This window comes from Chelon labrosus (assembly GCF_963514085.1).
Source record: "Chelon labrosus genome assembly, chromosome: 16".
Classification (NCBI taxonomy): Eukaryota; Metazoa; Chordata; class Actinopteri; order Mugiliformes; family Mugilidae; genus Chelon; species Chelon labrosus.
In genome coordinates, this window is record NC_140349.1 from 13,286,987 (window position 1) to 13,414,507 (window position 127,521).

Consider the following 127,521-nt stretch of genomic DNA (forward strand, 5'->3'; position numbering starts at 1 on the left):
CTCTGTAGTGACAAATTAGATTTATTTTCTAAGGCTCTGATAATGGCTGTACAAAGCTTTTCTTGTTTTGAATATTAAGACATTTGTTACAATGTTCCCTATTCACTGATTATGTCATTTTGAAACTGAATTGAGCCCCATTGAGGCCTTTGTAATGACATATTATATTTAATAAATATACTAAAACTTACAGAGATGGATTTAAAATTTTATAATTATGGTTGTCGGTTAGAAGGCTGTGAATGCAAGAATTTGGTGGTGACAAAGAAAAGAAACCTTCACTTAAAATACCTTTGAAACCTCACTCCTTAATTCTTTTCCTGCCCATCCTTTGGTTTTCGAGGTACAAGCCTGTTTATATATATGTTTATATATGGTTTATATTTCATCCATCTCCCATATCCAAGCCCATTTATCTCAATTGTACTGTGCATTAAAAACTTAGGAAGTGTGTTAACTGTGTGAACTGTTACAGCATGAATCCAATAATATAAACCGTAGATTTGCATTAATGACTTTTCAGGAGCAGACTTGTTTCTATAGGCGCACAAACTTGAGAAGAATTTGGTGTTTTCAGCACGCTGGATCAAGTTTCATGCCATGAGCAATAAATTATGTATATTGTTTTCATGTTTGATAAACTTTTAAACCTTGTGCTGCTGCTGCTGCTGTGGAAAAAGTTTTGAATTTTACATGTTTACATCCTGCACTGAGTGATGGACTGCGTGTGTTTTACAGACAGTTAAATCAGAACAAGAAAAGTGAGGAGCTGCTGGAGCAGTATAGATGTGAAATCCAGGAGCTGAAGCTTAAACACCGGAAGCAGCGGTACCTATAGTACAGTGCACTGATTTATTATATTTAAGAAATCTTACACTTTACAAAAGTCCTCCTTGTTTCTACAGGATGCGATTTGAAAACCAACTTCTTCAGCTGATAGATGAGCACAAGAATCTGCACTCTGTCTTTGTAAGTATTTATAGAAAAAGAAATGTAGTTTATTTCCCATCTATAGTTTCCACAGATCTCAATGATGACGATGACGTGTTGGTGTTTTTAAGTGACTGTTCTTCTTAAAATCATTGCACAGACTCCAGAGAGACTCCCAGATGAACTGGAGAGTGCTGAGATGACAAAAGCACAGCTGTTATCCGCTGGTAAGTATCCTCTCATAATTTTCTGCCATTTTTCTGTAGCACACATTTAGTCTAATATTTTTTTATATGCATGAATACATCGTTAGTTTTCCCTTTGTGACACATTTGATTTGGTCTTATTCTGATAGAACAGCTTAAGTTGGTTCAGCTGCGTGATCTCAACGAGGCGCTAGAAGAGTTGAAGAAAAAGAAGCAGTTGGACTCGGTAGCTGGAGAGACTCAGGAGGAGTAAAACTACATGCTCGGGGGTACTTTTAAAAAACACAAAGGTAATAGTCTATTGTTTTATTCTCAGCTAAATGTTTTATATTTTTTATCAGGCAAAACGTAATAATCTCAAATATCCAGCTTCGGGGTTGTGTGACTGCAAATGTAAACAAAACCTGCACCAAAGAAGGTTTAGCCCTCTACTGTATCCTTGTTCTTTCTGATGTCTTTGTATTACTTGTTGTATGAGCCGTCAACTAGTTGTTAAGATCTAGCTTGTTGCTGGAAAGTTTTCTGAAACTGGTGAATGGTGTTTTTCAGATAGAGAGTTGTGAGTGTTAGTGTCACGTACGGTTCCATGTTCATCTTATTAATGTATTATATGTGTGTTAACATATTTCAAAGTATTTGAAACTTTTTAATTGTTAAGACATTATTGTCATCTTACTGAAGTCTTAAAAAGCCTATAAATGAAAACAGTACAATTACTCACTGTAATATACATGCCTACTCTACAGTACATATATGCACACAGTCACATTCAGTTTTAAAGAGATTTAATAAAAGACTTTTTTTGCAGTATTTCAAATACAATGTAATACTATCTGAGGGTCTAACAAGAAAAACACATCAACCCTGTGCAACTGATTTGTCCTAATTAATGCCAATTAGTTTTTATAGTTAAAACCACATACTCACATATTAATTACAAATAAAAACATTTTTATAGTGCAGCAAGGGTGGCCATAATCTGATTGATACTTAAAATATCAACAATCCCTTCGCATAGAAATATGTACAATCTAATCCTGCATAGAAAACAGTGTCACCCCTGAAGTGTCCATAAAGATAATCTAATCCTCTGATGTACTGTACAAAAACACACTGAATGGTTTGATGCCCAATTGAGTTCTCAGGCATCATGGGATCTGTCTCATATAGCTAAGTCTTTGGTTTAATACAGAGCTAGGAGACCTGCACAGGGCGTTGGTCTCAGGCATTAAGTGAGTTATGTAAGGAGGCATGGCACTTCTCCTGTACTGCATAGTGTACCTATCCTCTTTTAGAGGTAATGTCTTATGTATACGTTCTGAAAGAGGAACACGCCAGTAAAACACTTTACTGTGATTCAACTGGAAATACTTTACACTTTTATTTACATTTCATAAAACAACGACTAGTATGCTTGTTTTATCTAAACTCAAATCCTCTGACCATAAAAGCTCATTGGTCCCCTCTATGAATGGTTATTTGCCATCTTCAGCCCTGAGAAGTGGGTCCACGCCTTGATGGAAAAGTACATAACACTCTCTCGAAAGGCTAAAGTTCACTACAGGCTATACTTTCTATCAAAACTCTACTGCTGCACATACATATGTTCCCACTCTCTGATTCTGTCTTTTCATTCATGATCAGCTCACATTCTTCTACATATCCTCACCTCTGCTTATTGGTCTTTAGTAATACCCCTGATGGGCCATTGGCACGCGGTGAATCCACATGGACACTTTCTCCCTTTTAGTTTCAACCTATTCCCACTTACACAGATGTGTAAAACACACACACACACTCATATCATACACATGCTATTTTGTACCACCATGTTTTTGACAGGCATATACTTGGTGCAATGTGCACTTTTTTTCTCTTATCTTTTTCCCTCAGTCACGTTCATAAAAGTTCAGTTATAGATAAATGACCCTACCTGTTTCTGTTTGGTGAAACATTAGCCCATGCAGCCAGTATGCATGTACTGTAGAGTCACTCTTGTTTCTCTCAATCACCATATAAAGGCAAAATAATACCAGGTCTTGGCAAACAGGCACATTCCAAACTCAGTGACTTAAGTTTGTTTTCAGCATTTTTATGTTTTGTCTTTTCAAGTTTTATTACATCCCGTGAAAATCCAGATGAGGCCTCAGCTTTGGGCCCCAGAGGTACTTTGATAGTGTCGTTGGCACATGGGGCGATTGGTGTCTCCATAAAAAAGGTGACTCCTCCATCTTTCGTTATCCCAGGTTGTTCCCCATCTGTTAACAGAATACAACAGGGATAACAGTGAAATCCTTGATTATGTCTGTTCTTGACCTCCACCATCTCAGTAGCTTTGAATAATGACACTTTAATTTATTCAGCTTAATCATTTAATTCGGTTTTAAGTTGTGTAATAGTCTAAAACAGCGATTTACTATAATTGTACTAAACTATAAAAGCAATGAAGATACACAGTTCCACTAGCATTTAGTTTCACTGATTAAAAGCAGACACTTTGTTATTTACTTGGTACTGTTTGGGAATAAAAGATGCTTTCAAATATAAAAACATTGCTTGTGTAATAATGCTGCCCCTATGTAGAAAAAAATAGAATAAAAACTGTCTCAAAAACATATATGTTGATCTAAATTTTAAACAAAACACTGTTGTAAATGACAGAATCATTTCTTGAAAATTGCAAGATTGTTGGTATATATTGCCTACTACTCAAATAAGTTAAGTGCTACAACCAATCAACTATCTTTATACTTTTCAATATGTAATCTCTGATTACAGTCATACATGTCTTTACTATTTTGGTTGTTGTTGTTTTGCTCATATGTCTTTCCCATCTACGCTGCAAACATCATCCTTGCAGTGATAGACTACCTCAAAACGGCTGTAGACCTTCTTCTCCTTCCTCAGACTCTCTATCCTCTTCAGTAGTCCCTCCCGCTCCTGGTTGTTGTCCTGCGGTCGCAGAAATCGATTCCTCTTTAGGGAGTTCAGTTTACTCGCTGCTTTCTCTCCGGCGTCACCATCGTTGTCCCCTCCGGTTTCTTCTCGCTCCTGACGATTCTTTTGGCTGTTGGCGGAGATCTGCTCCAGAATGACTTTAGTGTCATCTCTTAGGTTGCTGCTGAACAAAACAGAGCTTCCCTGGGGTTGGTATCGGGACGTGACTGATGCCCCGGCTGACGTCTTGTGGTTGGCTGTGGTTTGTTCGGCAGTGGTAGATCCTGTATCTTTAGCTGATGAACTTTGTTTTTTGCTTGAATTGTCAGCGACCTCTTTGACCGTGCTCATCCCCCTGTCCTCGCCTGAAGTTTTCTTTTCTTTATCCTTGGGCCCCAGGAATCCTTTTAGCCTCTGAGTCTGCTTCTTCAAGAAGTCGAGTGGCTTGCCTTCACCTTTTCCCTCGCCAAGTGTGTTGATAGATGTGTTAGATCCCATAACCTTGAGATGGCCTTCCTTAGCGTCTTCATGTGACAGAGTTGAAGAGCTAGAGCTTTGAGAACGGCTCTTTTTCAGTTCACTCTTCTCTGCATCTGTAGCGTCTGTGGTCAGAATCTCGTCACCACATGAGATGCGTCGAGGATTCAGTCCTTTGAGCTTCAGTGGATCCTTCTTAAAGATCTTAGGTGAAGAAAGAGGCTTCAGAGACTTGAGTATATCTTTCTTCAGACTGTCTGATGCATTTTCCTCTTTATGAGCTTGTAATGTCTCTGAAGGCTTCACAGAACTTGCAGAGGGCCTGGCAGAGATTATTGGTGGTTTTGATGAACTAACTGAAGACCTGCGATTGAGCTCTGCCAATTTTGCTGCAATGTCTGGCTTTTTTGGTTCCGGTTCTGTAGGACTGACAGAGACAGCTGGGACCACTGGAGTCGTAGTGTAGGTACGATGTTTTTCAGAAAGGTCTGGCTTTTTTTCAGCAGGCTCTGGTGCTTTTAGCAGTGACTCTGTGTCCACTTTTGAGACTTTCCTCTTGGCGGCCAGATCTTGAAAATACTGCAGTCGACTGGCTGGATCATTCATGTTGAGAGATGATGATGTTGTGGCAGATTTTTCAACAGCTGATGTTGTCTTTACTTCTTCATTAGTTCTCTGAGGTTCATCTTGTGGTTTAATCTCCTCTTTCAGTCGTTTCTCCTTTTCATCTTGTTGCTCCTTCTCCTTTTCTTTCTTCTCTTTCGCCTCCTTTTCTTTCTCCTTCTCTTTCTCCTCAGCTTTCTTTCGCCACTCATATGGCTCGCGAGACAGCGACCTCCTCTTTTCAAGGATCTGGGCAACAATCGAGGAAGTGCGTAGTGTGTCTAACTCCTCGTCCACCTCTGTGGCTGGTTTTAGACCTAAGCTACCACTGTGTATTTCTGCCTTGGAAGATGAGAATATTAGAGAGGAGCGCAGACGGGAGCTACGCTGGAGCATTGGGTTAATACGTGATCGGAACGATTCGTGTTTGGACAGAAAGAGATCTGGAGCCTCTTTCACCTCCGAATTCACACCCCTCTCTGTCTCTCTCTCCTTTTCCTTCTCTACCTCCCAATCTCTATCCAGTAGAGATGTCTTCGAACCACTGAGTGAGGAAAGCAGATCCTTGGAGTCTTTATCAGGTAATTTGGGCTTTCCAAAGCGTGGTCTCAGGATATCTGGTCTGGGCTTGGAGGGAACATTCGGTTGCTCCTTTATTCCAAAGCGCTGAGCTGAACTTTCAATAGCATTTAGTTGCTGGGATGGTGGAGGCTCCTCAAATGCATCGGGCCCCATTGGTTGAGCAAGGCCTTCTTCTCCATTGTCCTCATAAGTACTAAGATAAGAGTTAATTCTCCAGCTTCTCATGCCTTGCTTTACACTGTCATCTTGATTAAGTTCTTGATCAGGCTGTGTGTGATACATTCTTTTCTCTGGTGGATGAGGCTGTGTCGGTGAGCTCTGACAGGCATACGCATGTCCTATGGTTGGCCTTTTATGGGAGGATCCTCCTCCATACCTCCCGGCTGCTGGAGGTGCTTGGATCCCATCCGGCATTGTCAGGTCCTCAGATGAAAAATAGTCTCTGCCATGGCTTCCAGGTGGAGCCTCCGGATCTGAGCGAAAGCTTGAATCCGAATACTGGTCAATGGCGAGATGTGGAGGACGGCCTCGAAGTCTGTCGTAGTGTCCTTGGCCAGAACCCGGCCCAGGCCCTTCACTGTAGTACTGGCTACTTTGAATCTGCTCCCTGTTAAGAAAATACAGCAGATCTTGTTAATTATGAATCATTTATGTAAGGTAGCTGTATAAAAAGACATGTATAGACACATTTAATGACATGAGATGGTGCATCTGAAAAAGCAGGTATTAAAGGATTAACTACCTGTGGAAGTCTGTCTCATCCAGATTGTTCATGACTCTCTGCTTCATGTATTGCCTTGAAGATGAGTAGTGTTCCTGTGTTCCTTCTGCATAGCTGTGCCTTTTGAAGGCACTGGCACTCATTTCCATCTGCCTGGACACAATGGACCGTCCCTGCTCTAGGTACGACTGCTGCAGACGAAACTGTTGTTGTGAATACTTTCCAATTGTTATTCCTACCCCTGGTTCAACAGAGTGACGAAACGGGTCGTTCCTCCGGAAAGGAAGTGCAGGGTTGCGATCAGAGTCTCCATAGGGGAAGGGAGAGGGAATCTCAGGCTGCCATCGGTAACCCATGGGGTTACGCAAAGACTGGGTCTTCTTCAAACCTAACTGGCCGCTTAAGTAGCTGCTGGTGCTGCTGGTCTCAGAGATAGCAAGCGCTCCATTAGATGGGTCAATGATCAGAGGCTCTGACTGAGCAAAGAGTATACGAAACTCCTCATCAAAGGTGGCAACCAGCTCCCCAAGGAAGAGGTGGGCAATGCAGCGGTGGATCTTCTCATAGGACCACATGAAACTGGAAGTAAATAAAATAAAACAATTAAGGAATTTGTATTTGCAGAAAAAAAACAGCATTTTGGTGCAGTTGTAATGAACACAACTAAAGAACTCACCTGTAGTTCCCACTGAGTACAGCCCTGCAGTCAGCCAACAGGAAGCGATCTTTCACCTGCCCCTTAAATGATTTCCCTGTCCTGGAGTAATAGGTTATTCCTGCCACAGTCCTGACACGCATCATCTATAAAAGCAAAATTTTGACTGTGTTATAGACATGCACAAGTCTTTTGATGAAATATAATGGCAATCCAAACTTACAGGAATGAAGTCCAAGTTGACTTTGCAGTTGTTGACCATGGAAACAAAGTGATGAACCTCCTGCTCATCCAGTAAAATGTAAACAGGGACATGACGTGATGCTGCATCCAAGAGGTCAGAAAAAATGTCAACATCTGTGAATATGTCCATCACCACAGCAATAACCTGGAACAGAAGAACAAACACGAGCAGTTTAGTGAGGGGTTGTTCATTATTATATGGTCTGGTCTATGTTTGTCTAGTTTTATAAATATTTCGTCACCTTGTTGTTCCTTAATTGAAAAGGTAATTTAAAATTTCAACAAGTGAACATTTACATGATTTAAAAGTAGTTTGGCAGTAGTTGATTGTGTTTATCAGGAATAGAAGATAAAATTAAAGAGTATGCAGGAGTACAACGCTTCTTCAGATAGGATTGTGTAAAAGTGCTCCATAGGTACTATGAAAAACCAAATACTGGATTAAAATATTGTAATGAAGTGTAAGTGTCAAACATCTGAAGAGACATTATGTCTGTGTCCCTCACTCAACGGCATTTAGTCTGCAAACTGTTAAGTATTCCAGGTCTTAAATACATATGCAACTGCATGGATGTAATCTATCCACCAATAAAGCAGCAGTATTTGTTATACAGTATATCAGTATTACAATGTAGGTAAATCTATTAAGTTTCAATAACAAATAAAATATTGAACAATCAATGACTCGTCTCTTACAACCCGTTTGCGTTCCATGTTGAAACATTAGCTTTATGCGCCTAGCACAGTGGAGGAGCAAAAGAGACATTCATTTACTCTAAAGCCAGACAGAAGAACAGGATAAAGACACGCCCCGCCAACAGGTTTGACTGCTCGTCACATTTGGCATCTACACTCCAGTTAATCATATTTTTAATTTAGCTGAAGGCCAACCGCTTGCCTGAAAAGGGAGTGGTTGGTAGAAGCAGATAAAAAGTTAGATTAAACTAACAATGAGATAGCATAGCCAACACACACATTATAGTCTCAAACAGCCCTTTATCTTGCTTTTCCCCCCTCTAAAAAAGATAACACTTGAACACTGAACACTGATAACACAGCAAGAGGATACTTGTATTTTCATACATAACATTTCGTAGTGCTCTCACCCATCTGCTTTTAAAAAAGAGAATGTATGAATGAGAGCGTATGGTAGAATGAAAGTGGAATACCTTCAACCTGTTTTCAATCCCTTGCTTTTACTTACTTGGCGTGCATTCTTTATAAGTCTCCTGGCCTGCTCCTTGATGCTTGGCATCTCGGGGTCTGAGGGGTTCACCAGAGTGGTGACCTCTGTCGGCCCACCGAAGCTGTGCTGTGGCAGCGGCCAACCCAGGTCCAGCCCCGGGGCAGCCAGGTCGGACTGCACAGGCCAGTAGGTGTCAGAGGAGCCGTCAGCATCATTACCCTCATGATATGTCAGCTCCGGGATGCCGGATGTCTGGTTGGGCACCTGGATTGTGGACCTGATGAGTTCAATTTCCGGCTGTGCCAGGAAACTGACCACATCTGCTATCTGGAGGAACTCATAGTAGCCCTGGTGGTAGAGGAGAGATTTCAGTAGATCAAAAAAAAAGAAACTGTGTAAATGCATTTTTAAACATTACAGAAGCACATAAAAATGTAGAAAACAGAAGTGTTACCTGTATGTCATTTTCTATAAGAGCATCAATAGCCAGACGATACTCTTCACGGTAGTGTGGGGGCAGGTAGTTTGGGTCAAGGGGGTTGTCACCAACCGATGAGCTCTGAGATCGGTGTGCCATTGTTGTGGTGAGGTCAAGGTTCAGGGGGTGAGAAAATTAGAAGAGGCAGCAATGTGAACCTGGACAGGAAGGTCAAAGAAAGAAAGGTCACACAGAGTAACTTACATCTACTTTCATGGGTTCTCATCGTTGTACACACCATTCCCTCAGCCATGATACACAATACATATAATTCCAATCTAGTGGGTGAGAGGAAGAACACCTCCTGTCTGGATCTACAAGCAGACAGATTACATTTAACCTCTCACACAAAGCATCTATTGTCACAGAGCCAGAGCCAGCACGGTAAGTTTAACAAGAACCTTTTTCATGTTATTGCAGTCAAGCAGAAAAAGCTGCAGAATACAGCATACTTGAACAACTCTCAAAATATTAGATGTGTTTTTTAGTGTTACTCTTTACACAGTGTATGAGAAAAAAAACCCGTTGGATTAAGAGTTAACTTTGAGTTCAGCAATGAAACATCTTGCTTATAGTAACACCAACGATTAAGCGAAATTCAATCTGGCTTGTGAGAAAACTGTACGGAAAGGTGAGAACGAAGGCAAACAGCAGGATACAGACCCAACAATGGGAGGAAGACAGAGAGAGAAAAAAGTCACAGCAGAGAAAATGGAGGCATAGGGTAGAGGAGGGGAAAGGCATGAAGAGGTGCATAGACAGGTTCTTTCAAATCTCCGTTCAGTAAATTCGTCACGCTGATGTGTCATGCTGATGCTTAGACCTGAAGAAAAATCTGCCAGTCACGGCAAGCAATTTGATTTAGAAGGGCATGATGAGAATGCTGTTAACTACGCCACGACTACAGACTTAATTTAGGTTAGTGGCAGGAACATTTTTACATGTCTTTTCTGTGAATGTATGATTGTTTGAATGAGAAAGGGATAACGAAGTTAAGGTTAATCTGCTGCATATTGCTAGACCTTACATACTTTATTATGAGGGTGAATTACGTCTATAGATACAACAGCCTCACTCCAAACCCAAGAGACAGTAAGGCGAAGATAACTAGCCCTGACAAGCAACAAAAATCTAAAATGTTTACTATTAATCTATTAACTCATTGGTGTGCAAAATAAAACCCTAAAGTCAACGCACACCAACCCAACAGTCGGCTAAACAAACAAAATAATGAAGTTCCAAGGACACCCACAGAAGAGGCCTCCACGCCTTTCTCCTAATATTCGAGTTTCCCTAACTGAACGTCGAATACAGACTACTGCCACTTGCTGGTATGAAGACTTATTTCCTTTCATACAGGTACAGAAGATATGTGGCGGCTGGTCATTGGTTGGAGTTTGTTCATGTGAAACTTTTTGGTCCCAAAACAGGCGACATGAGGCGAGTTCACAGTCAGCCATTGTTGTCGGACATGTGGCTTTGGTGTGTCTGTCCTTAAAGCTTAACGCCATAAAAAGCAAATTTTGTCTGAAAAACAGTCCCCAAATAGAAATTCAGCTCATTTATTCATTTAAAATAAAAGTTTCAAATAAATATTATTTCAATTAAGGTACGATACAATACGATACGATACGATACGATCCCAATGTGAAAATTACCCCGGTCTCAAGTATTGCACACATTTAACTGCCACCATAGTATAAATAACAGGTATAACTTGTCAATTGAAAACTAATTAACTGTATTTGATTAACTCTATATGTTTGTCTATTACTATTTGGAATGATTGTTGTTTATTTTCTTCCAAAAGATAAGGGCTACTATCACTTACAAGATTTTGGTTGGCATTCGACGAAGGAAGAAGGAAAGTGGATAAATACCCGTGATAAATATCCCAGGCTTCAGTCCAACCCGCAAGACAGGTAAATGTTATGAATCATCAATTAAGACTAACGTCACTGATATTTAATGCCATCCCGACATCTGTGTCATAGATGGGACAGGTCAACACTTGGTAAAGCTCAGACAATACACCTCAGTTCCTTCAGCACATTGCAGCATGTTGGTAAAAGAGGAAGTGTGGTGTATACTTCTATATGAACCATGGATGACTGACCGCCTGAGTAAAATATAAGGGTGTGTGTGTGTAACCTGGGTGGTTGGAGGGGTGGGTGGATGTTTTGTGATGTTGTACCTGCTTTGCAAGCATGTGTGACGTGTTTTCTGTAAACTCACAGGCACACTTAAGAGCCTGCCGATGATAGCAAAGGTCCCAAGTCCTAACCTATAATCACTGGGAGAACCCAGTTTACTCAGCGACCTGGTGAGTCATCGAGCAGCCTGGTTGGGCTTTGCCTGCGGACAACTTGCAACATGCTGCTTCTGTGTGGTGATTCATCCACGGGGAGAAAAAATGGCCGACATCCTGTTTCCTTACTCATTTCGAGCCTTGGAAGTGGGGCCTTTGTGGTTCAGTGTTCCCCTTTCGCGTTCCACGGTGGTCAGGGAGGCATGCCATTCGCACACACTGGTTTCACGGAATCATTTTCCTCCAGCCCAGTTTCGAAAATAGAAGAATCACAAGTTCTTCAATCTGTTTTTTGTTGTTGTTGCTGTTCGTTTTAACGACGTCCTCTGTAGCACCGCAGGGTTTGATCTGCGTACAGGTGAATTGTGCTGAGGCTGCAGCAAAGTGCATACCTGAGGACACGTGAGAACAACCACTAACTAGACGGGTAACTGCCTGGGCTCATCGTGATGTGTAAACCTCACGATGTGAAGGTGTGAAGGTATGAATAACTTTCTACCATTATGTGGCAACACAACAACAACAACCAAAAAGCTATCGTGTGTTGCCCTTCAAGTAACGCTGCAACAACTGGAATCTTGAGGAATGTTTGACAGAGCTCATGGTGACAAAAGTCTTTAAAAATCAATCGACTGTCACAGTTGTTGACAGTCAAATCAACTTAGAGGAAGACAGCGTACCAGAGCAAATCAACCCTGAGGTGAATATGATCTAAGAGGCTGACTCAGGAACACAGAGTCATAAAACAGAGCCTAGAGGTTTCTCATTCACCCTTCTCACCCCTGGGTCACTGCAGAATGAAGAAACAGAGGAGTAACACAATGTATGAAGCAGACTGGTCGGATATTCAAACAAATACTGCTGCTTTGTTTGTTGTTATAGCAACGGCAGTAAGCATCAAACCATAGAGAGTGACACACGATGATCTCCCCACGTTCCTCATTTCGTCGCAAAGCTTTCTGTTTCCCACAGAAGCACGAGGCTGCCCTAAACGCACCATAAACAAAGCCAGTCTGAAACTCTAAACCACCACTGGACAGACCAGCAGCAGCTTCTCGAGGCTGATAAACCCAATATTCAGATGTGCCCAATGTTTGCTCACCAACCGTGTAAAGGTCCCATTCTCAACATTCCTGCCTGAACACAGACACGAGAAGAGGCAGATAGAGAGTACGAGAGGGGAAGCGAGGCAGGGAGGGAACGTTTTTATCTGTCTCGACATGTGAATCAGAGAAGTAGGCCTGAGGAGACACAAGAACAAACTCCCGAAAAATATTTGCGCTCTATTTTTCTTTCTCCCTTTCTCTCTCTGTCTCTCACACACACACACACACACATTTGAACACACCTCACTAAACAAACACTATGATTGATCCGGCATACCTCTTTGGTCAGTTCACTTTGCGAGATCATTCGTGTGTGAATGCAGCGAGAAAAGAATACCTGAAAACTGGTTTGGAGGAATCAGCCAATCATCTCTAGATGCTCCTGTCAGGACATTTCAGTGCCGCTTTGGTCACGTTAACGCACACACACTTAGATGAGTGCAAACACAGAGCGTGTCTTGTCTCTGTGTATGTCATCGCACCTCAGCTCGACTGCTGAATGCCGCACAAAAGACGCCTAAAGGTCGGATGAATGTACCTCCAGCTCTGGGCTTAGGTCGCCGTCATTTGTTCCGACCGCTTTAAATCCGTCAGTCGCCTTCAGTGGAAAACCCGGCAATGGATGCGTAAAAGAATATTCTCACACGTGAGCTACAACACCTTTACAAGCAGACTCTGACCTTACATACAGTGCAAACAAGCCAATAAATGGGATGCAGCCGTGGCCATATGGCTGGCACATACATGCACATACAAAAAGACACACACCACGAAAAAGAAGCTGGCACCATAAAAGTTTTCCCCTTCAAATTATAACCACATGCTGGACTATTCCTGCGCAGTGACTCACTCTGAATTAAAGCGGAGCCTTGTAATGGTGAAGTTTGATTCAACACACTGCTGCAAATGCTGCTATTGAAGGAGAAGACATGTGTCGGGTGTCCTCCTTGCTCAACAGGCAAGACTTGATGAGAAGGCTGCGCAACCGAGGAATTAGCAGGCTTGTAAAGGTGTCCTTGCCGGTTCAAACGCTATTTATTACCCGTGTCGTGCAGTCTAAGACTATGCTATTTTTCCCAAAGTACACATTTTTGTCTTTTTCTCTCTCTCTCTCTCCTGGGTGTCTTCAGAGGACTGGAAAGAGAGCAGCACAGTTGGACAGTTGCTGCCAACACAGAGCCGTTTGTGTGCCGAGGCTGTAACAACAATACTGTTCAGGTTTTGCAATGCACAGCAGCTACCTGGGTGACTTAATCCTCTACGACCTAGAGGCGGCTGGTGAGAAAAGCAGGCAGCATTTCACTTTTTAAGATTACACTCGCATTAAAGAATAGAACAGTACAGAACAGAATAGTACAGAACAGAATAGAAAAGTGCTTGAAGATGGGACATAATTAGGTTTGAGTTGGAGGACAGACAGAAACACAATAGATCACAACATAGAATAGAAGCTTTGTACTCTTTTGTCTCCCAAATGCCACTTGCACAGTTGCCGTTTATTTCCCACTTCGTACCTCCAGCTGCAAAACTCGTCTCCTCTCTTCTCTTTGTATCTCCGATGCGCGTCCCTTTTTACCGTCCGTGCGTCACATTCCTCACATCGGACACCCGAGAAACCTACACACCCTCCCGGTGTTCACCCTCCTCCTGACAGGGGGGGAATCAGGAACGGACACGGAAGGGGAAGCGGTGCGACGCGGACTCCGGGCCCGGGCTGAGCGCGTTTTCTCGGGCGGTGCGTGAGCTACTCCAAGCCGCCGCCGCCACTACACTGCACGAGAAGGAGCGCGGCGAACGAGGAAGGAGCGGGGCGACTCCTGTAAAGGCAGGGCTTTCCCACCGGTGAGACTCCTCCCAGACCAGTTGATCACTGGGAACAGAAGGCCATTGGAAGTGCTCTCACTGGGGCATATTTCAAATGGGCCTTTTATGTCGTGGCTGCTAATTAGACTTAAAGAAACAGGATCTGCAAAAACGTTTTCCCCCTGTTACTTTGACACGACGGTTTAATATGAGTGCCTCCTTCTTGCACTCCTGACTCCTAAAGCTGATTTTTGTTTTTTGTTCCTCCACTGGCCCCTAAGGAGCACTAACCCAGTGTCATCTTGCAGGGTGTCAACATGTCACGTGTTTGAAACAAGACATAACACCCTCTTTCGCTCACAAATGAAAAAGTTTAATTCACTTAAATGCACTGAAGATTTTCCCGCTACAGCGTTATTTGATACCAGTCTGTTTTGCAGTTTAGCATTTGGTTTAATACAGATGGATACATGGTTTCTTCTGAGTCCCCTGTTGTTTTTATCTGTTATGCTGAATCAGCAGACTCCAGCAGTTCCCGTTTAGGTACGAATTCACGACAAAACCTTCAACTCTGCTGCAGGCTGCACCGCTTAGTTCCTCCTCCATCAGCATGGGCTGTTCTCTGTGGGGCCTGTTTCGCCGAAGGCCTCATAGAACTCGCAACCAAGGTCTGTTTCTGCTAGTCACGCATATAAACCATCATTGATATGATGTGCGATGCGGGATTCATCATGTTTTGCTCCCACTTGACTCACACAAAGGATTGATTGTTTGCCCAATGTGAAGAAAACACCTTCACTCCTTCACTTCTTGTTTCTCGCTTTGAGTGGGACGCTCACCTGTGTTCATATTCTGTGAAACCAGGTGTAGTCCAGGGAAACGCATAGGCCAACGTTTGTGCAGACATTATATGGGCTGTCCTTTGTCCCGAAACGTCTCTATCAGAGAGAACACACCTTGTTCGACGGGCCTCCTCTGATAGTGTGTTCAGTCCTGTTCCTGTGGGTGTGCCTCCTGCCTGAATGTCTGCCCGAGCATCCATGTCCTAATCTGTCCTGCACACACACTGAGCTCTCGTCGGGCTTGTGTACTCTTTTCCAACTCATGCAAATGTGCAACTCTCAGCAGGACAAGAGGTATGGAATAAGAGCGTTTGCATACAGCTGTTTGAGCGCCACAATGTGCAAAAACAAACTTAACACTGCGTGTGCGTGTTTCAAGTGAAAACCGATAGTATGTTTCAGGTACCAATGCCAAGAGAGAAAGTACCACAAGTGTCTGGTTACATGGACGAGCTCTGATAAAGAAAAACAAGCAGGTATATGGACGCTGAAACGCAGGGTGCGGCCGCTCCAAGGAATGCGCTCGAGGCATCTTACCACACCCAAAGTCTTTCTCCCTCATACCCTCCCCCCCCCCCCCTCTCTCTCTCTCTCTCTCTCTCTGTCTGTGTCTCAGAAATCCCTGTCTTCCTGACTCGGCCTCTGTCTCCCCATTCTCCTCCCTTTCTCATTTACCTGGCAGCCTTTGAACAGGCACACAGGTCCAGGCAGGAGCTAAATCCCGGCATGCACCGTAACACACCTGGTCGAGGAGCCTGCGCCGCGTAGAAGGGACTGTTTGAATTCAATCGAGCTTTATTGACAAGGCTGCTGGAGTTCAGTGTTGAAAGTGTTGAAGTTAGTGGGTTGAAACCTGTTGACCTTATTTATCAGGTGTTTCGCCAACTACCTGTGTGTCCTGTATGAGTGCACAGTCATGTAATGGATCAGGTGGCTTTGCAGCTTTATTAGTGTCTGACCTTTAAAACAGTGACTAAGAGCTTCACACCCATAGAGGTGAAATTTTTTTTTAAAACAAAACAAAACAATGAAAACAAGAATTTCAAGAGAACAAACTAATTTTCGGTAAATAATTTAAAAAAGATAAAAAAAAAAACATAGTAGTAGTATTACAACTACCTCTAAGTATAATGCAAGACAATTCAGACGGACAGCATAGGGGAAATAAGGTCACAAAAACTGATCATTATAACCGTGGAAGGAAGGATTTATGGCAAGACTGTTGTATTACTTCAGTGAGCATTTATCTCCTTGTTGGATCCTGGTTTCATACCATTAACGTAGCAGCCACACATAATGCATGTAAACAAGAAAACACATCAAACCACATTCCAGTGACACTATTCGGATCGGTTAATTAACATTGGTGTCATTATTGTGTTTCTGTCGGTAATCTTAAACTTGCCTAACAGGGAGTTTCGGCGATCAGAGCTCCACATTGTCATGGCCCCATTCACCACACATCTACTCACTGCTAAGGCTTTTTTGTTCGACATAATAATCCATAGAAGCTTAAACTAAACTAAACTTCTCACAGGGGGTGTGTTGTGGTAGGTGCGAAACACTCTGCCTTCTGTTTGTGTACGGTAACAAATGACAATAGTGAAATGGTATGAGGCGGAAGGAATAGAAAAGAATGTCTTTATTGTCACTGTGCACGTACAGCAAAATTAAGGAGGGTGAGTCTGTGGGGAATGAACAGTGATCACTGCACCAGGACTGCAAAAACACCAACAGGTGACTTTGTCATTCATTCTCCCTGAAACCTTTAACTCCACTTGATGTTCAAATCACGTGTGTGGCTTTTGTTCCAGGGAAGATTGACAAATGATGGAAAATTCACATCAGCACACTCATTTCAAAACACACAACACCAGACTAAACACCATCACCTCATTCCTTCAGATCAGTTGGTTCGATTGACCTGAACCAGCCGTTCACATTTGCAGCCACTCAAGACGTCACGAGGGGGATAAGCAACGGGGGCCGTAGAGCAGAGAAAGGTAAAGTTAGCATGAGCTGCTGAACTAAACGCTCATGAAGCAACCGTAAAAATGTTAAAACAAGTCGGCAGCTAACCATTCAGACACGTCTTGTTGCATTCTCGGTGTTGTGATTTCTGCAGGAGCTGGGGCGTACCGACAGGATCGACGAGCCGAGCGACAGTTTGGAGAAAAAAAAAGAATGTCCACCAGATGTCTACCTTTTGGCACATTTTTCAGTGACAACCATAAAAGCTCTTAGACCTATGAAGGCCCCACAGTGCATTTACAGTACTCCACAACACCCTCTAGGGGTCTTTTTTTATCTACCCTATGACTGATCACACTAGTTGGGACTAGGGAGGTAGCACACGTCCAAACATCCAGGACCAAGGATCACCACTGTGCAGGAGCAACACCTTCTGGGTTTGGGTCTGGTTGCACCTGATCTCCTTGCCAGCCATGTTGGTTCCCCCGCCCCAGTTTCACTGTCATCACATGACAGGAAAAGGCACAGCCATCTTCAGGAGAGGGAGGTTGACAGCAGCAGCTTGTTTTGATTGAAAGACACTGAAACCAGATGTTTAAAACCACGTGTATACAGTTATGTCAGGATGAACAATGTGCGCAGTATTTTTAGCTCAAACTTGAAAGACGCATTCTGGAGACATGTGAGGCTCACATGAACTTGTTAAAAAGGAGAACAATATGGGACAAATAATCACCATTATCTAGCATCAGTAGAAATTGGATTTAGTAATTAGAGCAGGGATAAAAACAGTGTTCTCCGTGCCTGTGCTCGTGTCTTGTCCTCTCTTTCTGCTCTGCGCCTCCGCGGCCCTATGAGCTCTCCCAGCATGCTTTTCTCACGCTGTAATGTCACACCTGAGTATAAGGTGACTCTCTGGAGCCTGAGGCTTTGAGGTCATCTTTACACCAGTGTGCCGGGAGGAAAGGCGCACACAGACACACAACCACTTAAAGAGCAGGGGTATCAAACACCCGGCCCGGTCCAGTCTAGCAGAATGAATTATCAAAGTGCATAAATATACAGTTTTTCAGTAACACTGGCACCTATTCCTAATTTGGAACATAATAACACTGAGACCCAGAACTAAACAGGAGATGGCAGCAATGTGCAGAAATTTTCTTTAAAAAAAATGTAAGATTGGTCATAAAAAACATTTTCATGATGTTCTAAAACAGAGGAAAACATCTGGAGTTGTTGTTATGTTACTGGTTCGGCCCGCTCAAGATCATACTGGACTGTATGCTGATCAGCCACATCATTAAAACCACCAACAGGGGAAGTGAATGACATTGATCATCTTGTGGCAATACAACGTTCTGCTGGGAAACTTTTGGACCTGGCATTCATGTAGATGTTACTTAGACATGTACCACCCACCTAGACCAGACCAGGCACCCCTACCCCATAGCAGTGACACTCCTTGATGGCAGCAGCCATCCCCAGCAGGATGCAGCCTAACACAGGCACACACACAAAAACGGTTTAGGAAAAACTTATAAAACACGTGAAGAACAGCACAAGGTGTTGACCTGGCCTCCAAATTCACTAGATCCCAAACTGATCAAGTCCACAGAGGCAACTATCCTCAACCCATAGGACCCCAAGGCCCCCCACTGACAACATCCTGTTTCCAGACGCCACAGGACACCCTCAGAAGGTCCATGTCCATTCTCTGACGAGTCACAACTGTTTTGGAGGCACAAGGGAGACCTACACAATATTAGGACGGTGGTCATAATGTAATGCCTGATTGCTGGACGTGACCCCAGAACTAAAATGAGCTGACACCCCTACTATAGAGCATTGGAGCCTCATGTCAATGACACGACACTTCGTTCATATTTTCACCCACTATTTAAGGACAAATAGTTCTACTGTAGGTGTTTATTCTTTTCATTAGCTCACTAGCTGCTAGGCAAGAGTAGCCTCAGAACATATGTGTGTTATCGAGAGACCTAATGACATAAGTGCTGTCGTGTCGTTACAACAGATAAACGCTGTCATGTACTATTTAATGAGATATGTCTTATGGGCCTGACAAACAAGCGTATGTGTGTTATTAGGTGTGTGTGTGTTTCTGCTTTTACTTGCAGCCTGGTCAGGAGACTCTAACAAGATTAAAATTGGTCCTTAGTACTGGGTGGGGCAAATCATAAACAGCTCAGGTAGAAGGAAAGTCCCTGCAGTGTTTGTACAGTTTCCATTTACCGTCAGCAAGTGAGCATTGTTTGTGGATGTGAGAGAGAGGGAGAAAGAAATTGCAGACCAGTGTCACTGCATACCTGGGCCAGGTGTTGTCGTTTTGACGCTATTATTACCGCTGTCATGAAACGATTGTAATGATTATTCAGGAAACACCATGCATAGCTTTACAGACTGGATGCCAAGTCTGGGTAAATACGGGTCTGATTTATCAGAGCTTTACATCACAGATCAGCATCTGACATTTCTGTGATGTTTGCCGTTTGCTTTTCGTGACGACACTTGAACCAGAAAATAAACCTAATTTGCAGAGCGACAGTGTTTCTTTCATAGTAATATGTTTTTATTGTTTTAGGTCAGACGACGTGTCGAACATTACAGAGGCCCTAGTGAAGGCTTGGTCTTTACCTTTGGACTTCAAGCAAATGTGACGGCCGTGCTCGAGGAGGAGCTCACTCTTACACTCCTGCCTTAAGTTAAAATGTCAGTAATGTGTTGAAGTAATGCCGCTGGAGTCCTAAAACAGGTTTAGGTGTGAAGAGCAGTTTAGATTTGACCTCAAAAGACAAGACCTGGTGTTATTCTGCAGTTTCATGCTGACAGTTGAACCAGATTACAGTGTTTACACTGATAACTCTCGGGGTTTAAATGTTCCAAGAGCGTCATATGCGTACCACAAAGGGGAAAAAAACTAGACCAACAGGTGGACAGGACTCATAAAGGTGTGAGCATGCAGCAGTGATGGGTATCTGTCAATAGAAAGAACAGACTGACAAAGCATGCTGTGAAACTGATAACAGCACCAGCTTCAGTCTTGAGCTAGCAGGTTACTGGTGTGTCAGAGACAACTTTTTTAGCTGTGTGCAGTCGAGGTCTGGTCTTACGTCACCTAGGAAAATAGTTTAATAGGTGTAAACTCCTGAAAATAGTTGTTGAACTCTATTTAGTTGCTTCTTGTTATTCACGGCTGATCCCATTTATGACAAATCATCTTGTGACCTAGAGGAAATTTCAATATTTCCTAATACAAACGCTTGCTGCTCACTCCAGCTGTGTTTTGCTGCCCTCTGCTGTACAGACCAGGGATGTGTTCTGGGCTGGAACCTGTAAAACCCCAGCAATCATTTTTGACTAAATGAAACAAAAACTTAAGGGGGTAAACCCATGTCGGGTTATATAAAGGGAAACAGAAAATAATAATAATTGAGGAATATGTTAAAATAGACGAATGCTTCAGTGTGAGCTACTAATGGAATGGAAACAGGAAATAAAAGACAAGTGACTGGACTTTACTTGCAAATAAAATAAAGCTCCAAATTATTTTTCACCCTTAAACTATTATATATATATATATATATGATGATGATATATGAAATTATTTTATTCATACATTCAGTTATATTTGTAACTTTCGTGACATTACTACATTTTTATCAGTTTGGGGGGTTGAACACATGATGCAATGCCTGTTTTTAGTTTATTATAATCAATTATTCATATGAATTAATAACCACGATGCTTATATGTTAACAGTCTGATACGACGCAACTGCACATTGTTTGTTTTTGTTTGTCAAACGTTGCATCAGTGGATGGAAAATGAAACCGATGTTAAGTTTCGTTTTCCAGATTAACAGCTGACAGGACCAAATAAAAACAGAGGACCTGCCCCCGTAGCCACATTCAGACGTTTAACTTTCACCTTGCAAGAAAGAAACTCTTCAGACGCCAGAACACCGACCAACATGAGCAGATCGGCAGGTAATTAACACTCTACCTTGAATATATGCGGGTTTTTTTACATATACATATATATTTTTATATATATGATTTTGTTGGTATTTGTTTTTGATCAGGTTGACGCCGTTACTGCAGCGTCAACCTGATTAAATATTCGTACTTCCTTGTGCATTGGCAGCATTGCTCAAATTTTAATTTTGAGCAATTTCTTGCTTCTTTTTTTGTTCCTGTACTGATTTTATCATTCCAATTCATTATATTTAGTTGTATTTTTGTACTTTATTCCATTGATACAGAGTGGACTCCTTCCTTGTGGCTGGAAACCTTCGATGAACTGCTGAATGAAGACAATCAGCTGGACTATGGAGACCCGTGGACTCTCAACTTCAACTACAGCCAGACGGACCAATTGACGCATAATGAGAGGAAGAGAGGCTGGAAGATCTACAGCCCCTGTGTCTATGGAAGGTATGTCTCTCTGTGTGGTCTCAAAAATATCCAGTATTAACAACTTTATAAACTATAAGAAGATTTTTTTCCTTTTTTAAAAGGAGCCAAAACCTTTTCAAGTAGTGGTTAGATACAGAGATATGTCTTGTTATGCTGTCTCAGACTCCACCTTAATTCTGCTCACATGACCATGAAATGATCCTGTGGAAAACAAATGGTTGTGCCGTTTTCAACTGAAATGCCAAATTCATAAGCAACCATTCGCACAAAATGGTGCGTTGGAGGGACACTAATTGTGGAAAAAAGAGGACACCACCAGGTTAATATGAGCAAATCCCTCATTTCCGGCGATTGCGTGGTTGTTAGTAGGCCCTAGCCATGTGAGTTTCACCTAAAATCCCCACTAGTCATGTAGACATGAAGAAGCCTCTTGATGATCAAGTTCAGTTGTCTTTGTTTAGCTTTGTTTTAGATAAACCGTGACCAGGATGACTGATAATCTCCACAGATATATTCATTGCATCATTGCAAAACATAGTTCACAAACCTGACCTGAAATATGTGCCTCTGACTCACAGTATCCTTCTTTTTATTTCCCCACAGGTTCAAGTGTGCATCCTGCCACAAGACGTGGCCTTCTGCACGGGTGGTGGTGTTGTTCCGTTACCGGCTGTTGAATGACCAGGGGACGGTGATCATGCGGCCCTTCGGTCAGGCTTGTCGTGGCTGCCAAGACGATGTGTTCTACCGACCCGGTTTTTCCGATAAAGATGTGGAGAACACTTTGCTGAAGCTGTTTGCAAAAATTGCCAAAAACTGCTACGGGGAGGAGGAGGACGATGAGGACGGCTCGTCAGCATGCTCCACTAAAGTGTTTACCAAACCTCATGAGAAGGACCTGTGTGAGGGCTGCCGCATGGGCATTTGTTGTCAGGATGAGGACTAGAAATGTGTGTGTGTGCGTGTGTGTGTGTGTGTGTGTGCGCGTGTGTGTGTGTGTGCGTGTGTGTGGGTGGGTGTGCACGCGTGTGTGTGCTTCAGAGATCTTTCTTTTCCGGTGTGCATGGCATTTTAAAGTTAGTGACTGTGTCAACTATGTTAACAGATTGTATTGGTTTTTAGTACACATTCGGGGCCAATAATAAAATCGTATAAGTTTTGTATCTTTTCTTTAACATTCTGTGGCTAATAATAAAATTTTATAAAAATTCTGAACAAGTTTTGTCTTGGGGCACTAATTATTTGGATGGGTGGATGTGAATTTATGTTTCAGTATAGGAAATAAGTGGTGGAATTGTACTCCTATTTTATTCTGCTTTATAATTCCTGACAGGTTTACCAGAATATGCATTTTTTAAAAACTGCTGATTACCATATTACAAAGATTGCCTTGAGTGGCTTTCCCACTGGGTAACTAGAAGAAGAACAACTCTAAAAGGTTAGAAATCAATAAATATACAGCATTGTCCAAAAGTTTCAGAAATTTGATGATGATGCTGAGGCGTCTTGGTGCTCCTAAATAGTCAAAAACACAAAACGTGCAGGCAGAGTATTGACTAACTAGGATCTGAAGATGTACAGTTCAATTACCACCTTTCTTATGTCAAGAAGGGAGATTTAGTGTGGTTTTATTTATATTTTTTTCACAAGTGTACCTAATGTTTTGGTTATTTCCTGTTTGGTCCCAATGGCAAGGAAGAATGGCTACAAGCGGTCATTCATTCCATCAGCCGTGACCATCCTTAACAAAGAACTGCCCATGTTCAGACAGATGTATGCAGTTAGGCACTTTATGTATTTTATTCATTATTTAGTTACATATTTTACTTCTTTATGGCGCAAACTGGACTGATTTCAGAGGTTGTTTTTTTTTACCTATATACTATATTCAACTATTTATTGTGCATAGTGCTGTCTGTGATGTGTGTGTGTTGCTTGTATGTCTTTATGCCACTGTCAAAGACAATTTTCCATTTTATGTAAGTTTTATGGACGTTAAAGAAGTCTAAGTCTAAGTTATTGAGTTTCTACGTACATATTTAATATTTTGTTTTATAATAAAACATGTTTAGGTTTGGGAGAGACAAACCTAACAATCTTACTTTGTGGATATGAAATTTACCAAGCGTAAGATGTGTTATTTAATTAAAATATAACTTATTTGTTGTTGAAACCCCGGACGTGTTGAGCACTCACGCAGACCAATCAGCGTCGTCAGACAGCCGACCAATCGGGTGAGAGCCCTCCGTGTGACAGATGGCGCGGAGCATGCGCAGTGCGCTTCCCTCTTTGGCAGCAACAACAACACACAGAGGCGAACCCAGTCAGTCTCGCCCCTCCGCTGTCAGCAGCAGCAGCAGCATCATCATCGTCGTCCCCGCCGGGTCCGGTGGCAGAGAGAGGATGGTCCAGCGGAACGGCAGCCGGGGATGCGAATGACAGTGACAAGATAATGGCCCGAATGAACGACTAGTGACGAAGTGAGACAGCCGTGTGAGTAAAGCGGCGGAGATTTGGTGGTGTCCTGCTGTAGGTAGTTGAAGCTAACAGAACGCGCTAACCTGAGAGGCGGTATGCTAGCTTCGGTAACGGCTGAAAGGTAGCCCGCTTTGGGTGTTAACGTTTAACCTACGGCGCCGCTACACCCCCGTGAAAAAAAAAAAAAAAAAGGCTCACACCGACTGTAAAGCTTTTCTTCTTCTACCGGCAGCGTTTGCACACATAACAGCGGCTACCTAGTCGGGTTAGTAATTCACACAGGCTGTCAGTGTGTGTTGAACAAAGGAGCTTTAACCGAGGGGCCGCATGGACACAAACATGCACAGAGAAGTCGGGTTTGTTTTGTGCTCCATTTCATGCTGACACACTTCAGGGATAACCACACGAGGTCTGACCTGGATATGTAGCTCATGCACGGTGGCCTAGCTAATTCTGGTTGCTGTTGAGGTGTATCATTACGCGGCTCCTGCCTCTAACTCATGTAAGTTTTATGTCTCTTTTGACGACCAGACTTTGTCCGGCTGCAGTTTACACAGCACCATCACGACCCATACTGTCACTGAGGTGTTAGAGTTGATGTGTAACAGCTGACACAGAGTTTTTATAAGTGCAACGAACCTCCTGTGGTTGTTTTTATTATAAGGACACTGTGACAGAAATACTGAAGCCATGGCTTGGCTGCACTTAATGGTTATTGTCTTTAGATCTTAAATGATTAGTCCATCTGTAGGTTAGTACATCTATATCAAATATTTTTCATCAATAGTGTGATAACAGGTACTGTTTTTCTGTTTTATATTACTGTAAACTGTAAAATCTTATGAAACTGTGCTGCGATTGTTTATTTTTCTGGCATTTTATTGACCAAACATTAGGTTAGATTTATTTCTAATTATCAGTCAATTAGGCTATAAAAAGTCAGAGACTGTAAAGTGAATGAAAGCAGTTTATTCCTTGAAAAGTCATATTTTAGCCACAGGTGATTCCAACACCCAAATTGTCACCGTACACTGATCGACCGTTACATCGTGACTGGTCAAGTGTTTAACACCGATTATCTGTCAGTGAGCGGGATATATAGGGCAGCAAGTCAACGTTTTATCCTCACAGGTGACATTAGAAGTAGGAAAAACAAGGGAAAAGGTTTGAGCGACTTTAACAAGGGCCAGTTGTTGATGGCTAGACGACTGACATCCCCAAAACTGAAGCGCCTTGGTTGCTCAGAGCTGGTTCCGGTCTGCGGTGGTCAGTACCTGTCAAAAATGGGCCAAGGAAGGAAAAAGCCATGAACTGGCGACACCGCTCACTGAAGCAAGTGGCGGAGCGAAGGCTTGTCCGATCCAACATAAATTGCAGGAAAAAGTTAATGCTTGTTCTGATGGAAAGGTGTGGGAACACGCAGTGCATCATCACAGTTTGTTGCATATGGGTCGATGTAGCCGCAGACCAGTGAAGCTGACCTCTGTCCACTGTCGATAGCGCCTAAAATGGACATTTCAGTTTCAGAACTGGACCATGAGTAATGGAAGAAATTGGTCTGGTCTGATAACAGTGTTTTATTTTGTGTCATATGGACAGCTGGGTGTCAATGTGTCACTTGCCTGGGGGCGCATACGTGCGCCAGGATGCACACTTGAACACATAAATACCAGGACCCAGGCTTCCCAGAAGTCTCATACACGTCACCGGTTGGTTGGTTTTAATGTTGTGGCTGATCGGTGTACATTCCAGCGTTTGATTTTAAAAACAGTCTTTTGTCTAAACATGTATTTTGCTGACTGCGTTTTTGAGAAGTACAAGTTAGATGACCCGGGTTCCTGTTAACGGGAATCATCAGACATCATTCATGTGTTTGGGATTCTTTAGCTCATGAGTCATTAAGTTGCCTAAAATAGGGATTGCCATATGCACTGGAGGCCTGTTCTGAGTTCCCCTCTGGTATGAGTGTAACTTCATTAACATCCCTGCGTCCTGGCTGGAGTTTAAGACTAACAGGATGAGTGGCCAATTAACAAGCGGCGAAACACTTCCTAGGTCTCGACTCCACCCGACCACCGAATGACGTGTGCGCTTTTCCTTATAGCAAGTAGTTACGCTTTTGCTGCCAAACAGCAGGACCGGCGCTCTCTGGAATTCCAAAGTTCCTTCGTGTCCAGACTTCCTGTCCTTATTTAGTATGAGAGACAGAGAGAGACTGGCGGAGATTCGCAGAGAAGTGAAGTGAACTGGAAGTAAACCAGTGTGCACAAAACAGAGAGCCAAGCAGACAGACTGACCTATTAACGATAGTAAACCCCCCCCCTTCACCACCGTCACCCTGCCTCCAGATATCTACAAACACACTGGGCTACTCAATGCATCACAAGAGCACAGCTTCCAAAATGTTGGCTATTATTTGCCAGCGGTAGCAGCTTCTGTGCAGCCCTTATGTCTCCGTCTGTTGGGGTGTATTTTCCCTGTCTGTCACTGAATAGAAGAGGGAGGCAGAAGAAGAGGGGAGGCAGCCAGCCACTTTATTCAAATGTTCCAGAGCCCGGCCAGCCAGCGGCCAACTGTAGCCGGCCTAAAAGAGGCTCTTTGTGAGGGCTCAGACAGATGGCCATAGAATGAAGACTGTAATGATACCCTCAACAGCCCAATACACACATACAGGTCCGTGTACTCGTTACAGGATGTAACGTCGTGCGTTTTGTTAGAGACGGACCAAACTCTGTGTGTGTGTTTGTGAGAGAAAGAAGGAGAGATGGGGAAAGGAAATGGAGCACAACAGAGTGATAAAGATAGTGATTATGTACAGTATGTGACAAGAAAGAGTGTTTGTTTGTCTCCCATATCTGTCCCATTTCTCCACACTGTTATTACTCTTGTGTTGCTCGTGATATTAAAAAACTGCTCCTCCTGCCAATAAAATGCATTTAAAATTGGACGGGATGGGAGGAAAATGAAAAGATCTTGATAACTCGTGGGTCTGCAGCGGCAGCGTGAGCTCTGCTGGAGCAGACATAGCTGTAATTCCTGTGATTCTTTCTGTTAGTGTCTCAGCATGTTGGTTAGTGTCGCGTGGTTCGACGCGATCTCAGGCTCCCGGTGGCTGAAAAGCACATAAACATTGTAATGTATGCAAATTTCTCACGAGCGTGACCCAAGCCGGACTCACAGTGGCCAGCTGTGGTAATATTGACCATGCCTTTCGTCTACTGACTAACAAATCGATGGTTTGGATATCATTAACCTTCCTCTCTGGCCTGCCCTCTTTATGATTATCTCGGTCTTTCTAGCTTCTTTTTTCTGTCCCTCTGTTTCCGGTAAGATAACGTCATCACTGATCGATGTAAGGACTGATTGATTGAGTCTCTTTCTCCCTCCATCTTTCTCTTACTTTCCTTTTTTTTCTTGCCATCACCAGCCTTTATTTCCACTTAATTGTTGCCTCCACTTGTAGCCCTCTTTCCACCAACATTTTCCTCCAATTAATCTTCCCTCTCCTATTTTCAGGGAAGGAAAACGCCGAACCATGTTGCTCTAAGTCGTGACCTGTGGTGAGCGGGGGAGGAGGAAGAGAGAGGCGCAGGCAGGCCGGTGGGCAGAGAGGCATCTGCCGCAGTTTCCCTTTAGGTGGCCCTTTGGCAAGGCACGAAAGCAATGGGCAACACGGCCACCAAGTTCCGCAAGGCCCTCGTGAGCGGCGACGAGGCCCTGGCCTGGCAGCTGTACGAGGGCAACCCCCAGTTCAGGGACGGCCTGGACCCTAACGCATCATATGGAGAGCAGTACCAGCACAACACAGCCCTGCATTATGTATGCCGCCATGCCATGACACGTCTGCTCAGGTAACGCTCATGTTTTAGGCTTTGTTTGACAGTTTAATTGAATCTGACAGTCGCTCTTAAGGCTGCGGTTTGTAATGTAGTCAAACAGTTACAAAAGGCAATGAGTCATACTAGGACTGAATAACAATTAGCAGCATGTCAGATTAAAAACATTTCCGAGAATCACCGTTTTCATAATTGCGTTTTAAGGCAAGCAAGGTAACTTAATGTACAAGGGTCCAAAGAGGCCTGCTACATATACTGTCGCATTATGTAAATGATGTTACAGGGCGCAGGGAAAGTGCATTAGCAGTAGCAGTCAGATACAGTCAGACCCCTTAACAGCACTTCCTTTGTAGGATATATAACGGCAATATGCAGCTCTTGACTAGCGGTGGAAACCAACTAAGTATATTTAGTCCTATACAATATTTGAGTATGATTTAACTATGTTCCTTGACATGAAGATGTTCGACTACATTCTAGAGGGAACTACACCGATCAGCCAAAACATTAAAACCACTGGCCTCATATGGAGAGCCGAAGTCCCGCCCCTTTCCGATTGCCTCCATGGGACCTATCTTTCGAAAAAATATGAACGGCAGTCTACGGCGAAAGATAAATTATTTTCTGGTCCCGATCGACTTTGTGCCTTGGATTATACATATATTGTTTTTCCAGAATAAAAAATGATTTTACATGTCAAGAATGTCACAGTTTGTCGCAAGATAGTTAAGTAAAACGCTATGGAAAATACGTAATTAAACGAACTACAAGTCCCGCATGCTGGCGCGTACAGAACCGACCAAAAAACTCCCTTCGTGTAACGACAGCTCTCGACATGACCCGATTTATAATGATTTTCACCTCGTTTGATGCTTCTGCCTTCGTCCTGGAAGAAGACGGTAAAGCTCAACAAGGAGACAGCCACAGTTCTCTAGTGACGTACATTGTTCGAGACGAGAGATGTAGTTCACTAAGCGATCTCATACAAAACCTAATGTTGTTCAGCTTATTTACGTCAAATAATTTTTATCTCTTGACGTGAAAAATTATCTTTTAAATTCACACACATCATATGTGAAATTCATGCCACAATTCGATCGGGACCAAAAAATAATTATGATCTCTCCATTAACTCCCGTTCATATTTTTTCGAAAGATAGGTCCCATGGACCGGAAGTAGAAGGGCGGGACTTCGGCTCTCCATTGTGTATGCCTGTTCTGACTTATCGGGGAACGATAGAAGTGGGGCCATTTGGGTCCTGTGAGCTGAAGTAAAGGGAGGGGACTCTGTGGACTTGGGCTTATTCCATCTTGGGATAGTCTTTGTATTTTGAGCTGTTCTTAAGTAAGTTTCTCCAGCGCATTGTCCAGCTAAGGTTAGCAGCTGCAGTCAGGGCGTGTAATTGGTATGAGTTGGGGTGTCTGGTCAAGCAGCTACATTTAGGTGGGGTCATACTTGTCCAGGACCGAATGTTTTCCATCTGAACATTGCATTGTAACGAGATGATAAATGCTGTTCACTTTATCTGTGGTTTTAATCTTGTAGCTACCTCACTACAAACTTCAACACGTCAGTCGCTAGTTTCTTTGAAGATGATGATTTTGCATCAAGGATAATATAACGAGCTTTATACAACACATTTCTGAAGACGATTCACAGCCTTTTTAGCTTTTGACGTTTATCAAACAGCAGTGTGTAGTCGGATATACATTAAAAATGTCTATGAGTTGTTAACAGCTCTCTGAAATACTGATTTATTCCTCTCCAAACTTCTCACATCACTTCATTTTAAGGCAAAAAACTTAAAACTTAAAACAGGTGTGTGTAGCAGAGCTGGGTTTTTTTGTATTTACTGTCACTGAATACAAAACTAGATCAAACTAGCTCTACCTGCAGCAGTACGCAGAAGCAGCAGACTTGGTAATAATAGTCTCATGGTGTCACATATAATAATAAATCGGTCAGAGGGACCAGACCAGTCATTTTACTATATTAATACTTTAGCTACATTTTTGTGCACATACTTAAGTTGGATTTTTCATGCAGGCTTTTTTTTTTTTACTTGTTGTTGCATTGCAGTATTTGTACTTTTATATAAGTGGCTAAACCAAATACGTCTTCCACCTCTCCCACTTACTTGAATAAGCACCTGTGAGTATCTTGTCGAAGCCTTGAAAACAGTTATATAATATTTTTCTGTGGTTTTTGAAGGGAGCTTTCCAATCAGCTCATCTTTGTGGTCTCAAATTGGACGTTAGATTTCAAACACGCAGGAAGAAACGATTTTGGCCTAATGAAAGGTCATATTTGCATTCTGGGAATCGTAGGATACAGCGTTCTTTTTTTTTTTGTTTTTTCGGGGTCTGTCTCTTACAGTGGATATCTATCAAATATATTCCTGCTTCTTCTTCTTTATTGATTCTTTTAAGTAGCTTTCCTTTGAGTCCCCCTGTTTAATGAAAGTGCTGTGCTAAATCACTACGGCGCCTCTTTAAGAGTATTAACAGATTTGAATTCACTGCATGGTTATTGTTCGGAGTGTTGTGAGCAGGTTTACTGCATGCACACTCGCTGGAGACAGGTGCACACAGCTGCACGCACACACACATTGACAGACAGAAACCATAAATTAAAGTGACTTAGTCTAACACAACATAAAAGAAAAGGGTTAAACTAGAAAACATATGGAGTTTTTTTTACCTCCTGCAGAGATAATCAGGCTGCTGCCCATGACCGAGACAGCTGATTCAGTGACTCAATAGCTGTCCTCGTCTCCTCCTCCTCCTCGCACTCTTCCTCTCTCTTACCCTTTCTTTCCATGATTACAGGGGGTAGGGGGGTCAGAGGAAGCCGTTTGAAAAGGCCAGTCAATTATCCGTGCATGTGCATGTGTGCACACGGGCGTGTGTGTGTTTTGAGGAGGGAAAACTGTGACTCCACAACTGCTTAATGTGTCTGGGAATATAACGCAGTGAATCAAATGGTGTGCTATTTGTGTTCCTTCCTACTAACCTATAATGGGCCAGGGAGGCGTGCTGAAGGCAGCGCTCTGCTCCCGATAAGTATCACAGGAAATGCTTCTTTGTTCCAGCACTTCAGCTGGACAGGGGCGAGCGGATAGACGGCCGAGAAATCTCAGACAAAATAACGATTCACAGAGGACAGAGGAGTGTGGGCTTGTAGAAGCTGGCTGGGTCTGAGTTTATTTAATTTTTTTTATTATTGACACATACGGGTGTATCTCACCTCTTGTCGTCTCTGTGGTTTTAATTGGCTCGTAATCCCATGAGATGTGCAAACTGTAAAATCACAAGTAGACCTATTCCTGGAAAAATGGGTGCAGTTCAGGAAGTGTAGCCCTTCCTCCACAACAGCCGAGCGGACAGTCTTAGAGATATGTAAATAACAACGTGGTTACTCATTGTAAACTTTTTTTTTTTTTGGCCGTTCAGTGTCTTCAGCCTGTTTTCTTTTGGTCTCACATGACAAACTAATGCAGAATCTGAGTTGTATTTACAGCTTTCACAACCTCCCCCCAAGCCTGTTGTTTCTAGTAAACTGATATTAGGGCCATTCATCCTGAACATGGGGCTTTGTCCACGTATATGTGTGTAGAGGTGGTGGTGGGGGGGTTTGGGTTCGAGTCAAGGGGGAATAATTAATGATTATTGCTGTGCGGGTGAGTTGGCAGTGCACCGTCATTAGAGCGAAGCTGCAGGGGTTTGTGGCTGACGGGATAAGAGGTTCAAAAGTGGAAGAAACTGACTGAAGTGCTGCACGCAGAAAAAAAAAAAAAATAAAACTCTAATTCAATAGTGGCTACTGCTGCGTCCAAGAAAAAGCAGCGTGTCTGAACCATTGTGAATCATGTGGATCTTGTTTTTTTTCTTTATATTGCCGAGAGTATAATTCAATATGTGAAGCTATTCTGATCAAAAAAAAGACTTCTAATTTAAGCTTTTCCGTGCAGACACCATAGCAGGGTGTAAAACGATATGTTGGTTTTTAAAATGATGGAAAAAGCTGAACTTGTAGAGGCAAATGAAAGAGCGGAAAGTTAATCAGGAAATGGAGGTTCTGACAGACAAACAACAGAGAAAAACTATTTACTAAACAGAACCGCAACCATGGTCTGGCTCTCAGTGCAACTCCCACATCCATCACCCGCTGTCTGAGAGTGTGTGTGTGTGTGTGTGTGTGTGTGTGTACACACCCGTCAGCCAGCATGTCCATTATCTCAGAGATGTTAAACAGGAATAGTCAATATTTTGCCATCTTGCTTTGCTTCCCTCTACTGTTGTTCCTACCCACCAACGATCATTTTACCGTCCATTTCACCTCCATGCTTTATCCTCTTGTCATCACCACTCATCTACTTCTTCCTCTTATCTGTCTCTCTTAAGATTGCTTCTCGTTTCTTCTCCACCTTCCCTTTGACTGCCTGTCTTAAACCTTCTTTTCCAATATAATGACTGAACTCCTCTGTGCTCATTTCGTCCTTGCTCCTTCTGTTTCGTTGTATAGGTCCTTCCTGTTCAGCAAAGAGGGGAACCCCAACAAGCGAAATGTGCACAATGAGACATGCCTCCACGTGCTGTGCCAAGGCCCACAGATCCTGCTGCTGCCAGAGGGAGCACTGTCGCCACGGCTGGCCCGACCCCAGAGGGACGAGCAGCGGCGTGCGGACTGCCTGCAGGTACAAGCGCATGAGCAGGGGCGAAGGTGGTTTAATACTGGTGTGAACAAAGTGTATTGTTGGAAGTCAGTGCTTTCAGTAAAGTTTAAATACAAATAAAGCATGTGTCTTTGTTTGCGTGTCCCTCTGCTGCCAGATGATCCTGAGCTGGACCGGGGCCAGGCTGGAAGGAGGCCAGTACGAGAAGGCCAACGTTAACGCCACCGACAACCACCACAGCACCTGCCTGCACTACGCTGCCGCTGCAGGCATGAAGAGCTGCGTGGAGGTGAGACGACGTCTGTGAAACCCATGCTCGCATTAGAATGATTTATATTTTATGCATAGCTGATGCATATTTATATAATTGGATTAGATTTTACAGCCAGTAAAATATGTAAACAGCCCTGTGGCGGTTTTTACTGTATTTGCCATAGTAGTGTTAAAGATTTTAAAGCTTTGGAATTAAAAATAAATAAACTAAACCTGACTCTTATAAGAGAAAAATAACCCACAGATTATCCTTTAAGATAAACGTCAGAACACATTTCTCTTCTCTTTGTTCCCTGTTCTCTAACTGTCTCTATTCACATGTATATTAATCTTTCTCCATTTCACAAAACTGTCTTGACTCCCACTGAATTTGATCCCTTTTACCATATTTCTTTGTCTGCTCCCCTTCCTCTCACCTCTTGCTTCTCTTGTTGTCTTTTGTTTCAAGTCCCTCAGTTTTCTTCCTCCTCTCTTAACAATACATCTCCTCTTGCTCCCATTTTCCTCTCCTAGCTGCTGATCCAGAGTGAGGCGGACCTTTTTGTGGAGGACGAGGACAAGTTGACGCCATGTGACCACGCCGAGCGGCACCACCACACCGAGCTGGCCCTCAGCCTGGAGTCGCAGATGGTTTTCTCCTCCTCCTCGGCTCAGCAGTCAAACACAGACGCACATGGTGAAACCAACCTGCTGCAATACAAGGAGGTGAGACCACGGTTACGGGATCTGTGGGTTCCCTGCAGGCCCGAGTTATTTTTAAGCTTTATAAATCACTGTTGCGTCTTTGAAACCTTCACTACACAGCAAATGTCCTTTGCAGTGGTGGCATCTTGCCTGGAAGAGATGCCACCAAGACGGAGCCTTGTATTTTCCTGTAAATGTAGGCTTTATGATTTAGTTTTTGTAGCTTGACTTGGAATAAATGTATATAGTAATTTAGGTATTTCTTGGTCTGCACACATATTTTATCACCAAAATTGCATCTGTTAATATTCTCGTTTCACAGGTCACATCATACAATATTTCTTACAAGTATAACTATGCGAGTAAACACAAGCACTCACCTCACATCGTGTTTCTCAGGGTCCTGGTTAAACTGAGGGCACCAGCACAGGCATAAAGCAGCTGCTGCTGCCAGCTGATAGCAGTTTGATCTTCCTTCCTGCAGCCAAATCCATGCTAATACTTAATCTCTTTCCCACCACCAAAACCACCCCCCACCCTCACTGCCCCCACATCCCAGTCCTCACATTATCTTTTTCACTTCCTTAAACATAACTCAGTCTGATACTTTTCCTGATTCTGTTTAGTACAGCTTTCTTCCTGTCTCGATTTGCCCTTGCCTTCCATATGACCCTCTGTTTTTCTTCTGTTCTTCCTCTTTCATTTTATTTCTCTCAATATGTACTTAACATTTCTCTGTCTCTATCCTTTTAGCCTTACGAGGGACTGAAGCTTCAGGATCTGCGCAGGCTGAAGGACATGTTGATTGTGGAGACGGCAGACATGCTGCAAGCCCCCCTCTTCACTGCTGAGGCCCTTCTGCGAGCACACGGTGTGTGTTTCCACCACTACTACTAGAGGAGATTCATGTCTGACCCTCACAGTTCTGTCGTTATGACGACGGCATTTAGGGACAATTACATAAGTAATTTGTCTTTGACCTCTTAATTATATTTGATTGCTTCTCTCAGACTGGGACAGAGAAAAGCTACTGGAAGCCTGGATGTCTGACGCTGAGGGCTGCTGCCAGCGCTCCGGCGTCACCATGCCCACCCCGCCACCCAGCGGCTACAATGCTTGGGACACCCTGCCCTCCCCTCGCACTCCCAGGACGCCACGCTCACCCCTTACACTCACCCTCACTTCCCCCACCGATAGCTGCCTCACACCTGGAGAGGAAAGCCTGGCCATGGTGAGCAGTGGGAGAAGAAGTACTCGGATCTTTGAGCTTAAAAAAATAAATTATCAGCATAATGTATGTTGGAAGCCGTATATAGTAAACGGTACATGTCCTGTTCTCTCTAGCAGACGGATTGAATTGATTTGTCTGATGATATTAGGTTAATGTCTAATCTCATTAAAGCAAAGGGCCAACTTTGTAGCAATACTTCTTCTTTCTGCTCTTTGTATTTGTGAATTAAGATTAGTTTCTGGTCCACTGTGGTTGATGAAGGTGCAATAGCAGCTCAGGCTTTCTAGGTTTTCTGTCGGCTCCTTCTACCTGAAGAGCTGCATAAAATTAACACGGTAAAACAATGTGTGTTCACAAAAACACTAATTAGCACAGTCTCAGAAAACCCTGATCAGGTTTTGCAGCTGAATATTTTATACATGTCGCTGTTATACTGTCCCTCCCATGTGTGAATTGTGTGATTTTTTTTTTTTGTACCTCTTTTGTCTCCCTGCAGTGTGGAATATGTCTCTGCTCTATCTCAGTCTTTGAGGATCCAGTGGACGTGTCCTGTGGCCACGAGTTCTGCAGAGCCTGTTGGGAAGGGTAAGGCCCAGAACTTTGTGTGCAGATGTTACTGTGTGTGTGTTAAAGCAAATCTGTTTCACTTATTCCTCTGTGCATGTGCGTGTTTGTCAGGTTCCTCAATGTAAAGATCCAGGAGGGCGACGCTCACAATATCTTCTGTCCGGCGTATGAGTGCTACCAGCTGGTGCCGGTGCATGTCATTGAGAGTGTCGTTTCCAGAGAGATGGACCAGCGATATCTACAGTTTGACATCAAGGTAGAAACACAACATTCACTTTCAATATCTCTTTGTTACACATTTCCTTTATTTTTGTTTGCTTCTTCCTGGTTTTCTCTTTACATTCCCCGTCTAACATTTCTCCCTCTCGCCTCTGCCTCTCGTCCTTCCCTGTAACAGGCATTTGTGGAGAACAACCCAGCCATACGTTGGTGTCCTGCGGCTCGTTGTGAGCGAGCAGTGAGGCTCACCCGACCGGGCCCTGGGGACAGTGATCCACACAGCTTCCCCCTGTTGCCCTCCCCGGCGGTTGATTGTGGCAAGGGTCACCTCTTCTGCTGGTAATGTCATGATTTGGTATTCTGTATTACTGCTATTCACCTCACACAGTCGCCTCTTCATGTTTTATTGACATTGTTACTGACGTGTAACAGAGAAGGTTGCCAGTATAATATTTAAGCTGCACACTTTACTTCACCTCTTTTATTTCAGAGGCACACAATGCTGGAAGACAGTTACTGTGTGAACAATGTCTCTATTATGCATTCAGGTTTTGTCAGTATTTTTTTTTTTTTTTAATTTTGGAAACTGGAAATACCCGTTTTCTTTATTCATGCCCACAAAGGCCCCTCTAATCTATTTAGGTTTTTTTTTTTTTCCATATTTATCTTTTTATTTATTTAATCTCTACTTCCTTCCTAATGTATGTTTGCATTCTGTGCCCGTTTCTACTCTTTCTAGTTCTCGAAAAGAGTTCCCAATGTCCTTTTGGTTTAGTTTCAGCGCATTGTATTTTATCATACTCCGTTTTCTGCTTATCACCCTCCCTGTGTGCAGGGAGTGCCTTGGAGAAGCCCATGAGCCATGTGACTGTCAGATGTGGAGGAACTGGCTCCAGAAAGTCACAGAGATGAAGCCTGAGGAGTGTAAGCCTGTCCTGTTTTGTTTGTGTTTTTAGTGTTACCGGGGATCATTTTAGCTGCAGCTCAGTAAGCTGGCACCTCGATAAGGCAGTTAAAGGGAAAATTAGCCACTTTTTTGTGTGGACGTCCAATCAGTGTTGATGGTAATTATAGGGCAATTGAAGCAATAAATTCCTCCGCCCTTGTTTTCTTGACAGAGAATCTGAGTTTTCTGGTCTTTCTTTCCAAGAAAACTGTTACTGCTTTGTGATGTTTAAGAGCAACCTGCCCAGTTCATGAAGGTGGGCGTTTCAAACCTGGCGTGCCGACTGGCTCTAAGACATCTCAAAAACAAACTAATCAAAACTGAATAACACTACATCAAAGTAATATGAAGCCATGTGAATAGTTTATCTTCCAGTTTATCATTGGGTTTGATGAACATCCCAGTAAACTCTGTCAAACTGATGAGCCAGATTTTCTTGCACGCATGAGTCCCCACAGGGACTGATGTCAGTGTTGAACAACAGTCCACACAATTTATGGCAGATTCATTTTCTGTTGGTGTTGAAGAGCAATTTGAGCAGACACCACCGGTCCCTTTTTGCTCTAGGCAGTTAAAATGCTGGATGCTGGTCCCCACCAACTTTATACTCTGGCAAGGCTAATGCAGCTGCAGCCTCTGCCTGTCCCCACAGGATTGCTTCCTTCGCTCTCCTCAGAAAAAAAATAATAAAAACTACAAAATATATCCTTGTTCATTGCACCCTCTTCACTTCAAATGCATTTTTCTGTAGAAAACATAGTTGATTTGCAGCGTAAGCATGCAGCAGATTTTGTTGTTGCTGTTTCAACTTGTAGCTCTTCCGAGAACCAGGCGTTACTGTTTCCTGGAACATCAACAGATCTTGAAACTTTGCCCCAGATGCACAGAGAACGAAAAGTTCACATTGCATCATTAATTTGGTTAAATAAAGATAAGGTTTCAAATCATCAAAGACGTCTTTTAACAGCAGCCGTCAGGACTTCCTACCAGGATGTCTTAATATATATTTTACAACGTACTGGCAGCTGTTGAGGTCAATGATATTTGCCAAATGTGTGTGGTGGTGTACATCTGCAGGGCAGGTGTTAAACAGTGGAGACATAACTAACGTGTGCATGTGTGTGTGTGTGTGTGTGTGTGTGTGTGTGTGTGCGTGTGTGCTTTCCACAGTGGCAGGTGTGAGCGAGGCCTATGAGGATGCTGCTAACTGCCTATGGCTGTTGACCAACTCCAAACCCTGTGCCAACTGCAAGTCGCCCATTCAGAAGAATGAGGGCTGCAACCACATGCAGTGTGCCAAGGTATACACACCGATAATGACTCATGATTTTGTAAAGATAAAGATAAAGGCAAGAATGGTCATCACTATATAATTAACTGTTTCCCTCTTTGTTTAGTGTAAGTATGACTTCTGTTGGATCTGTCTGGAGGAGTGGAAGAAGCACAGCTCATCAACAGGAGGCTACTATCGCTGTACTCGCTATGAGGTGATCCAACAGCTAGAGGAGCAGTCCAAAGAGATGACTGTGGAGGTATAAACATTTACCACATTTATACACCGCTTGTCGTAAAATTCAAGCACATGTTCAAATTCCCTGCAGCATTCGTAACGTCCTCGCCCACAAAGACATTGGCCTGAAATAGTTTACATTTGTTACAGGCGGAGAAGAAGCACAAGAGTTTTCAGGAGCTGGATCGTTTCATGCACTATTACACTCGCTTCAAGAACCATGAACACAGCTACAAGGTAACACGTCTGACATAAACACACATTTAGAACAACGCAAAGGCGGCCTCTAAAGCTGCTTCTTGATGTTGGATACATATCTCCTTTGTGTCTGCCGTGTGTTAGTTGGAGCAGAAGCTGCTAAAAACGGCTAAAGAGAAGATGGAGCAGCTGAGCAGAGCCTTCATTAGTCGTAAGTGCCTTGCCCTGATCTTGCCCCGTTGAAAGGAGCTGAATCCAAATGGAGTCTGAGTGAACTGCTCGTCAGCTGCAAGTCATTTTCAAGAACAGTGTATTTGTTGGAATTGCCCAGATGTGAATAGATCCTGAAAGCCTTGACTTTGCCTTGTTTTGGTCATAATACATTAATCCTGAGCGCGCTGTGATATAAATTTTATCGATCCGGCTGCAGGTGAAGGCACTCCTCCAGACACACGCTTCATTGAGGACGGCGTGTGTGAGCTGCTGAAGACGCGGCGCGTGCTGAAGTGCTCTTATCCATACGGCTTCTTCCTGCAGCAAGGCAGCACCCAGAAAGAGATATTTGAGCTCATGCAGGTAATCTAATACATATGTGTCCTCTGCGAGAACAAGACTAACGACTTTAAAGCCCCTATAGTTATTCCTTCAGCGTACTGCGTTCACTAAACCCTTCAGGGATGAACTGAAGGGTTTAATGAGCAGAAAATAAACCGAAAGTCTTATTAGTAAATTATTTCCATCGGTTTATTTATCTTTGCGGTGATGCTAGACGGCAGAACAAGGTGTTAAGAAAGTCATCCTCATCCTCTAAGAATCATAAATATCAACAAAAATGATCATGGAAACTTAGGAAATGTAATTTAAGAGACGCAGCCGCAGGAGATTTAACTGGAGATTTAAACTCTTGCTGCAGCTTGATACTTTAATGCATCTAATAGAGAGTTAAGTTAATTGCTTTTGTTTAGGTAATACAAATGTTGTAAAAACAAGCCTTTGTATTTTACTTTTTCAACACAGTTACTGCACATGTTTTTGGCTCATTTAGTGTCCAAGTGATTGTGATGTAATGTTTTCAGACATATGAAATAGTCTTCTCTTACTTATTGTTCACCTACAGTCTGAGTGAGCAGGTGGAAGTTACCATCTTGTCTGTCTTTTTCCAGACTGACCTGGAGATGGTGGTGGAAGATCTGGCCCAAAAGGTCAACCGGCCGTACCTGCGCACACCGTGCCACAAGATAATCAGTGCAGCTCGTCTGGTGCAGCAGAAGAGGCAGGAGTTCCTGGCGTCGGTGGCCCGTGGTGTCGCTCCCAATGACTCACCTGAGCCTCCACGCAGGAAGTAAGCTGAAACCTAAACACTCATGCTGTATAAAACTGCACAGGGCATAAATACGTTTTTTACAAATTGCACAGAAACCAAGTTATCTGCTTCAAACGTGCCACTCTTTATGTTTCAGTTACCCAGGAGGATCATGGGACTGGGAGTACCTTGGCTTTGCCTCCCCTGAGGTAAACGGAGGAACTCCTTTTGTCACACCATACACTGAAACACTAACTCATTTTGTTCTGCTCAGCTTTTGCTCTAGCTATTCTATGCGTCTTCGTAAACCTACGCTTGGTGGCCTACATCTGTATGAGGTCACCTTAATGCATGACTATGGTGGTGGCTGACACAGTTTGCTTATGTGTGTTAAGATGGGAAGTCGTCACTCTGTTCTGGGAGCAGGAGATCAAAGAGAGAGACAGTCACAGGTAATGCACCATAGTTTCTTGGCATAATGTGCAAGTGCATGAGCTGACTTCTGCCTTAGATTGTGAACCTGCTCGATACAAAATAGCCTTACAAGACAGCTGCTTAGCGTCGGATTTGTAATGACCTAACTTGAATGCCCCTTTTTTGCAGGATTATGCTGACATCCAGTACCGCCGCAGACACAGGCCCCGACGCAGAGCAGACATGCTGAGTCTGCACAGCCTTAGAAGCAGCAGCAACACTCCAGAGACCAGCAGGAGGAGTGACAACACAGGTCTGGCAAGCTTTTATCGTAGCCTCATATGATGCCTTATAGTAGAAACTGGATTATCCAAAAGACATAAAGTTTTACAGTTTGTAATATTTTCACTCATGTATGCAACGTATACAACATACAGATGTTTACAGCTGTGTGTTTGCACAAACTTCATAATCCTAAATTGTGACTTGTCACTGCACCTGACAGCCAGCAAATGTGATTTTACTTTATTGCTCCATCAATCTGGTTGAGGCACACAGGCATTGATCACTGAGATCAGTTTGTAATGAAGCTCCTCAAAGCAGTCCTAGCTTTAACGTGACATTTTGTGTTTCAGAAGGCACAGAGAGGACTGAGGGTCGCAGAAGAGCGCTGGGCTCGCTTGATGAAGACGATCCCAACATCCTCCTGGCCATCCAGCTGTCGCTCCAGGAGTCCCGACGAGAGCGAGGCCTGGAGGGAGTCCTGGAGAGAGGGATGGAGGGGAGGATGGAGCTGGAGAGAGGACAAGAGAGGAGGCTGGGTCCTGGAGGAGACCTGGGTGATGTCGCTTTGCACTCTCTCAACATCGAGGGTCCTCCGGGGGCAAGAGGCTCGTCCTTCCCCACTTCTCTCCTGGACCCTCCTCGTCCCCCTAACAGGACAGATTCCACCTCCCAGCCGTCCATATCTAACTCCTTCCCCCTCCCTCCCCCACCTCCCTCCCTCAGTGCAGAGCTGCTGGAGCTGGGAGACAGCCTTATGAAACTGGGGAACATAACCACTCCTTACGACCTGGACACACACACACAGGAGCAGCTCTGCTCGCACCACACATACAACCACACGGCTCCTTACACCACTGAACCTGCTTACAGCGACTGCAGCCATAGACAAGACCAGAATGCACTGACCGCCCCATATGTGCTCGATCATATCACCATCACAGATTCTCGCTATGACAGCAAAGAGCAGACTTACTGCCACTCCGGTGCGTATTTAGCTGAGGCTGAACACAGTGCCTCCTGCGCACTAGAACGCACTCAAAACCCCGTCCATCCTAGTTCATATAACCGGGAACAAACAGCCACGTATGACAGCGCCCCGAAACCCGACGACTCTTACAACCCCTGCCCAGAACACAGTAGCTCTTACACTACAGAGCGTCCTGCTACCTACGCTCTCGAACGCCCCTCTAAGTCAGATCCTCAGCCTCCTGCCCAATTGTGCCTCCCATCTCCAGAGCTCGAGCCGGAGCTGCTGCTTTCGCCAGTGATTCCTCCAGGGGGGCCTTTCACCCCCAGCGACCCTCAGAGTCTGGAGGCTTTGGACGCCACGGCCAGCGCTCAGCTGCTGGACAACATCATGGCCTGGTTTAACAACAACATCAACCCCCAGAACAACCCCCAGAGCCTCGCTCTCATCCCCTCCCCACCCACCACAGAGACCGACTCCTCCCCTGACACGCACACAGAGACTGAGACCGAGAGCCAGACCTCCAGGGATGTGACCCCCGCCCCGACCTGGCAGCCCCTGGAGGGCGAGCCAGAAGTGGACAGAGGGTTGACGAGTACCCCACCAGGTGCCGCGGTGGTGGCGGTGGCGGTGTCGAGGCCCAGCACTCTGGAGCTAGAAAACAGAGACGCTGGGGAAGCTGAGGGTGTGGATGCAGGGTGTGTGGCTGACCTGTCGCTGGACGAAGCGCACACACACCCGTGCTCACACTCCCAAAATGAAAGTCCCGCACACACCGCCCCGGCCACACAGAGAGACTCTGACCTCGTCCTCCAGTTAGAGGAGGGCCGGTCACCTGAAGAGTGGGAAGAGCAAGAACACCTAGTGTGACAGCGACAGAACAATGTAGAGAGAGAAAGTTGAGCCAAGTACAGGAAGTGAAAGAGTATGATGAGGAAAAGAAATCAAAGAGTAGAGAGAAGAGAAAGAGAGAAGCACTGATGGAGAGTATAGTGGTGACGCCTCTGTTAAAGATGTAGGTCTTTGAGGTTTTGAGTGTTTACTGTATGTATTATACTGTATCTAGAGAGGACATGAAGCCCTGCGGACTTTGTCCAGTAAAGATGATGTCACACGCAGTTTCATAATATTTAAGTGCTTTTTGTCTGCTCTAAAAACAGACAAGTTGGACTTCAAAACAAAAGAGTGTTTAAATCGGAGTACGTCGATGGAAAAGCTACTGATATCATGACACATAAAATGCTACATGTTTTCTTATTTTATTTATTCCCCTGCCTCTCGTATTTGTCCTGTCAGTTTGTTCAGGGTGAAGTTTTGGTGCTGACCATGCTGAAATCCAAACTAGCCTCGTGAAGCAACACTTGATTAACACAACGAACCCAACCACGAGCCTGTTCAGAGCTCCAGGAGCCAAATATATACGACGATAGCTGTAACCCTGGAGCCTGTTTAGCGTGCTGTACAATCAGAGGGCCTGATTTTAAAGATTTTTGGACCTTCACGCACACTGTGCCTGTTTTGTTAGTGCCAACACACGACGGATCTTTCCTTAGGGAAGGCTGCGACGCAGGACGTTACACCAGACTGCTGCGTTAGCTGCTACAGCGCGCTGGATTGTTTGCTTGAGAGAAATAGTTTTGTTCCTCTGCGCAGGAAGATCAGAGCAGTACCTTTAAACCTAGTGGAGACTCGGTGTAGAGGGTGATGTCTGTTGCTACCCACTGCACCACCCTGCTACATATATTCCGATCTCCTCTGACTGTATCGGAGCCGTCATCCATCATCTGTAGAGCAGTGCTTTACTGTCACTTTGGCTCAGTATCTGCTTCTGTGTGCAAAACTCTTAACACAAATTGCCTTACTTCTAATTCTGGCACCAGATTTCACTTAAATGAAACCAGCTATTAAATGAGGGAATACATTATAGAGGAGGTAAATCAGAACGGACTGAATAAATTGTGTATTTTAAAATAACAGTAAGTAAATTTAATGCAGAAGAGAGAAAGTGCAATTTAAGCTGATACTATTCAAAAATGATGCTCAGATGTATTAAAAGCGTAATAATCACTAGATGTACAGCTCTATTAATGATAAAATAAATAAGTAAAATAAATATGCTACATCACTGTAAATATGTGACTTAATACTGTAGTACACTTTTTATTTGTATGAGTCAAATGGGTTTTTCATCAAACATAGGTATTGATATCACTTGTCATCTGAAACGCACTGTAGAAGAATTTACTGACAAAACATGGTGTTAAAATGAGAAGAAATGCTTCCACACACATTTATTCATCTGTTTAATCAGCAGTGAAGCCTCTGCTAACATCAGGTGAGGGCTGAACACGCGACACTGTGGCATTAAGAGTTTTGCACATCGACTCGGAGCCGAGGCAAACGTCAAAATATCTTGAAAAAGGAAACGGAGTCAAAGGTTTCATACCTGCAGCGTTTACCGTTACTATCAAACGTTTTCCACTACTGATAGCGGGTGCAGTGTGCTGTTATCGAGTATCGGGTTGGGTTTCAACTGTAATTTATCCTTTTTAATCCCTCACTATGGAGATGACATTTCTTCCGATCGAGACCAGCGTTGTTTGGTCCGTGTGCCTTTTTTGTTTTGGTCGTGTTTATTTGTTTGTATTTATTAGTATCATAAATTTTTAACCACGCGAAGCGGAGTTTGCAAACGAACGATGGAGAAAACGGCACTCGAATGCACTGAAGTTCACCAGTATAATTTGTCTTTGTGGTTTATATCACTTCAGCTGCCCGTGTTTTGGCCATTTTACTGAGTGAGAAGCAGCTTTGTGAAGGAATCATTCATTCTCCGCTACAATTAACAAACAATTCACGTGAGCGTTGTTGACCTTTGATTTCTTGAGGCCCTTGAAATATGACTCCTGGGTCGTCGTCCAGCCTCAGTCTAAGAAACTTTATTGCCCATGCAGCTATAATGTTTACAGAGGAATCAAACACTGCCTGCTGTGTCGAGATTTGATTTGGTGCTCTGAAATGACGATAATGCGGTTTTAATGCTACTTTCATGGCATGCCAGACAAAGATAAGGTAGTTCAGCTGAAATGTCTCCATCTGGGAGAGTTTTATTTAAAGTGTGAGATCTGAAGTGACAGACCCTGACGTGACACCTTCTCCTTCTTGATCACTGAACTGAAGGTGCCGAGCAGGCTGTTGGTGCTGCCTGTAATATTTCATGAAGCCCGCTGAGATGTGAGGGCAGCTGGTGTCACCCCGAAACTTTTCACACTTTGTTCCCTGAGGAATGTGGGGATTTACAGAGTGACGGTGAAGGCACCCAATTTTTGCACAGGCATGCTGTTCATGTGTTGCATTAATCCGGGGGCTGTCAGGGGAGCTGTGAGGGAGTGGTGGCTTCATTATATTTCATTTCCTAATTTAGAATTTGAGCGAAGCGTCCGGGGTCATTTTGTACACCACACATGATGTTTATAATTTAATGCTCCCTCAACCAACAACTTCAGAACTAAAAAAAAAAAAAAAAAAAAGAACAGAAATTGCACTCTCATAGATTATACTTGATACATTCCCTGCTGGTCTAAAGAAAGGTTTGATGTGCGGCCAAATCTATAAACGAAAGTGTCAGTGCAAAGTTTACTCTCAATAAAATGAACTGAAAGTGTGCTGCAGTGGGATTTGTTTCAATTCTGGAAGCAGATGAATTCATACGTGCACCTGAAATAAACGTGAGTCAAACAAGAGTACATGATTCTAGGTGATGTGTGTTACATGAGACATAGATAATGGACAATAGCAAGGGTTAGGGACAGCATTTCAAGTACTCAGTGTTGAACAACTTAGTGCCTGGACAGTGTGCTCATTAAGTTACTGTAAAACAAGAGCACAGGGCCATAAAATGATGTCAGTGATAATAGTAGCTATTACAGGTGATTATGCTCACCTATGTACAAATTAAATGTATGAGGTATCGTTAACAAGATGGAGAATTATTCATAACATTTAGGTGGGAATAGATAATTCTTTGCAATGGATAATGGGCAGGGTTGGTTGGGCAAGGACCACTGATAAGAATATATACAGTAGTTTCTACTCTTCTACTCATTAGACTTAGACTTAGATAAACTTTATTCATCCACAAGGGAAATTGCTTGGTCACAGTAGCTTAGTTGTACATAAAAAAACACTCTTAAGAACCTCCGATAAAAAAGATTAAATTAAATAAAATAGAAATAAAAAATAAGATAAATAAAACCTAGTAAAATTAAATAAAAATAGTATAAGCAAAAATGTACAAATTAGAATATTAGCATATGGACAAATGTACAAGAAATAGAGAAGGAAGAATATAAATTATATATACAGGGTAAGGTGTAAGGTGCAATAGTGTCCATAACATTAATAACATGGAGTTATCTGTTACAGATGGAGTACTGCCAGAAGACCAGAAGTACTGCCCCTTTAAATTAATGTTAAATTAATTTATATACTTATAAACTATACTGTGTGTGTGTGTCGCTTTTGTCTTATATTCTTGTTCAGAGTTCAATAAAGTTAAATTGTTATTTTAGGAATAAAAGTTTAAGCGGTAAAAGCTGATTCCACCGGTAGGAGGCAATGTTGTCCCTCGGAGCGGTTGGTTCCTGCTTTTTTTTTTTCGTCGCACATTTACTGACGTCACAACACCGCGACGACAACGTAACTCGTACAACAGCGGCCTGTGTGTTTTCACTTGATCGCTGTAATTTTTTCTCTTTGGTGGAGGATTTGTCTCTGCAATCCGTCACCATCATGAAACTAGTCAGGTAGGCAGGCAGCTAAAAGTCACCTTTTAATGCGCGCGTTGATGAGCGATGATGAAGTGAAGTCGTTGCGGCTGGATGGATTTAGATGTAAACTGGAGCGACGCCGGAGAGGCGGGAAGCGCTGGTTGAATGAATGGAGGCTGTCCGGTGCTACAATGACCGGGCTCCTGCTTCCGATATAACCTATATGCTCGCACATATGTTTAGTTTAATTACTAATCATCATGAAACTTAGCAGTAGGCGTTTTCTGCATTAACGTTTATATAAATATTCGTTAATTAGCAGGTGAAGCTAGTTAGACTTAAGTATTTAGTATACTAGCAGGCCCTGCCTCTCTTTAGCTGCTCCATGCAAACGAAAAAACAGTATTTAGCAACACATGCTGTCATAAATGTTTTTAAATATACGTTTTTTAGTCAGTTAAGTTAAGAGAGTGTCCGCTGTTCAGCTCTCTTGATACCTTTGTTTTGGTTCTTGAAGCTAGCTAGCTAGCTAGTAGCTAACACATGCTAACTAGCTAACTTGTTACTGGTTTCCTGTTGTATGAGGCACATATTCAGGCAGAAATGTAAAAAGTCTTGCATTAAAAGTCTCCTTTCAATGATGCCCACAGGTTTTTGATGAAGCTCAGCCATGAGACGGTTACCATTGAACTGAAGAATGGCACCCAGGTCCATGGCACCATTACAGGTAAGAGCCACCTGGTGCTTTTGTACAGAGCTTGCAGTGTTTTTGAGTTGCTCTCTATCTTACTGTGCTGCTTTTATCGGTAGGAAGGTGGCGTTTTCCTACCACTTTTTAAAATTGCACTTTTAAACCTATTGTTCCAAAGCCAACATTCAGGACACAGCGGTGCTTTCCTTCTCAGTGGGATCATTTATAGTGGTTGCAATGCAAGATCTCCCAGTTTATTGTCTCCTGCACCTTTAGATTTCACTTTTCAAACAGCTGAATGAGAGTAAAACTATAATTTGGTTGCATGTTAATATTCCTCCGCTGAATTTGTTCCAGTATTTAGGCTGTAGTTGCTGTTATTGAGTGAGCTGGAGGCCAGTTACTGGTGACTGTTCATTTTCAGCTCTTCATCCCCCTTTCCTTTCGTTTTGTAGGTGTTGATGTGAGCATGAACACCCACCTGAAGGCGGTGAAAATGACTCTGAAGAACAGGGAGCCCACTCAGCTGGAGTCGCTGAGCATCCGCGGCAACAATATTCGATACTTCATCCTGCCAGACAGCCTCCCGCTGGACACCTTGCTGGTCGACATCGAGCCAAAGATCAAGTCCAAGAAGAGGGAAGCAGGTGAGGATTGTCACGATATTATCAGAATTATACACCAACTTGTCTGTTCATTAGGTACGCTAGTAAAAAATGAATGCACTCTAATGTGACAGTCCTGCACTAAATCTGATCTTCATGAAGGTTAGATTATTTTGGTGGTGAGCTAGGCTACATAACATTCAATCCAGTTTAACAGCACCACAAACTACATCCTCCAAAATGATCATCCAGTTGAGTTACCACCTTTCTGACACGGTTTCAACGTAAACTGAACACTTTAACAGCCATGAAGGCAGATTTGGTGCAGGACTCTTGTATTGGAGTGAATTAGTTTTCTCTACCTGTACCTAAAGAATTGGCAGGTGAGTGTGTATGGACTGGACTAACAGCGAGAGACTCCAGGTCCCCAGTTTTCTAGTTGAGCCCACATCAGTTCAAACAGCTGATATTGTTAACAATCACGGACACCTCCTAAATGAAGTGAAGCTGAAGTTGATTGACAAATGTTGAATATGAGGCGAGTGCTGGCTCTATACACTTTGGCTGTAATCAGTTGAAACTACTCCACCTGGCTTCAACTAAACACTGAACAAATGATTTGTCTTGTTTATGATGCCTCTGGTGCCGACTGGTGTTGTAAGCTTGTTGTTTCAGTAACGTTGTGGTGCAGCAGCCTGGCCTACACGTTTAGATCTTGGCAGCTTTTGATTGATTAGAAGGTTACGATGGACATGTTGGGTTTGGTTGGTGTCACACTAGGGAGAGTTATGGCATCTGCAGTTACGTTTTTTTTTTTTTTTTTCTTTGACCGTAATCCAGTCTGATTGCACTAGACTGAAACATAAACATGGTCAGCTTTCTCTAAATAAATGTTGGGAAGCAGCAGATGCCCAAAATCACTTGAATGAAGACTCAATTATCTGTATTAACAGAATAATGTTTCTTTCTCTCATCGGCTTTGTCCTCCTGTTTTTTTCTTTATGTCATTTTTTTTTTGTTTAAATGTTTGACTAATGCGCTGACCGTTGCTCTTCTGTGTCGTCTCAGTGGCTGGACGGGGACGAGGCAGAGGACGAGGGCGTGGCAGAGGAAGGGGACGAGGACGAGGTGGCCCAAGGAGATGATCACAAAGCTGGCCGCACATTCGCATCTCACCATCCCACTGTTTGTACAGGATTTTTTCCTCTTTTTTTTCAACAGCATTTTTTTTTTTTTTTTTTTTTTTTTTTTTCAGAGAAAACGATTTGTGAATTTCAGCGTGTTTTTTGTTATTCTTGGTTTTCCTTATTTTGTACATTAAAGTTCTCCTTGATGAGAAGATAAATGTGACTGTTCATTATTGCCACGTTCAGTTTAAATAAAGTGTTTTCTTGGGAAAAAAAAATGTCTTCCCAAGTTCCGGTGAGATTCATCAAACTGAATTTGAAAAAACAGAACTCAGGGCTATGTTTAATAGTGAAAGTAAGAGCATTTCCACACATATATGTGAAGAGAACTCAAGGGATTGGGACTGAACAGCTGTGTAGCCTTAAGAAAACCACTAATCAGTGAGGCTAACTGGAAATAAAGGCTTCAATTTGCTAGGGAGCATAAATATTGGACTCTGGAGCAATGAAAGAAGGTCATGTGGTCTGATGAGTCCAGATTTACCCTGTTCCAGAGTGATGGGGGCATCGGGGTAAGAAGAGATGAAGTGATGCACCCATCATACCTAGTGCCTACTGTACAAGCCTGTGGTGGCAGTGCTATGATCTGGATGGAAAGAAATCTTGTGACACTGCAGAAGCTTATCGAAACAATGCCACAGTGAATGTGTCCTGTAATCAAAGCTAAAGGCGGTCCAATGAAATATTAGAGTGTGTGACCTTTTTTTTTTTGGCCAGACGTATTAAAAGCAACTGGGTTGAAGCCGGTGCAGAATGGCCTCTAGGTACTGGTTCTAAATGACCTGAATCTCATTCAATAATCATAAAATTAGTCCCTCTAACCGCGTCGATGCTCATATTGGGATGTTTTATTCTGCTTAATACAATTTTCCTTCAAACACACAGTTCTTTTTTTATTCGTTGTTAAGCAGTTGCACAATGTTTGCCGCTACCTGATCAAAATACCTGCTCTCTTTGATAAATTAAGTCCGTGCATGGACCATCAACTCCCAAGCCGCCCACCCTGAAGCCATCGAATGAAATGGGTTGTGACCGTCTGTCCAGCTCTCAGGGTTGTTTAACTGTCAGAAGTGAGTTGGCTTTATGTGAGTGGGTGTTCAGGGCCTAAAACATAATTGAGATAAACTGCCTATAAAAAGTACTCATCCCTTGAATGTTGTCCACTTTTATTGCTTTAATAAATTAAATAATGGTCAATATAATTTCACATTTTTGACAACAAATCACTTTTCTTACTTTGGATGTTTATTTTTTGCCTTCATGATAATAGGTAATTGTCAAGAATATTGATTAATCACTATTTTTTCATTATATTTCCATTTGATTAATAGACATTACTTTGTCGAAATCTGTTTTCACTTTGACAGTAATGATTTCTTTTTTAAATTCTTGTCAAAAAAAGCCAAATTATATTTACCATGATTGTAATTTACAATAACAGTAATAACAATAAATCTTGGGATGTCCCGGCTTTGTCAGGAGGCCATGATATAGTGCCCCCCAGTCACAGACAGAGCTAGGGTCTCGCTCAAGGGTCTCAACAGATTCAGTATGACGGTGCTGGCGGTCAAATGTCTGATCCATAACCAGTGCGCAGAACCCTGAATATTATAGGGGTTATTTTAGACTGGTTTATATCACAGACCAACTGTTTCCTGGACCAGTCACTACATTTACATCACTCATGGTTCCTCTTAAGTTGTTTTCAGCTCTTCCAATGTGTGCAAACATAATCGAGGCTACTTTCTCCAACAGTTATGTCCAAATGTTCCCATTAACACATGTATTGCCAAGGTGTGGCCAAAGTGTTTCCTCAAATGAAATGAAAATCCTTGAAAGCAGACTGGAGATGCTAAGAGAAGTATATATCTGAGCTGAGGTACACAGCAGGTTTACTAATATTAAGGTAACTTTATTTGTTGTTTTTGGAAGAACAGGTTTGTGCTCAAGTCTTGGCTCCTTAAACCAGTAATTATGAGATAAGCTGAGAGGTGTGTTTTTTTCCTTAGAAGCCCTCGAACAAAGGGCACAGTTGTTGCTTTTGTGAAATGTGCCCCCGAAGATCTTTGCAGTTTGTTTTGGTACTGGCTGTCCTAGTTCAGGCTGTTCCCAATAAGAATATTGTTTGTGCATTTTTTTTTACCAATAGCCACCTTTATAAATCAAAATTCTTCATTCCCTTTTTTTTTTTTTTTTTGTTAATCTTTGAAGTTTATGTGAAACTATTTATTAAATGCATCCTGAAACAAAAAGTAAGATATGAACAACTAGTACTTTTAACCAACCGAATTATATTTGTTTCTTTAATTAAACTATTTGATTTACAATTCAATACACCAAAACAAATGGAAACAAATAATAGATCGAATAAATAGAATATATAAAAATAAACGTGTATGGTACAAAATAACCAAGACAAGCTGACAATTATTATTATTATTTTTTTTTTTTTTTAAATTAAAGGTAGTCTTTCAGATTATTATTGTGTGTTTGGTGTTTCTTTGGGTCGAGTTTAGTTTTTAAACCGGAAGTACTTAAAAACAACCGAGCTACAGATTAAACCGGAAGTGTCAAATAAATAAATGATTAAATCCAGTGTTGGAAAAAATGAATTATTTAAGAAGTGTGTATATATAGTATTTACATTGAGTGTAATAAAAATAAAATAAAAAATATATATATATTTTTAAAAAACTAAATCAAATAACAAACACGGCAGTAGCCGGTCATCAATGAGGCTCAACCATCCGGTCATTCTCTGCCTCGTTTTACGGTACCGCCGCTTTTGGTACACTGTCATCCCCATAGCTAGTGCAGGTGCTCCGTCTCGTCACGCTGGTAGAAAGACAGGAAGAAACGTCAAAAAAAAAAAAAAAAATGTCTGGACCCGCCACTGGTCGCTTCATGTATTTCGCATTTGGGAGCAACTTGCTGAAGGAAAGACTGCAGCTGGCGAACCCCTCGGCGATGTTCCTCACCACGGGTCGACTCAAGGTTTGTACAAAGCAACGGCTTTATTTCGTAGTTTCGTTCAAGTCGTGTGGAAATTATCTAACTTACATTTAGGTGTCGTGTCCTGAAAAGTGTGTTCCACTTCGGAGTGTCTGTACATCAAGTGTGACATACGTGTAATTTAAAACTACTGATAATAATTATTAATGTTGCCATGTTTAGTTGATTTCATTAATTTAGCGCATTGTATGAACACCTGGAGTGTGGCAGTGTTTGCCGTCGCCTTCTTTCTTGCCATGACGTGAACGCAGCATTGCCTCTGATTTTACATCCGTGAATGAAACGGTGTCACGGAGGGAAAATTAAACGTTAAGGAAACAATTTTAGCTTGTTGTATTTACGTCAAGATATTCCCTGGTTACAGCTGACCTTAAATGAACCATACATGTTCTTAGTTTACTTTAAATATGTCTGTGTAACGTCCCAGATTAAGAGGAAAAGTTAGCAAACAGGTGTTCTTCATCGATGTTCAACGTCTGGGTCACCGGAAACCATAGCAACAAGCATATTCATAACACCGGTCACTTATGGTAAAGTTATTTCACTGAGACGACTCCGTTCAAGTAAAGATTATTTAAACAAGTGTAACCGGTCAAACTTGCTGCTGCCCCTTTATTCAGGTCTCTTCAAATAACGCAGCTTTTGTTGCTGTTGGGAAATATTATATTACTTGGGTTCTGCTTTAAGTTGCACCTCATGCTCCTTGATGGGCAGCCAGAAGAACAAGCCATGTCCGGCACACATGGACATACACTAATCAGGCATAACATTATGACCACTGACAGGTAGTAAGTAAATAACACTGACCATATTGTGGCAATACAATACCCTGCTGGGAAACTATTGGACCTGGCACTCGTATGGATGTTACTTAGAAATATACCACCCTATCTAGACCAGACCAGACCAGACCAGGCACCCCCACCCCATAGCAATAACACTCCTTGATGGCAGCAGCCATCCCCAGCAGGATGCAGCCTGACCCCCACTAACAACTGTTACCAGACACCACAAGACACCCTCAGAAGGTCCATGTCCATTCTCAGATGAGTCACAGCTGTTTTGGAGGCACAAGGGAGACCTACACAATATTAGGACATGTTATGCCTGATCAGTATAACTTGATATTGTGTAGCCCTGTCGTTATATCAGTTAGTTTATATGGATCATAAAACTTAAACAACAGAGCCACAGAAGTGTTTAAACTTATCATTCGACTTATCACTTATTTTTGGACCGAGCAGAATTCACCTGTTTGTGCTGCTGAACTAAAGATTCTACTTCTCCCATCCTGACATGGTCACCTTGTGTACTGGTTTCATAAATTGGTCCACCTAAATAACGAGTGATGCTCCAACCACCTCCCATGATGAAGCAGCTGCATCAACAGGCCCCAAGTGTACTGTGTACTGTGATCCGGCCGTGCTGTTATAACCAACAACATAACAGGCTCGCCAGGGACACTGCTGAAATCACAAACAGCACCTCTCCTTACATCACAGTCAAATAAGAGGCGTCTTGTCCGAATCCACAGAGCCTCGTTACTGTTCAATCCTATGTCCTTGTTAATGTGTGTGTACAGGACTACGTGCTGAACTTTGGCCTGTGGGAGAAACATGTGGAAAATGCGTGGCACGGTGGAGTGGCAACCATCGAGTCCTGTCCGGGTGCAGAAGTCTGGGGGGTGATCTGGACTTTGAGCAATGAAAACCTCCCAAGCCTAGACAAGTAAGACACAAACACACAGCTGTTGATTTGTTCCAAGAGTTGTTCAAGTTTTAACCAACGTTGTGCAATCTTTCTCCCTGCGTCCTAAGACAGGAAGGAGTGGGAGAAGGAGTGTACTCCCCTCTGGAGGTGTCAGTGGAGTCAGATAAAGGAGTGATGCTCTGCAGGACGTATCAGATGAACAATTTCCACGCCTGCCCTCCCTCTCCTCAGTACAAACAGGTGTGAGCTTGGAACCACACACACACTGGTCCAAAGGCACATACAACAACAACACCAATATTTCTGCGTGCTAATCATCAAGACATGTACTAATGCGTGTTTCACATCAGGTGGTGTGTCTGGGTGCAGAGCAGAACGGACTCCCGGCGGAGTACCAGAAGAGGCTGGAGGCTGTGGAGACCAATAACTACAGCGGCCCTTCAGTCCTTGATCAAATCAGAACAGCAGACAAGTAGAGTTCACTTTCAGGCTCTTGAACTTGGAAATGGACAAAAAAACATTTCTGAGCGCATGAAGAAGAGGACAGAAATACAGATCAGCTGATGGATGGACGCTGAGACGGTTTTTGTCTGGTTAAGAAGAACAATGATGAGCAAAATCTGGGGTTTCAAATGCATCTCTTTGATCATGATATATGTAAAAGTTATAATTTTTAATAGTGAGCAAAGACTAGGAGAGGTGGAATTTTTTTTTAAGCAGACTTTGAGGTATGACTCATGTCGAGGCTGATAGTCAGCTATGAAACAGAATTGGCACCACTGTGTGGCCACAACTTAATAGTGCATACATTGAATAATGAGATGTTTGGCTGGGCCCAGCACATTCTGGATTACTACAAGTATGTAAAGAAATATATTTAATTTTTGAGACTAAATAAAATGTGTGTGCCAGGTAGACAATTGTTTTCAGCGTTTCTCAGGAGAATATGAAGCACTGGTGACACACCCGTAAGACTTAACACTGGTAACCAGTACGCTCTGTTCTGCAGACGGAGGAAAAGAGCGTCCTGAAGTTTCCAGTTACACGAGAAAGAAACATAGCTTGGAGTGCTTTAACAAAGCTTAATTAAATATTACACTTTTTATTAGAAAACGAAAATAAAAATGAATCATTTATGTAAAAGAAAACCACTTTATTTTTTACAACACAGTGGCCTTGAACAGAACAAGAGCTCTCCCAACATATTTCATACTCTAGGAATTATAGAAAATACAAGTATGGTACAAAAAACAGTTGTCAGGAGAACAGAGAGTATGTGGGGGACACCTAGTTACATGTTTTGTTGAACCTCTAGGTAAATTTCCACAAGTCTAATGCAAGTATATTTAAGTAGACCTCACAATGGCACAAATAATAATTTAACATGACAAGAAAACCAAAACTCATGCAAGCCACGTGGTCCTTTAAGTGTATGAATTCACCAACCGGACAACTCAACCATTTGTACATTCGTTAGCATTTGGCTTCAAAACAGCATGATGAACATTCATCACGGCGGTTTGCCAGAGCTGATGAGCGACTGAACCCTCAAACTGTAGAGGTGATGTGAACAATCTCAAAAGATCAACTAAAACATGGAAGAAACTAAAAGGAAGGAGAAGTGCAAATGACAAAGAGGTTAAATTTTGTGAGACAAAGCTTGATATAAATCAACACCGATGCGTAAACTAAACAAAACCATTTTTTGTGCAAATGGTTTTAAATAAATTCGCAAACAGCAGCTAGCAGGGGCAAGTCAGTATTTAAGATGAAGCCATTGTTGGACGTGAGATCGTATGTAGCTTAATACTCCTGCAGCTCAGTCTGCATCATAATATTTCCTCATGTTCCAAAAGAACATCAATAACATGGGTATGCATTTATGGACCACTGACAACGTACTGAAGCACTATAAACAAAGGCTACATTAAAAAAAAAAAAAAAAAAACTGCCCTCAGTTACAGCTAAACTTGTATGTTAGGAAATACATACTCCTTTGCTTAATAAACTAATGACTTTCAACACAAAAGGCCATCGTTAAGTAGTTTTGTTTATAGATATTTGCAGTTTTCAGGTCACACATTTTCTGACTCACTCCATCGGCTCCACCTGTTCCCCTTCTGCAACTTTCTCACTTCCACTTTCATCCATCGGTTCTGGTCCATCTTCACGGTTTCCAACTTGCTCAGCTGCACTGGCGGCCGGCGGCTCTGTGGCGTCGGCGGGCTGCTGCTCTGGGATCATGAGGTTGTGCTTAACTTTGCTCAGTTCTGTCATGTTGAAACCGAGGAGAATAGCAGCCGTGTTCCTCTTGAGGCTCTTCATGCACTTGCTGCGCTTCTTGCTGAATAGTGCTGCCAGCTCTGGTTTCGTGAGAGACAGCCTCTTGCACAGCTCATCGGTCTCGGCTTTGGTCGCGTAGGGGTTCACGTTGAAGTATTTGGATATGAAGTCTCTGCGCTCTTCGCCGCCACGGCGATCCACCGGGGTGGGCTCCAACACCAGCTTGACTGTGGGGTCGATCTGAACCACAGGCTCCGGTGGGGGCAACAACTTATCCTGCTCTCGCTTCCTGCGCATGGCCGCCCTTTCTTCTCGCTCTCGTTTGTTGGCCTCCATGACCTGCCTCCATGCGGCCTCCAGCCTCTTCTTAGACTGCAGCTCTGCCTCCGTTTCTGGAGGCTCTGTACGTCGTGGAGCTATAGGAGGAGGAGGAGCAGCAACAACACGAGCTGGAGCTAAAGCCTGTTTCACGGTCATCCCTTGTGGCATTTGGAGAAAATAGAGCCCGGGCGCCTGACTGAGCTGCTGCACTGGTTTTGGTGGCTGTTGTGGGGCTACCGTGGGTTTGGGCGGCGGAGGTGGTGGTGGTGGCTGTGGTGGTTTTGGGGAACACCGGCATCGCTGAATGTGGAGCATCACAGCCTGCTGCGTGACCTTCCCTGTATACACACCGTTACAGTATATGCACTTGAAAGCCTCGGTCTTGAGGATAGCATGAATCGTGGGCGCTACAAAGTGCTTCTGTTTCAGGTGCTGGAGGTGTTTGGATTCAAGCGGAAACTTTTCATCACAGAAAGGACAGTAGGCACTGTTGATTTTCACAGGTGCCTGGCAGATGTCTGACTGGCTGCTGGGCTGCAGCTTAAAGAAGATCAGGTCAAGTGAATTTGTGACGAGAGCAAGATTGACCTCTATGTCTCCTAGGACCTCTTTTGGTGCAGTGGTCTGGACATCGAAGTAAGGGAAAAGGATTGATCCATTACCTTTAGTGTAGACCCTGTACTTCTGCCTCAGGGTATCACAGTATGCCTTGCTTGAGGGATTGTGCTGCTTTACATGCTCAGCAAGCTGCTTGATTGAAAAAAACAAAGCTGTGCAGTGTAAACAATTCAGGCCATGCAGCAGATGCTGGAAGACGCTCTTTTCTGACAGCAGAATTTTGCATGTTAGGCATTTGACAGTTTTGTCAGGCATTTTCTTCAGGAATGGCGCTCGTGCAGCCACACTTTCTGACTTTAAAGTACTGGACTTTGTCTGGTGGGCGACCTCTGTATGAATGTCAAAGACATTAGAAGGGAAAAGTTCGTTGCAGAGTGGACAGGTAATCCATTTCTTAGTTTGTGGTAAGGAGTTGCTTGTTTGATCAACAGTCTTTAGAGGGGTACTTGTGCTCTGAGAGATGGGCACTGCCACCTGCAGTGGAGCAAAAGTGTACGTGGGCATACCATTCACCCTGTTGCCAGTCGGGATCAGGTGACTCAGCAGAGACTGTGAGGTCAGCATGGTGCCTTGTAGGGCAGTTTGGTTTGTTGACGTATTTTGTGCAGCCACAGCAGGCTTAGGTACAGTCCCAGTCCCAGCTGCGACATTGGCCTGTGGTGCCGGTGGTACTAGGATCTGCTGCGCTTGCAGGGTCTGTTGTGACTGAGCAGGAGCAGGAGCTAATGTCACTGGTGCCTGTTTCAGAGACACGTTAGATAGTGTGGGAAGCTGGACCATAGATGGTCCATGGGGCAAAGCACTTCGGAGGGCTATTGTGGCACCGGGCTGGAGCAAACCTTTAGCCTCAGCACTAGCTAGCTGCACTAGCGCTGATGCTTGAGGAGGCAGCAACGTTTGGTTTGTTCCAGGAGCACAGATCAGAGTAGTGCTGTTTGTAGTTCCTTGTAGTTGCTGTAATGCCACCACAGTCCCAGCAGGTTGACCATTACTCGGCAAGACCAATGACTTACTGTTAAACATGGAAGGCTGCTTCGGAGCGATACTCGGGAATGTCACATACACGCCATTTCCATTAGGAGTTGGTTTAATAACATAGTTCTTGTTCTCATAAATCAAACCCTGCACTTGTGTGCTGATTGAATAGTGCGACGGCTCGACAAGCATGTGATGCAACATCTGGTCTAAGCTTCCAGTGTTCACTTTACACACTTTGCAGCAATAGATCTTAACAGATGTCGCCCCTTGCACGTTTAATCTATAGCCAATGTACTTCTCTGCCAAACCCTCCAGGTGCTTGAGAATTATGTGCTTCTTCATTGCAAAGATAGAAGAGGCCGGGAATCCACACCGTCGACACTGATACCTCTCATTTCCACGATGGGTGGGTAAAGCCACTTCCCTTGGCTGTTGTGCATGGGAGTTGACCTTGGTGTGGAAGAACAGCATGTGCTTCTTGACAAGCTTGGGGTGCCCGATGAAGAGGCACTGGGAGCAGGATGCCAGGGCACAGAATGACTGAACATATCCATGGCAGCGAGAGACGTGGCTCCTGAAGTTGTAGATGTTTTGTGAAGAGTACTTGCACAGGGTACAGCAAAGAGATCGAGACCGATAAGGCCACTGAATTGACAAGAAAAGAAGAAAATATGTCCGTTATTTTAAAATCCAGAGTTGTAATCTGTTTCTTTTAAACACTCTGACTAGTTTATTATTAAACAGTCAATAGTAGAAAAATATCATAATCACCTTCTTCTGCTGCCTGCCACTATATCCATCTGTGACATCAAGCCAATCCGTTTCCTGAAAGGCGGTGTCTACGTCTTCATTTTTCTCAGGTTCTTCATCAAGATCCTTCACAAACAAGAAATCCCCAAAGAATCTCAATTAAAAATAACATAAAACGCATAAATAGGTTTCCAAGAGAACAATAACAAGGAGTAAAACATGAAATAGTGCATTACCGTACATGCAATGATTAGTTTATTAGCTACACTTAGCAGTCTTGGCCCAGATGCAGCAAAAGAGGGATGCGCCCAAACAGGGACGTTACCACCCCCATGTATCACACAGAATGAGGTTCTGATACCGACTCATCTACATGGTGCCTCTCATTTAAACCAAATAATTCTACAATAGTCCTCTGGCTTGTCCACACGACGCTGCAAACTGCAGATGGGCCAAAATATTCTTATTGGAGTGCAGTGGTTTTGTCGCATGGTGGTGGTTCATAAACATTAGCCAGTACTCAGCATGATGGGCCACAACTCTTTTTCTGAGGTCCTCAGAAAGCTCCTTTGTCTGTGCCACCATGATGTGGATGTTTGGAGTCATTTCTATGACTATTTCTATCAAACCGGCATTACGTTTCCTACGATGTTTGAGTGAAACAAAATTACCACTGCCTGTAAAAAGCAAAACATCAACGTAGGCTATCAAACAAAACTCTGGTCTATTTAAACCTCAGGACAGACCCACATAGTACTGACTACATTCCAAGATAAAACATACCTTCAGCAGATTTTGACAGTCCTCGAGTCCGATCTGAACCAAGATGCTCTTCACTGCCTTGCGTCCCTTTCGGATCTTCTCAATATTCCCAACTGGAAGCTGATACATGTTTCCTCACAGGTCCTATGAAGGAAAACAAATCTGAATCTGTTACTCCACAACCATGAGAACATTCTATATTTAGAACACTTTCAAATGTACATGTGGTGGTTTGAGAGTAACCACACTGGTGTAAAATAATTTAACTTCCACATTTTAGTGCTGCAGCTACACGTTTGGAAAAGAAAGAGAGATCATGCTGGATGGATTGACAATGGTTAACATCAATGCAACTAAGCAGAAGTCCGTTAATATATGCAGTATCTACACTCACTTGCCAGTTAATTAGGTACACTAGTAAAAAAAAAATGCACAGCTGTTGATTCAACTGTGTGTACTATTGAATTGTATTGTGTCGTACCAACACATATTTCTATTAATTTGACAACCCCACATTTAGTCAGCGCACTAAATAACAGAAACACTTTTGTGTTTAATTCAATACAGTTTAACAGCATCACAAACATCCTCTAAAATGATCATACAGTTGAATTACCACCTTCCTGGTTCAACATAAACTGAACATTATAACAGATTTAGTGCAGGAGTGCTATGCAAGAAAGCATTCATTTTCCTAATGTACCTAATAAACTGGCGAGAGAGTGTATGTGCAATCCCAGAATCCATTGGAATTGTCCGTTTACAATCTAAGGAAGACTCAAGAAAAAAATGTAACCGAATTATGTCATATACAGTGCGGCTTAAAAGTATTTGGCTCACTCAGGTTTTACTACATTTCTGCATAAAAACAACCAAAAACGTCATCGTGTTTTCAAGTCCTGAAAGCAGACACATACACTGTCTGGCCAAAAAAAAGTCACCATCTGGATTTAACTAAGAGATTATCTTTCAGCTGGCAACAAGTTATTTAACCCCAATTTATGCAATGAGTAGCTTCTCATTTCTTAAACAACCATGTCGAAAGATGTTAGTCTGTTTCAGAAGGGTCAAATCATTGGCATGCATCAAGCAGAGAAAACATCTAAGGAGACTGGAGAAACTACTAAAATTGGGTTAAAAACTGTCCAACGCATTAGTAAAAACTGGAAGGATAGTGGGGAACCATCGTCTTCAAGGAAGACATGTGGTCGGAAAAAATCGTGATTGATTGTGATCATTTAAACATTTGGTGAAATCAAATCGAAAAACAACAGTAGAACTCAGGGCTATGTTTAATAGTGAAAGTAAGAGCATTTCCACACAAACAATGTGAAGGGAACTCAAGGGATTGGGACTGAACAGCTGTGTAGCCTTAAGAAAACCACTAATCAATGAGGCTGAACCAGAAAAAAAGCCTTAAATTTGCTAGGGAGCATGAAGATTGGACTCTGGAGCAATGGAAGAAGGTCATGTGGTCTGATGAGTCCAGATTTACCCTGTTCCAGAGTGATGGGGGCATCAGGGTAAGAAGAGGCAGATGAACTGATGCACCCATCATGCCTAGTGCCTACTGTACAAGCCTGTGGGGGCAGTGCTATGATCTGGGGTTGCTGCAGTTGCTCAGGTCTAGGTTCAGCAACATTATGTGTCCAAAGAATGAGGTCAGCTGACTACCTGAATATACTGAATGACCAGGTTATTCCATCAATGGATATTTTCTTCCCTGATGGCAAGGGCATATTCCAAGTTGACAATGCCAGGATTCATGGGGCTCAAATTGTGAAAGAGTGGTTCAGGGAGCATGAGACATCATTTTCACACATGGATTGGCCACCACAGAGTCCAGACCTTAACCCCATTGAGAATCTTTGGGATGTGCTGGAGAAGGCTTTGTGCAGTGGTCAGAACCCATTATCAATACAACACCATCGTGAAAAATTAATGCAACACTGGACGGAAATAAATCTTCTGACATTGGAGAAGCTTATCGAAACAATGTCACAGTGAATGTATGCAACCTTTTTTTTTTTTTGGTGCCGACAATAACCCGATTGTTTTTTGGGCCAGTCAGTGTATTATACTCATATTCAGGAAATATCTCAATATTACATATTTGTGACCTGCAAAAGTATGTGCACCTCTAGGAGAACGACACAGTCTGATCTTCACAACACATTCGTGGAAGTGTATGATAACATGGACAAAGGAGCTAAGAAAAAAAATAAAGTGTTTTTGCTCATCAGACTGGATGAGCATCTGCCAATTGCTAAACATCGTGTGGACAAGCCAGAAGACTATTTGAGAAGAAAAAAAAAAAAACACTGCAGTCCAGCATCAGATTGTCATCCCATCCATGAAACATGGGGGTGGTAACATCTTTGTTTGGGTCTGTTTAGTTGCATCTAGGCCAGGACGGCTTGCCGTCGCTGAAACGAATGAATGACTGAACAACAAATTCTAAAAGAAAATGTCAGGACATCTGTCTATGAGATGAATCTTTAGAGAAACTGGGTCGCGCGGCAAGACGGCGACCTCGAGCACACGAGTCGTTCTACAAAAAAACCAACATCTCAGATCTGAGACGGTTCTGCACCGAGGAACGAGCTAAAAGTCCTCCGAGATGCTGTAGACGACTGATCAGTAGTTGCCGGAAACGTTTAGTCGACGTTAATGCTGCATAAGGGGGTCACACCAGATGCTGAAAACAAGGGTTCACTTACTTTTGCAACTCACAGATAAACACAAATGATTAATTTACTTGAAATGCACTAGAATAATTTACCATTTGATTTATTTTTTAAATTAAATGACAATCTGCTGATGTTTTTGAGTCATTTTTATGCAGAAATATAGAAAAATCTAAAGACTGACAAAACTTTTAAGCTCCGTTTTGAATCTGTTGCTGTACCTACCACAATTTTGACTGTCTTAAAGGATGCATATCAACACACTGTTAGAACATTGCAAATGCCGTGACAATACCCACCTTACTGTGTGTTCAACATATAAAAAAAAAATAAAACGCATTTCTGTCTGACAGGAATAATAAAAACAATGAATGCTAAAATAATACCATGAAAAAAAAATGATGTTGTTGTAAAATAAAATGCAACATAAAGATAACATGCCTGAATCATACTTTGCTGCAGATGTGACAAGACAAATAAAATCACAGGATTAAACAGATGCATCTGCAAAAAGCAACAGAAATGCAATTCACTCCTAGTGTCCATACGAAACCAAGCCTTGCACTTACAGTTATGTGTGGTCCCTTCAAAGTGTTGGATTTATCTCTGCTGCCGACTAAAACATGTCTCTTCACACAGCTGCCACCCATGCTAACACTACGGTGTGTCTGCTCAAGTCGTTAAAAAGCCCCGTGTGAGCACCGCCTTATGGCAACAAGCCGGGTCACTGAGCGCATCTTTCTACTCGAGGATGCCCACCGCCTCCTCGCAGATATTTACCTCGTCCAAATTTTTTTTCCAGCGTAGATTAACGTTAGTCGTCGCTGTGCCACCTCCGAGGCAGAGCTAATGTCTCCCACTTCCACCGGCCCCGCGCTGTGTGTCGGTGAGCTGCGTGTGCTGCCAGCGCCGCGCACAGACACTCATCCGAGCCGCATCCCGCGTCCTCACACGCCGCCGGGTGAACGCCGCAGTTAATTACGAGAGGTGGTGTTTGCAAAGCCACTCCGGAGATAAGTTATTTTTGGTCCAGCTTTTGTCCCTTTCTTCCCCCTATTGAGGAAAAAATGGCGCTCAAGTTCAGGATCTGACGTAGCTGCCTCATTTGCATGCCTCACAAACTGACCAATGGGAGACTTCTCCTCCTAAAACCTGAACAACTTTTTATTCTTTCCACTAAGACTCTCAACATTGTTCCACGCCGCCCACGTGCTTCATTCTGTCACCCACTTTCTCAATTTCATCTCACATCTGACTTGTTAAGTGGATTTTTTTGATTCTACAGCAAATAGCTAGGCAGGGGGCGTGGCCACTGCGACCCCCATCGGCAGTCACGTGACAGATGGCCGAGGCTAGCCAATGAGGTGTCGAGAAAATGAGCTAAATGGGCGGTTCTTCTGGTGTGACGTCATATCATGCAACTTTTACTAGCCAATTAAATTGAGCCACCATTTTGTTGAGAGAAAAAGCAAAATTGATCAATTAGATAGCTACTGGTTAGCATAGCACAACTATTAGGAATTTTTTAAATATATCTAACGATTGCATAAACGCAGAACGGCTAGCTACAAGCGAATAATATTTCATACCAAGTGCGAAACTTAATTTTAGATTTTTATGCATAATTATACCTAACTGGTTAAGTTGATTCAAAATATTTTTCAAATACGCAATCACACGTTCAGCCTTATTCCCAACCTGATAATTTCCAAACGTTAATTCTCGCATACGTCAAACACAGTGTGAACCACCAGATTGTGGCCTACCAGCCCAGCGAACCTTTAACGACAAAGGTCGCTTCATGTTTGGACAAATCGATGTTAAGATGCAGCGTTACTCCGGTCAAAAGCATCTTTTTCCATTTTTTGTGGTTAGCAATCTTCAATATCGCTTTTTGACTACTAATCTAATCTAATCTGATCTAATCTAAAACTTTTATTGTCTGTTACCACAAATAGACAGACATATTTACTTAAGCACACCATTTCCTGCAGTCAACATTTCCCTCTCACACGTGACACTTACCATTGATCATCTGTCAAATCTTAGCCTGGTCACTGTGGCAATAAAGCGGTCTGACGTTCGAATGATGGCTGTACTGCAGTGGTTCGCACTTATTACCAAGACGTAATCTCTGAACCCAAAGCAGAGAAGAAGGAAAGGAATATTTCACTGTGAAATTAACTCCTATCGTAATGGGATCCCAATACAAGGATATGCAGTTACCTACATACTTCAGATATATAACTAGTGTGTTAACCTTGTTATTCAAAAGTCTTGCTGCTCTGCAATGTCATGTTGTGTATGTAGGAGTGTGCACATTCTGCTAAGTTTTTGTTTGTTTGTTTTTATTCAAGTACAGTCTATCTATGAAGCACAATGTCCATTTTGTTAACATGCCCTCTAAACACAATGGAAAGCTCTCTATGTGAAATCCCCAGCTCATCTATTTATCCTTTAATCTAATTACCACGCAGTCACTTTCAATGAACACCAGATAGGAGCTTTAATGGTCCCTGTTATATAAATGCAGCTTAGGAAATGTATCACTGGCAAATTTCTCCAACTCAGTCAATGGCTTCACTTTTAGACACACATACCCTTCCTTGACGTTCTAGTGATGTTGACTGCTACAATATTTAGCACCAGCTGTACATCATGCTTTATGTAGCTTTATACATGGATCATTTAGGGTACACACACACACACACACACAGGTGAGAGTTGAGTGCCTTGTTGAGCAACACACCAATGGGACATGTAAGGTAGTTTCCACACAACTTTGGAAATTACCAAGGTTTTTCTTTTACTCCTTTGGACAGCTGGCCGGTCTGATCTGAAATGTCTTTAATTGCTGGATTTAAATGCGGTTTGCTAATTTAACACATGCTAAAGGACTTCATACTGTTCATAAGCAGATACAGTAATGTAGGCAAGACTGTGGAAGGACTATACACAGAGAGCGGAGCACTCAATTGACGTGTTTAGCGTATATTGTGTTCGTCACCAAAACCCATGGGGATGCAGGTTTTCATTACAGCAGCTGATTTCACTGATTAAATGCTTCTTTCTGGTCCACTGTAGCATGATCGACTGTCTGAGCCCCCCATTCTTTAAGACATACAGGATGTAGAGAAGACGAAAACTGAACAGATCCTATCATTTACCCTTCTGTACAGTATGTATGTATTGTCTGCTGTCACATCTCATACTTCACCAGTGCACTAACAGAAAGACTAGAAAATGAAGGCAAGATGCGTTAAAGGCCTAAGGTTTATACCATCAACATGAACATTTACACCGATCGGGCAAAACATTATGACCACCTTCCTAATATTGTGTAGGTCTCCCTTGTGCCTCCAAAACAGCAGTGACTCATCAGAAAATGGAAATGGGTCTTCTGAGGGTGTCCTGTGGTGTTTGGCAACAGGATGTTGTTAGTGGGGGGCCTTTTGGTCCTGTGGGTTGAGGGGAGGGGCCTCTGTGGATCATTCCACAGTGATCAGTTTGGGATCTAGTGAATTTGGAGGCCAGGTCAACACCTTGTGCTGTTTTTCATGTTTTTTCACTTGTTCCTAAACCATTTTTGTGTGTGTGAGGATGGCTGCTGCCATCAAGGAGTGTCATTGCTATGGGGTGGGAGTGCCTGGTCTGGTCTAGGTGGGTGCTACATGTCTAAGTAACATCTACATGAATGATGGGGTTCAAAGGTTTCCCAGTAAAACACTGAATTGTCACAAGATGGTCAATGTTATTTACTTCTCCTGTCAGCAGTTTTAATGTTGTGGCTGATCAGTGTATAAGCCTTTTGATTTTTGAAAGGTTTTTTTAACTGATTTGAGTGTCCAGATACAAGCAACACGTAAGTAAACTGACCTCAAGTAGCTAGGGCTGCAGAGATCTGCACAAGAATTTGCTGATTTCAGAAGGATCTCATTCCTGGCTGCAAAAAGAACGGAGCCCAAGCAGCCCCAAATCTGGATTACACGCCTTTTCCAAGAAATAGACCCACAAACATGTTGTGATAAACTCCTTTGACCTACATAGGTCACGAGTATGAATATACAACTGTCCCGACCCTCAACATCAAAGACCACTCATGCACAAGATATGATTTCAGTCAGAAATGTATTAAATTAATCACTTTCATTACTTTAACACGCACAATTTACAGTCAAAAACAGGCTATGGTCCATTAGTGCCTTAGACAAGCAAGTAATTAATACATTAGTCACTTGTAACACAAGGGCAGGATTCTTTAAAAACTGCAGTTTAGTCAGGTCACCTTTAATATTAAACATGTAGCTGTACAAGAGACTGTGCATTATGTCCCTCCTAACTTTAGAGAGGCATGAGGAAAGGTCTGGCATGTTGTTTGACATTTACACGGACTCAAAAGAGGTCAGTGTACAACTAGCATGTGACTTTAAAGACACAGACATGTACGTCTTCATACACATTAACTGTACTTGAGCACTCTCCAGAAAAAAAATCCTGGGAGTGCAAGGACCAATTCCTTGACAGGAGACACAATTATGAAGATCTAAAAATTCAGGGTAAAGTATCACAGTATTTTTTTAAACCTACAAAAGATCTTGTGCATTTTAATCCACGTCAACCTCTCTGTCAGAGGCGAGGAGTGCATTAGTATGAAGCTCTTCTGTATTCAAGCTACAGCTCAGCTCAGAGAGAATCTCCCAAAGCATTTCCATCATGCCTTTCGAGTAAAGGGAAACCACTGAGGTCACAAATGGCGATCACAGCACATGTAATCCATGTAGCGTTAAAAAAAACACAACAATATCTTATCAGGAAAAACACTGTTAGATGGGCCACAGTATAATACCTGGGCAAAACACACTTAAAGATGGAGCTTTAAATATGCCCCAGTAATATCTGAATCCAATAAATAAAAATGCATTGAGGTGAACTGCAATATAGAAATAGGTTACATCATTGTCATCAATAATTAAACTATGCAAAGTGAGGAGTCTGAAGTGCAGAATCCACACGAGGCGTCGATTCTTTTAAACACTTCAAAAATCATGTACAGACAAAAACGTATATCGGTGTCGAACAGACACAGGATTTACACGGCTGTCAACAGGTCATCAATAGTGAACATGTGATTTAAATCAATTCTACATTTTGTAAACTGAATTTGATTTAGGAAACCAAACCACCCCAAACACGTTGGGGGGGTCCCATCTCCAAAGAGTCATCCATTTTGTTGCATAATGTCATTTGGGCTTGGCCTAGAGTTCTTTTTAGCTGACAAGGGTTGTTGAGTCCTTCAGAGAGAGAGAGAGGAGCAAAGTTAGGATTACCTTCCAGGAACATTTTAGACAATTGAGGTATCAAACAAGCAACTGTTTCCAACTTCTGGAGGTAAAAAAAAAAAAAAAAAAAAAAAGAGTCAAATTCTGGAAGAAAGTTTCGGACACTGCGTTCGTTCTCCAAGGCGGCTGGAATGTTGACCACATTTAGCCTCTTGTCCCAAATACCACGCTGACCTCTCTTCTCACGTGGTGAAAGCAGAGGTAAGGAGGATCTGTGCAATACAACAGGGGACAGGGGCGGAGGGTGGTTACGCACTGTACTGCAGCAAGGAGAAATTCTTCATGTCGCTGTCCAGTGCCACGCCGGCCTCCTGCATTTCGTACCTGAGGGCGACACCAAGCATTAAGTTCAGTTCTCTCTTTTCACCTCTTAATTTCCCTATATTTGCATAATGAGAGGAATCACCACTCCGTACTCACCAGTCAGAGTTGGAGACAGTGTAGTAGATGGGCAGCTGGGGGGAGCCGGAGAGACAGCTGAACTCCTCCAGACCACACACCCCCATGTTGGAGAAGAGAAGCCAGTCCCCGACACTGAGCTCTGGTAGCAAGCAGCGCTCTACCACCTGGTCCAACTCGTCCAGTGATGGGCCCCACAGGCTGCTGGGATACACCGCCTCCTCAGCACACAACACACGCTGCAGAGAAGGGGGGGGGGGGAATAAAAAGCGTCACTGACACCGGCAAAACCTAGAAACCTAACACACTGCTCTTTCCCGATCGATCTGGTCTGTCACAGCCAATGACATCTCTAGAGCTCATGAACATAAAAAAATAAAAAGAAAGAAAGAAAACATAATAAAGATCAATATCTGTACGATTACAGCCGCTGGAGGGAGATAACATTATTCGACGTCACGTTTGGAGTGAATTACAAAACTTGCTGCAACACATTACATCATTAGTCACATTTGTCCATTTTACTGTTCTAGAAATAGCTACAGCTTCAGCTTTGCTTCACAGTGTAGTTTCCTTAAGTTGTCAGTTATTTTATGGGTTAACTGAGCACAGATATAAAAACAACTCTGTTAACTGCGCACGTAAACCCCTGAATGTGTGCGTGTGAGACCCAAACACAGCATCTGCACTGAGTGGGTGAACCACAAGCAATCTTTCAATCGCGTTTCCTTGTACTTTTCTCGGCGTTTGTTCAAAAACAAAATAGCAATGTAAAGTTTATCTAAGAGTAAATCTGATAGTTAGGGCGGCTGAGGCCTCGTAACTTATTTTTAAACCGTTTTGAGAAGGGCGGTTTTGTGGAGGGCAAATGGTTCCTCAACAGGCAAGTTAATCCTCTAATCTGTTGTGTGTAATTAGTTCAAAATAACTATAGTGTGTAGTATTAGCACTATAGGGTGTTGTAGCTGAGTGTTAGCTGTTAGCATTCTTAGCATTGCTTCATATCATTGTTACGAGAGGTTTAGATTACGTCACTTGCTCCAGAAGGATTATACATTTAAAAAAATAAATAAATAAATAAAACATCGCTTCATGAAACACAGAAAAACACAGTTTAGGCTCTGTGGATCGGGTTGACAGACAAACGGATGTTAAAGTACAGCGCTCGATGGTTATGTAATGAGACATTAGCTACGCTTGGAACAAGACATGCTAAAAGAGGTACCGAATATTAAAGTTGATTTTTATAACTAATGTTTTAGTACATTCACTGTAAAAACAAATTGTTAAATTTAATTAAAAAGTGCTTAACTTCTTTAGGATATATTTTGCATATCAATTAAATCATTTCTTGTTTAAGGCTTTTGATGTTCAAATGAAATAAAGCATTAAATTACAAACAATCAGATGAAAACAGGTCACTGCTAGACAGGGTCAAATACCATAGCTTTCAATGAATAACCCAGAACCAACGCATGGCCTGTATAGGAGTTCATATAGATCCCAATCTACAGCAATCCTGAACCGCTCCCATAGATGCTTATTACACACGACCCTTTTCCCCCTATAAAATAGAGCAGCTATCACATGCATCACTCAGCCCCGAATGAGGTCGACACTCTTGGGCGGAAGCCTACTAACCTTGTGCAATGATGGGGCAGGGATGGAGTTTCCCAGGAGCTTGCGGCTGAATGGGCCATAAACACCCTCATTCATGTAGTACAGGAACTCGGTGTCCTCATTGTTCTCACCTGTGTGAACACATTTGATAGCCGTGTCAGAAACAGAGAACATGTCTGCAAACAGAGGCAGAGTAAGACCTGACCTCTGCTGGGTTCATCCTGAGCAAACAACAATAAGAACACAGCCTCTGAGAGAACTGAGTAACTCACCTTGAGACAGGCTGTCCCAGCGCCGTGCTACCACCTTCTTGCCAATCACGTTGACAGCCAGGCTGAAGGCTGACGCCACGTAGAAGCTACCTGGCTGGGCCAACACTTGCACTCCAGACAGTTGGGGGAAGTAAGCATCCAGCAGCGGCCTGACTGCAGACTCAATCTGCACAAAGCAAATTAGCATTCAGACGGTGTTTGTTTTCAGATACAGCTACACAAAGTTGAATAAGGACATATAATGCTAAATTCACATTAAAACACACTGATGTCCTTTTGTTTGTTTAGCTCTTGAAAGAGGGATTTATTTACACTTGTGTATTCAGGTTATGTCTTTGCAGAACATGTGAACTGTTAATGACTTAAAAGGCTATTTAAAAATATAAATAAAAACTTAAGGAAAGTTCATGTACAGTTCATGTGACAAAGTTAAACTCCGATGTCTCTTTGAAGCCACGTGACAGCTGTTTACGACTTACCTGTTGGAGCTGAAACTCTGAGCCAGTAAATCCACCACCAATGTCCAGGATGTTCATGTTAAAGCCCAGATCCAGCTAAACAGAAACAGAAGACATTCAGACGTCAGTGTCGAGTTGACATACACTTCTAACAGCTTAATCACCTCATAATTACAGGCACAGTACTCACCCCCATGTCAAACACACAGCGGGCATCTGACAGTGCATGGGTGTAGGCCTGTTGCAGGTCTTGACAGGAGCTGGGGATGTGGAAGGATACACCCACCACTTGGACCCCCAGCTCCTTGGCTGATTCCAGTACGTGCCGGCAGCTCTTCAGAGAGGAGCCAAAGGCCATGCTGGTCTCAGCCGCGTGGGCCTCTGTGGTCAACTGCAGCAGCAACCTGGGAGAAAAAAAAAAAAATGAATGTCAGACCAAAACAAAAACAAGAAAGACGTGCTTCATAATTAAAGCCGTACAGATTACAAGCACCTAAAGAAAATGTTTGTTCACTTACTTTGCATTAGGGTGCAGACGGGAAATCTTGGACAACTCTGCCTCACTTTCACACACAATATGTTGGATGTTGTTCTTGGCTGCGTGCTTGATGTGTGCCAATTGCTTGAAAACACTGGACAGGATGATGTTTTCTGGTGGCACACCATGCTCCAGCACCAAGCTCACTTCAGCCTGCAGACAAAAGGACACACGAGTTAAGAGGAATTAACGCAACCAAGTCTAAAATCCCCGTCAAAACAATCAAAAGCACAGCAAGTGCGTTGCATAACTTCAAAGGATAACAGTCACCATCTGACTAGTAATCAATTAAGAGAGCGTAACGTAAATTCCCAAAAATATAAAGTGCTTTCATAAGAGGATGACGCACTGTGCCATTTTAAAAGAAGAAAAAGCAATCAATGAATCACAGGTGCTTGAATTTGTCTCTGCTACATGGAAAGCTGACCTTGTTGGCACATACGAAGCCCAGGCCCAAGGAGGCCAGCACCTCAATGACAGCAGGGCTGCTGTTGCACTTGACTGGGTAGTAAGGCTGCAGTTGTGGCGCGACGCTCTGCCAGCACATGTGCTGCCGCATCAGGGCACCGAGGTCGCCCACCACAAATGCGCTCTTCTCCACCTGGGAGCACAAGAGGAAGCAGACGGGGCACTGAGAAAACAACTCATGGAACCACTGAAATCACACGGTACATAAAATTTACATCCCCTTTTTCTCTGTGTCAACAAAACAGGCACGACTCAAATGTCAACAAAGAGGACCATGAAGGCTAGCCGAACCATTTTGGGAGTGTCTCTGCAAATAAAATGTCCTGAAAGCCGAACTGACCAGAGCCTGTTCGCAGATGTGTCCATCAATGACGTCTTCCAGGGTCACTCCTCCCTCCAGGAGTTCAATGATGTAGTTGGGTTTGTCAGCGAGTCCTTTCATCTCAACCGTAGTCCGCTAAGCCGGCAATCATAAAGAACAAATAAACGAGTCAAGGGGTCACGACTGAGCCAATGGGTCCTGCCGGTATGCAACAAACTGGGGAAGAAAGAAGGAGAAAAAAATGTCAGATATAACCACAAAAATTATAGCTATAGCTTCTTATATTCAGAGACAAGCAACAGAAACAAAAACACTCAGTATAATACTGTATAAATGAGTAAACAGAAAGAGTCACTAACATGGACAAGTCAGGAGATGGACCTGTCCCGCTATCAGCTAGGATCCCAAGGCGGCTCAGCGTTGAAGTCAAACTGCTCCCGGTAAAGAGCCGCCCCTAGGCCCTCTGGGTAGCGCTCATACACCTGTGCAGAGACAGGGGAGCCCTGAGGGACAAACACAGATAATATTAGACCAACACGTGGGAAAGAGCACTAATATATATATATATATATATATATATATATATATATATATATATATATATATATATATATATATATATATATATAGATACAGAAATACACACCAAGTGCCAATGACAATGAAAATAGCATTAAATGTAGCATGGTTGAAAAGGCTATGGATTCAAATAGTTGTCAGTGGTTAAAAATTCACTGACACGATCAATATATTTAGCAACTTTACTTGTTAATATCAGTACAATGAACACCCACAGACACTTCTCAGAACCCATTATGCTGAAATCCCTCACTGCGCATGCGTCGCGGTAGTGAAAACAGTGTCACAAGTTGACAAATGGGATATTAAAAGAATGCGTCACCGGAGCATAAAACACAAACTACACCATGCTAATGGATTTTCTGATAACATCCAAGACGTAAACGATCGCAGCTGCAAAGATCTTAGTTAGCGCCACTCTGACTAAACCCGTTGCCGAGAGATTCACGGCAACCGGAGCCGCTAACGTTGAGCCTGCTGTCGATGGAAGAAGCTTGTGTGTTAGCACCGCATTTCGTTAATAACCGCAAAACAAACCCCAGCAGCGACACGAAACATTCACGCTGTGTCGCCGCGGACGCTTGGTGATTTATTAATGTGTTAAATTTTAACACGAAGGCAGCTCGAGAAGCCAGAATGCAATGAATCGGTGTGTCATGTGTGGCAAGAAGGCAGAAAGAGCAGCCCGCCATGTTACGTCCGCCTGCCGAACCCAAGGAACTCAAGACGAAGTGTTTCGCCGTACTTACGTGAGATAACGGCCAGAAGGATTTGGAAAATCGTCTTCTCTTTTTCGGCGGAATTTTTAAAGAGTAGTGGGCACAACGATGTAAGAAAGAAAGAGGGCGGTTTGGGCCATATGTTTCGATGAGCGACGCGCGTCCGTTGAGCTGTCCTCTCTTGTCGGCTGGTGGGTGGAGAACTACTGGAAGCAAGAGGGGAAGTGGAAAAGGTAATCAACGGCCGGTGGGCGGGGCGTGCTGTTCAGTTCAGCCAATCGGCGTCCTGCATTTTTGAGGACGCACCAAATATGTATTTCCGAATATCTCATAGGCCGCGGCAGACCTGTGATGTTTATTCTGGTTACATAACCTTAAAACTTTCCGTACATGGCCACCCAGTCAATCAGCACAAGATCTCAACTGCTCCGTTTTCACGGGACAATTCAGGTACAGATGCGGTTGCACAATTACAGCTGCTCTAATGTGTGAGGTTAACCCCAGTTCACATAAGTACATAAACAGATCACTGAGCAACCCCTCCTCGAAAGCCTCCTTGACATTACATGAAATCAGCAAATTTGTGCTGTGGTACCACCGATCTCACAAATAAACACATTTTTTTTTCCGTGTACTTTCCCGTGTTGTCTTTTTAAATTCCCACAGCTCCAAATCCATACGGACCACTTTATCGATTTTCCAAAGTTCATTAAACAATACCATGCTGTAAATATGACCTCATGGCAGAAACTTTGCTCCTGTGTGTGAACGCCGTTCAGGTCATTTGTTTAGCCGAGTTAACAATCCATATAACCTAGGTCTAAAACGGGACACAGTTCAAGACTGCAAAATAGCAATACAAGTTACCTTTTTTTTATGATTTAACTTCTTTATTGACTTTTCTTAACATTGCAAGCGAGTTTAAGTAAGAAAAGTAGAACAAAGCTGACAGTAACAAACAAAATACACAGAATGGAAAAAAAAGAAAAAAGAAAAAAAGGGGGTAAAGTACCAAAGTAAATAACAAAATAATAGATAGATAGAGTCTTTATTGTCCTATAAAGGATATTCTTCTTCACACGTCATTCCATTCCATAAAAGACAGCAGCATTGATGTTAACATCACAGTCTCATACATATATCATATAATAATACAATTAATAATAAACAATAATCATACAGTAATAATTATGAAATGAGCAAATAGTGTAAAATAATAGATGCTAAGATGCACATTCTTGACATTTAGGTTCGTCACAAAACCATGTTACTTTACGTGTCCATTCCTTGGACTTAGGTGAAAAAGTACGTGGAGGGAGCATAAAGATATTAGCCATCATAATCATCACCTTCCAATCATTTCCAAATAAGGGGCCCATACCTTCAAAAAGAGATCTAAATTATCATTAATCTTATAAATAAGTTGTTCAAAAGAAGCTATCTTGGTTAGCTCATCTCTCCATTCCTTAAAACTGGTCTCTCTTTCCGACTTCCAGCGTCTCAAGACTACCCTGTTTCCTGTTGTGAGGGCTATCTTCACCCATGTACGCATTTGTGTGGATAGGCCGGATTCCCCCGGCAAAATCCCCTCCCTGAACTCTACCTTCAGTACTTTATTGATACACTGGATAAAAGCCACCCAAAGGTTGTGCACCATCTCACATTCGTAGAACATATGTGCCAAAGTGCCTCTTTCCTTCTTACATCTCCAACACTCATCATTCTGTGGATTTTCTAAAGACCAACGTCACAAGGTGACATTAGCATTCATTGCATGTCTTTAAACACCTTTAACCGTTCATTGAATTTATATCTGTGAAAACAGTTTTAATTAACTTTATTTTTTTCACAGGTTATTACAGTTTTCAAAACCTTGCAGTCAGAACTTGTACTGATAATTAATTTTAAAACACAGATGTACAACTTTGATGGCACAGAAAAGACAAAACATACAAACTGAGTCTTTGTATCTAGGTTATTTTGACAATTCTGCCTGTGTCTCCTGGAATGTGGAGGATTAAGAATCAAGAGCTTAGTGAATTTTTAGTTGATTAGTCCTTAAGCCTTTGTTACACTCACTTTGTCACAAGCCTTATTTCATATGAGATCATTTAATGATCTGTACAATCAGGGTTGATGGAAAGAAAATAATTTGCATTGCAACACTGAATTTCCGGTGAGATAAGCGCAGAAAGTCAGCCTGCAGCCACTTCGGTCATGTGACTTTTATTCCTGCAGCACGGCATGGCTCTGTTTGTGTATTTGTCGGGACGTCCTATAGCTCTTATCTTTGTTTTATGACAGTCACTCCAATGGACATTGTGTTCACAAAACAAAATGGCCTAGAAATAATAAACCACAAGGAAAGCCCTTAAAGGGAGCACTCTAATGCTAATATTTTAAAGGCTTTCATCTGACTGTCCTTCTTAACTGCGGTTAGGAACCAAGTGACTGGGCTAAATGTTTGGAATCATGCTGTACAGTCATACGAATGGCCCTGAGGCCTAGAGTACAGAAATAGCTAATCAAATTGGACCATATACTTCTCATTGCTGAAAAATGTGCGTGATGCTTGTGACTCGCTTGTGAGTCCATTTGGGGAATTGGGACGTGTTAAGTATAAAGTGAGTGAAGTTACTGCTTCGAGGTTCACATCAGGGTCCATAACGAGGGGACTAAATGAAATGTTGTGCTTCGGTTCCGCTTTCGGGTCAGTTAAATGCCTTCACTGTCTACAGGAAGGAAACCCAATTTGCAGCAGTAAAAGATATATGCAAACAACTGCTTAATTAATCAATTTCACACACTCCAATGCGTCACACTCCAATCTGAAGGATCATTCAGATGAATTGAGGGGTGTTAGAGCATCATCCAGTATTAGTCCACTGATACCGCACTGTACATGTAGCAGAGGATTGAATAACCAAAACATATTGGTACAAAAATGCCCTTATATGATTTTACACTTTTAAAAACACTTCTGGTGCCTTTAAGTGTCACTGGAAATGACGTTGTCATGCACAGTTGATACACAATCAGATGATGCACCAGGACATGTGATATGTCCGTCTCTCTGTGTTAGCCAATGCGATAGACTGGCGACCTGTCCAATGTGTACCCCGCCTTTTGCCCAATGACAGCTGGGATAGGCTCCAGCCTCCCCGCAACCCTCCAGAGGACAAGCGGTTACAGAAAATGAATAAATTAATGAATGAATGTCACAGGAATGCCGCATGTAATTTGCCACGGCGGCATGTATGTTCCTATCTGATATAATAGACCATTTTCACATATGCCACGACATGTCACAAGGATGCCACAGCATGTAATAAGCCCTTTGCTCATTTTTGACCCAAAGCTGTTGGAGCAAAGCTCTTGTGGTGAATGGTATGATATAACCTGAAGGGTCATACTGAGAGGCTTGGCCTTTGTAACTATCTTAGTGTCAGAGTTTGATAAGGAATGGGAATGGGGTCACTGTCGGATCTAGCGGCTGCAGGTAAGTGCTCAACAGCAGATGGGGAGTTGCTAGCCCACTGTCTTATCTCAGACCCTTGAGTGGATAGTGAGGCCCTTATTTCAAGGAGATATTGTTTTGCTTCATTAAGGCCTGGGGAAAGATGCCAAGATTGAAAAGCGGTGCATCACATGTCACTTAGCTCTAGTGGAATATACTGAGACTATATGCCCCAGCACATAGTCAATATGCCAGGCACTGCTTACCTTTTTTCGATCTCTGCACTACTGGGGTTGGGGAGAGATGTAGGACAATTGTCTACATAGAATGAATGAAGTACAGTGTCCACTGCATCCTCATTTCCCTCAGTGTGATCCCAGACATGTTTCTGGACAGCATATGTTGAACGACAGGGACTGCATGTTGTGCCAAATGCAATTCTTAGACATCAGGAGGCCTTTTGCACTGCTTGTCAAGACACAAGAATCTCAGGAGTGGTTTATCACCCGGGTTGCAACCTTATTTGGTGGAACATACCCTTGATATCGCCACTGATCGCCACCATCTGCTGGTGAAATCGTAGAAGAACAGCAAGTAGAGAGGGGCCAAGAGCAGGACCTGGAAGAAGACCCGCTTTAGCTGATTTATTTCATCACTTTGATCTATTACCAATTCTACGACATCTGTCTTTGTCAGCAGGGGTGTTGACTAGTGTTTGATTCCATCTATTTCTACTCAGGTGGCCTGTGCATGTAAACGTTCCATGGCTTCCTCGTCTTGTTTCAAGCTAGTGATCAACTTCTCATTCTGAAAGGGGAGCATATTAGCTAGGGGTTGCCATGTGAAATAAAAAGGCACTGGACAGAACCAGGTGACTTACTGAGAGAAGTAGGTCTTTGTAGTGCCCATCCCAATCTTGTCCTTACTGCAACTGGTGCTCCCTTTGGACCATGAACCTTTTCTATAGGGGTGACGAGGAATGGGTTGCAGAATGCCTTACAATTAGAGCAGAGCTTCTTCAGAGTACACTCTTCTTCTTTGTGGTCTATACCACATTTCCAACATCTGTTTTTGCCTTTTAGACATTTTCCCTCTTTGTCAGGACTCATTCTCCTTACTGTAAGCAAAAAAAAAAACAACAACATGAGCTTCTTAAATGTTTTTGGACAGAAGCACATGACTCTGAGACAAAAGTAGACTTGCTTTGTCTCTGTCTTTTATTTCAAGCGATTTACATGCATATGGTAACGAAATACATACATTTATAATAATATAATATGTTTTATCCAGGTATTAAGTCATAAATGAACTATATCTAAAAGCAAGTTAAAAGTGAAGAGGTTGTTTTTGGCTAGCACTATTTCGTTATTGTTATTAATCTTAATTAAATCATTGATTTAAATATTAGACTTTATATTCAGACCCTGAACCTCGCGGGAGCTTTTGGGTCACGTGACGGTAGCAGTGCGCAGCAGCTTTTGCGCAAACGCAGATCTACTCTCCCGATCAGCTGACTCTGAGTGAGAGATGCTACGTTGAAGGACCTCTGACTCGAAAACCTGCTGTTATCCGCGCTATGTATGGGAAGCTGCTGCTGTTTATCTGAATTACACCGTGTGGAGCGAACGCCGAGGCCGCCAAACGCATCGGTAAGTACGGAAAAGCACCGATTTGCGACGTCGTGACAGCGTGAGGCTGCGATGATAAACAAGCTCGTGTCAGCCAGCAAGCAAGCAAGCAACCAAGCAAGCTAACACTGAATCTGATCACAGGTGAACCAAGTGTTTTCTTCTGCTGGATGTCACACAGATTTTTATTTTAATTTATCCGAGAATCTACCGTGAATCAAATACAAGCGGTCGTGTGACGTTCACGGCGTTTAGTAAAGACGAGGATCAGTGTTTAGCACACTTCCACAAGCAAGGACCTGATCATATGACATTCAATCAGCAGACATGGAGACCTGTCTGTCTCAGCTGTGATGCAATCAGCCACTTCTGTTTAGTTCAGGGAGCACATTATAACCAGTGAGAGGAAGTTGAATGAATCAGAAGTGGAAAGAGGAAGAAAGAGCTTTAGAATAAGACTAATGTGGGAATAACTGTACTTGTCTACACTCTGGGGCTTTTACTTAATCAAAAGTAGTAGAAATACAATATAAAAACATGAACATTATTACTTTTCTATAGCTTATATAAATGATTTTATTGGATGAATATTTTATTGATGCATTAACGCATAAATAGTATTTTAATTATGTCAGTTTTGCCACTGCTGTTAATTGAATACATAATATTATTAACAAGCAACTACATTTGTCAGATAAATTAAGTAGAAGTAAAGTTTATTTGGGAATTTAGTGGCGGTTGAAGTTTAAAGTCCAAATTTAGCATTTAAATGTAAACTGTAAATGTCCGAATATATGCAGGCAGGGGTGTGGGCTGTTTGTGTACCCTCTGAATGATGTAATTCCTTTGCACAACAAGTTACATCCTTTTTTAACGCTGTATCGTCACTACACACGTTTAAGAAAGGCAACTGGACTTGTAGAGTTTACAACAATGAAAACAGCTCTCTGTTATTTTAAACTAATGTTGAATACCATAACCTTTGGTGCTGGACTGTTACATTAGGATGTATTCGTTTCCACTGTTGTATTGGAATGAACTGTCTCGTTAGGCGTATCTTTACTAATAATCCTCCTCTTACTTTTTATCCTCAGTGATTTCTTCACATCACAGTCGACAAACTTCCTGCCTGCAGCCATGACAGAATTCTGGTTGATCTCCGCTCCGGGGGAGAAGACTTGCCAGCAGACCTGGGACAAGCTGATGTTGGCCACCACGCGCACCAACAACCTCTCCAATAACAACAAGTTCAACATCCCGGACCTCAAGGTGAAACGCAACGATCCCCTGCAGCTGCACGCGCTTTAATGGAATGCATGGGTGGACGGCACCCATGCATTCGTTTTGGTTGTTATTTTACGTTATCTGTCATCTCGAACAGGTCGGGACGCTAGACGTCCTAGTGGGTCTGTCGGATGAGCTGGCGAAACTGGACACTTTTGTGGAGAGGTAAATTTTTTTTTGGATTTGTAAAATATAGTAGGAGACTCTATTCTATACCTCCCCAACGTCTGTTGTGTTTCTCTCTTTCTGTAACTTCACATCCTGTGTCTGGCTTCAGCGTGGTGAAGAAGGTTGCTCAGTACATGGCCGACGTTCTTGAAGACAGCCGAGACAAAGTCCAGGAGAACTTACTGGCCAATGGAGGTAACCACTGTTAACATCATCAGCCTGATTGATTGATAGATGCCAGGCGCTAAACAAAAGAAAAACAATCAATATAACATGCAAAGCCTATAGAAGGAGAGATGATTAACCCTGATGGCTTTTATCTGCAGTTGACCTGGTCACCTACATCAGCAGATTTCAGTGGGATATGGCTAAATATCCAATCAAACAGTCACTGAAGAACATCTCTGAGATCATCTCCAAGGTAAAAAAATCATCTCCTTTATGTTAAATTATTGGTTATTTAGTGCTTTTATTTCTTTTAAAGTATAATGTGTTAAGGCCTGACACACTAAACCCACATTGGAGTATTACTGGAAAGGTGAAGTTGCCCAAAAGTTGAACACACAGCAGGGGCCACGGGCAACGGGCAAACAGCACATACGTTGTACACATGCATGAAAGGATATAACTTCATACCCGTTGGTGTCAGTAGTCTGTATTCATCAGTCAAAAAGAAAAGCTGGAAGAGCTGCTATTAGCTGGGAGGCCAGGAAGTTATGAATGGTGGTCAGCTGAATACAGTTTATTTACTCTAGATGGACCTTGTTGATGTGGAAATATTTGTCTGCATGGATATTCAGAGGAGATAATGAAAATTAAAAACGAGAAGAAACCTTGATCAGCCAATCTGAGAGACCACCTGACCGCCGGCTTGGTGTGTCACAGCCCTTGTGTGTCTGGTGCGAGAAGCCCAACCCTCATTAAAGTCATATATTATTATTATTCTCTTTTTCCTGCTTGGTTTCTAGCAAGCGAGCCAGATAGACAACGACCTGAAGGCCAGAGCTTCAGCCTACAACAACCTGAAGGGAAACCTGCAGAATCTGGAGAGGAAGAACGCGTAAGTAGTCTTTAATTTGACACTCGGACACTCGCTTTGCAATGATAATTACAGCGAATGTAGACATGATTAGGGAAGAAAAAATACCATTCGATAGATTACAGAACTGTGTCAGTCTGTTTTTCTGTTGGGACAAGTTTCCCTTTCTAAAACGAATTTATTTAACTTAATTCAACGTCTTTTTCCTGCGTCCTCTTGTTAGCTGACAATCTGAGCTGTGTAAATATGTCTTCCCTTTAGGGGGAGCTTGATGACCAGAAGTCTGGCCGACATAGTGAAGAAAGAAGACTTTGTACTGGACTCAGAGTACCTGATCACCATGCTGGTGGTCGTCCCAAAGTGAGTACACCTGCATCATTATCTATGGGTCTAACACGTTGTATAGTTGTATTTTTAATCTTTAAAAGTACATTTAAAAGCATGTATTTAATGAGTTTCCAGAGGCTTCATCATATTCATAACTGTAAATGTTAAGTCTGACTTTTTATGCTTGGATATAAAATAATCTGATTATTTTTTGCTTTCCGTCTCCTCCAGGACAAACTACGCCGACTGGCAGAAGACGTATGAAACGCTGTCAGAAATGGTCGTGCCCCGCTCCACCAAGTGAGTGTCCTCTTGATAAAAAAACATTTAGAAACGATCCCCTGCGGGAAGACGATCATTTCTCCCTGTGCCCGACTCCGATTAAAACTGGAAACATTTCACGGTCGACCTACGGAAAGCAATTGACTCACATTAGAATAGAAAACATCATGTGGTTGACCTGCGGAAAGCAATTGACCTTTTGTCGATGCGGCCAGGTGATTGGAGATGTTGCACTCAGGGCTTTTGGACGGACACCACTCAGCATGGTGTGGTAACCTAGCAACCTGTATTTCCAGAGCAGATGTGGAGTAGGGACTGCTGATGGGACCTCGAATCAGGAAACATGCTATATCCGCAACAGACATTTGCACTTACAGGACAAGTTTTTATTATTTTTAAAATGCTTTAAAACTGAAGTATTATCTTGCTGCACAATTGATGGCTTTGATAACCCAGATCGGGAGATACACGACCACCCCCAGTCCGAAAACTTCTGCAGATCCCTTCAGACTGCACCGGCCTGCTCCGATTGAGGTGGTTGCTAGAGGCATTTTTATTTGTGAAATGTTAGTGTCCATGCATGCGCGCCACATTGCCTGACTCTAACCTGCTGCACAAGAGATGTTACGAGTTTTGTGGGAGGCCTCTTGTGCCGTCTGTTTCACAAGGACGCGGGAGTGAATCTTTGCCTTGGCGCATTCTTGCGTGACTGAACAGCGGCTAGTTAGCAGCGGCAATGACCACAGTAAAAATGAAAATGGAAACTTAAGAGGACTAAACCAGATACTGAAGCAACCACAGCTCAACTGCAGTAGTTCAGCAACCCCAACCATCGTGCGTTTGTGTACAAATTGATAAACAAAGATATCTTCACTGTCGTATTTTTTTGTCAAGCAGAGATGAAGCTAATGCTGTATTATTTTTTTAACGTGTGAAAACTGCTGGAACGTGTCAAACATACTGATCTTACATGTTTTTTTTTTTTATCCTCTTCTCCAGGCTGCTGTTTGAAGACCACGATAGTGGCCTGTACAGTGTCACCCTCTTCAGGAAGGCTGTAGATGACTTCAAACACAAGGCCAGAGAAAACAAGTAAATTATTCCAAGTCATAAGGATATCAGCTGCTCTGTTAGTTCATTTTATTGGAGTCAGAGTTTCTGGAAAGTGTTTTTCTTGTTTCATTTTTAGCCATTTTCCACATATTCAATTTGAATTGCTGATTTCCCCTGAATAAGATTCATGTATAAATTGGGAATCAATCCACCACAGATAGATAAACAGCAGTAATAATAGCTCATGACTGAACTTCTACGACAGACCTAATTTTGTTGGCTCTTGACAGTCCCCCTTCAATTAGCATGACAGAAGGATCTCGCCGTGTGTGTTGTGTTTTAAGTATTTTCCGTAGGTGTGTGTAGTGGGTGCTTGAGCACGCTCTCGGTCATCTGTGTGTTCGCTGACGTCTGATGACCAGCTCTCTGCTGTGTGTCTTGACCCAGGTTTACGGTGCGTGATTTCCAGTACAATGAGGAGGAGATGAAGGCAGACAAAGAAGAGATGACACGCCTGTCCACCGACAAGAAGAAACAGTTTGTACGGCTGCTATTTTCCACATTATTACATACAACACCACCACTGACATTGTAGGGAAGTAAAATATTAATAGAGTGCACTGTGTCCAGAGTGACCATGATCTGGTTGCAGATTATATTTTCATATCATAGTTAAATAATGTCCAACGATCCTTTCAGTAAATCTGCTTACCCATGAATAAATTAAGATTTGACAATATTTAAAAACCACATTGCAGTTTCATACCCCTTTTGCATCAATATCGATTCCCTTTATATAAAGTAGTGTGTTGCTTTTACATACAAATCAATATCCATTATGTTCAAACCCCAACTAGTTCACACAGTAGCTGATGAAGCTATTCAGAGCCAAGTAAATCCATCCATATTACGTTGTAAATCTGGTGTCTATGCGCTGATGCACTGGTAAAGATGCATTTTATGACAACCAGTTGTGATTATTGTGCCAGAGCTGAACATCGTAGCAACCACAGAGATGGAGAAGGAATGGGTTACAGCAACTAAGAATATGGTGGAGGCTATGGCGGAAAAATGCCATTTAGTTAAGTTACTAATTTAACCTGGGTTCTATGAATTCACCGGAATTCATTCCGGCTGCTTCTCCATCTCTGCAATTTTCGAAAATTGAGGTGCGTACCCACTTTTAAGCAGCACTGCATACCACATAGACGAGCTTCGTCATTATTGCTGTAATTGCTCTCACTGCCAGAAGGGGGAGACATAAGAGCTACACTGTGTCTTTAACTTCAGTGGTGCTTAAAATTCTGATAAAATTCCGCTGCTCTCAATCCAGGGGCCCTTGGTTCGATGGCTGAAGGTGAATTTCAGCGAGGCCTTCATCGCCTGGATCCACATAAAAGCTCTGCGCGTGTTTGTGGAGTCAGTATTGAGGTGAGACGTCGTCCATCAACCAAACTTATTAACCTACATGTGTACACCCTTAATGTCATATTACCTCCACTGACCTCCATTTATGTTCATCTTGTGTTTCGTAGATACGGGCTGCCGGTCAACTTCCAGGCGATGCTGCTTCAGCCCAACAAGAAGAACATGAAGAAGCTGAGGGAGGTGCTGTATGACCTGTACAAACACCTGGACAGCAGTGCTGCCATCATTGACGTGAGTCTCATTAGCACCACCACGTTACTTACTTAACCCTCTTCTATCTGCATGACTTTATAGCTGAACAGTTGCAGCAGATTATATTAGGAGCTGTTGGCTTTAGTTCCATTCAAGCATAAATGTATTTCCCAAAGTATATTCCTTCATGGACACTGTTGTGCCGTTAAACTTCGCGTGCCGTCTGCCTCCAGGCCTCCATGGACATTCCAGGTCTGAACTTGAGCCAGCAGGAGTACTACCCTTACGTTTACTACAAGATCGACTGCAACCTCCTGGACTTCAAAGTCTAAAACCGTTGCCATTATCATCGTGTGCGGAAGTGTTATGATGTGACACATTCACATCCACCAGCTTTAATTTATTTCTTCCCCTACCTTCTTTTCCATCCTCGTTTTTGTCTCCTTGTTCTGGTTCTCGTACATTCCTTGATCTGCACCTAATAAGTTGTTGGGAGCGTAAGTGCTGATTGGCGACCATCAGTAAGATCAGATTATTTAAGGTCTCTAATCAGAATTTGACATGTGAGTGAGTGTGAATACAGGCCTTCTTATTTCCTGTTTCCTGTTTTCCTGCCTGTACCACACTTTAGGTGAACATCTTCCCAGCCGGTTGACATTCCCTCATGGCACCAGAGTTCATGTAAAATACTGTGTTTTTATTGTCGCTTTCCCCCTACTTTATTTAAAGCAACACAAAAAGGTACACACGTGGGGGGAAGTGGGGAGAAAAATAAATGTATGTTAAATATAGTATTTATTTTAAGCCTCTAAAAATCAGTGAATATGGTTTTGTTTGTTCAGTTTTTTGAAGGTGACGTGTTTTTAGCTCCATGTAAGGAATGCCTGTTTACAAGTAGATGTTGACCATTGTTTCCCCTTCTCCAGCTATAATCCCGTGAAACACTGAAACTGGTCATTTTACGGTACAAAGAAGCAATATGTTTGCTGGCTGTGTGCTCCTGTGACCTCTGTATATTAAGCGGTTTGAGAAAAAAAAACGAATCACATGTATATGTGCAATCACTGTATTGTCAGTATAACAGAAAATTGAACCACATATTTAAAAGTAAATGTGAAAATAAACACTCTATGTCAAAGATACCTGTGTTTTTTTCCCCCCCTCAGGCTGACACAAACCAACATCAAATACATACCTTTTATGTTCACAAAAAGAAAATCTATTCATAAACTAATGAACAAAAAATCAAGATTAAGCTGCAAAGTTGCTGAACAATTTTTAAAAGGAGACGAGCAGAAATGCAGAGGAAAATCTGTATTTATCTACAAAATGTTGCAAGAAGACCCACTGAACAACTGCAAAGGCACTTAAAAATGACTAAAAACTGTACAAATATACAAAAAGACGGAACATTTAAGAGACAAACGGTCATGAAATCATCCAAAATGACCACAAACGCCAGTACAAAGTGACAAAAATTCAACAAAATCAGGCAAAATAATTACAAAAACACACAAATCAAGTATTAAGAGATGCAGAAGGAAAAACGGATGAAGAATAATAAAGATAATGCTGAGGGTCTTGGAGGTGGAAGTCATTTTACGTGCTCGTAATTCATCTAAATGTGTCTAAACATGTACGTGCATGTTTATTTCCACACAAATGCACAGTGGGAGATTTGTCTTAGTTGGTGATTGTTCATTTTTCTTACCGACTTATCATGTCAAGCTTGGCTTTTAGAGTAATGCTACGTATACTTACAAGTATTATTATTTATCAATAAACAAACGCGGGCCATCTACAAATACTGGTCTATTAATGATGGTTTTCTTCCATTTAATTTCCCAGGGAGGCAAAAAGAAACCAAATGGTGGAATGAATCTGTAGCAGAGGTATGGAAAGGGATCCCAAAATGTGACATCAAAAGTTTACATCTCAGCAGCTATGACCTGTGAGTCTGTCTTTCCAAATCATGAGGTGGGCTACATGCAAGGGAACAAATCTAAGTGCTGAGATCCAGTCACAGGATCTCTGGAACAAGAGAATATATAATAAAAAAACAAAAAACAATATTATGTATGATTTCAGGTGAATTTTTTTTTTTAGTTATATACCTTTTTGCAGTTGGAATATAAAGTCTGTGTGTATAACAGTACAAATAATCTGGACTATAAATGCCAAGACTTGCATCATGCACCAGTGCATTTAGGTAGAAGATAAAGCAAAGTGAAATTAAGCACTTTTCCCTTCTGCATCTTTCACTTCAGTCAATTATTTTCATTGGCATTAGTGCATAATTTCACGATGATGATGACGATGGTGATGGTGATAATGATGGCCCCCTCTCTCAGCCTATCAGCGCTCAGGTGTAGCCTCCCCCCGCCCCCTCAGGATGACGCAGATCCCTCCCGTGTGTTCATGCTGATCAGCTGTTGTCTGTGGAGAGGACCGTCAACCAGCGGCAGCAGGAAACAGCAGCATCTGCGACGGATGATGGAAACGGAAACACGGATTGGAGCTGCAGTAGAGATCCCGGAGAGGATGCTGCGGCTGCTGTGAGAACCAACCGATCCTTTGAGTCTTTCTATTTTTATTTTCCGTTTCATGTTTTTTAAGTCCGCGTCAGCCTCAGCTACACCTGCCGTGGATGATTTTCTCGATGGGTTGTGGAGGGAGTCGGGCGGACGCGATCATCGAGCCGAGGTACCATGAAAGCTGGACCAGAGAAACTGAATCGACGTGGCTGACCAACACGGACGTAGAGACTCCTTTACCTGTGGCAAACAGTAAGGACCTCCATCATCATTTTTTGTCAGTGCATTCATCACAGGCCACATGACTCCCTGTGCACAAGGCATCCTGTTTTGGTCTAAAACGTGAGAACAGGGTGCAATAAAAAAGCTAAAAGAACCATTCAAATCACAAGAAGCAGCTTTATATTTACGGTTACTACACATGTTGTGTCTTAAATGAAGCCGTTAACTGTTCCCCATCATAAGGTAAAGCTCTGGAGGCCAACTTGAGGGAGAAGAGGATGGTGAACACAGGCACCCAGTGTGGGAAGCAGGGCCTCACCAGCACCGGCTCCAACCACCAGAGGAGACCCAGACGCTCCCTGACTGATGTAGGTGTCTCTGGTAGCTTGTCCTGCTATGTCCGTCTTATCTGTGTGTCTGTCTCTCTCTCATGCACGGTGACGTCCAGGATTTGAGGCCCAGCTGCAGGACATACTGTACCTGTCATCTTACATTACTTCTCATATGCACCCTGGATGCTCTGCAGAATTAATGAGGCATTAGACTCCAGCTGTCAGTAGCTTTTAATGTATAATCCCTCTTTGTGACTGTTACAGTGTCCAGTGTATGTTGAAACTGCGTCACAAAGGTGATTCTAGAGTATGATCGTTTTCTAGGATGTAGTTTGTGGTGCCGTTAAACTGGACTGAATGAAAACGATAGAAACATGTGTCAATATAACACAATAAAATTCAATAGCACCACAAACCACAGCCTCCAAAACGACAACACAGTCGAATCAGCTTCTCTCTCTGTTTCATAACTTTCATGAAGATAAGATTTAGTGCAGGACTGGTACATTAGGATGTATTTGCGTTCACCAGTGTACCCAGTGAACTGGGAAGCGGGCGTATTTACATAGTCTTTAACCTTTGTTTGATCAGGTATGTCCCGCAGAAACCGAAAACATACAAGGAAACTGAGCAAGACATGCCTTAATCAATATTTAGAGAACAAAAAGAAATGTATGCATTGTTCTGTTCATTGTTCAAAAACCATGGGAAAAGATTTATAATACCTTTTTGCTAAGCATATCTTTTATCACTTGTAACTTAAATTTCTCTTTTTATTAATTTTATAGTGCTATTTGCACTTGAAACATTACAGTTAAGTCAATTAACACTCTTAATCTAGGTCTTATGAGTATGTGATTGTTGATATTTATACAAGGGAGGTATTCTCAGTCTTGACGTCACATTTATATTTATACAAATACAACAAAATGAAATAAAGAAAAAATAAAGACAGCTGAAAATGTTGATACAAGGTGGAAAACACAGAAGTATAAATTCAGCATTAGTTTCAACCCTGTAGAGGTTTTCTGAAAGTATATAATCTATGTTGTCTCAACTTTTTTTAACACGAATGAATGACAACATTTTCCCGTAGGGACGAACACTGAGAATGATAAATGGTTTGACACTATCTGGAATCAGGAGCATAGCGTTTTATTCCAAGCAATCTGTCTGCCTAATCTTTTAACTTGAGAGCTAACTGTATATATATATATATAAAACGACTACAGCCACTGTTGTCTGCTTCTAAAATTCACATTTCTGACAATACCAATGAATAGGAGCTAGGAAGATGCAGATACTTGTAGTTTTAGAGTGAATTTGGGGGCTAAACCCATTCATTGAAGACTGAAAGCTCAGTTAAAAAATGTATGAATTTCCTTGATATTCATTATATAATGTTTTCAACATCTTGCAAACATTGGCTATTGTGTTATTACTCATTAAACCTTCCATTTATGGCAGAGCTTCAGTGACTCAGTGACTCATCTTTGCCCTTTTTCAAAATCTTTCCATCTTTTTTTTTTTTCCGCAGCAAACCACTCGTGACTCCAAGCGGAGGGCATCAAAGGAGTCCAGTGCTCTGTCGAAGGATGGGCAGCCCGTCAGTATCAACAGCAGTGGAGATCCTGAACCCGGGAACGTGTGTGACGAAAGATGAAGAAAAGCAGAGACTCCGCGAAGAAGAAGAAAAAGACGATGGCAGGAGCTGCGTGAAGCTCACCTGAAGACGGGGCAGATGGTGATTCGCCGAAGTGTGTGGACGGTGTTTGCTAGAGACTGTGCAAGATCTGACCTGGCTGTTGGTCGCAGTGATTTACAACATACGCACCTGCATACGTCTCCACCCAAAGACCTCCGGATGCTGCATCTTTGTCGTGCCATTGCAAATGCATGTGTGAAGAAGAGAGTGGGTGACAAACAATGTTCGCGCTCTCCACCGTGCTTTTTCTCCCATGCTTACGGTGCCAGTCAGGGAATGTTTCACTGTGTTCAGCCAAAATCTTTAGAAAAACAGAACAAAACAGATCGTCCCATATGGACATGATAATCACAATCTGCACATCCAATGTGTTGCGTGCGGGGCCTTCCTAAAGAATTTGCTTCAGTTCTCTGTGCAAGTATACTCCTTTTGTTGTGAATGGTATGGGAACCAGTGATGATGCCGTTTAAACTCAGTCGATGCTGTAAGTGATTATCATCTATAAGAACCTGAAGTGCTGTTTAGAAGTTGAGATTTGAAGCTTGAAGGCTAAAAAAAAAACTTTTCTAGCCTTTGCAAGTTAAAGAAACAAACACACCTGCATGTGCCTACAATTTACCTGGATTTGAGCTGCTCCTGTGTTATATTTTGACCGTTATATTTTGACTTTATTCTGTATTAGTATTATTGCTCTCTTTTACTCTCTGTTATGTCGTGTAATGGTACACTTTATTTGTCACGTTGTATCGTAACAACACGTCATTTTTCGTGGCTTACATGACTTGCATGTATAAATCAGAATTATATTGATTCAGCGTTGGTAACAGAAGTCTCTAACAGAAGCAAGCCATTTGAAATAAATCACTTTGCCTCAAGCACACATGAAATAAACTCTTTAGTACGCCCAAGAGGTAATTCAGGACGATTAGGAAATTCAGAATATGACCAGCAGGTGGTAGTGTTGACAAACTGATTTCCTGTTAAATAAAGTACAAGAGGAAGACTATTCACAACAACCACATAGAAGTTGTCTTGTTCAGATTTGCTTAATAGTTATTATCAAGAGTTTTTAATCATTCTCTAAGGTGATACAGATGAAATATGAACATTTGACACATGTGATGTTCTTTATTTATTCTATTCTTTATTAGTTTGCTATCACTATTATTGATCCTTCTAGAAAACCTTCCATTTAAATTTTTTTGAGCAAATACTGTGAGAATTACAGCAGCAAAATTTGTCTTTCATTGCACCTGGAAAGAAATAGAAATGTGAAAAGCCAAAAATAGCCTCCTACGTGAATAAGATGTATCACCAAGCTTTACATTTATGAAATCCTTTCTCTTTACTCAGTGAGTGTATTAATAATTCACAATACAATTAGCTTTATTAGTCATGCAACCACAGCCATTAATCTTGAAGTGACGTCTAATAATCTAATAGGATAGAGATAAATATGACAAACATGCTCAGTACTGTGGGCTGGGGTATTTTCTGTTTTCAAAAGCAAGTAAAACAACTTGATGATAATAATGGGCAGAGAGTGGATGAAGAAATATATAATAATAATATAATAATACATTTTATTTATAAGCGCCTTTCAAGACTCGCAAGGTCACTGTACAAAAACATAAAGACACAAAACAAGACAGAATAAACAAATGGAACAGTGCAATCAAGGTGGATAGGCTATCTGGAACAGGTGGGTTTTGAGTCTGGATTTAAAGAGAGGGAAGGAGTCAATGTTTCTGATGTCCGGTGGGAGTTAGTTCCAGAGTTGGGGAGCAGAGCAACTGAAGGCTCTGCTCCCCATGGTACTGAGGCGAGCCGAGGGGACAGAGAGGTGGATAGAGGAGGAGGATCTGAGGGAGCGGGAGGGGGTGACAATATGGAGGAGATCCGAGAGATAAGGGGGGGCGAGGTTTTGGATGGCCTTGAAGGTGTGGAGAAGGATCTTGAAGTTGATGTGGGATTTGACTGGGAGCCAGTGGAGATGCTGAAGCACATATATACTTAATTAAAATGTTGCAATATTGCATTCGGTCAACTTAAAAACAGACTCATTATTCAATATGTACAATGGTCCCCTCTTCCTTCCAGAGCGTCATAGGCTACTGTCATTTTTAATAGGCAATCCTGAAATAATTAATTAAACATTTCTTCACATATCATCATATAAACAGCATTTCAATGCAGTAGTATGCTTTGCCGTGTCCTGATGAGTAAATGAATCCTCAGATAAGACAAGGCAAGAGGAGACAAAATGAGATGAGACCAGACAAGATGAGACCATACGATACTGAGATAAGATTAGACAAGCCCAGACCAGGCGAGACAACGTAAGAAAAGACACAAGTAAAGACGAGATGAGATGAAACAAGAAATCCAGTAGTATTCAGTACCTTTAAAATAATTACAAGTGCCTCAAAACGGTGTAACCAAGACAATGTACACCAATCAGGCATAGCATTATCACCACCTTCGTAATAATGTGTAGGTCTCCCTTGTGCCTCCAAAAACAGCTCATCAGAGAATGGACATGGGTCTTCTGAGGGTGTCCTGTGGTGTCTCGTAACAGAATGTTGTTAGTGGGGGCCTTTGGGTCCTGTGGATTGAGGGGAGGGGCCTCTGTGGATACTTGATCAGTTTGGGATCCAGTGATTTTGGAGGCCAGTCAACACCTTGTACTGTTTTTCATATTTTTTAAGCTGTTCCTAAACCATTTTTGTGTGTGTACCTGTATCAGACTGCATCCTGCTGGGGATGGCTCCTGCCATCAAGAAGTGTCATTGCTATGGGGTGGGGGTGCCTGGTCTGGTCTAGGTCGGTGGTACATGTCTAAGTAACATCCACATGAATGCCAGGTCCAAAAGTTTCCCAGCAGAACATCGCATTATCTCAAGATGGGCAATGTTATTCACGTCTCAGTGAATCAGTGGTCATAATGTTATGCCTGAACAGTGTACTTCCCATTAACATTCAACCTACACATAACTGCACATCCATAATTGTGTTATTTTAATATATGTGTATATATTTTATGTGTACATCATTAGTTGTAATTGATTTTTTTATATTAAATTTATTTTATTTTTAATATTAGACTTAAACACCGGATGTTGCGTGATTTAAAACAGACAGTTTCCGCCTCCGTCCGGTTGAAATTGATGGACAGTTGAGCCGGCGGTTGAACCCGGCGCGCGCTAGGACCACACGGAACGTGCTGCCAGTTAGCTGCCTGTCGCTCAGAGCCGTTGGTGCTCCCCGTCCAGTCGGAGGAACACATCCAGATGACAGCTCACTGAGAGGCTGAATATGTAGCTCTGTTACTCTGAAACACTACCTGACAGATATCTCTCGTTTATTTTCCTCGTGTTTTTTTTTTGCGGGTGATAATGGTGTGAAGATGGCCAAGCGACCGGGGACCGAGGACGGGATGCTGACTTCGCCGACCATTCTCCGGGATTTCTCCCTCGACGATTTAACCGTCGGAGACGTGAACATGGATAGCTGCGACGGAGGCGAGGAGGTCTCCTTGGAGGAAATCCTCACTCTCTACAGCCAGCCGATTAACGAGGAGCAGGCGTGGGCAGTGTGCTATCAGTGCTGTCGGACTTTAGCGCAGAAGCACAGGAGGAAAAGCTCCAAGTCCACCGGTGCCTCAGCAGCGGAGTATCCAAGGAAAATTGAGGGACCCGGGGATGTGAGAATCGCGAGAGACGGGACTGTGAAACTGCGCCTTGAACACAACACAGGTAACTAAACGAACCGAGGCCACGGAGGTGTCTGTAACTGCGCAGATAAACACTCCTGTCTCAACAGGGTGCCAACAATGAAGCGTTTTTTTTTTTCCCCCCCTGCACATCACTCACAGGCCGATGGAGCATCCTTACAAAGAGGCCATATTGTTGTGGCTGCTTGCTTCCAGCCATGTGGTGAATTTGTTTACAGGCGCCCGACGCGCTTGTTAATAATACATCATAGATCACCGCATAGCCGGCGGGAATCACAGACAAGACCATGAAAACTGTACTATCAGGGATTCATTCAGACAGTCGATGCTATTCACATCGCAGATACAGCTTAATTCAGACGGGGGTGTGTTTGTGTATGTAAGCTGGGCTGGTTCTGGGGTGGCTGCGGTGCCCCTGCAGCGGTCAGTTAGCTTCAGTAAACAATAAAACCATGTGATGCGTTCAAATTCGCAGGGCACCTTGGGTCCAAGCAATTCGGTGAACGCCCGGCAAAAAGCCAAACACGGATGAGTCATGTAGGTGCTAACAGTCCCATTATTCTCCGGGTTGTGACATTTTCAGTTAAAGGCACAGATTAGGAGGGAGAGGTTAGGAGGCAGCAATCAAGCTCGATCTGGGCTGCAATCACCACCTGGACATGTTGAAATATGTTTGGATAAACGTTATAGGGCGCAGGTCTGCACCACAAGACCCCATACAGTAAATAACTTCTATTTTGGTCGCCTTGACTGGAAATGAAGTTATAAATAGATGGACTGATTCATTTATTGGCGGCAATTTAGATGATCCTTGAAGTTATTTAGGAAGCAAACATGCCCCAGTTTCACCTGGTAAGGGGCGGTGAATATTTCCTGTTAGAGTAGTTGAAATCATTTTGTTTTGATGCCATTATTGCAACTGCAACCTCAGCGACCACATTTTTAGCCATCATTTACTCAAACTTACCTATTTTGCCTGCAGTTAATGGCTAATATCAAAGAGGTCCAGACTCTCTGGACTCTCCTGGGCTCTCAAATGCCACTTAGCAACCGGGATGCAGTGAAGTTACAGATTAGACGTCAACATTAAAAGCCAGCAAAGTATTTGAAACTCGCAGTCTTTATTCAAAATAGCTTCCAGCAAGGCTGATTCATGCACAGGTGTGTGTGTGGAAAGGTAATGTTTGAAAGGCGTGTGTCCTTTTAACTGCATTCTGTCAACGTGTGAGAGATAAAAGTTGGGTGTGGGAGGAGGTGTGTCTGTTGGCATGGCCTCAGGCCTCGAGCTTGTGTCCCTTTTCTCTTGGGAACTTGTCAGCTACGTTTCTTACCCTTAACCTCCCAAGTTCACCTCTGCTTCATCCCAGTTTGTTTAGCTCCCCATTAGCTGTTTGCTACGATCTGACACTTGCAGAATAAACACAGTCGGTGCTAAAAATAGACCAAATGTGATGATTAGATGCACAGACGAGTTTGGAGATTATGGGGAGAGTCCTCTGCTGCCTCATCTGGCTAGGGGCTGAGGTATTTTGGGACAGCTTGGCCGCGTCCTGATTCTTATTAGGCCCGGTGATGAGAGAGACGTGAGACCTATTAAGGTTCCAGCAGCTCGGCGGCTAGTTGTAGGTTATTACCCCGGCGGAAAATGAATCCTTACGCAACCTGCATATGGCGTAAAAACACGAGTCGGTGGCAAGGTGACAAGATCTGGCCGGCACGCGGACCGCCAGCACCGAGCTCTCTGCAACCTCCTCTCACTCGGTAAAGAGGTGTCGTCCAGAGCCGCGCACGGCAATCAAGGCCAACACAGGAAGTGTTTATTTTCATGACGCATTGCTAACAGAAAAAAAATAATTAGCAGCACGGAGTCTGAGTCAAGTCCTATTTTAGGGTGGATTGAGGCGAGTTGCACGCTGTTCCTGCCGCAGTCGGATCAATTCACACAGAACATTGGAGATAATGTATTCCACGTTGAGAAGAGAAGGGTTGAGCCTGAACGCCGCATCAAGATGAGACACTTGTTTACGCAAAGACTTTCAGTGATTCATAGCTACTGTGCAGACGTTATTTTAAGGAGCATTCTCTTCTATATTTATTTATTTATTAGATTGAAGCGTAAAACACTGGAATTTAAATCTGAGAAGATATCTTTGCGGTGTGCCCATCTCACTCCGTGAAGCCCTTTCAGCAGCACAGAGGTTTATTTATTTTAATTTGTATCAGCTTGTCGGGGGTGACAGTATATGCTGCTTCAAGTATGTCCAGTGAGATTTATTGTCCCGGGAGAGACGAGCGTCCCTGCCAAGCCACCTCGCCCTGGCTGGGGAAAAACAGAAGACGTAGTGTTTCCCATATGAGTGTCTGAGGATAAATGTTTTTCCTCCCATCTGTTAGCTGCCCCTAGTTTTTAGTGACCTGCACAGAATAGTGCTATGAAATAGTCCTCAAATAGGACGTCCTGTGATTACTTTATCTGAGAGCTTTACCCTGTCATCTTCACCTTGGTGTTTGCTCATGGGGGCTTCAGGATCTCCGTTTTCATTGATCTAGGTGCTACAACTAAAAATGAACTCTCAGATGATGGACGTAAATGGAAAGTACAGCACCTACATTCAGGCTGGACGTTGCACATCTGGTCAAAGTTTTCTCGTTTTTCCGTGCAGTGATCCAAGTTTTACACTCTGGTCCGGTGCCAAAGTCTGCGACTCTGTCACTGCTTGCACTTTAATCTGTGCCCTCAGTTATCATACCCGCGATTATCATATTTAAAAAACTTCACCGCATAAAACCAACCGAAATGATTCAACTGGCCTAACAGATCTACGCCGGGAATAATGATTTCCGAACGGAGCGACTCCAGCCCAGAGGTACCCCACTGAAGTTTTGTGTGTGCCCCTTCAAGGATTAATCAATGAATTGAAAGTTATGCGCAGGCTAAACACTGAATAAACTAATTCACTTACAGGAATGAACCCGATAGAGTATGTTTCAAAACATATTTAGTTCATCATTGTGGGAAAGGAGTTTCTTCCGTGTTGTTTCGCTCTTATCTTAGGTGCGTTAGAAATGTCACTGGCAGAAGAGATAACGATGTCAGAGCTTAATCTTTTGTCTAATAAAATGAAATGAAAGTACAATAAAAAGAGAAAGTGTACAGTAGTTTAAGGGTCATCTATTTTTTTTTCCTTAACCCTAAACGTAATCTTAAACCTCATGCAATGATTCAGGGGAAGGTCACAGTCGGGGTCGCGGTCATGCCGTCTTTATTTTGAATTTCCATATTCTGAGGACGGTTTCCATGGTAACGGCGGAGGGAACTGGTTGGGATGTCTTGTATTCGGAGAATGAATGAACAATCGCGTTACTATAACCAGCCCCCAGTGGCACCGTTGACACCTCAGTTAGCCCCAGGCAGTAACTGCAGTGAAAACATTATGTTTTATTCAGTCGCCAGTTTCACAGTCGTCTGTTGAGTAATCACGCATTCCAGCTCCTTCAGTTTGGCAGCGTTTACTCTCCATTCTCGCTCCTGTCATTCATTTTTAATAATTAATGCTCTGTGATGTGATGCGGTGCGGTGTTTTCCCCCTATCGCTTCACTCGGAGATGTCTTGCACACAGCACATTCGCACAAATCATTAAAATGGTGTGTGGCTGTCAAGAACGGCTGCTTGCGCAATAAATTAGCTCCCTCGTTGTCTGTGAGTGTAACCCGTAAATCTCTTTTTCTGCTGTGTCATTGCAGATAAATACCAGCCGGCCCCCACGTCACTAGAGGTGAGTCCACATCCGTCTCTTTTGTCACGTTCAGTTTTAGAAGAATATATGTTTTCCTTTTCGGAGAGTGCTGCCCTTTGCCCTGGCTGTCTATTCATTATAAGTCACACATGTTATTACCCTCTGGATATAATATCAGACTTTTGCTTGAGTGTGTGTGGGCAGTGAGTTATTTCACTGCTTTGCTCCACCAAGTGTTTCAGAATCTGTTTTCCTAGCTTGCCCACCACCAAGAGTGAGCAACTACACCACAAGCATGCTGGTTTGGTCGTGGTGTCGCAATATTGTTGACTGTGTCCTTGAGGAAAACATTTTTTCCTTATCAAGTCATTGCAAGGAGACACTGTTGGTGAGTTGTGGTGTTTTCTTGTGTATTTTCTTTTATCAGGAGCTGCTTAGTGTGTCACATCAGCACCATCCACTTATAAATGCAGTGTGGCACAGATGGGATCGGCTCTCAAGGATTTTGCAGACTCTGATCACACAAAACCTACTTTCAGGCCGTCAACGATCACAGCGACCATGCATAAAAAAAAAAGATGTCGTGCAAATATTTGTTTTAAGTGCTCCGACCTTCGATGAGCTAATCACAAATATTAATGGGAGTCAATACAACTAGTGCTCTTTGTTATTAGACTGCGTCCGCTGCGGTCTGGTTCGCTTAAAAGAGAGCGTCTTTGTTCTTCTTCTTCTTTTTCTTTCGCGAATTTTTTTTTCGTCATCACTATTATACCCTCACGAAATCACGTGAGAGGGACATGTGGCCGTCGTGTGTTTGTTCAATCAAGGTACACCTGTATAATGCTGGGAGGAGACGTCTCTCGGTGAGCTTCATTATGTTTACGCTGAGTAATTACACAGAGAGGTCTGTGTTAATTCAGAGCAGTCAGACCGTCCCTCGTGTTTGTTTTGTAGTTCATGCGATCCGAAGCATGCACTGTGTTTTTCTTTTTTTGCGTGGCTAAGTTGGGGATAGGATTCCTCTACCTCAGCTGACTGTCAACATGGGTGAAATCTCACGGCTGAACTGGTGGCAAGCCACTGTAGGTAAATTTTCTCACGCAGCCAGCAACCTTCCCATTCTTTTACTTGGTTTGTTTGGTTGTAGCCCGTGCAGAGTTGCTCCTTGCGTGATTAGCATTGTTGCTACAAACAAGGTCTGGACAGGGTGTACTCATTGGTTGTTTCTTGAAAATAACATCTTGCGTAATGGTGGTTTGGAGATGTTAAAAATGGCTTTACTCCTTCACAGTGTGGTTAAAATTTGAGTAAACACTTATAATGAATATTTTTTTTTAATTGGACTCATTAATCTAAATCAGTTTCCCTCCACGGGCTAGACAAACAATGCCAGTGTTGGCACAATTGAACATTAACCATACAGAGTGTGCATCTCGAACAGGTGATGCTTGTAGTTACTGGTGGTAACATCAGATGGAGTTTAACTCCACAGGTCACAGAATTGACCTTTGGCTAAGCCCCGCCCCCCTTAGTTACTGTTGCTACGTCTGACATTCTCTTCTGGGCTGTGGTTTTCTGGTTATCTATAAGGCTCTGGTATCAACATGGCTTATGCTGTGACAGCTCTTCCTGCTGAACTTTTGTCAAACTTTTATAAAGCAGCAAATAAAGTGTCCGATAGAAGTAGGCAAAAGGGGCTGCAATATGCGTTCGAAGGCTATATTCAGGACATACAAGTGAAACGCAACGAACAACAAGGCATCCAAATAGAGGCAATTTGCATACCGGTCACAGTCAGAAAATGAACCACCGCATATCCTATTAATCGAGACGGAGGCTGGGACTGACAATATCAAGGAGCAACACTGTTCGTGCAAAGCTGGGTACGTCTCTATTCACTTCTATAATCGTTATTACGAAGCAAACGGACTAACGTTACGCACGTATAACGTTGTATTTCTTCAGCGTGTGCTAGCGTATCAACAACTATGCAACTTAAGCTGTAACGGTGATGTTTTGGTTAGCTCCACAGGGTTTTGCGCGCACATCATTGGGCTTATCCATACCCTGGATATATACCGACAGTATAGCCTGCCGAGACCGAAAATACGAGACGCCTGCGTTAAAGTCAATGGAGCGCTGTGGAAAAAGTGTCGGACCCCTGTGGGAGCTGTGATTGGTCAATCTACATTCTAGGGTGTGGCTTAGCCAAAGGTCAATTCTGTTCTGTCATTTTAATAAAGAAGACATGCAATAATGGGTCTTTTTACGTAGTTCTTTGAGAAACCCATTTTATTTTAGATTGCACATGCCATGAGTCCGTGAACAGCAGGTCACAGTGAAAGGAGTTGGTTTCCTTGCTGAGAAGGCAGCCTGCCACCTGCAGCTCTTCATCTAACACCTCACCATGCCTGCTCCCTCTCGTTCCAGTGACTGCTGCCTTGCTGTGCAGACACATTTTTGATGAACGATTGCAGTAAACTCGCTGACAAACGCTTTGCGCTTCCGGTTTAATAATAAAAGTCGGCCAATTAAATGCTTTCAGTGTGAAAGCTGCAGCAGTGGGAAATGTTTATACAGTTTTGCACTGACTGCATCTATCATCTCGTGACATTTCAGCAGTCTACATTCATATCCAGATGTCCCTTTGTAGAGGTTGAGTTAGCGGTCATTTAGTACAGATTTATTCACAGTATTGTCGCCACAGGGCAGTTCAAAGAAAAGGCAATATTTATCTATTGACATGAGTCTTGCAAAGTCAAAATGAAAGAGCGACATGAGGTATAATAAATGGCTGCCATATTCTATTTAGATATTTACATATCCTCAATCATTATATAATGATTCTTTAGTTGTATGAAAGGAATTAATGAATTTCAACAATTGAAAGTCAAAACTGGCACAGGATCTACCGAATACCATTTCAACTTCAAATTTTTTTTTAAGTATATTTCTGTGAACTCATGCCACAGCCGCTGCTGGATGGGTTGTCATGCATTTAGTACGAGCATTGGATTTCATTAATTCCAAATATCAGCAATATCATTTATTGACATTTCCATCAGTCCCGGAGGCGTGTCTTCACGAACAAGTTGGCATTTAGCTCAAAGTCCCTGTTGTACTAAAGGACAGCCTCACCTAGCTGCTAGCTACAGCTGCAGACTCTCTTATTTCGGCCGCTTTATTTAATTGATTGTTCTTTAAATGGCAGCTAACATTAACTGGATCTGTAAATGCACGCTACTTCCACGCTTCCGTTCCTCCACCTTCAGATCGGACCCAGCATTCGTATTGTTTCACAAAATGGCTTCACTCCCCACATTGTTTAACAGTTTTAATTGATAATACGTAGAAGCGCTGTCATACTTGATCACATTTTGACTGTAGTCTTTTGTCGCTTTTGTTTGACCTTGTGCGTTTGTTGTGTCTCAGTCTCTTGTGAAACTGAGTCAGCCATCTGTCCAGCCAGTACCACTCACCCATACCTCTGCTTCCAGTCTCTGGAGCTAATCACATGGCTTGTGTAGCGCAGACCTACTCTCCCTCATGTGCGCTATGGAACCTGTGGTAGAACAATCCAAAGCAGATTTTTGCCAACAAAACTAGACCTCCTCTGCTCTGTTGGTGTTTGCAGTAAGTCCTTCCTACAGGAAAAGTCACACGAGATGTTCTGTGCACCTTTTGTTGTAGCCCTACAGGAGAAGCTTAACCTAGTTTGTCCATAGTTGAAGATTACAGTGAGATTAGTTGTAGTATCCAATTGCAGTTTCTCTAGTTTGCCAAGCCCCTGTAGCTCACTCTGGGTCCACGACAATTAGTTGTCCAGCTTTAAACTTGAGGTAAAGCTTTGGATTTTGAAATGGATCCTGATAGACTAAAGTGACCGTTAATGCAAGTTTATTTTCTGTCACTACATAACATATGCCTTCCTTTTGAATTTTTCGTAGCACAAACTCACTTAAGCCCATGCTGTGCTGTATGTATTTGGCTTTTTAGCACAGATTGCGTAGAGATTGCATATCTCGTCGTGTACAGTAGTGGCTTCCACGCTGCAGCTGGTTGGACAGGGGCTGCATGTGTCTGCATGTGAGGCTTCAGTGTTTAGAGTGTGTGTGTGTGTGTGTGTGTGTGTTTGTGTGTGAAGGGGCTGGATGTCTCTCCCATCCACCCTTACACCAGTCGCCGGAGGCTATGAGCTCTGTCTCCACAAAGACCGTCTCTCTCTCTTGTCAGTTCTGACGGTAGGCTGTGCACATTTGCGGACGAAGACGCGGAGAACTCGCCTACGGTTGTCTTTTCGTGACAGGGAGAATATTTTGGGTCGGTCGCCTGCGTGCTTATTTGTAGACGGAGACAGAGTCCCGCGGAGTGACTGACACTCGGTTTGATCGCTGTGTGCCCGACATGTACCAGTGACCTCATTATGTTACATCCTGCTTTTATCCAAATCAATCAATTGATCTTTGTGACTCTGACCGCTTCACCTAAAAGCAGCTCATACTACAGTCCTTGGGGTTACATTTCTGTCTATACAGGGATATCCACACAAAGCACAAAGCCACAGGAATGCAAGTTATTGAACACCTAGACCTATTTAAGTCTTGGAGACAAATTGAGTTGCCTCCTGAGTCTGACAAGTCTTTAAAGTTATCAAATGTTTGGCTACAGATATTTAGCTGCAGGAAAGTCTTGAGTGTTTTTTTTTTTTTTGGAATAAGACAAATCGTTTTGTTTGTGTAGCCAATTTTTATTATTAACTTATTCATTTATCAGCTGTAGTAAAAGCAACAAGACTTTATGGGTTTGTCATTTTTGGAGAGAGTTTTTGATGCCTGCAACAGCTGCCACGTCTGTGAGGCTATTTGACCTGACATCTTATGGGTTTCTCGTGTTTGTTAGGTAGTTCACGGTATGTTTACTTTTATTTAGAGGTGCGTTCTTTCTTTATGCTGGCATCTAGTCCTGTAATGTCAGAGGTGACTGTGTGAAGCTGAGGGACCTTTTCTCAGGTGTCAGCAGTTTCCAGTTGACTTCAAAGACGAGGACAAACTCAACGGTTTCTGACCAGGGGATGTGAAAGAGCAGCACAGTGTTTTGTCCCACCGTGACCTCCTAAAGTGATGCTGCAGACCAGAAGAGGCCGATCATCCTCTCCTGGAGTGGAAGGCCTCTGGATTTAGGCCTGGTTACGTAACCGTCTGTGTTGTGATGGCTTTGCTCTACTACTGCAGCAAATGCCGAAGGCCGCTTATCTGACTGCTTTGGTGAACTCCAGTGGCTACAGTGATGACTTGGGCTGACACTTCAAAGGCAAAAGGAGGATCATGTTGACTCTGATCCAGGAGTCATGTCAGGCCGGTAGCTTTAGATAAGCATTAGTAAATTTACACTTCTCATCTATTTGAGAAGTCGCACGCTAAGAGAGTGTTTTAATCTGTTTTTGTGAAGCTCACACACGCATATACTTGAAAAATGATCTGAATGGACAGAAAAATAATGACAAGTCACAAAAAATGACCTTGCTGGGTTTCAGACTGTAGTTTGCGATGTGGCGTTTACTGCACATGGTCATTTCATGATGACGATGATGAAAATCCAATTTATCTGTTGACATTTTTCAACCTACTCTTGTTCATTAGAATTATTTGTCCATAAAGTCTGAGCCAGCTTTTGTTTATCAAAGGCTATATGGTGGAAAATAAATTAAACTTGCAGGGGGATAGATGAAGTATTGACCAGTTATATTTCAAATGAATTAACTCTCCAAGCAAGTTCTAGCCAAGAAAGCAGCACATACAGTTAGGTTTCCCAAACATTAGCACACATCCTCTGAGCCTGAAGCTCCATGAATTTCAGCCTCACCAGGGATCAGTTATTCCCTTCATTGACCAAACCTGCTTGCTTGCGTGTCTTAACTGTTTGGCCAGAGAGGAGACCAAACTTATGTTCTTAATAATGTGTTCCTTATTATTTTTGATTGGTCCTATGGCCGTTGAAGTGTTCGGTCTTTACCCATTTTTACAAGTTAAGTGGAAAAACTACTCAAACCTGTAACATATTCATTTGTATTGTACATACTGTGTGAACTAGATCTGGCAACGCAGCTCAGACGTTCGTATGAAACCTGTGAGCAGAGCCCTGAAGACCTCATCCGCTCCTTCAGCAGACAAAGGTTATTCATGAGTAAAAAATTCTCTACGCATTCGTCACTGATTCTCAAGACGATGCCTCTGACACAGGAAAAAGAGATTGTCTAATATGAAACGACTCTTTGTCAAAAAAACCAGCGCGAATCGCTTCTTCCCCAGTCCGATGATGTCACGCAAGAGTATGTTTACTTGTTTGTGAACCGTGAGAACCGTGAGCCTCCGAGGGGAAGCTGTCTGCACCGCATTCTCAATGGACTGGTGATCCGCACTCATGAGGATGTTTGTAATTTCACACACTGTTTCTGAACTGGAGAGCATGTCACCGAGGCTGAATTCATTCCCTGGAATACCATCTCGCTTTGACACCCGGGATGACTCGTCAAAACCCAAAAATGTAGGCGCTGCCCCCACGTCACCTTTTGGCTGTCTAGGGCCTCAGTAATGGAAACCGCTACTGGATGAAGCCTGGCTTCGGTTGGTGGTTTGCTACCAACTATTTCCGTCCACACCTTAAACCCCAGTTGTGGATTTTTCTGTCTTTCCCAACTGCATACTTGTTCCCCCCCTCCTTCCTTCCTTCTGCTCCTCCTCTGCTTCGCCTCATTCCTCTGAGTCACAAGTCTTCAAATGAGATTGTTACGTGTAACAGAAAACCCAAGCTGTTTTTTTTTTCCTCTCGCTGCTGTTCTGCCCTTTAGTTAGCCTCGATGCTGGTTATCAAAGATGCCTCCTCCCCATTCCTCCGCCACATCATTTGCCGTTCCTTTTAATGGAAAGAACTGAACAAAGTTGTGGCGCTCTTAAACGCTATTGTTTACTCATCCTAAGCTTGTATTGTTTTGCCATTCATTATGTGTGCTTCGGAGTGCTTAAACCACGGATGACACAGACCAGATTATTGTACTGAGGGCTTTAATTAATGATAATTACAGTGAGCTTCTAGCTATCGTTGAACCACTGGGGAGTTAATTATTATAGCTCATGTCTGTCTTGGCCAGGAAATTGGATTTAAACAGTAACTATTGGCTATATCTACTCAGTGCCTGTCGTTGTATTCGTGACTTCCTATAACTAGAAATCTGGTCTAACTGCTTAGATTGGACATGGCAGGGTTTTTCCAGAACTACACATGGTGCAACAAGAAGCTTTTGCATGATTTTCCTCCTGTGCCGCCTGTCACTCGTGTGTTCTGCCCACTACAGCGCATGTTGCCCTACAAATGGATTATATGGTTATATAATAAAACAGTAAGGAATAGGATATTAGCCCTGGAACAGGATTATGAAGCGCGCATGCTGATGATGGTTGATAAATGATTGTAGTATAACATCACAAAGCTGATCTTTGCCCAGGAAGAGTGATATCAGTGGGTTAGTGTTGAGAAATCCAGAGAGGCTGTTCCATAGTACTGGTGCTGCAAGTAGTTTTAAGTGAACTTCGCAATATTTATCCATATATCAGAGAAGCTACAGGATTTAAGGACACACATTCAGTAACTTTATTGAATCCTCCTTTGACATAATAAAATATAGAATAAATAACAATGTCCTCACTTATTCTGGTTTGTATTATTCATTTTCAATATACATTTATTTTCCAGAATCCCAAGACTCTGAACGGTCAACGTACCTGGTTCATACAGTAGTGTTATGATTGCTTCTCTCCATTTTAGACGCAGGCAGAGACCTGTTGAAGTCAGCCAGTGCAGGACTGCGTTTGTACCTTAACCCATTCAGGCCTAAATACTCTTCTGTAAACCCCCTCTCAAAACCTGAGGTTTTTCAAAATCTGTCAACGCTTACTAAAACCTTAATTTCTCAGGCTCTGTAGCAGATAAAAACATGAGATAAAAAACATTTGACAGCTTACTTCTTTGGCTTTCAACTTGACTGACTTGCTAGGGCATAATCTTCAAATGCATTTTCTTAAAAAATCAATAAACACCAAACATTTTTAAAATTTTGAAAATCAGTAAAGATCTATTTTTCCAATTACTTCGTCAATATCACTTCCTTCACTTGAGTCAGCCATGACGGATCGCTAGCACGGTGTTTAACATTTTTGACCAAAACATACTCCACGTGTAGGCTTATTTCGACCAATCACAAAGCGTTTTATTAGTCACATGAGTTTAAAAAAAATCCCTAAGCATCTCTGTCACTCACCCCAAGAATATTTCAGCCAATCACAGTGCATATAATTGGCCATGTGCCTCGAAAAAGACGACAACGCTCAAAATGACGCGTTTGCCGGTCTTAATGGTAACTACGCATAGATGCGTGACCCGGTCTTAAAGGTAAACACGCACAGATGCGTGATCCGGTCTGAATGGGTTAAAGCAATGCTGCAGGAATTTGAATATAAGTTAACATTTTTTTTCCACGTCAAAGCCCTTGCCGAACGAGTTCACACAACGCTGAGCAGGTACATCTCTAGTTTTCTCAGTAGAGTGGAGTTCCTAATCAGTTTTCTGTGACGACACGGTTTTCTGTGACACCTGCTCTGGTGCACCAGCTGAAGAGGGGAGCAGCTACAGCGATAGAAGTAGGCCACATTAACTAGGAGTACGTTGGTATGCGAGCGTTGTTCTATGAATTCACCTTCTCTAGCGGTCAGGAAGGGGGAAATGGATTCAAGGAAGTGTTTCAAGTAAATATTTTGATGCTCCAGATGATAAAAAATTAACTGCCATTCACTAGAGGCATTAAAGGTTGAATATTTACTCTTAGTGCCAGAAGTGAGGTCTGCATTGTAGCTTTAACGCAGAGAACAGAACAGACTAGCTGAATTGCATGCCAATCTGGTGATTTGGGCTTTTTAGGATAAACCAAGGAATTAACTTGTGCTTGTTAAAATACATTAGCCTGCCTTAAGTGTCATGTAACAATCCCGTTTGCCTTGGCTAACAAAAAGCCGATATTTTAAAGTTAAATGGCTTCCTTTTTTTTTTTTACATCCTAGTGAATGTAATCCAAACAAGAGGGCAGCACTTAGGCTTTATTTGGAACGTCAGTTATGTAATGAATTTCTTCACCTCGGTCGATGAAGTTAATGCATCTTAACATGCTCAGTCAACACCCTGCTCTTCTTTGTAAAACACTCCCAGACGCTCAACAGACAGTTGCCGTAATGTTCCCTGGCACCTAACCTAAGCACATCCAGTCAGCCATGCCCGCCAACACTGGCTTCACCCACATCAACGTTGTGTTTTGTTTGGGCCACCTCCCTTTTTCAACAATGCGGCTCTCGGAAAAAGAACATGCTGTCGTGTGACTCAAGGCTATTTCATTAAACGTGTTAATGCACATGAGAAACAGAAAATCAACACCATAAACACCAAAGTAAAAATAAAAGAACTAACTAGAAAAAATAAATAATCTGAGCTCACTGTTGAAAATTTGGTATTTAAACAGTGGAAAGAATTTACTGGTTTATTTGCATGATTTTTTTTTTTCCTCTCTCTCTCACTGTTTTCTTGTTGGATATCAACCAACCCGACGTTTCCAGAAGTGTTTCAGGTCCACTTTGCTGTGCAGAGGTTTAAGTCGTCCAGAGAGGACACGCCGCAGCCGAGCCAACTGGATTTCAGTGAAAGAAATGTCTCTGTCCTGTTTGTCTGTCTGTCTGGCCTGGTGGTAGTTTGGGACATTAAGATGAGTTTAGACAGGCTGCAAAGGGATAGGTCATGCCCTGCCTATTAATGAGTGGAAGCCAGTGATGAAATGAAATCATCCCCAGATTGATCGTAATAACCACGTTGTTTTGGAGGAACACTGGGGCCTCTTGTCATATGTGGTTTGAGGACATGAACCGTCTTCTTGTCCGTTCAGGTGAATTGAGTTTGTGGGCTGTTTATCTAACTAAGACAGGGGTCTGATAAAACTGTCCGTTTCATGAGGATGTGATGGTGTGCTCTTAATTATGCAGCGGCAGGGAAAACATAAAATTGAGTATAGGCTGTCGGGTGGAAAGAACATAACATTGGAACACTTAACAGCATATAAAACTAATTTCATTGAATGGGACATGAGAACATTTTTACTACCCGTGCTAGCTCTAAACGATTCCGCTCCTTTGAATCAATTTAAGACCCTTTTCCCCAGAACTCAAGGCAGGTGCGAGGTGGTACAAACATTTCCAGGAACAACCTCATAATAAGCCCTTTCTCGCTTTTGTTTCTTCGTCTCTTCGTCTTTTATTCTGCTGTTTTGCTTCTGCTGGGTTGTCGGTTTAAAAAAAATAAATAAATAAAACAAAATGGAGCTTTAAATTTTGTTTTAACCTCCCAGAGTAACCGTAGATGAGCAGAACATTTGATTCTGCTAAAATCACCTTTTTGTGTGGGTATATATATGTATACATCAAATTGTGAACAACCCAGACCTCTCGCAGCTTTTATCTGTATAAAATGAACTGACAACTCTTTTAATCTGACACCAAAGCCTGTTAAAACATTTATTTTATTCTCTGGTAATAATAATCTACAACATCCCCCCCTCCCCCCTGCAGGTAATTGACTCTCTGGGTGTCATGATCTACAAAGCTCTGGACTACGGCCTCAAAGAGAATGAGGAGCGCGAACTCACCCCGCCACTGGAGCGCCTGATCGACATGATGACCAACGCCGAGGAGACGGAGTGCGACCCCTGTCCCGACGAGGGCTACGAGGCCACGGAGGAAGAGGACGAGTGCGAGGAGGAGGAGGAAGAAGGGGAGGAGGAGAAGGAGGACCTAGTCGCTGCTGCCTCCGCTGGCGCAGTCAGCAGCATCCAGTGCTATCGAGACATCATCATGGTAGGTTGGACGAGCGGATGGGGGCTCGTTTTTAGAAGGCACGGCGGCGGATGAGTCCTCCAAAGAAGCTGGTTGATGATAGATACATGGGTGGATGGCTGTTGTTCAGACAAAGTGTCCAACACAACAGAATATTACACATGTAGGTGTAGTGCAAATCAGGCCGTGCATACATTTTCCTTTTCAACATGTCAACATCAGGTTTGTTAACAGAGCAGCTCAGTCACACATCACCAAGCTCACCAAGTGGCTGAAATGCTGTAAATTCCCCAAGTAGCTTCTGTATATGAGACTTTTAATCATAGCTGTGTAAACACGCTGGCATTTGGGGAATAGGCTTAGAAACTGTCACGGCCTATTCCCGCTATATAATGAACTCTGTGCGGGAAAACAAATGTTTCGTCTGTTTGCTGCCGCTGCGTGCTTACCACGGCCTCCTAATTCCTTCAACAATCCTTCCCCTGCAATATGTTTCTGTGACACGGCCGGTTTACGTAACTGCACATTCTCGGCCGCCCTCCTCCCCCGTCGCTCTTCTCTTCTGTCCTGTCAGGGAGAGGTGGGTCTGGACAGTGAAGGTTCAGCCATGATGTAAAGTTGACAAAAGATGACAGGCTATTAAAGCAACCCCCTTAGACAGAAATAGATGTTTAAAGTGCTGAATAGCGAACAGAGGGATGGTTACATGAGCTGTCAGCTTCTTGCCAGAGCTGTCAGTCCGGGCTTTAGATTGTAGCCCCCTCGTCGTCATGTGACTGGGATTATGGCTCATCAAAAACCTGATTTCAGGAAAAAAAAAAAAAAAAAAAAAAGGAGGGCTGTCAGTTTCACACTTAAAAATACAAACACAATGACCGTGACACTGATGTGCGGATTACGGAGTTAACCTGCAGTTTTTCTTCATTTTTGAACTAAATGAAGCTTCACCTTCCTTCCTTGTTTTTGGTCAAAACAATGGAAACAACCGATGAGGCGATATTTAAAGCGTGCACTTGCTCCGACCTCTCAGGTGTCACCTGGAAATTTCCCATCGAGAGTGAAAACAGAGATAGCATTTGCCAAGTCAGACATTCCTGCGGCCAAGCCCATTAGACGCAAGATGCAAATATGCAATTCTTCAGGTTCCTCCCTTCGTTCGACAAAAGGTGATTTGAAAGCACAGCGTTTACTCCGGCAGGCACCTTTTATTATCGCCACAATCACACTCGAATACCTCACAGGTCTGAGCTTTAAACGGCAGACAGGTGATGCTAGGCATGCAACGTCGCTCCAACTGGACAGTCAGGTTTACGGTGTTGATAGTTCTGCTTCACACGGTGTCATGTTTTTAGCCACACGAGCAGCAAGTCCTTCTGTTGCACCATTAGAGACTGAAATATCCTTACAACTAGTGGATGGATTGCAATAAAATCTTAGCTATTCCTCTAGCTCAAGATGAGACGAAACTTCAGTGAGATATTGGATGGGTTGCAGTGAAGGTTTGAATCCCATTCAGCATGAACTGTAATAACTTCCTTGTTCCCATGGCTTCCTGTCAAGTGCAACCAATTAACAGTTTAATTTGACCAGTGTTTTCACATAACGTCATTACAATCCTCCAAATCTAATGACACGCTCGAGCTATACTTTGTGTTCAACCAGACTAAGATCGGAAAAATCTCGTCTCGTCATGTGAGCATGTTGGCTTTTTGATGTTGACGCTATAGGCTGGTAGTTGGTAGTACGCATTAGAGCGACATGATCAATGCTTTCAACAGATGGATACGTCACCCTATACTCTCTTTACAGTCTAACACGGCCACCAAACTGAAGAATAGTTTTATCTCTTTACTGGAAATTGTTTCTATCCGTTCTCCTTTCAAAATTTATTAAATAATTGGCCACAAAACACTCTTGTCTTAATCATATACTGTAAGAAATCAATTATACACCAGTTATGCAAGATGCTAATGTATGCATTTTATATTGGCCATGTTTAATTAATGATTATGTCATAAGTGCCCATTTATATAACCCTCTCCTTTCCTCTTCTTTCCCTCTCCAGATATGTTCGTCCCACCTGCCCAGCCCATCAGACGCCCCCAACCATTACCAGGCGGTGTGTCGGGCTCTCTATGCCGAGGCCAGGGAACTGCGCACCTTTCTCGAGAAGATCAAGAGTGCTAAGGAGGTGAGAAAAGTCTGGCAGCTGATATCTGCGAGCGTAATTCATCAATCGAGTGGAAACACACAATATATACATAAAAGTCATGAACAATTACTAATTTTGGAAAAGTATGCACACAGAGGAGATGGGAGATTGTGAGAAAGTACCAAACTCTCTTATCATTGGGGTTTACCACTTTGCTTTGGTATGCCGGTTCGCTGTGTAGAATGAAAACAGGATCTGTAAGGGCATCAGGCTTTCTGTTGCCGAGAAAGGAAAATACCAGAGTGGAGCCCAGAAACGGCACAATAACGACCGAACAGTCCACAAAGTGGCAACAGGAGGGAAGGATTGAGACTGTGTGGGTGTCCCTGTTTGACCCGCTTGTTTGGCCGACCAAGAGCTCAGCTACTTGGCATGATTTAATCCTGCATGGACGTGATCTGGCATCCTGATTCTTGTGTCTGTGCACTGGCGAAGTGGAAGATTTCTGTCTTTAAGCGGGGTATTGGAACTGGAGAAAACGTGCTTGGATTTGCTATTTTCAATTTGCGCCATAAATTAAAACGGCAGGGGAAAGAGACGCCATTAAGCAATATACACTGCAAAATGTCATAAGCAGCCTGAGCCAGTGGAGGAAACATCCCACCCTGGTGCATCATGGAGCCGGAGGAAAAACATTCGCAATGGCAAATTCTTGTACTCCTACTAATACGATGTTGTTTGGTCTGATTGAATTGAGGTTTAAGAGTACAGTGTGTACACAGTATGCGGGGCTTCTGCAGCAGACATCATCCATGCAAACAATCTTACGTAATACACGGTTATAGAATCAAGTTTAACCTTATTACAGCAATTTAAGGAGCTTACAGGAAGGAATGGGGCAACCAGAATATAGGGGACTCCCTGTAGATGTCACTGGATAATTGCTAATAAGTAACCACGCATCGCGCATGCTTACAAATTTAAAGGTTAGTCACTGAGTTTTTACTTTCAGTTTCTTTCACTTTTGCACTTTTTCTTTTCTTTTTTTTATCAGCACAGTTAGTAGCAGCTGCTTCTCTTGGATTCCCCTGAGTTTTCGACCAATATAGAAACCAAAATTAGTTGTCAGTGAGAGAGAGATTAGATGTAATGCATTAGGGTATTTGAAGAGAGGTTATATCTGTGGATAAAAAGATGCTTATGAAGAAGGAATGTGTTTCGGCAGTAATTTGCGTGGCTGAATAGATGTCCAGATGATAAATGGCCAACCGAGACCCCTAAAGGCTCTTTTCCTTTGATCTTAAACTCTACCGTTGAGTTATAATTAGATCATGTTTTATTCAACTTTTGATGAACCTATACTGAACTCGGAGCAAGAGCAAATTAAACGGACGCTGTAGCGTACCAACATGTTTAAAATACACCCAGCAGAGTGGCAGTTAACAGTTTCTGTGAACACTAAAGGCACCTGACGGAGCTTGTTATGGAAAGGGGTCATACATCAACAAGGAGGGCTGTCGTTAACTGATTTAAAATTCGAACTAATCACCCAGAACTTTTAGTAACTAGCTTTCGGACACAGTAATCACAGACATTAGCTGACTATTGATGTATTTATTTTTCCTCTGGTTTACTGTCAATACAGGACGAGACGGGTATCGACAGGCACAGCATCTATCGATTAATTAACAAGCCTGCAACAATAATATGGGCACTTTGCCAGTGACCTCAAGTTCATTTTAGCCAGCATCGTCAATGCAGTGGAGCACATATTGAACACCATGACGGGGCTTTCTTTCCTCATTTGATGTGTTTCTTTTCTCGTTTCTTGGCTAGAACCTTCGCAAGATGGAAGGTGAGACTCGGGAGGAGTCCAATCAAGACCTCAATGAGCTGCAAAATGCGGACTGGGTAAGAAGAGTGTCCACGCGATGCATCAAGAACCACCAGATTAAACTCGCGTCCATGCGTTGCTGTGATCGTATTCTTCATGACGTGAAAGTAACGGCTATCGTATCTCTTTTTATCGCTACCAGGCACGGTTCTGGGTGCAGGTGATGCGGGATCTGCGACACGGTGTGAAGTTGAAGAAGGTCCAGGAGCGTCAGTACAACCCACTGCCGATTGAATACCAGCTCACACCTTACGAGATGTTGATGGATGACATCCGCTCCAAACGCTACAAGCTGCGGAAAGTCATGGTGAGGTTCTACATAACGAACTCAGAGTTACTGGAATGAGATTGTGTTAATACATAATACTTCCTGTTCCACGGTCATGTGTGTCTGCGCTGTATTCAACATAGACTGTATGTATTTCTCTATTCCAGGTGAATGGAGACATACCTCCAAAGTTAAAGAAGAGCGCACATGAGATCATCCTTGATTTCATCAGGTCACGACCTCCTCTCAACCCTGTGAGTAGCAGAAAACTTCAGATGCTACAGAGACCTTTCTTCTGTTTGCATCTGCACCTCAGTAGGATCCCCGAAGTGACCTAATACTAGACCGACAACTGGCATAGCGACGTCCCTTATGTCTGCTCGACAACAACGTCACATATAAGCCTGATAAAGCCGACGTTGTTCCGTTTGTCAGCGTTTAGTTCCATTCTGTAAGAGCTGTTGTTTTGACAGCAGGTGTTGGCGCTGCATTCATGTGCATAAGCATGCGACATGCGTACTCAAGGTGCCTCTTGTGGGGAAAGTACATACCCTGAAGTCTGAGTGAAAAGGAATTCAAAGAACTGTGATTGTTTTCGGTTTCTGCAGTGGGGATGAAAAACAATGGTTAGAGGTATGATGAAAAAAGTTCCTGCGATATGAAGGCACCTACAAAATCCTTTACAGAGCCGGTAATCTGCATTGTCTGTACTGTATTCAGTATGCATCTATTGTACTGTCATTGACATTGAAAATCCGTCTGGGTTGGCGCGGCTGTAACAATGCTTAGTCACCGACATCAATGTTTGGGTGTCACTTGTTATACACAGTACTGTCATTGACTGGGTGTTAAGGAGGATTACTGAGTAACACTTGCATCACTGCATTGTCGTGAACTTGATGAATAATTGCGTGGCTGTAGTTTTAAAAATCATGTGCTCTTTCGTAACAGAAGTGCGAGGTAAAAAAAAAAAAAAAAAATCTCACTCTGGTTGCCATGGCAATCTATTTCTCACCCCATGTGCTTGTCATGACAGGTCGCGGCCCGTAAACTCAAACCTCACCCTCCGCGTCCCCGGAGCCTCCACGAGCGTCTGCTGGAAGGCATCAAAGCTGAGAGGAAGCTGAGGCCGGTGTCACCCGACATGATCCGCAGAAGCCGCCTGGGTGAGACGAGAGACGCCCACCGACACAGAAATGATCATTAAACAAGAATCTATGTGTGGTCTCCTGGATATATGAGTATCAGCAGAAGAAATCTCTTCTTCCCTCTGGCCCAGCGTGGCTGTTAACTGACTGCACGGCTGCTCTTTATGGCCCTGACCCATCCACTCTGGACATAAACCATTAACTGCATCCATCATGTTTACTCTAACAGCCCTCTTCCTGTGTTTATCCATTCACTTAATCAGAAGTGTCAAAGTGTTTAAATAAGGATCACTCAGTCTGCAGCCGAGGGCCTTCGGTGTATTTTTTTTTTTTTCTTTAGACTGACGCTGCTGAAGAAGCAGAGACTGAGAAATGTCTTTGAACTTTCCTGTTTATGTAAAACTGCTTTTTGTAGCAATCAGTCTATATGAGGTAGATAATCCTTCTTGGCATGCAGCGATCATGATTAGCCAATTGGAGATAAAGCTAGAAAGCTTTAATCAGATCAACATTTCATCTGTCTATACCATGCAGTTTTTTAAGCTGCTCTCACAAGACTCTTCTTGTTAGCGGCTTCAGAAAGCCAACGAAAGCGGCTGTTGCATAATCATACATATAGGAGGTTGTACACATTGTAGAGCCCTGTAAGAACAATCTGTTTGTTTATAAACGTAGATGGTCCATTGACTTCATCGTCCATTTTTAACTTTTTCTTTTTCTCCTATTTGCCTCCGTTTATTTTCCCTCAAACATGGGCATTTCTGTCAGTCATGCGGCCTCTTAGCATGTCGTACAGTTTTGACTCGTCAGGTAAAGTTCACCCTGTTGTTCTACCTCGTGTTTCATTCCAGGCTATTGTTAGGGTCAGCTCCTGCTTGAAACGCACACGACTTGTTTTGATGTCATCGTCTTGTATCAGTATGTGCGACGCACTGACGTCACCCAGCAGCCGTTTTGATCTGGACACCTCCTGTACCTGGGGAAAAGATGGGTCAGCAGCACAGTGCAACTTAATCTCAAGAGAGTGTGACATTTTCAGTGTCGGTTAATCCGGCGTGTTCGGGCTCGTCTCAGACGGGTAAAGTGAAAATACAAACTCGGCGAAGCATTTATTGTAGATAAATTGTGAATGGAGAACGCCCCTGTTATGTATTGCTGCTCACAGTTTCTGTCTGTGGTTGCCACTGAGCCCGAGCCAGTAATGTGAGATTACGAGTCATCACTCCTCCTCTGCAGCCAGTCTGACCTGCTGGTCACCATAATCCTCTCATGTGAAAAATTACATAACGCTGGTGTCAGCAGGCCTACCTCAGACAAATATCTGAACGGCAGATGATGGTGTGAGCGTAGCTTTACGGCTAACGGGATGATCCCAGCGGACGTATGAGAATAACATCTTGCACTGTGGCTGCACTCATCGTCTCTCTCTCTCTCTCTCTCTCTCTGTCTTTTTCCCTTCACGTAGTCCCTCTGTGCTTTCCAGCTACACACCGTTTATTTATGCTTGAATGTAGAGCACTGTTACAGAGCATCCTGTTAATTCACACCTGGCTGACAGATGCTTGTTGCTGCCAGAGTCCTCCCTGTGGTATGAGTCTGGTGTTGGGAAGGAAAATATAAGAACATGTGTTCTCTGATTGACGGTATGTCCTTAATTCATCTGCAGGTGCGGGGAAAAGCATCAGCACCCCTCAGGACCTGTTCCGCAGTACAGGTAACGCACTTCTTGCACAGTATCTGAACAAAGTGAGCATAGCCAGCTTCGTTTAGTCGAACTGGTTGAGGAGAAAATCGCTTAACATTGCTATGATTGAGGTTTATCCTCATCCGTACCACCTCTGTAGTAGGGACAATGCAACCATAGTTTACACAGGATTACACAGCTATTAAGATTCAGGAGGATTTATGCTTCACTTCCTGTACATCCTGTACATAGCCAAAACTCTGTTCAGTGTATCAGATGCTACAGTATGTCTTTACCTCTTTCCTGACGGATGCAATCTTTGACCCGCAGACACTCCTGACGCTCAGAGGAAGTTGACAGTCAGCACCCAGTCTCTAGCCAGCGGCACCGTGGGACCCAGTCAAGGTGGAGCGCTGCCGCTCAGCCAGAGGAAGAGGCTGCTCAGAGCGCCCACGCTGGCCGAGATGGACAGCTCTGAATCTGACGTAAGATATCCGACTCTGTTTCCCTTCGTTGTGTAATATGATCGTCCCCTCCATGTGACGGCGAGAGGACAGTTTAATGAAATGCGTTTAATTGCGCATGTTCCAGCCGAGATATGAAAATGACATAAATGATTAGCCTAGAAGTATTTTGTGTTTTTGTTGTTTTCTCTGAAAACATGAATCACTTCAATGCTAATTTTCCAAACACGCAAACATGCTAAAGTAATACTGCTGAAATTAATTTAAAGGCAGACAACTTTATAATATTCCTTGGGAGACTTTTACCCTGCAATTTCTGAACCATCACCTGACTCAGCATGTTTTATTCTGTGGCTTACAGGAGGAGCCCACACAGAGTAGCTCCAGTATGTCCACGTCTTTGATTGAGGACACGTCTCCTGAGTCTGTCGTGGGGATAAAGGGTATGAACTTACATTAAACACTTAAGCATGTATTGTGTTTTTTTTTTCGCCCACTTTTCTCGGCTCCCTCACCGACAGCCTTCTCATGCATTCTTCTTTTTGTGTCCCGTGCCTGCAGATCCTCCAAAGTTCCTACCCATCTCCGCCACCCCGCAGCCAGACAAGCGTCAGTCGCCACAGAGGAGGCACTCTATCGAGAAGGAGGCCCCGACAAGTGTCCGGCCTTTCGTCGCGCCGTCCAGACAGAGCTCCAAGTCTTTGGTAGGTTAACTTTAGGTGTCTTTAACAGTGGGAATCAGACCCGTTAATACCGATGACTCCGTGCCTCAAAGGTTGATGATGATCTTTTAGATCTCTGCTGCATTCGAAAACAATAAAGTATCGATTTTACTCCCACAGTTGTGGCTACCCCTGTAAAACAGACAAGGTTGATTTCAAAGATTTAATATGACAGCTAGTAGGATTTCCATTGAGTCAAACGTCGTGTCAAACTAAAGTCTGCGTGGAATGTAAATAATCAAAGTCTTAGAAATTAAGTGACAAAAGCAGAAAATTTTGATCTGAACGAATGGAGCCCGTCACTGTGGCCACAAACAACCCTGTCTATATCTGCTGAGTTTCCTCCCGTCCTGTGACTGCTCATTTGTTTGCAGTGAAGTCACTGGTCTTCTGAGTAGCTCTGTCCTAGTCGTATGATTCTAGTGAGGTTGTTGGATGTAATTGAAACCACAGGAAAGCTGCTGTATGAAGAGGGTTACATGGGGTTGGTTTATTCTCACCACTTGTTTACTTATTTATTTTTTAAATGCCAGACCTCTGGCGCCAAACCAGAAGTCTTAGTTCCAACCAGGTGAAAGTTGTCAAATCAGAAGAAAACCCCTGGATTAGATGTCTTCCATTGATTTGGCTTCATATTTTACTTTTTACACTAAACGTTTACAAATAGTTTTAAAGCTAAAAGCCATTGTTTCCAGGTTATTTCTAGTTTTCTAGGATGAAACTTTCTCTCCCCTTGTATCTGAAACAAGAACAAGAAGCTTCACATTTTTTCCTGTTATGTCAAAATTAGAAGGCGGGCTTCTTTAGTTGATATAAAACTAAAGAAGCCCGTCTTTGTGGCTGTCCCTCTCAGTTAATCTTATTATATTTCATTAACATGTTTACTCTGGTTAGCCGTCCTGTTCCAGAGACTTATTCGCAGTCATTTCCCTTTCTTTCTTTTTTTTTTTTTTTTTATATAATGCTGCAGCTGACGTCCAACCCCAGCACCAAGGTAACATGGTCAATGTCTTGTTGATTCATCGCCATCCATTCTTCTTGTGTTTTTATAGATTTTATTTTAATATAAGGAAAGGAAAGGACAGAAGTTAAGGGGCGCGTAGATCGTTTAGAGGGAATCCCAGCAGAGACATGTAACATGTAGACTCGCGTGTCTCTGGTGTCGATGATGGAGGAGAAAAAAACTAAATTGTGAGGAGAGGTCTGCCGTCTCGATGAACTCTCCTCCTTTTGTCATTGATGCCGTCAGATGATTTCTCAATCACTGGGCTCATGTTTATGAATGGCGTGAAATCAAATCTTATGCCACATATTAAATAAAAGGGAATTAATGCTGAACGTGTCATTGAAGTTAGAGAGTTTATGAAACAATGTGAGGAGTTCAATCTGAGCTGCTGAAAATATCCTCTAATGGATTCACAGAGCTCCTGTATTGCATTTTTACTGAGCATACAGCATGTTATTAGCTCCTTGGAATATAAGCTCCTGTTTCTGTTCCCTCTGCTGGTCAGGTGGAAGCCGCCAGTGGCGCTAAGGGCACGGTATGTCACTGCATATCGTCAAATTGCATTACACAGAACAGTGTGTGGGGCAACCGTCCAGAATACCGTATAATTCAATAGACCTGTTTTAGATGAATGGGACCTTGTGTCGTGACTGCTGGTTTGAATGTGTTTGCGGCGCGCTGAAAATAGCTCGGGGGATGGTTAAAAAATCTGCAAACATTAGCGGCGGCAACCGAGACTAAACGAGTAAACAAGTTCCCTGAGACATTTTCACTCTGGCGCTGCACATCTCCAGGTGTGACCTCGGCTTGAAACATGATGGCGAACCACTGACAAATGCTAAAGATGAATTTATGGAAAAGAGTCGTGGTGTGGTGATGGCACATGATGGCAGCCATAAAATGAAAGGAACAAAAAGGAGATTAAAAAAAAAGTTTAAGCTAGTAGAAAACCTGAATAATAGTGAAATATGGAAAAACTGTGGTTCACCAACATGGCATGTGTGTTGCATCACCTGGAAGGTCTGTCTTTTCATTGTCACAGTGTCATTGTCAGCTTCTCTTAGAAGCCGGGTGCTTCCACACTCACCATCTCATGGCATGTTTGGTGTTTTGGTGCATTGGATCTTTTGTCACTCACTCAGCTGCTGTCTGCTCACACGGTGCTCATCTCACTGGAAGCATGGACCCTCATTTATTGTCGTTGCCCGTTCCTGGATTATGCTTTTACTCTTCTGCGTACGTTAGCGTAGTGATGCTGATGTGATGCTCGTTTCCCCTCCAGGAGGAGTTCTGTTACCCGGTGGAGTGTCTGGCTCTGACGGTGGAGGAGGTGATGCACATCAGACAGGTGCTCGTCAAGGCCGAGCTGGAGAAGTTTCAGCAGTACAAGGACATCTACAACGCTCTCAAGAAAGGAAAGGTAGAAGCTGCGTGTTTTGCTTTCAGTCGAAGACGATCATTTGTCACATTCCTTTGAATGCATCTGACAGCATTTCTCACATTGCTCACGTTGCTCCTCTTCCCCCCCTCCCTAGCTTTGCTTTTCGTGTCGGACCAAAAAGTTCTCCCTATTTACCTGGTCCTACACCTGCCAGTTCTGCAAAAGGTAAATGGAATCACTATTACAAGAACACAGTAAAACCAGACCGGTAAAACTATTAGGTTGCCAGTTTTATAATAATTAATATGTAATGTTGGAAGTGACAAAGACTTTAAAGAGAGTGTCTGGGGTTGGATTCAGAAAGGATTTAGATTTATCAGACTGTCATCAAGTTGCATTTTGGGTAATGGTTCAGTTGCATCAAATTTGCTAATTTTTTAAACTTTACCTGACAATTTTACACAAGCACTCATTAGTGAAGAGCTCTTTAAATAGAGCATCTGTTCAGTAATATCTAACTGTCTGTTTTTAATCTCCTCCAGGCCGGTGTGTTCCCAGTGTTCGAAAAAGGTAGGCGGCTGTTGACACCTGTTAGGCATCGAGTGAACACCAATAAAGGCTTGATAAACCACGAGAGCAGCTTTCATTATTTTTCTGTCTTTTTTTTTTAAATCACAGATGCGGCTGCCGTCTAAGCCCTATTCCACTTTGCCCATCTACTCTCTGGGCCCCAGTGCTATGGCTAAAGAAGAGGCAGGTGCAGCTTCTGCTCCAGCTGAGGCAGAAAAGAACCCCTTCGGGTCGGGGCAGAGCCGACACAGCCTGCGCAGAAGCGTCTACAAGTAGGTTCACGCGGAGTTGACGTGTTAAATTTGGCACTGACGCATTCCCGACTCGAGATAGATGTTCACTATTATGCTCTTTTCAGGTTTTCCAAGCACGGCAGCAGCAGTAGCAGCAAAGACGGACACTCACCGGACGAGCTGGAGCTGCCCAGGGGGCTGACCGAGGACTGGGTCACCATGGAGGTCTGCGTAGACTGTAAAAAGTTCATCACGGAGATCATCTCGTCCAGCAAGCGCAGCCTGTGCGTGGCCACCAAGCGCGCCCGACTCAATCGCAAAACCCAATCCTTCTACATGTCGTCGTCCAGCTCGGTCAACTTCAGGCCCTCGGAGCGCACCATCAATGAGGTGTAGTCATTCAGTGAAATAAAAAAAATCTCCTTAATCTATATCACAGACTGATTCTCTGCAATGTAAATATGAATGGAGATGAACAAAAAAAAGTAACCACGAAGCCAGTCCGTCCCTTTTTAAAGTTAGTAAAGGTTTTTACACCTTAACCCCGCTCAGGAAAAGATGCTATCGTTGGTCAGGACTGTGTAGTAGCTGCCGGACAACAAAGGACAGCCATGTTTTATTTTTTTTTGTAAGTGGCAGTCACACAATTCAGGGCATGTTGGATGAAATGAGCTGCTGATGGCACCTTTGAACCAGGTAAGGATGTACTTTCATCACAGAAGTGGTACAGAAAGCCAAGAGTCTGAGTTATATCATGTAAATAGTTCCCAATAAGTTTAAGTTTAGCTATCACTACGTTTTCCAGTTCCTGTTTACTTCTAGCACTCAGGACGAACAACAGATTGTCTTTTTTGACAGAAATGCACTGTAGATCCTTGTCAGGTCTGTCGGGGTAGATCTTTAACAGTCCCCTGCCCCTCTCTTACTCTTCCAGCAACAAATATGCCAAATGTTACATCTCTCATTTTTGTTTAAGCTAGGTTCAATGCATATACGCTGTTCATCTCATGTTGCTGAGACGACACGTTGAGGGGCGGGGTTGTTTTTCTGGGTGGGGTTTAGTTTAAAAATGTATATTCGATTCTGTGCCTGGTGCCAAAATGTAATTTCTCTGAATGCCTTTGTAGTTATAGATCTGTTGTACATATGTGCGATAAACAAAATGGGCGGGGCGGGGATTTTAGGGCCGTCCGAGGTTTGGTTTCTTGGCCTTCCATGCTCCATACTGGGCTATAGAAGCACAGACATGTAGGCTTTGTGAATGTGTACATGCTGTATATCTTTATTGTTCCAAAAGGAAATTTAATATAAAAACAAAGAACCAAGTCAAAGTATAATTTTACCATGTTTTAAGATTTCTGCCTCTAGAGTTTCTTTATTTGAAATCGTTCATTTATTAATATTATTATTATGTTTCTGTTAATGTTCTGTTGAGATTTTATTTCCGTTGTATAGTTTGTAAACTCCTCGGTGTTAAGATGCCCCTCTAAATCGCATATAGCACTTTTATCTGACCTGTTTATGTTGGGTTTTTGTCTTAATTAATTATAGTTATTAAATTCGTTTCAGTGCCATTTCCCAGGGTTCCTCATGAATGAAAATGTGCGTGAATGGCTGCTTGTTGTTTCCCCACAAAGGAATGATGAGTAAAAACAGGACACTAGAGTTGAATGTAGGCATCCGAGGTGTATCGCTGTCATGAACATTTTATCTCACACACCAACATGTTCGTAGGGCGTTTAATGACAGTTGTTACCAAATCAACACAAAGCCTAACCAGCCTGGTAAACAACGATGCCATGTTCCAACAAAATACTCCATCAGACCTGTTTTTGTTTCCAACCTCTGTCAGGAATGTGTGCATGCTGTATTGTGATCTGTTTGTTTTTATCAAGGAAATTATAATAAAATCATCATGATTCTTATGTTTGACTCAGTTCCTCCATTACATTTTTTTTAAGCATGTTAAATTTTGTTTCTTTACAGAGCACTTATGTATAAAATCGTTTTAGACAGCAGAGGGCGACAGAGAAGCAGTGGAAATAAAATCCTTGTTTGCCTTACAACAATTTGTACACTTGGGGACATCATGTGGAAGACCGTCTGTACTGCAGCTATTTTTATGTGATAGAATAATGTAAGAGAATTAATATACCGACCGTGCAGCAGGCAACAGTGCTAACCACTGCACCATGAGTTTGATCTTATTGCTACTTTTGTAAAACAAATCCACACAGATGATGGAATCTCTTGGTATTTCTGTTCCACCGTTGGCTGTGTCGGTTGTTAATCCTTCCCTCCGTCACATTAACACAAGGGGTGCAGCTGCAGGCCAGGGAAAGCCCTCCGTTAGTATTTAAAACTGTTCCAAAGCAGGAGTGCAGGACCATGTGTTTATGTTTCCTTCATAAACTAAATAAACTTCCGTGTGTTTTTTCTCTAATCAGAATACGTTTAAAATGAGGATGATGTGTGACTTCAAGGTAATAATTTAAAGGTCTATGATTGTTATTATATAATATACAGCTATCAGGCATAACATTATGACCCCTGACTTGAAATATTGACCATCCTGTGACAATTCAGTGTCCTGATGGGAAACTTTTGGACCTGGCATTTGTGTGGATGTTACTTAGACATGTACCACTCACCTAGACCAGACCAGGCACCCCCACCCCATAGCAATGACACTCTTTGATGGCAGCAGCCACCCCCTGCAGGATGCAGCCTGACACAGAAAACACACACAAAAACGGTTTAGGAACAACTAAAAAAAACACGAAGAACAGCACAAGGTGTTGACCTGGTCTCCAAATCCACTAGATCCCAAACTGATCAAGTATCTGTGGGATGCACTGGAACAAGTCTGATCCACAGAGGCCTCATTTTGTTTCCAGACACCACAGGACACCCTCAGAAGGCCCATGTCCATTCTCTGATGAGTCACAACAGTTTTGGAGGCACAATGGAGACCTACACAATATTAGGAAGGTGGCCATAATGTTGTGCTTGATCAGTGTATAGCTTAAACCTTAGGCCGTAGTAAAGTAAATGTTCAAATGTAATCGAGTTCATCATTTGGTAGTTGGCCTGTTTAAAAAAAAAAAAAGGTGTTATACTGCGGTTGCAGCATGCATGCTACTCTCGCATATAGTTCATCTAACCACAATCACCTCCTGTGTGTATGCACACACACAGAATAGGCAATGAAATGCTATCCACGATGGGTTAGTAACAGACACTGAAAATAACCTGCCGGGCCACAGCCTCCCTGAAGGGTGACCCTCACACGCTGGTCTCTATGGAAGGTAGCAAGCAAACACACAGTCAGTCGACAGTCTGAACTCGGCCGTGTGTTTAGCAGCGGCTCAAGAAACACTTACACTGGGTGTTGCTCTGAAACGCTGCTTTGGGTGACAAATCGTTTAGAAGAGTTCATTTTTCAAGGGTATTTGGTTCACTTTAGACTCTCCGCTGGGTCACTTTCTGCACAGCATGTGTGTGTTTTTTGTTATTGAATGTGCTCAGATAAACGGACAGAGGCTTCAGTGTGAGGCATTTAGAGGGACCACGGTAACAAGGAGCCATTTAGCCAAGTGACAGCCTGCGCTTGCTAATGTGGAATGTGATGAAATCCCCTGTTGGTTTCTGCTCCTGGGCAAGTTTCAGTGTTTCCACGCTAATGGAGAGGGATTAGAACATAAGAGTGAAATCCGATCTCAGATCCCTTCCCCTTAAGGTCTACTTACTGTAGCAGCAGGCTGCATAGCACACAAACAGTGAGCCCTTCGGGGGGGGGGGGACCACTGGTAACTGGATATTTAACCTACATGCGGAGCTGCTCATACCAGACGTTCTGCATGAAGAGAATGTGACCTGAAGGGTCAAGAGGTTGCAACATGTCAGTCACACTGTATTAAACTCCTCCAACCACACGCAAAAGAAAACACAATGCAACAGTTTACTGGGGATTCATCAGATGTATATGTGGTGAAATAAGTCAGCAAGTCAACAGCGTTTGATCGCGTCTGACGGTTGCGTGACTTTTGACAGTTGAAGAACCAGTTGCACCAGTCAGCAGAGCAAAGACACCGTTGCTGCCAATCTCCCACACTTATTAAATCATTTGTTTTCACATGTACAGAGATTCAAAGCAATAAATAAGTCTATGACTCCGTGGTACGCATAAATGACAGTGTTCCTTTCTAAGACACACAGAGAAATCAGTATCCAAAATACACGACATTGTAAAATAAGAAATGATAAATGAAAAAAAGAAATAAATAAATAAAGAGAAAGTCTCTCATTGTGCAAGTAACGGCAGCGCATCATGCGTGTCTTAAATAGATCAGCTCAAGACAAGTATGCATACCTCAAATTATCCATTAGGGCCTTAATAAGGTTGCCATGGTAGTCGTTACCAGGACGAGGGCCCTCTAGCACAACAGTGAGCGTATGACGAGCTAAAGAAATCTGCAGTGATTAAAAGCTTTGCGCAGATACTCCACATGTGCGTGGAGATGCTCGTGACTAACCACCTCCAGGTTAGCCTCGTACGCTGCAGAAGATCTCATCATTTCTACGCACAGCAGGTCACCACGGCGTCTCCTCTAGGGCAGCGCTGTCGCTTGTCCTCACGTCAACACACAATAGCTGCCTGTGAAGATTCTCTCTTAATCTAGCAATAACTGCATGTACAGTGAAATAAATCAAATGTAAACTACCATTGAACAACTTCTCCGTTTACAGTGCTTTGATCAGTCCAAAAACACATGACACATCTTTTTATTCTGCTTTCAGTGGGCTGTAAGTTAAACATCTATAAAATTATACGCAGAACAAGCACGTTTTTGCTTTTGCAGGAATAATTCACAGTCACGAATCAGGCCCCTAAACTGGAATAATGTTGGCTTGATGTGATGATTTCGTGTGAGCAAAGCTGCTCCTCTTTGCAACATTTCACCAACGCAATAGAAGCTGCAGCTACTTTAACTTTGCCTCAGGGGCCTGTTCACGTTCTGTCACCAATCGTTCTCATCAGCAAGTGCACTCTGATCGCAGACTCTACATACAGCCTGTAACTGTGATAAACACATGTGGGTCAAGGAGGAATGTATTAATTATTATCTATAAAGTGCAAAATATTAACTCGAAAATTTCATTTTCAGTTTGACAACACAAGCAGGGCTGGTGGAGTTAAATCCCAGCCAGACACGTCTTTCCCCATGTGTTTAATTGTCACTGAAAAAATTAACTGGAGCTGCCACGCAGAGTGATATGCCGGGTATAAATGTCTGGGAAATTAAAGCATTAACACTTTTTGTTAGCCTCGAACGAGCGCGGCCATCTGCGGAAAGAGCTTTCTGGATTACGTGTGAGCCTGAGCAGCTGTTTGTTGTGTGACTGTGACCGCCTCTCGTCATCTCTGGGGGGCTCTCAGTTCAGTTCCACCCCAGGTGCCTCAGAAACGACACCTCTGCACATCAGCTGAGCTCTTCTTTGATTCGCGTGAATGCCGGCTTGGCCTAACATGCCGCTAAGCTGCGACAGAGATGGAGCTGCGTGAAGGTATGCGGCAGTCTGAGATGGTGCTGCTAGTTAGAGGCCAATAAATCATGTCACGGGGGGAGGTGAAGAACACGCAGCCATGTTTGCCCGAAGCGGCTGGGTTGATGGTGGGTCATGGTGGGTTGGGTCTGTTGGAAACACAGACTAAAGGCAGAGAGCCGTGGTCGAACAGCTTGTACGGCAGAGAGCCTTTCGAGGTCCAGACGTCCGTCTTTGGGTCGTAACACTCGAAGCAGTCCGAGTCCTCGATGACGTCGTGGCCGTTGAGGATGCGTCCGCCGGTGACGTAGAGCTTGTTGTTGATCACTGTGGCACTGTGATGCATCCTCCGCTCCTTCAGATTCTCACATTTCACGAATTTGTTGGCTTTGGTGTCGTAGGCAATCATTCTCCTGGTGTATCCTGGAAATGAGATTTTAATAAAGTCAACTTTAAAGGACATTCTGACTGTCCAATAAAAAGACCAAAGACAAATATAGCTCATAGTTCCCTTGCTGACACCGAACCCTTTGGTGAGATCATTTTGTTGCACTGGTAAACCGCACATACGCTGCTGCTGGAAATAATCACCAGAGCTTCAAATGTGTACTAAGAAGTAGTTTGGTTTCTTTGAACTGGAGTTGTATAAAGTGGATGCTGGTCCACACACTACCAGTTTGGACAATAGAGGGTCATGAAAGCCAGAACCGATTAGAAAAGTGTATTTCTGTGTCCTAAAACCTGGCCTACCAAAACCAATCTGTCAACAAGAAAATCCTCATGAAACAAACTCTGTTGCATGACTTGTGTGTTACTACGTTAGTTCGGATACAAATGAATGTGTCAAAACTCCAGCATTACACAGTAGTGGACCAGTAGCTCCCACGTTTTTGTGAGGTAATCATTGGAGTCTCGTGGCTCGGAAGAGAGCAATACAACAAATTCAGTCTCCTGTCAGAAAAGGCCGTCTGAGTGCGACGTAAAGTGGTGATGATACGCCAAATATAGAGCCGGCTCCACTTAAGCCAATATATGTTTCAAGTGGCTTATATACGTCTTCCTGCAGCAGTTCATTACATGGCTGCTCTACTGGTGCAGTAAAGTAATACGCCGACTATGAATAAGCGCCCTCCCTTAAAAGAAATCCAACTGTTCCTTTAATCTACAGCTGAAAATAGTCCCCAGCAAATGCAGCATTTCCTCCTAAGAAAGAAAATTGCCTCGTGCTTAATGTAAAACAATGTTACGTCTGTATTTTTCTGCTTGGCTTTATTTTCGTCAGGCAACGAATTGAGGTCACATTTAAGATTCTCCCCATGAACGAGCAAGCTCACCTCCTACGATGTAGATCCGGTCCTCTATCACGGCGGCGGGGGCACAAACGTTTTTCACCGTCCTCGTCTCTAGTCTGGACCACAAGTTGCGTGAGATGTGATACACCTGTTTCACAACACAAATACCAACACTCAGTCTTGTTTCCTGAAACATCTGTGATTGTGACTCACCAAATGCTTGTGTGTAGAATTTGTGATCATTAACTTCCTGTCTGCAACAAATGACACTCTGAGAGGACTGTGCTGTCAGAGACACTTAATAGCGGAACGCTTCTGTACCTGGATCAGCCTGACTGGGTTCTGCATCGCGTCTTCCCCTCCAAAAACATAGATCCTCTGATCGCTGGCTGCAACGGCTGGATGGAGCACTGCTGTGGGCATCGGTGCCATGGCCTCCCACTGATTGAACATGCTGTTATACCTCTCCACAGTCTGAGAGATTTTCTTGTCCACCCCGATTCCTCCTAACACAAAGATAAAGTGCAAATAGGACACGCTTTGGTGAGCGTACCGTGGCTCCAGCATGGGCTCTGCGGTCCTCCACTGGTTCGTTTTAAGGGACAGTGTGTAAACTGTAGCGCTGACAGAGCTGTCGCCTGACGCCATGCACAGGCTGAGTCCTCCGACTACATAGAGGATGCTGTGGATGCACACATATGCAGCTTTGTAGAGCCGCAGAGGGAGCTTGGCCAGCCACTGCCAACGATGAGTCCTTTCATCATACAGCAAAGCTTCTCTGGAAGTCTGTTCGTTGTTTTTGCGTCCTCCGACTACCACCAGAGTTTCTCTGCAGGTGTAACGCCTTGGTGTGGTCCAAAGTGGCTTCAGCTCACGGCTACACTTGGTGCTGACTGTAAGCATAAGGCGGCGAACTGACTCGATTATCTCAGTGCAGAGGGTGGAGGACTGCACCAGAGGGTCGTTGGCAATGAACTGGAAGAGGTAAGTTGGATGGATGTAGCGCAGACGGACCTTCTTGAAGAGGTCATGGATCGCACCGCGTCTTGAGAAAGGGTCATGGTGGATCCATGCAAGGAGGGTCTCGAACACTTGCTCCTCCTCAGCGCAAAGTCGGTCATCTTCCAGGTAACACATGAGCTCTGGAAGAGACAGCTCGCAGAAATCCTCCGTCGCGGCCACATCAGAGAAACACCTCACCGCCATCTCCTTCGCCCTCTCCTTCAGACTCTCGCAGTGAAGGATCTCAGAGAGCCGGATCATGCTCAGGCAGTTCTCCGGGCTCAGCTGCTCCTGGAGGAACATGGAGCAGGCCTCAAAGAGACCCCCATAGTGAAGCATGGACGCCGCCTGCATGAGTGGGAGTACGATCTCCATGGTGATAGAGATGCAGCCCGTGTAAACGTAGTCCACGATGCCACTGAGCACATTTGAAGAAATTCCCTTCAGGTTCACACGGGCCTGGCTGCTCTCCAGGAAGTTGCTGCAGAACATGGCGCGGAAGTACGGGCTGCTGGACACCAGGACGTTCCTGTGGCAGGGGATCTCCTGGTGTTCGGTGCAGAGCAGGACGTCTGTCAGAATGCGCTCCTGCCGGAGGATGTTGAGCTGGGCGAGCAGGTGTGAGGGAAGTTCAGAGTCTTTGAAATGGAAGACTTCTTGTGGTCGAGCAGCCATTCTACAGGTGGAGGAGGAATACAGAAATAATTTTATGATCATAGTTCTTTAACATTTCTGTTTTCCTGAGTAAATAGGTGGCTAATTAACCAAAGGTACTGATGACACGATTATTCTCTAATGAGTCACAACTGTTTTGGAGGCACAAGGGAGACCTACACAATATCAGGAAGGTGGTCATATTGTTATGCCTGATCAGTGTATGCACATTTGTAAGGAAATTTATCTTCTCAGCTGCATTTGTTTGTCTGTAATTTGACTTGTTGATCTGGTTTATGGAAAAGTATTTTGTTACTTACATCCACTCTCCTGCCGGGCAGCTGTCCTTAATATGAATTACTGACTCACAGATTTCTATTTTAAACCCGTCTGAATTATCTTGATGCGTCCATCTACCATTAGGACTCATCTCCGTTATAAAGCTGCCTGTCAGTGCTAACATTAACAGAACCGTGTCAACAGACCATCTGTGTTCCATCGCTCTGGATTTCTCTCTCTGGACCTGTCCCTCCCTCCCCTCTCCATCTCTGTTGCTATTTTCCATGTGTTATGCTTTCCCTCTGTCGCATTGCTCCTCCGTCTCAGCCTCAGTGCTCCTCTCCATAGCTCAAGTGTTTGTGATGATCCTGCTGTTTGAAGAGCATGAATTTCATCGGGCCATTAGCGACATTAAGTCTTCTAATCATCCCCGCGTCAGCTACTGATTCTCTCCCACTTATGGGGCCCTGGCCTGGCTGATATATTTAGACCACTAATCATTATTGTATATTATTAAATGCCAATGGCTCTGAGTGACATTTCACAACTGGCAGCTTTACCTTGGACCTGAAACAAGAACTGCTGGCAGAAAGTCAAAATGACTCCTAATAAATTACATAACGAATTAAAAACTAAGCCCAGCATTATATAAAATAAAAAACACTTTATTTGCTTTCTGGTTATAGCCAAGAGTGATGTTTTGTTGAATTTAAGTCACAGATTATATTTTATTTCGTTTTTTTGGAAAGCCTTAAGAGTTTGTATCCAGATGCCAAAGTTAAAGTGAATATCCCTCTAAACAATAACACATCAGAATACTATTAACCTCTTTTAAACTCGATTTCAGTCTCAAATAATCACTTATAAAAGAGGCAACGGTTGTAGATAGCTGAAGAATAGTGCTGACAGACAACAGAAACTCCCCGCCGAAGCAGACGTCAGTTCATCAGCAACTTACCTCCTGCCCTCAGAGAATCAATAACCTCCAACGTGTCTCGTCGGAAACAAACAAATCAGTTACGAATG

The 127,521-nt window shown here is 43.0% G+C and overlaps 11 protein-coding genes across 16 annotated transcripts; 7 read left to right on the forward strand and 4 right to left on the reverse strand.

Annotated features, from left to right (window-relative positions):
• Positions 1–1,904: 1,904 nt before the first annotated feature.
• On the reverse strand, positions 1,905–14,647 carry fam83hb (family with sequence similarity 83 member Hb). Of its 2 annotated transcripts, XM_084563756.1 has the most exons (8): positions 13,947–14,633; positions 8,995–9,176; positions 8,559–8,888; positions 7,335–7,499; positions 7,133–7,257; positions 6,478–7,035; positions 4,008–6,342; positions 1,905–3,394 (listed from the first exon to the last, which is right to left on the reverse strand). In XM_084563756.1, exons 2-8 carry the CDS (start codon positions 9,115–9,117, stop codon positions 3,374–3,376), a joined length of 3,657 nt encoding a protein of 1,218 aa, XP_084419882.1. In that variant the 5' UTR covers positions 9,118–9,176; positions 13,947–14,633; the 3' UTR covers positions 1,905–3,373. The 2 variants fall into 2 exon arrangements, with proteins under 2 accessions (XP_084419882.1, XP_084419881.1); XM_084563755.1 differs by lacking the exon at positions 1,905–3,394 and having other exon boundaries at positions 3,413–6,342; positions 13,947–14,647.
• Positions 14,648–20,943: 6,296 nt separating this feature from the next.
• On the forward strand, positions 20,944–22,661 carry LOC311501946 (receptor-transporting protein 3-like). Its single transcript, XM_084564018.1, has 3 exons — positions 20,944–21,052; positions 21,328–21,499; positions 22,085–22,661. Exons 1-3 carry the CDS (start codon positions 21,037–21,039, stop codon positions 22,425–22,427), a joined length of 531 nt encoding a protein of 176 aa, XP_084420144.1. The 5' UTR covers positions 20,944–21,036; the 3' UTR covers positions 22,428–22,661.
• A 1,150-nt stretch (positions 22,662–23,811) lies between these two features.
• Positions 23,812–44,811, forward strand: LOC311501830 (ankyrin repeat and IBR domain-containing protein 1-like). Of its 2 annotated transcripts, XM_084563864.1 has the most exons (21): positions 23,812–23,974; positions 27,476–27,810; positions 32,321–32,492; positions 32,629–32,760; positions 33,258–33,449; positions 34,182–34,299; positions 34,439–34,659; positions 35,156–35,244; positions 35,338–35,482; positions 35,624–35,784; positions 36,281–36,369; positions 37,562–37,692; positions 37,789–37,923; positions 38,052–38,138; positions 38,244–38,310; positions 38,530–38,675; positions 39,263–39,441; positions 39,560–39,611; positions 39,798–39,854; positions 40,006–40,129; positions 40,452–44,811. In XM_084563864.1, exons 2-21 carry the CDS (start codon positions 27,623–27,625, stop codon positions 41,936–41,938), a joined length of 3,972 nt encoding a protein of 1,323 aa, XP_084419990.1. In that variant the 5' UTR covers positions 23,812–23,974; positions 27,476–27,622; the 3' UTR covers positions 41,939–44,811. The 2 variants fall into 2 exon arrangements, with proteins under 2 accessions (XP_084419990.1, XP_084419991.1); XM_084563865.1 differs by lacking the exon at positions 39,798–39,854.
• Positions 44,812–45,752: 941 nt separating this feature from the next.
• Positions 45,753–48,511, forward strand: snrpd1 (small nuclear ribonucleoprotein D1 polypeptide). The gene is made up of 4 exons (XM_084563643.1): positions 45,753–45,873; positions 46,488–46,564; positions 46,984–47,175; positions 48,202–48,511. Exons 1-4 carry the CDS (start codon positions 45,860–45,862, stop codon positions 48,276–48,278), a joined length of 360 nt encoding a protein of 119 aa, XP_084419769.1. The 5' UTR covers positions 45,753–45,859; the 3' UTR covers positions 48,279–48,511.
• A 2,625-nt stretch (positions 48,512–51,136) lies between these two features.
• Positions 51,137–53,531, forward strand: ggcta (gamma-glutamylcyclotransferase a). The gene is made up of 4 exons (XM_084563347.1): positions 51,137–51,314; positions 52,915–53,060; positions 53,150–53,282; positions 53,393–53,531. Exons 1-4 carry the CDS (start codon positions 51,198–51,200, stop codon positions 53,516–53,518), a joined length of 522 nt encoding a protein of 173 aa, XP_084419473.1. The 5' UTR covers positions 51,137–51,197; the 3' UTR covers positions 53,519–53,531.
• A 1,602-nt stretch (positions 53,532–55,133) lies between these two features.
• Positions 55,134–62,618, reverse strand: adnp2b (ADNP homeobox 2b; the record flags this gene model as incomplete). 2 transcript variants are annotated; one of them, XM_084563345.1, is made up of 4 exons in its annotated part: positions 62,222–62,618; positions 58,776–58,898; positions 58,014–58,118; positions 55,134–57,887 (listed from the first exon to the last, which is right to left on the reverse strand). In XM_084563345.1, the coding sequence occupies exons 2-4, from the start codon at positions 58,881–58,883 to the stop codon at positions 55,134–55,136; spliced, it is 2,967 nt and encodes a 988-aa protein (XP_084419471.1). In that variant the 5' UTR covers positions 58,884–58,898; positions 62,222–62,618. The 2 variants fall into 2 exon arrangements, with proteins under 2 accessions (XP_084419471.1, XP_084419472.1); XM_084563346.1 differs by having other exon boundaries at positions 58,776–58,916.
• A 3,089-nt stretch (positions 62,619–65,707) lies between these two features.
• Positions 65,708–72,343, reverse strand: azin1b (antizyme inhibitor 1b). Its single transcript, XM_084563576.1, has 12 exons — positions 72,186–72,343; positions 71,217–71,360; positions 70,876–71,073; positions 70,495–70,668; positions 70,048–70,220; positions 69,720–69,933; positions 69,551–69,625; positions 69,072–69,237; positions 68,821–68,930; positions 67,201–67,418; positions 67,037–67,104; positions 65,708–66,732 (listed from the first exon to the last, which is right to left on the reverse strand). The coding sequence occupies exons 3-12, from the start codon at positions 70,975–70,977 to the stop codon at positions 66,608–66,610; spliced, it is 1,425 nt and encodes a 474-aa protein (XP_084419702.1). The 5' UTR covers positions 70,978–71,073; positions 71,217–71,360; positions 72,186–72,343; the 3' UTR covers positions 65,708–66,607.
• Positions 72,344–77,121: 4,778 nt separating this feature from the next.
• On the forward strand, positions 77,122–84,145 carry atp6v1c1b (ATPase H+ transporting V1 subunit C1b). The gene is made up of 13 exons (XM_084562761.1): positions 77,122–77,261; positions 78,335–78,509; positions 78,622–78,689; positions 78,802–78,887; positions 79,019–79,113; positions 79,661–79,752; positions 79,993–80,091; positions 80,290–80,358; positions 81,340–81,432; positions 81,841–81,934; positions 82,727–82,824; positions 82,929–83,052; positions 83,247–84,145. The coding sequence occupies exons 2-13, from the start codon at positions 78,378–78,380 to the stop codon at positions 83,343–83,345; spliced, it is 1,149 nt and encodes a 382-aa protein (XP_084418887.1). The 5' UTR covers positions 77,122–77,261; positions 78,335–78,377; the 3' UTR covers positions 83,346–84,145.
• A 1,515-nt stretch (positions 84,146–85,660) lies between these two features.
• On the forward strand, positions 85,661–88,702 carry LOC311500909 (uncharacterized protein; the record flags this gene model as incomplete). Its single annotated transcript, XM_084562544.1, has 3 exons — positions 85,661–85,799; positions 86,013–86,137; positions 87,639–88,702. 3 exons carry the CDS (start codon positions 85,661–85,663, stop codon positions 87,762–87,764), a joined length of 390 nt encoding a protein of 129 aa, XP_084418670.1. The 3' UTR covers positions 87,765–88,702.
• Positions 88,703–91,088: 2,386 nt separating this feature from the next.
• On the forward strand, positions 91,089–119,640 carry spire1a (spire-type actin nucleation factor 1a). 3 transcript variants are annotated; one of them, XM_084563626.1, is made up of 19 exons: positions 91,089–91,561; positions 95,285–95,316; positions 105,936–106,220; positions 108,265–108,390; positions 110,188–110,262; positions 110,388–110,552; positions 110,681–110,767; positions 111,550–111,679; positions 113,328–113,375; positions 113,676–113,830; positions 114,171–114,252; positions 114,371–114,513; positions 115,502–115,525; positions 116,043–116,072; positions 116,820–116,957; positions 117,073–117,143; positions 117,461–117,488; positions 117,597–117,760; positions 117,847–119,640. In XM_084563626.1, the coding sequence occupies exons 1-19, from the start codon at positions 91,213–91,215 to the stop codon at positions 118,115–118,117; spliced, it is 2,403 nt and encodes an 800-aa protein (XP_084419752.1). In that variant the 5' UTR covers positions 91,089–91,212; the 3' UTR covers positions 118,118–119,640. The 3 variants fall into 3 exon arrangements, with proteins under 3 accessions (XP_084419752.1, XP_084419753.1, XP_084419754.1); XM_084563627.1 differs by lacking the exon at positions 115,502–115,525; XM_084563628.1 differs by lacking the exons at positions 115,502–115,525; positions 116,043–116,072.
• Positions 119,641–123,183: 3,543 nt separating this feature from the next.
• On the reverse strand, positions 123,184–126,237 carry klhl38a (kelch-like family member 38a; the record flags this gene model as incomplete). Its single annotated transcript, XM_084563900.1, has 3 exons — positions 123,184–123,691; positions 124,603–124,708; positions 124,882–126,237. 3 exons carry the CDS (start codon positions 126,235–126,237, stop codon positions 123,402–123,404), a joined length of 1,752 nt encoding a protein of 583 aa, XP_084420026.1. The 3' UTR covers positions 123,184–123,401.
• Between the last annotated feature and the right edge of the window lie 1,284 nt (positions 126,238–127,521).

Coding starts and splice junctions, on each gene's coding strand:
- fam83hb (XM_084563755.1), bottom strand. CDS start 9,117: ATGGCACACCGATCTCAGAGCTCATCGGTTGGTGACAACCCCCTTGAC. Junction 7,500..8,558: donor TTATAAAGAATGCACGCCAA/GTAAGTAAAAGC, acceptor CTTCTGTTCCAG/GTTATTGCTGTGGTGATGGA. Junction 6,343..6,477: donor GATGAGACAGACTTCCACAG/GTAGTTAATCCT, acceptor TTTTCTTAACAG/GGAGCAGATTCAAAGTAGCC.
- LOC311501946 (XM_084564018.1), top strand. Junction 21,500..22,084: donor AGCCCCTGTGTCTATGGAAG/GTATGTCTCTCT, acceptor ATTTCCCCACAG/GTTCAAGTGTGCATCCTGCC.
- LOC311501830 (XM_084563864.1), top strand. CDS start 27,623: ATGGGCAACACGGCCACCAAGTTCCGCAAGGCCCTCGTGAGCGGCGAC. Junction 34,300..34,438: donor GGCCCTTCTGCGAGCACACG/GTGTGTGTTTCC, acceptor TGCTTCTCTCAG/ACTGGGACAGAGAAAAGCTA. Junction 39,855..40,005: donor AAAGAGAGAGACAGTCACAG/GTAATGCACCAT, acceptor CCTTTTTTGCAG/GATTATGCTGACATCCAGTA.
- snrpd1 (XM_084563643.1), top strand. Junction 46,565..46,983: donor GGTCCATGGCACCATTACAG/GTAAGAGCCACC, acceptor TTCGTTTTGTAG/GTGTTGATGTGAGCATGAAC. Junction 47,176..48,201: donor GTCCAAGAAGAGGGAAGCAG/GTGAGGATTGTC, acceptor GTGTCGTCTCAG/TGGCTGGACGGGGACGAGGC.
- ggcta (XM_084563347.1), top strand. CDS start 51,198: ATGTCTGGACCCGCCACTGGTCGCTTCATGTATTTCGCATTTGGGAGC. Junction 53,061..53,149: donor AACCTCCCAAGCCTAGACAA/GTAAGACACAAA, acceptor CTGCGTCCTAAG/ACAGGAAGGAGTGGGAGAAG. Junction 53,283..53,392: donor CCTCTCCTCAGTACAAACAG/GTGTGAGCTTGG, acceptor GTTTCACATCAG/GTGGTGTGTCTGGGTGCAGA.
- azin1b (XM_084563576.1), bottom strand. CDS start 70,977: ATGAAAGGACTCGCTGACAAACCCAACTACATCATTGAACTCCTGGAG. Junction 69,934..70,047: donor CGTCTGCACCCTAATGCAAA/GTAAGTGAACAA, acceptor TTTTTCTCCCAG/GTTGCTGCTGCAGTTGACCA. Junction 69,238..69,550: donor CAGAGTTTCAGCTCCAACAG/GTAAGTCGTAAA, acceptor TGCTTTGTGCAG/ATTGAGTCTGCAGTCAGGCC.
- atp6v1c1b (XM_084562761.1), top strand. CDS start 78,378: ATGACAGAATTCTGGTTGATCTCCGCTCCGGGGGAGAAGACTTGCCAG. Junction 79,114..79,660: donor TCTCTGAGATCATCTCCAAG/GTAAAAAAATCA, acceptor CTTGGTTTCTAG/CAAGCGAGCCAGATAGACAA. Junction 80,359..81,339: donor GTCGTGCCCCGCTCCACCAA/GTGAGTGTCCTC, acceptor CCTCTTCTCCAG/GCTGCTGTTTGAAGACCACG.
- spire1a (XM_084563626.1), top strand. CDS start 91,213: ATGGCCAAGCGACCGGGGACCGAGGACGGGATGCTGACTTCGCCGACC. Junction 95,317..105,935: donor CGGCCCCCACGTCACTAGAG/GTGAGTCCACAT, acceptor TCCCCCCTGCAG/GTAATTGACTCTCTGGGTGT. Junction 114,253..114,370: donor GTCTGTCGTGGGGATAAAGG/GTATGAACTTAC, acceptor CCGTGCCTGCAG/ATCCTCCAAAGTTCCTACCC.